General features: G+C 38.0%; 1 protein-coding gene, 1 long non-coding RNA gene and 1 pseudogene across 6 annotated transcripts; 2 read left to right on the top strand and 1 right to left on the bottom strand.

The window, feature by feature from the left end:
• The first annotated feature begins 28,543 nt into the window (after positions 1-28,543).
• Positions 28,544-65,642, top strand: LOC145634892 (putative inositol transporter 2; annotated as a pseudogene). Its single transcript, XR_014113675.1, has 8 exons — positions 28,544-28,740; positions 31,299-31,369; positions 43,746-44,081; positions 52,369-52,476; positions 52,560-53,151; positions 53,998-54,074; positions 63,485-63,487; positions 65,077-65,642. The product of XR_014113675.1 is annotated as a putative inositol transporter 2 (transcript).
• Positions 38,906-41,373, top strand: LOC145634891 (uncharacterized). The gene is made up of 5 exons (XR_014113674.1): positions 38,906-38,990; positions 39,526-39,856; positions 40,176-40,289; positions 40,397-40,427; positions 40,933-41,373. It is a non-coding gene; the product is annotated as an uncharacterized LOC145634891 (long non-coding RNA).
• A 20,436-nt stretch (positions 65,643-86,078) lies between the features above and the next one.
• On the bottom strand, positions 86,079-101,705 carry LOC145636083 (transcription factor TCP2-like). Of its 4 annotated transcripts, none has more exons than XM_081687537.1 (5): positions 101,403-101,705; positions 101,212-101,271; positions 100,450-100,515; positions 98,442-100,349; positions 86,079-86,338 (listed from the first exon to the last, which is right to left on the bottom strand). In XM_081687537.1, exon 4 carries the CDS (start codon positions 100,083-100,085, stop codon positions 98,469-98,471), a length of 1,617 nt encoding a protein of 538 aa, XP_081543663.1. In that variant the 5' UTR covers positions 100,086-100,349; positions 100,450-100,515; positions 101,212-101,271; positions 101,403-101,705; the 3' UTR covers positions 86,079-86,338; positions 98,442-98,468. The 4 variants fall into 4 exon arrangements, with proteins under 4 accessions (XP_081543663.1, XP_081543660.1, XP_081543661.1 ...); XM_081687534.1 differs by having other exon boundaries at positions 86,079-86,348; positions 101,403-101,703; XM_081687535.1 differs by having other exon boundaries at positions 86,079-86,348; positions 100,429-100,515; positions 101,403-101,703.
• Positions 101,706-135,624: the final 33,919 nt, after the last annotated feature.

Raw genomic sequence — 135,624 nt, forward strand, 5'->3', positions numbered from 1 at the left:
AACAAACCCTAGCATGTCACTAAGCAATAAAAATCAAATCTTTAACCCTAACATGATACTAACAATCATAAATATTAGGAAGAGAATAAAAGGCATCATAGCAATCATATTTAATATTAAAAATACCCTAGACATGATACTAGGAATATCATAACAACAATTTAAACATGATTTCTACATCAAAACATCAATTAAAACCATTAAAACACTTACTTTGATGCTTCGTACCTCTTTCTAATAACAAAATACACACGTTAGTAACTTCAAGGAAAATAATAATCAAAACAATTAAATTAAATAATTGAAAAGGAGATTTGGGACCAAACCCTCAGAAATTAAACCTTTCACGTCTAGGGCGAAGGCAACTTCGAATATGGCTAGGTGTTTCTAGATCTTGCGAATGCGGAATTTTGTATGTGAAAACAAACTTTAGGAAAGAGAGAGAGATGAATGATTAAGGAAATAAGAGAATTAATGAATGAAAACTAATTGTAGGTGAATATTAATTAAAACTGATTGTTGATGATAATTGGTGAATGAAAACGGGGTTTTTAATACGTTATTTATAGAGAAAATCAGCCAAAAAGATAAATTAACAAAACAGAGTCTGACTCACAAAAAACAGAGCTGGCGCAAACCCTGGCTAACTGGCGCTAGGCACCAACACTAGCGTCAGGCGCCAATGGCTAGCGCCAGGCGCTAGGCCTGGTTCCAAGCGCCAATTCCTAGAGTCAGGCGCCAAGCTTGTTTTTAACGCGTTTTCGAAAATCAGATAAGTTTGCCGTACTGTAGGATAAAATCATATATTTTCCTCGAAAATGCTATTTGATTTTAATTAAAACTCTGAAAAGTCAACAAAAGTCAACTTATCAATGCTAATTGAATTAGGAATGAAAAGAACCTTCTAGAAGAATCTATAAGACTAAAACCATTCCTAATTGCATTGGGAATGATAAATCATATTAGGCCCTCCCCTAGATCATTGGGCCGCATATAAGGCTCAAACCGGGCCCAGTTTAGTAAATTGGCCATAATTTCCTCAATATTCATCGGAATTGGGCTTATAATGTATCGTTGAAAAGCTCTTGTCAAGCCCCATCCAACTACACTACTATTGGACCCATATCATGGACCAACAAAACTGGATTGGCTGTTTTCTTAAAATAAGTTTTCAAAAACAAAGAGAAAAGAAAAGAAATTAAAACTATCCGCAACACTAGACTTTCCACACTTTCACTTCATTCGATTATGATTCGACACGAAAGGTACTCATCACCGGGTTTGGTTTTGGGGAGACACAAATGGGTGTCTACAGAAGCCCCCACTTTGACTGAGTTTGGAGAAACGCAGGTTTCGAAAACAAAAGTCAAAGTATCGATAGGGACGGAGAATGATTCAGAACGTTCTGCGATCCTAAACCATTCTTGTAACGCCGATACCTGCAAAACTAGCATTAGTTAAACAGATAAAAGAGTTAAGAAACGCGTATCTTGCACCGTCGAGCACACTTCTCTGAAAGTAACCGATTGTTTTGATGACCTCCTGCAAGATAGAGAATGCCATCCCGCTTGAAAACCTCTACGCCCGTAACTGCTTCCAAATTAGAAGACTGCTTCGCCTGAAACGATCCTCCTCCGCTATGATAATATTCCACGTCCAAGGGAATACCATCGAAGATTATTTCTCTTGAAATCACCTTCAGTTGTTTGTGACAACACTCCACAAGCTAGGGAATGCCGTCTAAGATATCCTCGCTTGAAGTCATCCTCATTTGATGCGATAATTTTCCAAAGGAAATTACCGAACACCCACGCTTGTCGATCTTTAAAAGTTCGCCTGAACTTTGCTTTTCGTTATGCATGTACGTCGGCGCTTCTGTTGCTTTGAACCTGTACGTTGGTGCTTTTACGAATGAACCTGTATGTTGGTGCCTTTTTCTTTTGAACGTGTATGTCGGTGCTTTTTTGTTAATGAGCCAATGCTTAGGCGCTTTAAGCTAAGTGAGACGATCTTCCATCAGGTCGATCACTTTACGTAATCAAGCCGATTACTAAAAAATCATGTCAAGTTGCTTAGAGGGGCTAACTGGCGTACCAAGGAACCCAAAATATGTTGCAGAAAGGTAGAACAACCTCACCAAGTGGCTGGGTGTTCTAGCGCCGCCGAAAAGCCATCAGCGCCACACTATTAGCCTTGGCGATTGGCGCCAGGCGCCAAGCCTAATTTTTGACGCCAATGCCTAGAGCTTGGTGCCAGCACGGGGATTTCCTTAAATACCCCTTTCCTCTTCATTTTGCTGCTTGGTCGTCGCGAAATGGTCGAAAAACCGCAGAACTTCAATTGCTCGGTTCTTGTTCGTTTCTCAACCGAATTCACTCAAATTTGTTGCAAATTAAATCTCTTTTCATTTATTTTCCCAATCTATGTAAGTTTTCTTCAAACTCACATCGGTTTTTATGAATTTTTGGCATGTTTATTCACGAATTTCATGTAAATTCGAAATTAAAAATGCTCAATTCGCTTTGTTTATCAAATTTTATATCATGAAATTGCTAGATTATGTTTATATATTGCCTTGGGAGTAATTTGAGACTTGTTTGACTCAATTTGGTAAAGAAATGAGCAATTGGCCATTGTTAGACCTCCTAAGGTCGTGAAGAACAATGTGACTTGTTCTTGATGTTTTTGCAAGCAATTCTTGTCCAATTTGTCACAATAATTACTATAGTGTTGCAAGAAATTGTGTGATTGCTTGAAAAATGTCGTTATGCTCAATTTGAATTTGCGCTCTATTTTAGTACTACGTACTCTGTTTTTTTGCGAACATAGTATCATGCGGCTAGGCGAACCTTAGATACTATAGAACCTTAATATATAATGATTTTGCACAATGTAGTATGGCTAGATAGCGACGCTTGGGTTCACGGTCTCGAAACACCCGACGGGAGCATGAGCCCGTAGAGGATGACGTCACACCTTCCACTTCGTTTGGTCGACTTCCCGAGTGGGATGAGCGGACCCTGTTCTTCGCCCCCGTCCACCACATTTCTGAGAGGATGAGACGGGGCATCACGGTCGGGAGGACGCGCTATCACGGTTCCGGCTGTTATGGTTTGGGCGATTTGTACAAGATGTACATCGTCGGGGATCTTAAGACGAGAATCCTATGGGAGTCTTGCGGACTGGCTACCCTGTTCGAGACCTCCGAGGCTATGGTTGCCTCTAGTGGTGGTCACCATATAGTGCGCACTTTGGTGGAGTTCTTCTGGGACACCACCAACACTTTCCACTTCCCCTGGGGCGAGATGATGGTCACCCCTACGGACTTCAGTCTCATTACAGGACTGGAGTTCAACTCTGTGCCACTGTCGTTCGACAGTGGAATCGACGTCTTTTCTGTGGAGGTCGAGGAGTTGTTGGGGCCGATTACTATTCGGGCCCGAGCTGAGGTTGAGACGACTCAGTTTAGTGCTAGGGGAATTCGCCGCTCGACGCTGGCAGCGGCTTTTGATGACGATGCGACCACCAGAGAGCAGCGGGTGCGCGTCTTTGCGCTTATGTTGTTGTCAGGGACGTTCTCCCTGTTAAAGGTAGTAGGGCGTTGCTTTACTACCTTCCTGCTGTCCGCGATCTTCACCGGATCGCGACTTATGACTGGGCCAGCTTGGCCTACGCTGACTTCATTCGTGCACTGAGGGACTCGTGTCGACACCAGTCCTTTGGGACGAATATCGCTTTGTCTGCCTTTTGGAAGGTCGTAAAGGTAAACATTATTCTCTATAAAGTTTAGCTCTACGTTTTAGCTAGCATTTATTCACAATTTTTTATTCCTTGTAGATCTCACTTCCCATCTGCTGCGCCGGCGAGACCATCGCCTCGCGAATTTCCAATGAGCGCTTCTTGGGGCGGCCGCCATGTGGATATGTCTACTACACATGTCCGGAACTGGATCATCGTGGTACGACTTTTTATTATTTATTTGCTTTTTCACGATGCTTTAGGTACACTCTCGCCTGATTGATGTTCTTTGTAGGGGCCTGAGGTGGTGTACCGGCCGTGGGGCGGCTGGACAGTCCCTAGGTTAGCCGCACAGTATTCTGCTGAGCGTCGCTACTTCCTGGGACTTATGGGGCGATCGCGTACTTAGGAGAGAGGGTTGCTAGACAGCATTCCTCTGATGTCTTCGTCATTCCTGCTCCTCCACCACGTCATATGTTCGACGACGCGCGGTTGTTGAGCATGTCTGAGGGAGCTGGTACCTCGTGGTGGTCCTACGCGATCCCTGGGCGGTGGTATGCTGAGGAGCTACTGCCGTTGTTAGCTCCAGCCCCCGTACCGGCTTAGGATGTGAGGGTAAGATTTTTCAGCTTTTACTTTCCATTAAGTAGACCCCAAGTAATGTTTTACTGACTTTTTTTGTTTATCAGGACGGTGCTACTGAGTTCGTGCCACCCCGTATGTCCATCCACTACCAGGGGACATATGGGCCGATCGAGGAGATGATTCCTTCGGCTCCCGAGGGCGAGCGCTTTGTAGAGCGGTCGATTCCTCGCCACTAGACTCGAGTAAGCCTAGTTATTCACAATTTTTTTTTTCATATATCATGCATATTTACTGACTTATTTCTCTGACAGTTTTCGCGCGAGGTGGTTTCGGCGATGGCACGATGTATAGATGCCTTCTGGAGCCAGCTCGTCCGGATGAGAAATGCAGCCACCTGCCGTCGGGACGACGTCATCCGAGAGGTAGTCTTTATATATATTTTTTTTGCATTACCGCTTCAATTTTTCCTTGTTTCTGATTTCATTCTTTTTGTAGGGCCAACCTATTACTTCTCACACCCGCACGAGACCTGAGGTGCTGAGGGATCTTGCGAGGTCTCACTCGAGACGTCGTCGGACTACGTTAGGGGGTAGAGGTGGTCGTTCTGAGGCTGCTCGTGCTGACGTTGCAGAGGGCTCGGGATCTTCTTCTGAGGGTGCTCCTGCTGCACCGGCAGGCGAGGGAGAGGCTACCTCGGCTTTCAGAGGTGGTGGGATGTACGAGGTAGGCTCGTCATCGCAGCAGCCTCCGCAGCCTCAGCCTCAGGTTGATCCTAGGTGGAGTGGACCTACATTGAGTTTTCTTCCTCTTGCGGAGACTAGAGTTAGAGCTGGTGGAGAGGTGACTCCTCGTACGGCACAATTTTACGATATGATGGGTATACGTCCTCCAGCGCCGTAGTTTGTTCCTGTGATTTTTTATTTTGACTTTTTATAGAACTTTGCCTTAGACTCACTATTTTTTTAGACATATTTTGTATATTTATGCTATTATGAATTTATTTTGTTTGCTATTATTATGTGTATGTTTGTGTGTGCACGGGAAGTGTGACAAACAATTTTGCGCAAAAATTCCCTCATTTTTATTATTGATGGAGGGTATCCGACTCTCTCCCCCAAAAAGAAAAAATAAAAAAGGAAAAAATCAAATAAAATGTCGGGTGTATAAAAAAAAAGAAAAACTTGGAAATTAATTTAAATAAAGTCCAAAAAGGAATAATATGATTAATATAGTAGCTATTTTAATTAATTAAAAAAAGGATAAAAAAGATGTTTAGAAAAGATAAACGGAGCCGTAAAGTCATTAGCCGACTCGAGTTTAGGATAAAAACGCAATTTAAGCAAGCGCGCCTGATGTGGCAACTTGGCACCAGCTGGCGCCACGCAATGGCGCATAGCGCCAGGCGCTACACTTGGCGTGTGGCGGCAGGTGCTGGCGGCTGGCGCCAATTACGGAGTTCGACGCCAATTATCATACCATGTCTTTAGTCACCAAAACTTTCACCCAATACACTCATGAATGGTGTCGATCTCTTAATGCTAGAGACAAAAAAGAATTAGATTTGTTTCACTTGGGGGAATTTATGGCATCAAAGGGGTAGATCTTGACTTAGATTTCATACATACCGCTCTAGAATTTTGGAATGTTGATACTCATTGCTTTAGAATAGGGTATGATGAGATTAGCCCTTTGCCAGAAGAATTTGGTGCTATTTTAGGCTTCCCTGCAATAGACCTCATAGTAATCCCTAAGGTAGATGCATATTATTATAAGGATTTTGAGCGCTTCTTTAATTTAAAAGAAAGGGATTTATCAAAAATAGTAGATGGCAACATAGTTAATTTGAAAGAATTTGCACGCCATTATTTTGATAAACCTCTTTCTGAATCTTTTCATATATCTAGAAGAAGGGCGTTCTTATTTTGCATGCTTAATCAATTTTTTCTTAGTAGTGGTAAAACTAATGAAGGCCAATCAATTATAACCACCGTACTAGAACAAATTGAATCAGGGAGAAATCCAATGCCATTGATAGTTGGAGAGACTATGATTAGTCTTGATGAACTGAAAAGGAACCCGAAAGCACCTTTTCGCGGCTCTCCAATTTTATTACAGGTAGAAAAATAATATTTTTAATTACAGAAATCAAAAAATATATTTTTGTATTGTAATAATAATTTATTTGCATTGCAATTTTTTTTACAGAGCTGGCTAATGGAAAGGGTAGGATTAATTAGCCCTCCGGACGATATTGAGAAGTATACTCCCAATTGCTTCGTGAGAAGGAAGAAACGCTTCCCTAAAATTGAGCGCCATGGGTGGAGAAAGGTCTTCGAATCTCGTGATTTTGCTATCAAGTGGGTCGTCCCATGGTGGAAAATAGAAAGGATGGTTGGTGTCAACAAGCAACCTTTCTGTCGTCTTCCAAGCTTGTCTCGTATGACTTATTATTACCCCCTGCAGGGTAAAAAGATAATACGGCTAGCTTCAGAATATTCCTTCCGGGGATCTTCGTCCTCCCTATGAGTACCCTGTTTCTCAAGAAGTAGACAGATTTGATGCTAACTGGAGTGCTAGACCTTTATGGGAAGTGATTACTCAAAAGGTTCCTCCTTCTTTGCCCAATAATGTGAAGAAGTGGTTGCTGAAGAAGCCATCGAAGGATTCGAAGAAAGATCAGGGTAAAACTGATGTGAAGAGTCGTCTAGGTGACAGGGTGATTCCTGCCAAGGAACGCCTAGGTGCAAGAGTTGAATTCAAAACACCTGCAATGCCTAAGAAGAAAAGTGCTACCAAAGGTAAAGGAAAAAGGAAAGCTGACACCACAGATCAAAAAGCTTGGGGGGAAAAGAAGCATGGAGTACTAGCGGAAGGGGAGACTATCTATTCTAAGATTGAATGTAGGTCCTCTAAAGGATTCCTACTAGCTAAAGTTATGGATGAGGAGGAGAAAATAGACAAAAATTGGAAAAGGGCTAGAAAAGAAAAAAAAATTAGGAGCATTGCTTAATCTTCAAATTATTAGACTTAGTTTATTTTTCATTTAAAGTTAATTTATTTCAGCTTTATTTAAATTCCATCAATAATGTAATTTTATTTTAATAATAAAATTTCAGCTTTTAATTAAATTATTTACTTTAAATTTATTTTATTAAAGCAACGGAAACCGAAAAAATTAATTTTACAGAAATTCTTCGACTACCGAAGTCGAAAATTTTCCGAAAAACACCGAAATATGCCCAGAATTTATTTTCAAATTGGCGCCGCTTATTTGCGATTGGCGCCTGCCAGAGAAGTCTGGCGCCAGGCGCCAATTTCATAAACTGGCGCTGATTGTTGTTGGCTGGCGCCAAGTTCTTTTCTGCGACACCGATATTTCGCCGATCTTCTGTCGAATTTTAAATTAATTCTGGGACTCGAGAATGTCGAAAAGTAAGGTGGCCGCACCCGTAAAGGGTTGCCTACGTATCCTTTCTTAAGGAATCAGGCCGAACGTAGCTCTCTTGAGTATCCTACTCAAGTAATTATGGGTAGTATTTCTTAAGTTGGTTAAGATTTGTCATGTTCGAGAATTCATTGCCATCCATATCAGTTAGTTTTGCTGCACCTCCTGACAGGATTGTTTTGACAATGTAGGGTCCAAACCAATTAGGTCTAAATTTACCCCTTGGATATAAAACATTTTTCCTTAGTGCTTTTAACACCAAGTCTCCTACTTTGATATTTCTTGTCTTGACCTTCTTATTAAAATGCCTAGCCATACGAGTCTGGTAACACTGAGTGTGATGTAGAGCTTCTAATCGTTTCTCATCGAGTAGAATTAATTCTTCATATCGTGCCCTAGTCCATTCAACTTCATCGAGTTTACTCTCTAATGCAATGCGTAGAGATGGTATTTCTAGTTCGACAGGTTGTACGACATCCATTCCATATACCAAGGAAAATGGCGTATTTCCTGTTGATGTACGGATTGACGTGTGGTAACCCCACAATGCGAAGTGAAGTTTGTCAGGCCAATCCTTATAATTTTCCGTCATTTTTTCGATGATAGTCTTTAAATTTTTATTGGCTGCCTCGACTGCTCCATTTGCTTGAGGTCTATAAGGGGAAGAATGATGATGTAGAATGCAGTATTTTTGTAGCAATTCTTCACATTTGGCTTGAAAGTGAGTTCCATTGTCACTTATCATTTCATGTGGGACTCTGTATCGACAAATAATATTTCTCTCGATAAAGATTGCTACATGTTTTGCAGTGAGTTTAGCGTATGATTGCGCTTCGACCCACTTTGTGAAGTAATCAATTGCTACTAGGAGATATTCGTGGCCTCCTGTTCTTGGGGGAGTGATTTTGCCAATGATGTCAATTCCCCATGTAGAGAATGGCCATGGCGATGTGTAGGTGTAGAGCAAGGATGGAGGGATATGTTGTAAATTGGCATAAATTTGGCACTTAGGGCATCTTTTTACGTATTGATGGCAATCCCTATTCATTGTAGTCCAATAATACCCTTCTCGCATTATCTTTTGGACTAACATTTTGCCATTTATATGAGTGCCACAAATTTCTTCATGGACTATTCTCATTGCGCTTTGTGCATCAATCTTTCCTACACATAAGAGAGCTCGACCCTTAGGTACCCTTTTATGTAGCTCGTTGTCTATGAGTACATATTGGGAAGCCAAAAGCCTTAATGCTCGTTTTGCTCTTTTGTCAGCATGAGGAGGGTATTCTCCTTTGGTGACATAATTGAGTATGTCCGTGTACCAAGGTTCTTCTTCTTCCCCTTCTTCTTCGCCTTGGACTACTTCATCGTCTTCTATAACCTGGATGTATGATGGTTTGTGTCTTTTTCTATAGTTAGAGGCATTTGCTCGATATCCGTGGGAATCCTAACCATTGAGGCTAATCTTGCCAAGGCATCAGCAAATTGATTTTCCTCTCTAGGTAGGTATGTATATTCTACCGTGTCTAATTGATCGGTAAGAGTTTCCAGATAGGTTTGGTAAGGGGCTAGACTTTCGCTCCTTACTTTCCACCTTTTAGATATCTGATTGATAATTAAAGAAGAGTCTCCGATTATCCTTAACTTTTTTACTCCTAATGCCAAAGCTGTTTCAAGGCCTACCACGCATGCTTCATATTCAGCAGCATTGTTGGTAACGTCGAAATCAAGCTTTATGGAGATTGGAACATGTTCTTCTTTAGGTGATACTAGTAACACTCCAACGCCACATCCCTTTTGGTTCGAGGCTCCGTCGAAGTACAAGGTCCAAGTATCATCTTCAGTAACCATTAGGTCTTCGTCTGGAAATTCATTGTCTTGTATTGGCGTCGAGTCTTCTATTGGAAAATCTGCTAGAAAGTCTGACACCACGGATCCTTTGATAGCTTTTTGTGGCATGAACTTTACATTAAACTGGGCTAGATTGACTATCCATCTCGATATGCGTCCGTTGAGTGTATATTTCTCAAATAGATACTTGAGTGGATCTAATCGGGAGACTACGAAGACGGTATGCACTAGCATGTAATGTCTTAACTTAGTTGTGGCCCATACCAAGGCGAGGCACAACTTCTCGAGCGGTGTATAGCGTGCTTCGTATTCGAGCATCTTCTTGCTTAGGTAGTAGATTGCGTTCTCTTTGCCTTCTACTTCTTGTGCTAGCATAGCTCCCATTATCTCTTTGGTAACCGTCAAATATAACCTAAGAGGTATTCCGGGAAGTGCTGGTGCTAATACGGGAGGGTTTGCGAGATAGGATTTGATCTTTTCAAAGGCTTTTTGACACTCGTCATCCCATATCACTGGTACATTCTTCTTGAGTTTTTTGAAGATTGGTTCACATATTGTCGTTAATTTTGATATGAACCTACTTATGTATTGCAACTGGCCAATAAATCCTCGAATCTGTTTCTCAGTCTTGGGCGGTGGCATTGACATGATTGCTTTGATCTTGGTTGGGTCTACCTCTATTCCTCTGGAGCTTATGACGTAACCCAAAAGTTTGCCTGAGGTGACTCCAAAAGCACACTTAGATGGATTCAACCTCATATTATATTTTCTTAGCCTTTCAAAAAATTTCCTTAAGGCTACTTGATGGCCTGGACGGTCTTTTGATTTTACGATCATGTCGTCGACGTATACCTCGACTTCTTTGTGCATCATGTCATGGAGTAAGGCAGTTGCTGCACGTTCGTAAGTAGCACCTGCGTTTTTCAACCCGAATGGCATTACCGTGTAGCAGTAAGTGCCCCATGGTGTTATAAAAGTTGTTTTCTCCATGTCTTCTTCTGCCATGAGAATCTGGTTGTAACCTGCGTACCCATCCATGAACGAAAGAAGCGCGTGATTTGCCGTGTTTTCTACCAGAATATCGATGTGTAGCAAAGGGAAGTCGTTCTTTGCACTTGCCTTATTTAGTTCTCGATAGTCAACACACATTCTTACCCTTCCGTCTTTTTTCGGAACTGGGACGACGTTGGCGACCCATTCGGGGTATTTGGATACCTTGATGAAACCTGCAGTTATTTGTTTTTGAACTTCTTCTTTTATTTTAAGAGCTACGTCAGGTTTCATTCGACGTAACTTTTGTTTTACGGGTTTCATTCCTGGAATTAGTGTTATAGTGTGTTGAGCTATTTCTCTATTAATGCCTGGCATATCTTCATATGACCAAGCAAATACATTGATAAATTCTTTAAGTAAGTTAATTAAATCGGTTCTTTCTTGTTTATTCAGTGTTAATCCAATTTTAACTTCTCTTTTATGAGTTGAATCATTTGAGATATCAACTGTTTCAGTTTCTTCAATTACCAGTGTTTTCTTTTCGAGTGTTTCCATTGCTTTAATAATTTCTTTGTCTTTTTCATTGTTAGTTAAGCAATGCTCGTCATCTTGGGTTAGAGAAGAACACGAGAAGTAAGGGGAATGAGAAATATTATTATACTCTAAAGGCACCCCTTAAAGCCACATTATATTACCTTTCACCCTTCAATTATACATCCTTTTTTTGGTAAACCACTTTGAGCCTCGTCAAACGATAGACCTTTTTTTTTCAACCTACATTTACCTAACCTTGGGATGGGATGGTGTGCAACTTTCGCAATTCTAAAAAAAAAAGGGCTTGAGTGATTTCAAAAGATCAAAAATTAAAAAATAAGCAAAAAAAAAAAAAAAAATAAAAGTGTACAAAAGGGTAAGTGTTCCAATGTCTTTGATATGAAAATATCTTCGATAAGAACACGTCTCAGATTGCGTCTCTTATCGAGTGCTCGGTACCGTGCCTGAGAAACATGAATGCCAAGTGAGTGATAGACCGCATGATCGGGATTGCCCACGCTTATAAAAATAAAATAGATGCTAAAGAAAAAGATAAAAGAGAGCTAAAAAAGAGTAGAAACTCAAGCATAAAAATATAAAGATTCGAAAGCGAGGTTGCACACCTTGGGGGCTGAGCTAGGGTCTTGAGCCTTTATCCCCATCTTCTTCAGCCTTTAGCCTAACCACGTTACAACCCTTAAAAAGACCTTTTTGAGGTATACACACTTGTGTGAGGTTCGGCTAGAGCTACGTTCGGCCTGATTCCTAACGGATACGTAGGCAACCTCACATCGAGGTGCGGCCGTAATAAACATGCATTCATATTCACATTCACACACTTGCACCATGATCATATCAAGGGATCTCTAATGCTCATCCCTTTTCATTTAGAGCTAGACTTAGGGGGCTTGATCCCTACATCATTAGCTTACCTAGCCTAAGAGTCACCACCATTTGACTCTTTTAACAAATAACATCTTTCCACACACTTAGCTCTTGCGGCCTAACCTTAGTGTCACTTTCACACACATCACAGATACATGACCAAATATGCTTCCCTTAGGAACCCTTTGTCATGGAATCTTAACACAACGCTGAAGCATGCCTTATCATATCAAAATCGCCCATCAATCATAATCATCATTGCATCACGAAGTATGAAGTGCTTAGCCTCCGTGCCTAAGTTACCCAAATACTTTCATCATGGAGTCAAAAGTTGAGATATCCTAGGATGGATTAATCCTTGCACCTTGAGAGATAGTACCAAACAACATTTGACTAAGCTCATTCAACATGCACCTTTAAAAAACTTTCGATTCTTTTTCGCGTCTTTCTTTTTTGGGAGAAAGTCGGTACCCTCCACAAAAATGATGGAAATTTTTTGCTTTTTTGCATTTTTCGAGTCGCACGATCACATTACAATGCACACACGAGTCATGTACACATTGAGTTATGTCATGTCATATCACTTTGATTTGAGTCAGACATGTCATTTCACTTTGAGTTGAGTCAACCTCGAGTCAGTCGATCACATCGAGTCAATTTTATACCTTGAGTCGTGTCAAGCCAATGAATCAAGCAACATTAAACCTTAGGTCAACCCTAAGATAATTAAAAAGATTGGCAAAGTTCTATAGTCTAAAATAAATACAGGTGCAGCAGAATAGGGAAGACCCTACTCCAATTCTTGGCTCCAGAGATATTTAAGCAACGACAGAGCTCGAAGCCTCTCAGAAAGGTGATTTCGACCTCATGCAGCAATTTCGGGTTCCTTAGTACGCTAGTTAGCCCCTCTAAGCAACTTGACATGATTAGTAGTCAGCTCGATTACAATCGTAGTAAGTGATTGACCTGACAAAAAAATCGTCTCACTTAGCTTAAGCGCCTAAAACACTGGCTCATTACAATCGGTTCAAAAGCAAGCACTTAAATGACAATATTTCCAAATATGGATTGTCACGCATTCTGATTAAACGACAAAGTTTTCCAAAAATTGGATTGTCATCACCAACTGACAATATTTCCAAAAATGGATTGTCGTGCATCTTCTTCAACGACAATTTTTCCAAGATTGGATTGTCATCTCTGGCAAAGTTTCCAAGCGTGGATTTTCGTGCTCCTTCTTTGTTTGGAAAGTTTTTCCAAGCTCGGATTGTCATACATTCATAGATTTCCGAGATTGGATTGTCATACACCCAGTTCCCTATGGCAAAATTTCCAAAAGGATTGTGGTAGGACTCTACTCATCATAAATTTCGGCAAAGGTTCCTCAACGTGGATTGTCATTCATTTCAATAAGTGGCAAATTTTCCCGAAGTGGATTGTCGGTCGACTCTTTTTTTTTGCAAATGTTCCAAGACGCGGATTGTCAATAGTGGCAATATTTCCCCAAAAGGATTGTCACATAGCGTTGGCAAATTTCCAAGGTGGATTGCTTTCAAGAGTTATATTCCAAGATTGCCGATCGTAGCAAAGTTCTTATGAAAGATTATTATGAAGCGTCGGCAACTTTTCCAAAAATTGGATTTTGGCAAATTTTCCAAGATACGGATTGTCGCTTCATCGTGGCAACATTTCCAAGGATGGATTGTTACGAAGCACTGACAACTTTCCCTAAATCGAATTGTCATACATCATACAAGAGTTGTGTTGGCAACTATTCCCAAATAAAAGAGGATTGTCGACATACTGGTTCAAAAGCAGTAAAGCGCCGACGTACTGGCATAGCAGCATTAAGGATTAAAAAGCAGTGTTCTTTTCGAAGACTATCACAATGAAAATTGGAGTCATATCAAAAAGAAGCTCTTTGTTCAGAGACGAGTGAACATCGAAAGAGCAAGGTGGCGTTCCCTGGATTATGGAGAGTTGTCACAAACAACTGAGGATTGTTTCAAGAGAAGCAATCTTCGATAGTATTCCCTTGGACGTGGAATATTATGAATGCGGATAAGGATTGTTTCAAGAGAAGCAATCTTCGATAGTATTCTCTTGGACTTGGAATATTATCATAGCGGAGGAGGATCGTTTCAGGCGAAGCAATCTTCTATATTGGAATCGGTTACAGGCGTAGCGGTTTTCAAGCGGGATGGCATTCTCTAGCTTGCAGGAGGTCATCAAAACAACAGTAAAGCGGCAGCAATCGGTTACTTTCAGAGACGTGTGCTCCACAGTGCAAGATACGCGTATCTTAACTCTTTTAACTGTTTAACTAACGCGTATCTTAACTCTTTTACCTGTTTAACTAACGTTCAGAATCATTCTCCGTCCCTATCGATACTTTGACTTTCGTTTTCGAAACCCGTGTTTCTCCAAACTCAGTCAAAGTGGGCGCTTCTGTAGACACCCATTTGTGTCTCCCCAAAACCAAACCCGGTGATGAGTACCTTTGATGTCGAATCATAATCGAAAGAAGTGAAAGTGTGGAAAGTTTAGTGTTGCGAATAGTTTTAATATCTTTTCTCTTCTTTCTGTTTTTGAAAACTTATTTTTAAGAAAACAGCCAATCCAGTTTGGTTGGTCCATGATATGGGTCCAATAGTAGTGTAGTTGGATGGGGCTTGACACGACCTTTCCAACGATATATTATAAGCCCAATTCCGATGAATATTGAGGAAGTTATGGACAAATTACTGAACTAGGCCCGGTTTTAGCCTTATAAGCGGCCCAATGATCTAGGGAAGGGCCTAATATGATTTATCATTCCTAATGCAATTAGGAATGGTTTTAGTCTTCTAGATTCTTCTAGAAGGTTCTTTTCATTCCTAATTCAATTAGCATTGATAAATTGACTTTTGTTGACTTTTCAGAGTTTTAATTAAAATCAAATAGCATTTTTAAGGAAAATATACGATTTTATCCTCCAGTACGGCAAACTTATCTGATTTTCGAAAATGCGTTAAAAACAGGCTTGGCGCCTGCCTCCAAGCATTGGCGCCTGGAACCAAGCCTGGGGCCTGGCGCCAGCCATTGTCGCCTGGCGCTAGTGTTGGTGCCTGGCGCTAGTTAGCCAAGGTTTAGCCAGCTCTGTTTTTTGTGCGTCAGACTCTGTTTTGTTTATTTTATCTTTTTGGCTGATTTTCTCTATAAAAAACGTATTATAAACTCCGTTTTGATTCACCAATTCTCATAAACAATCAGTTTTAATTAACATTCGCCTACAATTAGTTTTCATTCAATTAATTCTCTCATTCTCTTAATCATTCATCAATTCTTTCTTCTCTAAACTTTGTTTTTATATACAAAATTCCGCATTCGCAAGATTTAGAAACACCTAGCCATATTCGAAGTTGCCTTCGCCCTAGACGTTAAAGGTTTAATTTATGAGGGTTTGGTCCCAAATCTCTATTTCAATTATTTAATTTAATTGTTTTGTTTATTATTTTCCTTGAAGTTACTAACGTGTGTACTTTGTTATTAGAAAGAGGTACGAAGCATCAAAGTAAGTGCTTTAATGGTTTTAATTGATGTTATGATGTAGAAATCATGTTTAGATTGTTGTTATGATATTCCTAGTATCATGTCTAGGGTAACTTTAATATTAAATATGATTGTTACGATGCCTTTTATTCTCTTCCTAATATTTATGATTGTTAGTATCATGTTAGGGTTAAAGATTTGATTTTTATTGCTTAGTGACATGCTAGGGTTTGTTATTAATCTTGTTAGTATCATGCCTAGGATCTTGCTATTATTGTTCTGCTTTAATATTAACATGAATATGATTATGATTATAATTGTTATGATTTATGATGATTATGAATATTATTATTTTGATGATGATTATTATTATTATTATGATTATTATAATTATTATTCATGATATTTATTTATTATTATGTTGCTTGATATTTATTTTTATTGCTTGATCACGCCTTTTATGCATGCTAAAGGGAATTTGTACTTGTAATCACGCTTAATAAGATATTTAATAATCTTGTTAGGGTTAATGTGATTATAATTTCAAGTGATCGCCAATAGTAGATTTATTTGTGCATTATATTCAACCAACATAGATAAACAAGTTTAGGGTTAATCCTATTGATTGCATGTTAATTAAAAAGCGCACATGAATACGATCAGAATAAAGTAGAGGCCTATTATTAGGGCAGGTTCAATCTCTTTTTGGTTGGATTTGTACCTTCATCCCCGAATTCTTATTTGGTTCTAGACCTTATGGAGTTGACCATATCTTGGATCGTTAAGGGGTGTAACCTTCATCCTATGAACGGTTTACAAGTTCCTAAAACTTGTTGGCGACTCTTTTGCTCTATCTTTTTTCCTTTCGGACGCCACCGTACTTTAGTGTATGATCACAGTGGGGTTCATGCTAGGGGTATAATACTTGAAATTTATTCCCCACAGGGCCCATCAAAGATCCAGTTCCAGAAGCCAGGCGACCCAAGTGGGACCCTAATAAGCACTGCAAATATCACCAAGGAAAGGGTCACGACACTAAGGAGTGTTGGAAACTCAAAGAAGCTATTCAAGATCTGATCGATGACAATAAAACTTCCGAAGTTCTAGCCATTGAAGAAGATCAAACATCCTTCGATCCATCACTTCTTATCACACCTGTAGGTGAGCCCATGATCGAGACAGCTTATATAACCTCTCTCGATGAAGTGGCCATAATCGAGGAGGATGAAAATCTTTTCTTAGATAATACCAGGGAAGACTCGTCAAGTCTAAAAGAGGATGTTCGAAAACTGCAAGATGTCGTTGCCATGCTCTTGAATGTGGTAGAAGGACTAGCAAAACGGGTAATGATTATCGAACAAAATTCTCGCCAAGGATTTAATGAAGAACTCAATGCTCCTAAGCCACGGGCAAAACGGACCATTGAAGAATACACACCAATAGGAATGACTTACAATGAAGCTTTTGACTATCTTCACGATCAAGGTCTTATTCACCCCATTGGTCCCAGTCAAGACCCTCCGCCCGAAAAACGATTTCCCAATTAGGATCCAAATTCTTATTGTCGATACCATAGAGATTGTGGTCACACCACCAAAGTATGTCTCAAAGATCGTGTTCAAGATCTCATTGATTCAAATCTCCTTCATGTTCCCCCGCGCGACAAGAAGGCCAAGATCAGTAACAATAACAACAGTGGCTGTAAAGGAAAGAAGAACGACTATCCTTCTTCTTCCCAAAACACCTACTCTAGTAACAGTGTTGGTACTTTTGACCTTAATGAGATCTTAGCCATGGATAATCGAGGATTTATAAAGCAACTAAGAAAGGATTTCACCCCTATTGGAATTAGCTACGATGATGCTTTTGATCGACTCCATGCATGCCAAGGGACTCATTACTCTTATTGGACCTATTCAAGATCCCCCACTCGAGAAGAGATTTCCTAGTTGGAACCCAAATGTACGCTGCAAGTACCATCAAGGTAGGGGTCATACTAATGAGAGTTGTTGGAAACTAAAGGAAGCAATCCAATATTTCATCGACAATAACGGGCTTCCAATACCTCCAATTGGCAAGAACACCAAGTGATGATGAGCCAAGGGACAGGAAGAAAGCTTTAACGACAAGATTTCATGATCTTTTTTCTATTTTTTATTCACCTTTTCCCCAATAAGTCTAGCATAGGCACCTTTCTATTCTCTTTAGATTTATTTTGTAGGATCATTATTTCTTTTCCTTAAATAAAATTAGCATTTTATTCTCTTACATATGATCATCACATTGCATTGCATTGCATAAAAAAATTTTAAAAAAAAATTTAAAAAAATAATGTCAAACTAAGAACAAGGTATACCAATGATTTGAGGCACCTCTTGTAGCCACATCATATCATATTTCACCCTTCAAATATACAATCCTTTTTTTTTTATAAACCACTTTGAGCCTTGTCTAATGACAAACCTTTCATTTTTCAACCCATATCTACCTAATCTTAGGATGGGATAGTGTGCAACTTATGCAATTTTCAATATCATAAAAAGCTTGAGTGACTTCAAAAGATTAAAAAACAAAAAATAAGGAAAAAAAATAATAAAAGTGTACAAAAGGGCAAGTGTTCCAGTATCTTTGACATGAACATGTCTTTGATATGAATACGTCTCAGATTCCGTCTCTTATCGAGTGTTCGGTACCGTGCCTGAGAAACATGAATGCCAAGTGAGTGATAGACCGCATGATCGGGATTATCCACACTTATAAAAATGAAATAAATGCTAAAGAAAAAGAAAGAGCTAAAAAAGAGTAGAAAACCTCAAGCATGAAAATACAAATATTCAAAAGCAAGGTTGCACACCTTGGGGGCTTATCTAGGGTCTTGAGCCTTTATCCCCTTCTTCTATAACCTTTAGCCTAACCACGTTACAACCTTTAAAAAGACCTTTCTGAGGTATACACACATACTTGTGCGAGGTTCGGCTAGAGCTACGTTCGGCCTGATTCCTAACGGATACATAGGCAACCTCACATCGAGGTGCGGTTGTAATAAAAATGCATTCATATTCAAATTCACACACTTAGACCATGATCATATCAAGGGATCTCCTATGCTCATCCCTATCCATGTAGAGCTAGACTTGGGGGCTTGATCCCTACATCATTAGCTTACCTACCTAAGAGTCACCACCATTTGACTCTTTTAACAAATAATATCTTTCCACACACTTAGCCTTTGCGGCCTAACTTTAGTATCACTTTCATACACCGCACAGATACATGACCAAATATACTTCCCTAAGGAACCCTTTGTCATGAAATCTTAACACAACATTGAAGCATGCCTTGTCATATCAACATCACTCATCAATCATAATTGTCATTGCATCACGAAGTATGAAGTGCTTAGCCTCCGTGCCTAAGTTACCCAAATACTTTCATTATTGAGTCAACTAGGATAGCCTAGGATGGATTAATCTTTGCACCTTGAGAGATAGTATCAAACAACATTTGACTAAGCTCATTCAACCTGCATTCGAAAACTTCTTTCCTTTTTGCGTCTTTCTTTTTCGGGAGAAAGTCGGTACCCTCCACAAAAATGACAAAAATTTTTTTGCTTTTTTTTTGCATTTTCGAGTCGCACGATCACAATGCTATGCACACACGAGTCACATCAAGTCGAGTCAACCTCGAGTCAGTCAATCACAACGAGTCAAGTTCATACCTTGAGTCACGACAAGTCAATGAGTCAAGCAACACTAAGTCTTAGGTCAACCCTAAAATAATTAAAGAGATTAGCAAAGTCCTATAGTTAAAGATAAATATAGGTGCATTCCTGCGGCAGCAAGAGCAGAATAAGGAAGACCCTACTCCAGCGCCAGACGAAAACATCTAGCGTCTGACAACAGATTTCAGCGCCTGACGCTAGATCCCAGCGTCTGGCGACAGAGCCAAATCGCGGCGCCAGAGGCATTGCAACGGCAACAGAGCTCAACCACTCAGAGCAGTATATTTCAACCTCTTTCAGCAATTTCGGGTTCCTTGGTACGCCAGTTAGCCCCTATAAGCAATTTGACATGATCAAGTAGTCAGCTTGATCACAATCGCAATAGGTGATCGACCTGAAGAAAGATCGTCTCACTTAGCTTAAAGCGCCTAAGCATTGGCTCATCGCAGAGACACCGACGTACAAGTTCCTAAATAACAGAGACACCGACATACTGGTTCATAAACAGCAGAGGCACCGACATAATGGTTCACAAGCAGTAAACCGCCGACGTACTGGCATAGCGGAAGCAAAGTTCAAGCGAGATTTAAAGATCGACAAGCGTTGGTCTTTGCAAGTTTTTCTTCGTAATATTTTCACAAAAAACATTCAAGCTCTTTTGTTTAGAGACGCGTGGACATTTCTTTCAAGCTCTTTTGTTCAGAGACGCGTGAACATTTTTATCGAAGCTCTTTTTTCAGAGACGCGTGGACATATTATCAAAGCTCTTTGTTCAGAGACGCGTGGACATATTAAAAAGAATCTCTTTGTTCAGAGGCACGTGGACATTTCAAAAAAGCTTCATTGTTTAGAGACGAGTGAACATCGAAACAGCAAGATGGCGTTCCCTAGATTGTGGAGAGTTGTCACAAACAACTGAAGGTAATTTCAAGCGAAGTTGTCTTCGATCATGCTCCCTTAGACGTGGAGGATGGTCACAAGGCGGAAGAGGATTGTTTCAAGCGAAGCAATCTTCGATAGTGTTCCCTGGTTTGTGGAATATTATCAAAGCGGAAGAAGATCGTTTCAAGCGAAGCAATCTTCGATATTCGAAGCAGTTACAAGCGTAGCAGTTTTCAAGCGGGATGGCATTCTCTTGGCAGGAGGTCATCAAAACAATAGTACAGCGGCAAATCGGTTACCTCTAGAGACGTGTGTTCGAAGGTGCAAGATACGCGTTTCTTAACTCTTTTATCTATTGAACCAACGCTAGTTTGCAGGTATCGGCGTTACAAGAATGATTTAAGATCGCAGAACGTTCTGAATCATTCTCCGTCCCTATCGTTGCTTTGACTTTTGTTTTCGAAACTTGCGTTTCTCCAAACTCAGTCAAAGTGGGGGCTTCTGTAGACACCCATTTGTGTCTCCCCAAAACCAAATTCAGTGATGAGTACCTTTCACGTCGAATCATAATCAAATGAAGTGAAAGTGAGGAAAGTTTAGTGTTGCGGATAGTTTTAATTTTTTTTCTCTTCTCTCTGTTTTTGAAAACCTATTTTAAGAAAACAGCCAATCCAGTTTGGTAGGTCCATGATATGGGTCCAATAGTAGTGTAATTGGATGGGGCTTGAAAAGAGTTTTCCAACGATATATTATAAGCCCAATTTCGATGAATATTGAGGAAGTTATGGCCAAATTACTGAACAGGGCCCGGTTTGAGCCTTATATACGGCCCAATGATCTAGAGGAGGGCCTAATATGGATTTATCATTCCTAATGCAATTAGGAATGGCTTTAGTCTTCTAGATTCTTCTAGAAGGTTCTTTTCATTCCTAATTCAATTAGCATTGATAAATTGACTTTTGTTTACATTTTAGAGTTTTAATCAGAATCAAAGAACGTTTTTTGAGGAAAATACGATTTTATCCTCCTGTACGGTAATTTCTATCTGATTTTAAGAAAACGCGTGAATTTCTGATTCAGCGCCAAACGTCAGCTGTAGCGCCTGGCGCTACGCTTGGCGCCGGGCGCTAGCCCTAGCGTATGGCGCTAAGGTCAGCGTTTGGCGTTAGAACTCTGTTTTTAATGTTTTATCTTTTTGGCTTATTTTCTCTATAAATAGCTTCCTAAAAACTCCATTTTCATTCACCAACTCTCATCAAGATTCTCTTGATTACTTTCTCTCTCTCTTTTCTAAACTAGCTTTTTCACAAATACAAAATTCCACATACATTAGACTTAAATACACCTAGCCATATTCAAAGTTGCCTTCGCCCTAGACGTGAAAGGTTTAATTTCTGAGGGTTTGGTCCCAAATCTCTCTTTCGATTATTTAATTTGATTGTTTTGATTATTATTTTCCTTGAAGTTACTAACGTGTGTATTTTGTTATTAGAAAGAGGTACGAGGCATCGAAGTAAGTACTTTAATGGTTTTTATTGATGTTATAATATAGAGTTCATGCTTAGGTTGTTATTATGAAATTCCTAGTATCATGTCTAGGGTAAATTTAATACTAAGTATGATTGTTATGATGCCTTTTATGTTCTTCCTAATGTTTATGATTGTTAGTATCATGTTAGGGTTAAACCTTTGATATTTATTAACATGCTAGGGTTTGTTATTAATCTTGTTAGTATCATGCCTAGGATCTTGCTATTGATATTATGCTTTAACATGATTATGCTTATAATTATTATTATGATTATTTTAATTATGGTTATTATTTTGATGATTATTAATTTGATTATTATTATGTTGCTTGATATTTATTTATTGCTTGATCACGCCTTTTATGCATGTTTAAAGGGAATTTTTACTTGTAATCACGCTTATATAAGTTAATTAATAATCTTGTTTAGGGTTAATTTGATTATAATTCAAGTGATCGCCAATAATAGATTTATTTGTGCATTAAATTCAACCAACATAGATTAAACAAGTTTAGGGTTAATCCTAATGATTGTATGTTAATCAGAAAGCGCACATGAATACGATCAGAATAAAGTAGAGGCCTATTATTAGGGCAGGTTCAATCTCTTTTAGGTTGGATTTGTACCTTCATCCCCGAACCCTATTTGGTTCAAGACCTTATGGAGTTGACGATCTCTTGGATCGTTAAGGGGTGTAACCTTCACCTCGTGGACGGTTTACAAGTTCCTAAAACTTGTTGGCGACTCTTTTGCTCTATCTTCTTTCCCTTTGGACGCCACCGTACTTTAGTGTATGACCACAATGGGGTTCAAGCTAGGGGATTAACGCTTGAAATATTCCCTACAGTTATGTATACAAGATGTTTAGTGGGAGCTATGAAGTCTTCTTGGTCTACTAAAAAGAGCAATTATTCATTGCTTGAAGAGTCAAGTAATGGCTAATGCATTTTGTATGAAAAACCTCTAAGAGGAAGATGAATACAGTTGGGCGTCAAGATCTATAAAGATAGGTCTCAAAGGATGTTTTATTTTGATTAAGAATCTTATACTGATAAGGTTCCTATGAGATTCAGTATTATATTGAAAAGAGTTTCAATCCCATATAACATGGCACATTGCTTAAAGATTCAATACTTTGAAAAAGGTTGATGAAATTAAGGTTTTGATTGATACTCCTGTAGACATCTAAAAATGTCTCCCTAAAACCAAACCCGATGATGAACAACCTTTCACCGTCATTATTGGTCGGGTTGAATATTTAATATTTGGAGTGCTTTAATCCATGTTTCCATTTAATACATTTCATAAACCAATCCAACCCATAGCTCATTCCCCTAAACCATAACTTACGTTTCAATTTTCGTGTCCATATCACAAAACCGAGAGAAAATGATTTTGTGGCCCTATAATTTTGATCAAATTATTATTTGTTTGTATATGCCTTGAAATAAGCTTTCCAACAATATATCATAAGCCCAATTCCGATTTAAAACGAAGAAGATATGAGCAAAATACTAAACTCGGCCCAAAACCGACACCCTTTCACTAAAACGGCCATATCTTAAAATATACAAATGATTTTGACCTGATTATAATTGGGTTGGAAAGTAAGCTTTCCAATGATATATTATATGCCTTATTCCGAGTTACGGATCAAAAGTTATCATAGTTTTACAAACGCGTAAAAAACTAGAATTACCGCGCACAGTGTAAAAACACCGTGTCACGGTGCAAAATTTGACGTGGCACGGTGTCTGGTGCCGTGACACGGTAATTTTCAACGTGTCACGGTGGTTTTTTTCCATGTTTTTCCCGCGTTCTCTCAAAGCATATTCCACCGTGTCACGGAAACAAGTGTCACGCCACAGGAAATCTCGCCGTGTCACGGCATATTTTCCCGTGTCACGGTGCCCATGCCGTGACACGGGATTGTTCCGTGTTTTCTCCGCATAATTTCTTCACGCCTTTTTATCTCCCGTATGTTAATACTTTCCCGCGTCACTCCAGGTTTCCCCATGTCACACTAAAGTATACCGTGTCACACCATAGTTTGCCATGTCGCGACATGATTTGCCGTGTTGCAACAGTGTTTTTTAGGGTTTTTATCTTTTTAGGGTTCCGTGTGTTCCCCTTGCTAATTTTCCCTATAAATACCCCCTCCTTTCTACAGTTCGGGGCACAAAATCATTCTTTTTTCCTCTCTTTTACACCAAAAATCATTATCCTTTCTCTCTCATACTCTAAGCCTTAAACCTATATTCCTAATTACACCATTCTTCCCTTAAGCACTCCAAGGAGTCCATACTCGACCCGAGGTTCCGTCCTTAAACCAAGGTGTGAAAGGTACAAATAACTGAGGTTTTGGACCAAATCAACTCTACATTTATTTAATTTAATTTTCGTTTGATTTATATTTTTTTATTGAAGTTACTAACAATTTATTCATGATGTAGCAATTTATAAAAACGCGAGAAATGTGAGTGATTAATTAATTTAATTACTTATTTTATTTTAATATTTCTAGTATCATGATTAGGTTAATTTATATTTGATTTTACTAACGCCGTTATTGTTAAATTGCTTCCAATATTAATGTTTATTCTATTATATTTATTGATCACCATATTGCATGTTAAATGGGAATATGTAATTGAAAATAACGCCTAATAAGATAATTTGGACAACCGGTTTAGGATCCTTTTTAATCTTGTTCTTAATGGAAGTGATCACAATATTTTAGAATTATATGGTGCTTTAATATTCAACCAATTTAGCTTAATAATAGTTGGAGCAAATTGAATATCTGTTTGTATGCCTTTGAGATCGCAGGAATCACTTTTCACTATAAGAATCGAGTAGAGGCCAATACGGGCGAATGTGACTCCATGACTCACTTCGTACCATCATCCCCGATCCTCCTTTCGTGGTTCCGAACCATATGGAGTTAGGGGTGTAACCTTCACGGGTTAATCGTTGCTGCCTATCGTTGTCCCTTATTCGTGGTTGCTTTTTATGATCCGTGAACGGTTTACAAGTTCCTTACAAACTTGTTGGCGGCTCCCTACTTTCCTTGTCCCTAATCGTGTATGTCAATTCCCACTTCCTATGAGTGCCAAGTATATTCACCACATGCTTTAACGTAGGCGCACTTAAACGACGCCTATAGCTCCTTATGCATTTTGAAAAGGATGCATCATGCATGCCATGTTCTTACTCGTCTATTTTGATTCACATGTTTTAATAAGTGATGATAGATTTCAATCGAAATTCAATGTAACCGTTAGGAAATAAGGGTGTAATTGTGTTTAATTAATGCGGAACAAATCAATGAAAAATAAGAACGAGAAAAGCAATAAAGAAGATATACAAATAACACAAGGATTTACGTGGCTCGGCCAAAATAGACCTACATCCACGGGTGGGGGATTCGAGAGCTTCTTCACTATAATGGAGAAAGAAACAAGAGAATAATACAAGGAGTCTTAAATCTAATGGCTCAAAAAACGGTATGATCTAATTGATCAACTAAATGGTCCTTTTATAACACAAGGAAACCCTAATAAAACCCTAAGATTGTTCCCCAAGTATACTCAAATAGCCGTCATAGAAAAGATATAATTTTAGGAAGTATTCCGTCAATTATCCTAGAATAACCTAACTATCGAGCTATAGATCGGCAGCTAGCTCATGCCTGCCGCAAGTCCTCATAGGGCCGAGCTATAGCTCACTCGCATAGAGCTATAACTCGCAGCCTCGTTGCAAATTTCCAGCTTCGTCAGATTTTTGTAAAACGGTCATAACTTTCTCGTTTCTTATCGGAATTGGGCATATGACCTATCGTTGGAAAGATCTTGAACAAAGATATCACCTCCAACTTGAATCACCTCAAAATAGCTTGTAGTTTGAGAGATATAAGCGTTCAAAGTCATCCCTACTAGATTTTGAGTCACAATTTAACAATAACATTGGAATACAATTAGAAATTCCTAATTCCTAGTAAAAGGATGAAAGAAAATTCTTAGTGTATGGAGCTGAATATTATTATTAAAATTTAAAAGTTGCAAAATTTATATTTATGAGAATGTCTCATGAATTATACTTAGTAAACCCCTTCCATAACTAAGGTATGAGAGTCATACTAAGGTTCTTGGATTGAAGCAAGTTATGTAATTTAAGTTGTATTTGTTTTGAGAAAACATGTTACGTAAGTAATACATCAGCTTGCAGAATTATGTTTATCAATTGAAACAAAGTTTCAATCTTATCTAATTATGGTTTTTGAAATTAAATAAAATGTCCAAAATAATTATGAATTGATGGGCTCATCAAGTTAATGACCTGGTGAATGAAACCCCACATATGAACTAATAAATTCATACATTATTTAAGTTCCTAGTTCATAATCATTAAAGTGGACATAAATGATTTCAATAAATGGACTAGCATGTAAGATTGATTGGATAGTGCAGTTTCATGGGCTATAGGGGCATAGTGATGCTCGTTCAATCACATGGATATGCATAAATGATGCACAATTGAACTATTGACCTACTTTGAAGTTCAAGAATAGAGCTTCCGGATATATTAGTGGATTCCTTTGACATAAGTGAAACACTGATTCCATTCAATGATTGATTTAACTGTGGTACATTTAAACGTCTTCCAGTAACTGGAGATTATAAAGGTGTTTCCTGGTTACATCAATAGTTGAGTGGGAGCTTTGGTTGCCACAAGATTGGATTGAGTCTACCTGTTTAATTAGGAATGTGTCATCGCGACTTGAAGAGGGAGAATTCAGTAAATGCGTGGCCGCGCTCAAATGTATTGCCACGTAATAATTTTTTTTGTAATTCTAACTCAGATTTCAAGAAAAGATTTGTAGATTAATATGATCTCGACATGTGATGCTATCATATCATCAAATCGACACATGTTGACTTAAGTAATTTGAATATTGCACATTTGTCTCAGACAAGTGGGAGATTGAAGGATTTATGTCTTCGTCAAGTGCAATTACTAGATATGTAATGGATCAAATTATGGAGATAATTAAGTTCGTTCTTTTGGGACGTCATTATCTGTTGTTAGACGTGATCAATGATCATTGGCCTAGTCAAATAATCCAAAGCCCAATAGAATGGATCCTATAAGGTTACACAAAAGGGTGATGGATTGAACAAAAGAAAGCAGCCCATTATTGGGCCTCATTGAGTGGCCGGTCATATGGGATAAAACGGTGAGTATTGTAGACTTGGTTTGGACTCTAATTATACATATGATGGATAAATAGAGGTCTTGCCTAGGGTTTGACATAACACACTTTACCAATCAATTGAGAATTGACTAGTTAGCAACCAAACCCTAGCCTCACACAATCTCTCTCCTTACTCCCTTCCTCACATTTGTACAACCGTATGGCCCCTAGTGTAAGGTGGCGCATGGTAGTGGTGTTCATGGCCGGTTTTCTCCTCCCCTCTCCGTAGAAGGTGGTTCGAAGTGTTCGTGCCCAACTACCTAGCAGCAGTGGAGGTTCAATCCTGTCCCGTAGACTAAGTAGAGGAGCAACACTTGGGGCTCTATTATCTTCCTAATTGACAGTCAATTGCTTGTGGAAATCACGCGTCAAAGGTATGTATTATGTGATTCTTTATGTGTTATGCTTGTAGATCCTGTTTAGGTGCAAACAAATATGATTCGTGAAATTCTACTTAGAGTACCTAAATCCCTACACGAAAACCTAGAAAAAATCTAGGTGTTAATCGACTAGGTGATGGGAATGGAGTTGTGACACAGTGCATGCACCATATACTTCGTATATGACATGGTGTGTTGCGCCATAGTGCGAGGTTTGGATGATTTAATGCGTTTTAAAAACATTCATAATTTATTATCCGTAACTCAGAATAAGACATATAAATAACATACTGTTGAAAATATCTTGAATTTTAAGCTACTTTCCAACCCAATTAGAATTAGGTAAAAAAAAATAGATATTTAGATAGTGCCATTTGAGTACAAGGGCGTTGGTTTTGGGCCAATCAAGTTTTAGTGTTTTCCTCATATCTCATTCGTTTTGAATCGGAATTAGGCTTATGATATATTGTTGAAAAGCTTATTTCAAGAGCTATTCAACCAAATAAGTTTTAAATCAAAGTTATGAGCCTAAGATTTGCTCCATTTTGGATTGTGGTCACGAAAAGGAAAATTGGGCCATTGTTTATAGATTTTGGGTTAGGAAAGGGTTTGAATGAATGTTTGGTCTAGGAATGGATTGTATTAAGTGGATTAAAATAAAACGGGTTAGGATAAGCAATTCTTATTTATGATGCCCAACCTGACCAATTGGCAGTAAAAGGTAATTAATTACCGAGTTTGTGTCGGGAAGACGCCATTAGGTGTCTTAGTGTCTACACACCTGCCAGAGTTCGTTGTCCCAAATATCCAATTATTCTTCGTCCTTTATTATATTAGCTTAGTCTAATTTTTACTACTACCCCATTAATAATCATCTGCAACTTTGGAATTTTTTATACCTCAAAAATAATACCTAAAATTGCAGATAATCGTTAACGGAGGTATTATTTATCTCATCATTAGCCAAGGTTGATTCATTAGGTGCGTATCAGATTCGCAAGTGTTGAGCCTAACATCCACTACCATAAACTTGTGGTCATAACTCATTATACAGTTAAAAAGATAAAGCAAAGGAAATAGAAGTTTTCTGAAGTATTATTATTGTCATCACTTAAATTCTTACAAGATTACAACACATGTATTCCCACAACTAAGGAAGCAAACGACAAATTTGATAGAAACTCTTACATAACATATGTTTTCCCCTTCTTCTTATACCTAGCTTGTGACCAAAATATATCATTTTCATAAGTAAAATAATTTCTAAACGAAGAGAAAAATGGAAGGGGGTATACCAAAACCAGATGCATCGGCTTTCAGGCAGTGTATTGCCTTAGCGTGGGAAAATCCTTATGTTCTTCGTTTAGCTTTCTCAGCTGGTATCGGCGGCCTCCTCTTTGGCTATGATACAGGTATATATATTAGCAAATTATGCTGTACTCTATGCTGTATTGGTTAACAAATTGTTTATTATGATTATTAATTTGAGTTTAGAAATTATATCTACTATTCTAATCAAACTTCTTGTGAAGGTGTGTCTCAAAGCTAAAGATGGTGCTAGAAACAATAGTAAAGTGTATTTCATATGAATAAGCCAAATAAGGCAAAATGCGGACACACGGTATGACATGGGGCGTTATATTGGTTGTGTCTTGCAGTGTGCAAAAAACGGTCAATAGTAAATTAAATAAAGCTCGCTTGTCTTTGCTCCACGAAGGCTCATTCCATGCCAAAATGCCTGAACTTTTGTACTTCTTATGCATGTAATAATACTAGGTTCTTTTATCCGTTTACCAAAAATTTTATAGTGGTCATTTGAAATATGACTATCATAAAATATTTATGATTATATAGTTCGTAATTGACATATTTTTCTCCAAATAATAAATTATACTCCATTACGTAATATTTGGTATAAAATAGCACTATCAACACTTTTTTTTTTAATTAAATTTTTAGTTTTATTTATATAATTTTTTTTATTCTTTTATATATAGTTTCTCGAATACAATTTATTTTATGTTGGATCATAAATTTCAAATTTTATATTTACATCGTAAGTATTTAAAGACTATACAATAACATAATGTGAAATTGTTCAAAAAAATATATTATAATGTGAAAAAATTATCAAATCATATTTTATCATTAAAATATTTTTTTGGAAATTATTTTTCTGAATTTTCGAAATTCTTCTAAAAATTAATTTTTGAAAATTAAATATATTGTTATTCATTTTAAGAATGACTACCGTAGAATTTTCAATCATTTTATAAGTAAAAAAAAAAAAGAATTATTTTCTGAACCACAAAATTATAGTTAGTAAAATTTTCAAATCAAAATTAAAATTATCTTATATGCATTACATAGTGAAAAGTAACTTGTACCACAATTATTATAACAATAATTGACCCAGCTTAACTATATTTATGTTTAGTGAAAAAGTACATCATTTAGATATAGTTAATTAACATGGAAAGACTTTAAAATGTAATATTAGTCTCAAGCTTCATGATTTGCATAAGTGTTTTTAGGATTTCACATGCAATACATGTTACCTATTTAAGAAAAGATGCAAGATAAATGATAAAGTATATAGACCGGTAAAGTTAATGTGACTAATTGACTAAAGGTCATGAGTTCGTACCTCATCCATCCCGCTCCTTCTTTCAAGATGGAATATATTAATAAGCATAGGGTATGGTGAGGTCCATGCTATATCTACATTTCTAGCCCAATGAACTCTCGTGTATAAGGGGGTATAATTGACTATATAAACCAATCTCAAGGTTAAACCATCACTTTGAACTTTTGGTTGAGTTGGTGTTTTAACAATTAAAATCGAGGGTAACATATGATATACTTCAATTGTCTCACAATACATTTTTTAAAAAAAAAACAAATAAATAAAGTACATGGGGAGAATTAGGACTGTCTTCTCACAAGTCCGTGACCTAATTTATCATGGAGTAAAAAATAAGAAAACTTGCTATCCATAAAAGGGTCGATATTTTGATGAGTCGGAGTAGAGTAACCAAGAGAAGCAACATATTCTGCAGCCTGATTTCCTTCTCTAAAATTATGTTGAGACTTGAAAGCCTGGAAAGATTCCAAAATTGTCTTAATATATGACATTAGGAGGTGAAGCTTCCAAGGACAGTTAAAATGGCCATGTAAAATATTAATGACACTTACATTATAATTGTTTCTTAATATACATGCTTGATGCTTGTAACAAGTTGACTACTTTTAATGACTGTTTTAAAAATCAACTTACTGTTATACAGTATGTATTAATTATTAAGAACTAGAGAAACTCTATGTTAGTAAGAAATGTGTTTGAAAATTGAATACCCACCACAACATTTTAATGATTATGTAGTTCAATATTGACATATTTTTGATATAAAATAATATTATCAACTTCTTTCTATTTATCAAATATTTAGTTTCATTATGTAGTTTTTACTATTATTTTGTAGTTTCTTAAAAAATATATATTTTATGTTAGATTAAAAATTTTCAAAAATTATATTTCACTGTAGATATTAGAAGAATAATTGTGTTCATCTTATTTTATGTTCATCTTATAATAATATAATTGTGTTCATCTTATTGTGAAAATTTAAACCGATCATATTGTTAATCATTCAAATAATAAGGTTGTCATATTTTAAACTATTGCTCTAAAAATATTCATTTAGTGTAGATTTCTTCAATAATTTAAAATTACATTTAGCATCTTAACCCTTTATAAGACAAAGAGATAATGATTCAAAACAACATTAAAGTTAGGTGTCAAAAGAGAAAAGCATTTTTAATTAGTTGAATTACAAAACTCGAGAATTTAAAAGGAAATGTAACTATCTTAGAGGCTGCCTACTTTATTCTATGATGTCACGATTATTATTTCTCTAACTATTATTTTGGAATTATAATTGAAATTGAATGACTTAGCTTCAATTCACAGGAGTTATATCAGGGGCCCTTCTTTACATCAGGGATGATTTCAAGTCCGTGGACAGGGATACTGTTTTGCAGGTAAATTAATTAATAAGGGTTCCTTATTAAGAGACAATTTCTATTTCTATGTTTCGTTTCGTTAATTTTTGTGACACTTGTTTCCTAACAAATTAACAATTACTTCCCCTGAAGAGTTGTCAAAAACCGACCCGAACTGGTGAATCCGAACTGTTTTGAACTGTTCCGAAAAGGAACCGAACCGCTAAGAACCTGTTATTTTAAAATCATAAACCAACCCGACCCAATTTTTTAAAACCTGAAACTGAACCGATCCGAATGTTTGAGAATCGTTAATGAACCGTACCCGATATCAAGCCGAACTGATACAACCCGAAATCGAGAATAACCCGAACCGTGTACTTTTGAACCCGATAGCAACCCGACCCATTGTAAACCGAAACCGTTTAAACCCGACAAAAACCCAATAAACCCAAATAGTTTACAACCTCTAACTGGTTAGGATTGAACCGTTTATAACCCGTAATAAGTTATGATCAAACCGTTTACAACCCGTAACCGGTTATAATCCGTAAGTCCGTAACCTATTATGACCGTAGAATTTTATTTTTCTTTTTTTTTTTGGGTACATTTTATCAATAGTTAAACAAAAGGGTTTAATTTGAATTATAAAGTATTTATATTGAAAAGGTTTGGAATTTTGATGTCATTGAAACTCTTATGCTACAATATTATCGTCCCCTAACGAGTAATGGCTTATGGAACACTATATTGTATAAAAAAAATCAAAAATCTAAATCAAAAAGCTAACTCTAGATTTGTTATTATTATTTGATCCTTAAAATCATTATATAAAAAAGGGACATAAAGTTAAACAACTAATTAATACTCCATATGATCTACTGGAATAACTAATTAAAGAATATTGAGGATATACAAGAAGATATATGTTAACGAAACCCGTTTAAAACTGGCAAAACTAGTTGTCAAACCGACTAAGTTCAACTCGAACCGATAACAGCCCGAACCGATTACAACCTGACCCCATTAGGACCCGATATGTGTTAGCCCAAAACCCGCTTTAAACTGACAAACCCCAATTTTAAACAGACCGAATTTCACCCGAACCGATTATGACCCGAACCAATTATAACCCGACCTGATTAAAATCCGACCCGAAAAGAAACTGTAATAGAAATAAACCAAACCGACCCGACCCGAAATTATTTAAAACCGACCCGAACTGACCCGTTAATAATTCCAACCCGTTAAAAACCGACCCGTTACAAACCGAAAACTGATAAACCGAACCCAAAACTGAACCGAAAACCCGATTGACACCCTTTAGGTACACATATTAAGAAGACGAAAGAGCGTGAAAGAGAATAATAAAGCAAGTGGGGTAGCTAGTAAATGTAAGGTAAAATTTACTCAAAAAGGAAATGTGTCAAATAAAAAAAAATACTCCGTAATAATAAAAAAAAACTTCCTAATAAAGAATACGTGTCAAGTAAAAAATGGAAGTAAGTATATCACATAGAATTCCTTTTTTATTCTTACATAATGAATAGCTTATAATTGTTTTTTTTATTCTTATTTAATGAGTAGCTTACATTGTTTAACTTAACATCTACTTTGTAAAAAAAAAAAAAAAAAAAAAAAAAAAAAAAAACCTAGCAACTTGGGGTTCGTTTGGCATCGTTGTATTTTCTATTTTTTTGGTTTTTTGTTTTTCAAAATCATATTATATATGTTATAAAATAAATTAAAAAATAGTCATCAAACTTATTAATATTATGATAATTTTAAAAAATGACAACTGAAAAGTGAAAACACGTTTTTCTTGTTTTATGTTTTTGGTTTTTCGTCTTGAAAAAAACAAAAAATTGAAAATAAAAAACAACGCCAAACAAGCCCTGACTTAAAGCTTAAAATGAAGATTAAGTGTAAAGATTAGTTTTATAACTTCTACAACGCAACCTGATATGGAGATTTATTTGGTGTCGAAGTGTGAATGTAGTATGAGACTTTCTACACCAAGTGCGTGCTTAATAATTTCTCCGTATATCACAAGAAGAGCTAGATAAAATTTGACTTTGAAATTCTTTGAAGTATTTGATACCATGTCAAGTTCCAATCAATAAATTTTGGTTGTTAAGAGATTGATTTAATTTGTATCTATCACCATTTTTGTTTTATTTATATCTTTATTATTTAGGGGAACTAAAAGTCTAAAACTATAGATCCCTTACTGTATGACAATTAAGGGTGTGTTCTATTCACCTGATTTTTACTTATCTGAACTTATCTGAACTTATCAACCCTTATCTGAACTTATCTAAACTTATTACACCTTATTAACACTTATTTTCACTTATTTGACCTTATTAAACCTTATTAACACTTATAAGACATTATTTGATAACAACACTACTATTTTATAGTTTAGAAATAGTAAAAATTCTTCTTTGGTTTTAATTTGTTGTTGATCTGACTTTCATTCTCATTAATTTCCCTTTGTTTTTTTCACAAAAATAATAAACTTGTTGATTTGCTTAACTTTTATATAAGCAAAATTTATCTAGTCTTACCATAACTTATGAGTATAACGTTACTTTATTTTTATTTTTTATGCAAATGTTACTTTATTCTTATATGAAATCATGATAATAAAACACATAAAATTTTACAAAAAAAAAAAAAAGCGAAAAGCAATCTTGATTAGTAATAACTCTATATAAATATAATAAGAGGAAATAAGGTGAGGAGAACGTTAATTTAGAACTTATTAACCTTGAACTTATCTGAATTTATTAACCCTTATCTGAACTTAACTGAACTTATCTGAACTTATTAAACCTGAAATAAGTGGAAATAAGGTGAACAAAACAGACCCTTAATACGGTTAATATATGACCACTAAAGATAATGTCCTTGTCTGCATGTAAAGCATGATTGTAGGCGTGATGTTTAAAATGAACACCCAACTCACGTACATGTGAAGTGCATGTAACTATCTATGGGTGCATGTCATTTAAAGGTGTTGGGTGGCTCGAGTCCGCAATGATTAATAGTTAACTAGTATGTGAAACCCGAGCGATGCTTGGGTCGTTATATAGGGTTGATCATTAACGTACGTTTTAATTTATGACTCAATATTCCTGTAATTAAATTTGAAATATTCATAATATAATTCGCTACATATTAATATTTTGTGTTAAAAAAAATAAAATTAAATATCACATAGATTGGCGGTAACACACTCGGTTTAGAATTAGAGGTTGGCGGTGCAGATCTCCTGGAGAATTTATTTTATTTTTTTATTATAAGTTTAGGATTATTATAAGTGTATGACATGCAATAATAAATAAATACCATGCATGTGACAGTAATGATTAGTTGAGTGGGTGGCATGACGTGGCATTTTGAGGGTTCTTAAGAATGCTTTTTAATACGAAGTATATTACTATAAATTCTTTAAGATGTTTCAACATATATAAATAATGTGAAATAAAATTAGAATACAGAGTAAAAGAAATTAAATGACTCAATATTCATATAATTAAACTTAGTTGATTGGAAAAGAAATAGTTGGATACTTGGATGGTATAATTAAACATCGGTGGAAATACTAATCATAGTCGTGTTAGTTCTTGTTTGATTCGCTTGAATGACTAATTTGTTAACATTCAATTATTACATATATGTATTTCACTAATATATAATATTTAAAGTCAAAGTATTACATTAAATCACATGAACAGTTAAAGTGGGAAGATCATTGTAAAAGGAATAGTAGTTGTTAAGGATGAATGGAAAATCCTTAACCATTATAAAAGTGCAAAATTTGCTACTATTCCTTATGAATAGTATTTTTTGGTGTTATGACATAGCTGCCCTTAATTTTAAGGAACTGCCGAAATTGCCCTTTCTTAGCCAATTGCATTATGTATCACAGCTGTAATTGCTCTTGCTTCTCACCGACTTCCCTCTCTGTTTTCATCTCAAAAGGAAAGGGTCAGAGCATTTCTTAGGTGAAACAAGGAGAGAGAAAACTTCAGCAACTCAAGACCACCGATGATGGTGCTTCGAATTCTTCGAGTTTGAGGTTGTGGAAGACACTTTTCGGATCGTCATATTCATCAGGTTCGATCTCGTTTCTCTTTCTCGATTTATGCGAAATCGCTTCGTTTTTATTGGGGTTTATTTTATCGATTTATTTTCGATTTTTTGGCTTTATTTGTTCGATTGGTTTCCGATTATTTTGGGGTTTATTTGATTGATTTGCTTTTGATTTGTTGTCTTTATTTGTTCGATTGATTTTCGATTATTTTGGGGTTTATTTGATCGATTTGTTCTTGGTTTTTGGTTTTCGTTTTTTGGGTTGAATTTGAGTGAGTTATCGTTCTTTTGGGTTGAATTGTCTGATTTGTAGTTAAATTGTTGATCTCTAGGTACAATTCTCTCTCTCCTTTCTCTTCTAAGCTTTCTCCAATAACCCTCCACTGAAACTCCTGGACTTTCCTCTCCATTGAAAAAGCTTCAGAGGTTATTTGATGATTCTCTGATCTCCAGGTTTGATTCTCTCTTCTTTCACTATCGTGTTCTAATTGTTTGAATGTTCAGCTCTTTGATTAAATTTTTCCTTTTATTTGAATGTTGACTGATTTAGCTTCCTTTCCTGCGAAGAAGGAAAGGCTTTTGAACCCTGTTCCAAGCTAGAAGACCTGAATTTGGAGGTTAGACAGAACTCTGGATTGATGGAAAAGAGGTATCTACTCCACTCTTACTAATTTAGACCTTAGAAGTTTGGTGTGTCGGACTAAGGGAATTTTGTAATTCAGCGAAAGCTTGAGTCTATTACTTATTTCATGTAAGCCTGCCGTCAGTAGCTTATAATTTCATATCTTATGAGTTCCGATCCTACTGTCCCACTGCCAGATTTTAGTTTTCATAGTATCTCCTGGGTTACAAAAGATTTTTTGCTTGGTTTTTCTAATTCACTCTAGCAGTTAGTAATTTTGTACCATTTGTTGCACTTGTGTATTAACCAATGGTTAGATTTAATATATGAGGCAGTTTGGGTGTTATTTATTTTTTCAGGCACAACAAGGATTTATAATGCATGCCATGGTAGGATGGAAGGAACACATAAATATATAGTGATAATTGATAAACATGTCAACTGCTTGAACACAGGTCAATTGGGAATTATTCCGGATGACCTAGAGTCATTAAAAGCATGAGAGTTCAAGGAGTTACTAATGTCATGCAAAGACAATTCACCATCTATATTATCTTATTTGAAAGGCTTTTTGAGATTCTGGAATTTGATTTTAAGTTTTCAAGCTTTTGCAAGTTTCACTACAAGAAAAATGTCGAATTCCGACGGAACAGTTCCGACGGACATGAAAATCCGTCGGAAAATACAAAATTTTCGACGGAATTTAAGTCTGTAGGAAATTTCCGACGGATTTGTAATTTCCGTCGAAAATCCGTCAGAAATTTCCGACAGACTTAAATTCCGTTGGAAAATATTTAATTTTCGACGGATTTTATTCCGTAGGAAATTTCCTACAGATTAATCCGTCGGAAATTAAGTGATTTCCGACGGAATTAAGCCCGTCGAAAAATTTCCGACGGAATTTAAATTTTAAAAATTAAAAAAAAAATTCTAAACCCTAATTAAACAGCTAGCAGCCGCCCTTACCCTTCATTTCTCTTTCCTCTCTTTCTCTCTCCTCCCCTCATTCTTCTTGTTCTCCTTCTCCCTCATCCTCTCTTCTTCTCCGCCCCTTATTCTTTCCCCTCATTCTCACTGTTCCTCCTTCTTCCTCCTCTTCTCTCTTCTGTTTTCTTCTCTCTTCGTTCCCCTTTCCTCCTTTTTTCCCTCTTTCTATCTCACACCAACAACCGCCACAAACATCAAGAATACCACCCACCGGAGCTTCCACGCCGACGATTTTACCACACACCGTCTCTCCTTTGAATTTTTTTTTCTTCATATTTTAAAGGTTTTTTAAGGCCAAATTCGACCATTAAAAGCCTAGATCTAGACTTTTTGTGGGCGAATTTGGCCTTGTTAAACCGTTTCCATGGTGAAATTCGTTTTCAATTTAAGGTATGTTTTAAATTTTCGATTTTGTTTCTGAGTTTTTTTTTTTTTTTTTTTTTTTTTGGTTTTCGGAGTTGTTTTCAGTTTAGTGGGTCCAGATTTGGGTTAGGGTGTTTCGGTGGGTTCAGATCTGGGTGGGTCGTGGTCTAGGAGGTGGTGGTGGGTGCCGGTTTGGGTCTGGGTTAGGTTTGGTTAGGGTTTGGTGGTTTCTGGGTTAGGTTTAGTGGTTTCTGGGTAAGGTTTGGTGGTTGTATGGTGGCAGTGGTGGTGATCTGATGTGGTTGGTGGTGGTGATGTGGTTTTGAAGTTGGTTTGGTTGGGGTTGACAGGGGGTTTTTGGGTGGTTGGAGGTGGTGATACGTCGTGCCAGTGGTGGCACGGCGTATTTTTTTAATTTCCCGAAAATATTATCCGACGGAATTCCCGTCGAAAAATTCCGACCGAAATGTAAATTCTGTCGGAAATTTCTGACGGAATTTGCCGGTGCCGGAAATTGCCTTACGACGGAAAATTCCGTCGGAAATTCCGTCGGAAGAGTGTTTCCGACGGAATTTCGGTCGGAAGAGGTGGTTTTTCCTACCACGGTGTTTCCGACAACCACTTCCGATGGAATTCCGTCGGAAACCCCTTTTCCGACGGAATTCAGGGTGTTTTCGACAGAATATTTCTGTCGGAAATGGGCTGTTTTCTAGTAGTGTTTCAGCATGCTGAAAAGCAGGGCTAGGTCAACATTAAAGCAGAGGCATATGGACCTTGCAGTGCTACTTTATGTGGTCTTTTATATGCAACATTTGGGACAAGTTGTATTCTTTTGCTTCTCAATTCTATAATTTAGTCTTCAGTATTTTTTATTTCCTTGAATAGGAGTGAGTTGGATTTTTTGCTCTCCTTCAGAATTATTGCGTTTTAAGAAGTGATACTTGCTGCTCAATGAACTTTTTCTCCAATACCATAGCTCCCCTAGATCCTTGCGTACCAATTGCATGTCCTAGAAGATTCTGACTAATTATTTTGACGTTCAATTTGGCTTATATGGCTTTAGGTACTTTTTTGTTTTATTACTCTGACATGGCTTTAGGTACTTGATTGGTTTTGGCAATTATCTTACTAACTTGATTAATTAGTATTAGATTATGGTTAATGATTTTTCAATTGGGTGAAAGACTGGAATGGCTTTTTCTCATTGGCTTTGTTTTGCCTAAAATTTGTTGTTTTTACCATAAGCTGACTAAACAGCTAATAAACTGGTCTCCAAAAAAAGATCCTTGATGGCTTGATATGAAACTTTACTTCAAGTCCTTAACCTTTATAAAAATGCAAACCAAATCCTTATTGTGCCTTTTTTGCATAGCTGATCATTTGAACTACAAAATTTATCAAGTTCTTTAAATAGGTACGGAGAAATTAGTATTGATATTGAGTTCTTTGACATTTAAAATTTGTTTTCATATTACTTCTTTTGTTAATTTGTGCCAAAATGCAGATAGAGGTTCTAAAGGTCAATATAAGTGATAAAGCTCATTCGAAGGCTGGCTTGTTATGAGGGGTTATGGTTCTAATGCTGAGGTAATTGCATATGTACATGGAGTGGTGTGTCATATATGATGGTTGTATTTTTTTCCTTTCATAGGTAACTAGATCAGTCTGAGTGTCGGGGTGGGGTGGGGCATGGGGATTGAACTTTGCTGGTATTGGTGCTTTTTTTGTTATGTCTATCATTTTTCCACCGAAATTCTCCTTTTTCTCTTCAATATTTGTTTGGATTTTAACTGATTTTCTTTAATATTGGAATGGAAATTGTAAGATTAGTCGAGGCCTTTGATCTTGGCCTCTTGGAGTTGATACTTCAACAATCTAATATAAGAATAAAGGTTATGATACCCTATAAAGCTTTCTAGATTAAGACGTGATGTTTTATAGTGAAAATTATCTTAAGAAGGTTTTAGGTATAAAAAAAATCACCTTAATACTTTATAAGTGTATGCAGAGACAGAATAACAAGTTTCATGTTTGACCTACCTTGGTGCCTTAAACCATGGACCAACTCAATTTTCTTAGATGTTAGATGAAGAAACTGATAGTTTGAATGTTTAAGTTGTAGTACTGGAGTCGGTTTTGAAAAAGCAGAAGAGGAAGGAAGAATGGGCTTTGGCCAAGGAGGATCGGGATGTTCAGAAGAAGAAGGAGTTGAAATCAGGAAGCTGATCTTTAAGAGGGCTGAGCAGTACGCTAAGGAATACACAAGCCAGGTCTGAGTATGTTATTTGTGGCGTCTATTCTTGGTGTATGGTTATTTAATTAAGTTTCTGATTAAACTTGTTTATTGTTAATCGGGAGAGGGAATTGATCTGTCTCACAAGGGAGAGTAAATTGAAGGGTGGATTCTACGTCGAGCCAGAGCCAAAGCTCCTATTTATCATCCGTATTAGAGGGTGGGTGATCAATTATTTTTCAATTAGTTAACTATGATAGTTGGCACTTAGGATAGAGGCAGAGGTGTCCAATTTTACTTCTCTGGCTACCGATCTTTCAGATGCTAGATTTTCTTTTCATGCTTCTTAATAGATAAAATGACAGTTTATTTTGAATAGTCTGCTAGGGATGAGGAAATTTGTGCACTTGATTAGCTCCAGGAGTCCGAGTCCGAATTAAGATCTTTTCGGTCTACGGTTCATAGATTAATGTTTTTAATTTTTTTTCCCTTATAATGCAAATAATGAAAGTTGATATATGGCTCTATACATTTCTAAGGTATCTATCCAGACATCACAGAAGCTAAACTCGAATATTGGTCATCCTTTGCCCCTCTACCTGTCGAGAATGTTATTGCTGCAGGACCGAAAGCAAAGGAAGACAGTCCCTCAGGTGCAGAAATATTGTTCTTTTTGTTTATTATTACTTCAATAGATCATTATATATTGCTTCTGAGTATTACTTAAGTAATTAATTTTGTTCTGTCTCTTATTTTGCAGAATTTCTCGCCTTTCACCATTTTACAAATTCGTATGTGTTTCTCTATTTATCAGAGCGGTTTTTGATATATTTGCTCTTATTTTATCATTATATGTATTGATTGATGTTTTTTTTTGGGTTACTTTTGTGATCATTCCTATAATTTATTGAAGAAATACTTATTTTAGATTGTAGGGGTTGAGAGTTTGCTACCCGTTTTTGGAATTGTGTTGTTTGTGTACGTCTTTGATAAATGAGTTTGTCTCCCTTTGAAATTAGAGAACTGATGTGAAGTATGAGGAAAGCACCTTGTGTTGTGCAGTCACTTTGTGCATTTTCATCAACTTACGGGGTGTTCTTGTTGAGTTTGAGGGCCTATTTTGCATTGAAATATCATCATAATAGGCTTATAGTGTGTTACCTGTTGTTATACATATGATGATGTTAGTGTTAACAACCTGTTTGCAATGAACTGCAGTTGTTATTAGTGTCTAATTTTACTCCATTTGACTTTTGAAGTTTGCTTATATATGCTGTTATTTGTGTTTGAATGCAGTAGAAATGATGATCTGATAATCAAAGTATTTACAGCCTTTGTTTTTATCATCTTCAAATCGTCCACAAATATTTTGCTTATCAATGGTCAGCCATAAAGGAAGATGATGATGCCACTAACATCACTTGAGGAACTACAACTTATCAACTGAACACAATTGGAGTTGAGAGGCAACAGTCAGCAAAGAGCCAAAGATAAGCCCCATTCAAAGGTCACGACCATGCTCCTCAGCTTTGGATTACATGTACAAGCTCAATTTTTCATCACTTTCTGCTCACAAACTTAGAACTCTTTGTTTCATTGGTTTACTGATACTTTTTTTGTCCTTTTTATTTCTTTGGGTTTTCATCTTCTAGGTACTCTTCATTTTTTTATTTTTTTTTTCACTCAATTTTGTTCATTAGATTACTTGTATCATTGTATGTACAGATATCAATATATCATGAGATTCTTAGTTTTCAACATTTCATCTATACTTAGCGCATATATGTACTCTGCATTATTAGAATATATACACGCCCAACATTTCGATAATTATTGTTTTGCATATTATTAAATGAATTAGTGTTATTACAATTTCTATTGTTAATTAAACCGTGGTTGCTGTAAGATCAACAATATTTACATACAGAGATTAGAGGAATATTAAAAGGGGAGATTCTAGACAAAGACGGAGGAAACCATCCTTATAGAAGGAAGATATACAAGAAATCATCTTTAATGTAATTGTGGAATATATAAATAAAACTTTTTAAATTTTGACAAGTCATAAATATTGTACAATTCTTCTACATATAGAGAAGAGGATTTGACATTAAAAAGCAGATGTTGACTAAAATTTGTAAAACCATCAAAGTATTTTGCAAGGATAATTTTTTTAAACTTAGATATTCTCAAATTTGCAAACCTTACATTTGTAAAATTTGGAGTCTTTCCAATATTGGTGAACGTGGTTAGTATCTCCTCTATATCCCAGAAATTTATTTTCAATTATTGTAGCTAGGAAATTATTTAACTTAAATACTTTTTTGGATTTACATGACAGAGAGAGAGAGAGTTTAAAGCTATGAATCCACTAAAAAAGAGCAAGGAGAAGGAGAGTTTTGGGAAATAAAGAAAAGGGCTAGGAGAGAGATAGAGTAGAGTCAAGAGAGGAAAAGGGACCAGAGGGAGAACGAGATATGTAGATAGATAGAGAAGGCAATGTCGAGAGGAAGTATTAGCTAATTTGTAGCACTAATTTGTATCACTTTCCATAGATATTTCCCCTAAAAACTTTCCATAGAGAAGGCATCGCGCGTGCTCCAACGACTAGTATCTTATAAAATTTTCAAAATTATAGCATATTTTGTTATGTTTACCCAAAAAAAGAAGGGGGGGGGGGATGTAGAAAACGAAAACCAAAAGTGGGGATAAGGGTTTCAATCAAGTGCATTTCACTATATTTGCCGTCACAACAATTATGGGTTGCAACGTGGCTTTTTTTTAATGGAAGGACCCTTTTGTTTGTTTGTTTCATTTAACGTCTGAGGCTAAAATCAATCCACCTGCAATGCTTGTTTTTATGGCTTTCGATTGTATGATGATTCCAGAGTACAATCACGTTCATTCCTTTCTTAATTCTTAGGTCCGTTCATTTAGCTTTTTATCTTGTAAGTTGTTACACAATGACCATGTAATTCTATTTAACTGTTTGGAACTAGCTACACTATGTAATTCATAATGTAGTCGGACAAAAATATCAATAATGTTCATTCAATGGTGTTTTGTGGAGAAATATTTTCATGTTCTATAATATAAATAAGGCAATTTTGATAAAAATACAAATCGGATAAAACAGTCATCTAGTTGCACGGTGTTGAAGTGTATCACCACATGTAAGTGTCCCACATTGGTTGAAGAAGAGAGACTTAAACACTTTATAAGGCTAAGGGGCTACTCCTCCTATTGCCATATGTTTTTGGGATGGAACCTCCTTAAACTTGTGAAGTGAACTATCTCTTGGTTTGCGTGTGCGACCCAGGCCCAGGCCCACGTTTAACATGGTATCAGAGCCAGGCCCACGATTTGGGACCTTTAATGGCTTGAGTATATTGCAAGACCTATGGTTTGGGACCTTTAATGCCTTAATGACATTAAGTATTCTGGGCCAAGTTAAATTAGATCAAGTGATTCTTGAATAAAGGGACCTTACATGTGAGGGGGGGTGTTGAAGTGTATCACTACATGTAAGTGTCCCACATTGGTTGAGGAAGAGAGACTTAAACACTTTATATGGTTAAAGGGGCTACTCCTCCAATTGCCATATGATTTGGGGATGGAACCTCCTTAGACTTGTGAAGTGAACTCTCTCTTGGTTTGTGAGTGCGGCCCAGGCCCGCGTTTAACACACGGTGTGGCCGGTTGTAAAAGAACGAATTTATCTCTAAAACATTAAATGAGTAACTTCTGGAATACTAGTCGAGTAACCCTTATAACACTGACCGAGTAACCTGACCTTGTAACACTGACCAAGTAACCCCTATTGTGGCGGCCACACCCATGTGCCAACCATATATTGATGTATAAGAATTTTTGTTGTACTATTTGTGTCATACAAATTATGGATCGGAAAATTTATATCTTGAAACTTATTGAGACACTCATATAGCACTTTCATGTAATGCCTATGCAAAGTATTTGATTTATTTGGTTTGTAGTTTCTTTACTTCATTATAACATGCGTTCAATCTTCTCCCCTCTTTGCATATATGGCCTGTAATGCTAGACTAGTTTATCAATATACTAAATTACTAATGTTAACACATCTGCAGGAAAGTATTGTAAGCATGGCACTAGCTGGGGCAATCGTCGGTGCTGCAATGGGAGGAATGCTGAGTGATCGTATGGGAAGGAAATTTGCAATTTTATTTGCTGATTGCTTGTTCTTTGTTGGATCAGTACTTATGGCTTCAGCACCTAACCCTGCTGCCCTAATTGTTGGACGAGTTTTCGTTGGGCTAGGTGTTGGAATGGCTTCCATGACATGCCCATTATACATTTCTGAAACTTCACCAACAAATATACGTGGTGCACTAGTTAGCCTAAATGGTTTCCTCATCATCGGAGGACAATTTTTGTCCTACTTAGTAAACTTGGCCTTCACTAAGGTATGATTGTCTTGATACATTGAAACCAACTTCAGTTACATTGTAGGTGCTTAAAGTTAGATAATATTGAGTATATATAACACGTGTTAGTAGTACAAAGATTTGGAAAACAATTGGCACAATTTCTTAACCAACCGTCTGTGTGCGGATGACTAACCGTGTGACCAATTGTAATATAATAAAGTAACCCTATAATACTGAATTAGTAACCCCTTTAACACTAGTCGAGTAACCCATATAACACTAACAAAGTAACCCCTGTAATACTGACAAAGTTACCTCATAACACTGACGAAGTAACCCCATGGTGGCTGGTCGTACCATGTGTTTCTTAACCATAATACTACATACCTTTATTTACTTCATTTTTTTGCATATTGGAAATGATTTTAACAATACCTTCCATTTTCTCTCTCTAAAATTAAGAGCATCTCTCACTAGAAGTGAGCCTTTCCTAGCTCAACTAGGGTTTCTCCCTCATCTTTGAGGTTTATTTGCTTTCTAATCAGTTCTGCTGCTAATTCTTGTCTCTTTTCTAGGTTTATACTACAAGTTTGTTTAGGTGGGAAGGATACCAAGATTTGTTTGCTTCTGTCTTTGGATTACCTCCTATTCTTTTCCATTTCTCAATATATTTTCTTGTTCTTGGAGAAAACTCCTCGGCTTCTGGAAAAGTTTAAACCCTTTCTCTAGCGCCTACCTTTATTCATTTCTCTGAGCGCCTCCTTGTGGGTATCAGCACCCAATACAATCTCAACAATTAATTTGCTTTCTTTCTACTGGTGCAGTGGGGTTTTAGCTAGAGTCGGCTACATTAAATTATAGCCTATCCTTGCTCCCCATGCTTGTTATGTTTAATCTTCCAAGAACTCAACTCTAGTTATAAATGTGAAGAGTTCTCATCAATATAACTCAACTTCTCAACTTGTTCTTTTCTTTGTTCTCTTCTCTTCTGAATATTCTGTTCTTCTCTCCTTTTCTTCTTGTCTCTTTGTCATTACTCATCCCATGAGTAATAATTTCAACTCACAAAATGCTCATACTGGGCAGAACATCAGGGATCTGCGAGGGGGACCTCTCATTTCCACTCCTCCAGATTTCGACTTAGAAAACACGACTATTAACTTCAATTGGTGTGTTATAGGGGTATTAGTAGGACCTCACCCTCCTCCAGTAGAATATGTGAAATACATAGTGAATTCTAGGTGGATAAGAAGTGGAGAAATAAGGGTGTATAGGTCAGGGGTCTATTTCTTATTCGAATGTGCCATCAGGCAAGATCAAGAAAGCCTAGTTCGAGGCAGTATGGCTGTCATAGATGGAAGAATAATTAATCTTAGAAGATACCAAAGGGATTTTGTACCCAACCAGATGAGCTTCTCGCTTGCAAGAATCTGGGTTAGGGTGTATGGACTCCCACTTGCTTATCTCACCACCGGGTGGGCTAGAGAAATATTCCGACATGTGGGGTATTTGGAGGAAATCGATCATTCAGGGGACGTGTTACCAATGCATGCAGAGCTGAGAGCATGTGTATTGATAGATTTTTCTATCCCCCTAATCCTAGGGTGTTTCATACCCTTAGAAGGAAATAGGGTAATTTGGGTCTATTTGAGGTACGAGGGAATTTTCAAGTTCTGTAAGACTTGCGGTTGCGCAGGGCATTCAACATCAAGGTGCTACACGCACCCTGTCACGGCTAGAAGAAGGGTCAGAAGCAGACTCAACGAAGTAGAAGCAGATGGGATTAGGGTATTATACGGCCCGGCCGAATACCCATTTTACTCAAATTATATTCGAGGCTTGCCAAATAGGTACAGGTTCCGCAATACCGGGGTAGATCTGAGGATTAATGAGGGGCATGAAAATACTTCTCTATTTTGAAGAATTCCAAGAGAGGAGGAGGTGTTCGACGAGGGACACCCATACGAACAATCCCTCTCTTCGCTGGACAGCAGTGATAGTGAAAGGTTTCACACAGGGGAAGAGGATTTTTCGAGTGAAGAATCAGAATTCATAGAAAGAGGGGAAGATCCGATGAACCTGGATTTGTCTCTCTCGCCTGGCAGAAGGCTAGGCTTAACTAGTGACCCCTATGCCGAGTTCACTCAGCCATCACGCTTGAACTCTGGGGGCTTGGACAGGGCACGACACTCGAATGGGCTACGTGGTAATGGGCCTACATATTCAGGCCTTGGTTTGGGCGGGCCTAGCCCGGTTAAAGATGCTGCTACTTCGAGTCATGGCAGGGAAGGGCTTCCACCAAGGGGTTTGTTCGCAAACTCAACTTTCGAAAGAGGTGAATCGTCCTCGGCACAGCAAACAAATCTGCAAGGTGGTGGCCTAGGGACAATGTTCCACTCATTGGGTATTTCTGCGTGGGCCTCTACCCCAATTGAATTTGACAGGAGTAATTTATTGTATATGGGAAATATGATGCCAATGACAGGGAATGAGCAAGGAGCTACCATTCCAGCAGCTTTGCAGTCGCACTTTGCAGTGACTAACTCCACTTCCATGACGACAATGAGGCTGGGTGAAGAGCAGTTATCGAATGAGGAGTATGCTCGGGTTATGCAAGCAGGTACAATTTTATCTTTGGGTATAAGGAGTGCGAGAAGTGCAGAAATCAGAATTTCACAGCGAAACGTGAGGGGCACGTCTCCTCCTTTCTTGCGCCTTTCCCCTTCGGACTTGGCAGGCTTGCCAAACTTGCCACTCACTGAGTTTGACCCACCCAACTCGCCGGTATCTGCTTTTAGCTCATTCAATTTTACGAATTTATTTAACTATGAAGATAGTGCAAATTGTAGGGAGAAGATAAGAGAGGCTATTGGGCACTTGCCTCATTCTTGTGATGGAGACTCGGTGAGGTATAGTGAGGTGGATTACTCTTGGGTGGAACGTAAGAGGCTTAAAAGGCTTCACCGATGGGCCGACAAAGGAGGGTTTAGCATTTGGATTAGGGATCAAAAAGGGGGAAGCAAGTTTGCTTCCAAGGCAATCTCGGATCCGGAGATGGCAAGAGAGTTTGGGGTTGATATCGATGAGAATATTGGGAAAAGGGTGTCTTCTAAGAGGCGCCAATCAGACTCCTCTTCTTCTTTGGGTTCGTACAAAAGGCAAAAAAGTGAAGAAGTGACTTCGGCTCTAAGGGTGAGTAAGGATGACATGGATATCGATCTTCAAGTGGCAATGTTTGACTCGGTAAGACTAGTTTCAAGTGGTGAGGTGGTTGTACCAGAACAGCCCCCGAATGGAATATGAATGTTATGTCTTGGAATTGTAGGGGCTTGAATGATCCACACTCCCTTGCAATTCCCTACCTAGTGTGGCTCTACCGTTCGAAGCTACCTATTTTTATGTTCATCTCGGAAACGAAGATGGATTATGTTAGTGCGGCTAGTAAGTTAGATATGTTGCACCCTACTTCGATTTTTGGTTGGAACTCGGAAGGAAGTAGTGGGGGCCTTTTAGTGTTAAGTTGGGCTAATGATGTAGTGGAATGCTTGTACTCGTCTAAGAACTTTATCTTTTGTAAGATCTTGAATGAATCGAATGGTAATTTAAAGTATGTCCTTTTTCTTTACGGTGAACCTCAAGTACAAAATAGGGGTTTAGTTTGGGAGCAACTTCAATGGCTCCTGGAAGAATACAAAAATGTACTAGTAATAGGGGAATTCAATCAAATTGAAAGCGGAAGTGACAAGTTAGGGGGCTCGGTTATGATTAGAGCGGAAGTGACAAGTTAGGGGGCTCGGTTATGATTAGAGGCATTGATGCCTTTCTTAATTGGAGGTTTAGTAGTAATGCAACGGAAGTCCCTTTCTCGGGTCCAAGGTTTACTTGGAGTAATAAAAGAGAGGGAAGTGGCCTCATTCTTGAGAGGTTAGATAGGGCATACATAACGGAGGAATGGTTTGTCCACTCCCCCGATGGGAGGATTGTACATGAACCAATTACGGTGTCGGATCATGCGGCAATTACGTACTTCTCCCACCCTAGTACTATAGGGTCCAACAGGCCATACCAAATTGAGAGTTGGTGTCTCAACTTCCCAAAGGTTAAGACCATAGTGGAAGCAACTTGGAAGACTAAGGTTTATGGGTCTCACATGTTTCAACTTTCGCGAAAGCTAAACTTGGTAAGGACAACAATCCAAAACTGGTGTTTGAGTAACAAGAAAAGTTGGGGCATAAACTGGAGGAAACTCTCTAAAGACCTTCATGGAAGGGGTGTGAACATCAACACAGTTCAGGAAGGGGATGATTACATCCAACACATCAACAGGCTTATTCCAGAAAGCCAACTGTGTTTCGAGTTTTGGAAACAGAGGATGAAAGCCAATTGGGTCAGGTTTGGTGACTGCCCTACTTCTTTTATGTACAGGAAAGTTAAACAAAGGCAATCAAACAATGAAATATTGACACTAAGAAATGGGAATGATACTTGGGTTGAAGGGCAAAGAGAGGTGGAAGATGTAATCCTGAAGTCAATCAAGGATATCTACAACCCGGCAATGGATGATAATCATGAGGAAGAGGTAGATCTTTTGTTAAGGCAACTGGATATCCCGAGTTTGACAGTAGAGGATAAGAGCTGGCTGGACAGGGATTTCACAGACCATGAAATCAAAAAGGCAATGTTCAGCATTCATAAATCCAAGTCCCCGGGCCCGGATGGCTTCACAGCAGATTTCTTTCAGGTCTATTGGAAGGAGGTAGGACAGCTAGTGTTGGATAGTATTCATCAGTTCTTGAAATCAGGTCACATGCTTAAGGAGTGGAACCAATCCCTATTGGTTTTGATACCGAAGGTTAAGGTGCCAGAACTTGTCAATCAATTCAGGCCGATAAGTTTATGCAATACGGTCTACAAATGCATCTCAAAGTGCCTTGTCAACAGGCTAAAGAAGATTCTGCCAAACCTTATCTCAGAGAATCAACATGCATTTATACCAGGCAGGTATATGGAGGATAACATCCTCTTGAGTCATGAACTCCTGCACCTGATAAATTTGAGAAAGGGCTCTAATTCCACTGCGGTCAAGATTGACATGTCAAAGGCATACGACAGGGTAGATTGGGTCTTCCTCTTAAGAGTGCTACAGGCTTATGGGTTTTCGAGCCATTGGATCAGGATGATCTCTCAATGCATCTCAATAGTAAGTTATAAGACAGTCATCAACAGGAAGACCTCAGAACACTTTGCTCCCAAGTGTGGTCTAAGGCAAGGAGACCCACTATCCCCGTATCTCTTCATTTTCTGTATGGATATCCTTTCTAGGATGTTGACTTTGGCAGAAGATATCAAACAATTTAAAGGGTTGAAGGTTTCGAGGAGAGCACCATCTATCTCCCACCTGTTCTTTGCAGACGATGCAATTCTCTTTTTCAAAGCAACGGAGGACTCTTGTCTATGTATAAGGGACATCCTTCACAGGTTTGGTAAGGCGTCAGGGCAACAACTTAATGTCCCGATGTCCTTTGTGAAATTTTCCCCAGGGGTGGAGGATAGCACAAAATTATCTTTTAAAAGGATTCTGGGTATGACAGAAACGACCAATATGGGTACACACCTTGGTGCCCCGATCGATATACAAGGAAAAAAGAGCCTCTCCTTCCAATTCCTAGTGGATAAGGTAATTGAGAAAATCATGTCTTGGGCTACCCTGCGCCTCTCCCAAGCCTCAAAACTTATTCTCATCAACACTATCCTGGTAAGCATCTCGGCTCATGTTATGAAATGTTTAAAGTTGCCACAAAGTATAGCAAACAGAATCGACTCCCTGATCACGAGATTTTGGTGGTCAAATAATGGGAATAAGGGGATGCATTGGGTTAACAGGGCGACTATTCAACTCCCGAAGAGCATGGGAGGCTTAGGAATTAGAGGAGCTTCAAATCTAAACAATGCCCTACTCTTCAAGCAAGTGTCTAGGATGCAGCTCAACCCGCAACTTCTTCTCTCTAGAGTGTATAATGGTTTCCAGGCTGGGGGGATCGGCAATATGGCAAGGCCTTATGTTAGGGTTGGAAACCCCTCGATGGGAAGGGCTAACCTTCAAAAGGTTATAGAAACTTTTAGGGAAGGTTTTGTGTGGAAAGTGGGCAACGGGAAGAATATCAAGGCCATCAGCATGCCTTGGGTTAATGGTGATACCCCTCTAGTCAATTCGAACCAGACTTTAGGGGCCGCCTTAGGATGGAAGGTAAGTGATTTTATTGACAGAGAATCTTCGCAGTGGAAAGCAGGGAAGATTAGGGAGTGCTTTGATTGGAATAGCGCAAAGTCAATTCTGGCTATGGAAATCTCCCATTCACAGGAAGATGACTTCCTATACTGGAAATTCCACCCGTCAGGCAGATACAGAGTTAAGACATGATACTACTTCTGCTCTAGGGCACAGGAGTTAGGAAGACCGCACATTGATAACAACGAGCAAGAGTTGGTAAAGGTCATCTGGAGGATGAATATCCAACCCAAATGGAAATTGTTCTTGTGGAGGTTTTTTCACGATGGGGTCGAAGTTAATCTTAATCTAGCTAACAGGGGAATACATTTAGATGCAAAGTGTGGCCACTGTGGGTTGGAGTTGGAAGACAGTCAACATCTTTTTAGGTTATGCACTCTAGCAAAGGAAGTCTGGGAGAATGGCTCCCTGGCAATTTGCTCTGACTCTACTGGGTTCAACTCTCTGAGGAGTTGGATTCAACATCATATCCTACTTTTCTATAGCAAGGATGGTATACAGGGACCTCGGGGGGTACAGTTTATCGCCACACTCTAGGGATTGTGGAAAGCCAGGAATGCCAGTAGTTTTAATGGGGCAACTAGGACAGCGAGTCTGGTAAGGGAGTTCATTAGTAAAGCCATGGATGATCATGGGATTTACATTCAAAAGGACGAGTATGAAGATGGAGAAGGGGATAGCAGGGAAGGTCCCATGTTGCCACCTGGTTTCAATCATGTGCACTTGGGGAAGGAAGGGGATGGATATGACAATTTTATCGTAGAAGGGGATGGGTCGTGGGATAAAAAGACAGGAAGGGCAGGGATAGGTTGGGCGGTGTTAGGTACGAGCGAAGAATTGGGGAAACATGGGGTAGCTTCTTTAGCCTTGCACAGCGAAGCATGGGCGTGCATCGAAGCATTAAAATGGGCTCGGGCCAAAGGCGAACAGGGGGTTCTTATTCTCTCAGACTCGACCTCTCTTCTAAGCAATCTACAGGATAGGCAAGGTAAGGACATCACAATAACTTGGATGTTAAAAGAAATTAGGGAAGTGGGCGAAACCTTCACAAGATGCACGGTCCTAAAAGTTCAAAGGGATCAAGTGAGGAGGGCAAATGACATGGCTAGGCGTTGTAGGCTCTCCCTATCTGATTATGGATAGGTCTTTTGTTTGTTTTGTACTTATTTTGCTATTGTAAAAAAAAAATAATAAAAAAAAAAAAAGAGGAAATGATTTTAACACACCGCAATTTTTGATATGCAAAAATCATTTCCCTCTGCATACTCATTCTTACACTTTCTCTTACGTACCTCATACTCCATACAGTATTTACACCTATTTGTTGTAGTCTTCCATATCTTTTCACACACTTATAAAATTGTTTTTAAGCCCATTCTTTTATTAAACTACATGCGTCTCCAAGACTCTAGTATATGAGTCTAACTCTATAACACAGAGGTAGTATACAGTACATACAACTAGAACTTATTATTGGACAGGACGGGTCAAGATCGGTACAGGCCGAATTAAAGAGGGTCACATTTTATAGGGTCAAAAGCGAATCGGGCCAATGCAGGTCACAAGTCAGTAGCAGGTAGATAATGGGCATACCAATAAAATATCAATTAAAATAAATATTGAACAAAGCCATAATTAAGTGTATATGAATACAAATTTATCTATGTAATTTTTTTTACATTATCAAATTTGTTTGTCTATTAAATTGGAAAAACATTTTGGCCATATATTAACCCTACCTAATAAGAGCCCAGTCGGTCAAAGGCCTTGTCCATTTAAACCCTTTAAGCTTGGTCTTGACCTTATTATTATTGGGCTACCCTACTCAATAAACTGCTCTACATGCAACCATTGAACCATACAAATAGTCGAAACATTTCATGTAAAACCATATACTAATATATTGGGTCATGAATGCATTCACATACTATATGATTTTTGTATATTACTACAATTAATTAACATCATATACACATAATTTTTCACAACATATTACTACAATTAAATAAGATCATATAATTTTAGTATGTCGAGGTACCAGGAACATGGAGATGGATGCTTGGAATTGCCGGAATTCCTGCACTCTTCCAATTCATTCTAATGCTACTTCTTCCAGAGTCGCCGCGTTGGCTCTATCGTAAGGTACTTAACACCCCTCTCAAGTCGTGATTTCATCCACAAATCAATCAATCATAACTCGTTACATATTTCTGAACTAAAACCAGGGGAAAGTAGAAACAGCCAAGAAAATAATAAGAAAGATTTACCCTGAAAACGACGTTGAAGCAGAAATCACAGCCTTAAAAGAGCCAGTAGACAGAATTAACAGAAAATGCAGGTGAAAAACTTCAATGCATAGAACTCGTCAAAACTAGAGCAATAAGAAGAGGTTTATATGCTGGTGTTGGTTTACAAGTATTTCAGCAATTCATAGGCATAAATACTGTCATGTATTACAGCCCAACAATCGTGCAATTAGCTGGTTATGCATCAAATCAGACGGCTCTACTTCTTTCTCTAGTCACTGCTGGGCTTAATGCCGCGGGTTCAATTGCTAGTATATATTTCACAGATAGGACTGGACGAAAGAAGCTACTGATTTTCAGTATTTCTGGTGTGATTGTATCTCTTGGAATCTTAGCTGCTGTTTTTCATGAAACGACGACTCATTCACCGCCTGTTAGCTTGATTGAGACAAACCGATTTCATGGACATACCTGTGATGATTATGCCGTTGCTGGTACGAATACTCGTTGGGATTGTACTTTATGCTTGAAGAAACAAACGTGTGGATTTTGTTCGTCGCCCTCCAATAAGGTACAAATTCTTGCAACTATACATTTTTTTTTTTTTAGTTTATAAATGACATATATAAGCTTCAAAGTGTTGTTCTTTGCCAAATTTTATGTTATACTTTAAAGAAAATCAATGGAACTTAGATCATTTAATTAAGCCTTAGCTCTATGGCTAGATCAATGTCTCACCAAGCTTGTGGTTGATATGGTTTGCTCATTTCAAATTATGGTTGTTTGTGGAAGATAATACTTCCTCCATCCCTTTTTTTTGCCCCAATTTTCTTTTAAGGTTGTCCTTTTAATTTTGTCGTATTAAATTTTTGAACATTTGGGACCACACACTCTCACAAGAGTCACAACCATTCCATTAACTCGACTATTTTCTTTTGTTATTTTTTTCCAACCAAAAATTAATACTCTGTAAAGTAATATTTCTCCATGACAGCAAAAAATAAGGGACGCATGGAGTATAACATAAAGTTATTTTAGTTACTATCATTGCATTTATTAAGTTAGTGTGATAATGGGCTAGTGGGAAGTTACCTATTTCAAGTTATTAGCCGTAGTTGCTTAATTGTAGGATTATTAGCCTCATTAAAGGTCTGTTTACTTAAGTTTAATTTCAGTTTAGTTCAGTTTAGCTCCTAATTTTCTTCTCTCATAAAATATTCAGGACAGTTTAGCTCAACTCAATTCAGTAAATATGAACAGGACCTAAGTTAAATTACTATCTCTATGTAAAGCTAATACTTTAAATAGTATGGATTGAATTCATACATGAAAATTATGTTCTTTTCATCCAACAATTAAACCATGTCACTATATATATATAGTGAAATACTTTTTTCATGTGATATTATTGTTGCAGCTATTTCCGGGAGCATGTTTAAAATCGAACAACACAGTAGGAAACATATGTAAAGCCGAAGGTCGAAATTGGTACTTGTTTAGGGTAATTTTACCCCGCCACGTGGTCCAATCAGAGGATGACACATGTCAGCCTCAGGATGGCCCAAAGTGGACCAATCCCTGCTTGACACGTGTCACTCCAGAAATAAAGGGAAAAATGGCGGCCTTCAGGCCCAAATCCCGAGAACGCCGCAAAACGCGCAGCCCACCAATGATTAGGGTTTAGTGACCTAATCAGGAGCACAATTTCCAAAGACCCTATAAATAGGGAGATGTCCCTCATTTTGAGGGCACGTTTTACCATTTATTACACTTGCATTCTCTTACATCAGAGAAACACCTGAGCTTGGAATCCGAGCAGATACCCACCTAAATTTTCGTTCTCTTTATTCCGTTTCAAGTTACTAACTTGACCGTCGGAGGCGGAGCTCCAACCACCCGGAGTCTCCGTTATTTTGCAGGTACAGCTCGGCCGGATCAGACTTCGTGACGTAACTCTCCCGAGGGACAAAAACACCCAAAACATTTGGCGCCGTCTGTGGGGAGAGTACCTCGAAGATGGTTCAAGAGTCTGTACCACCCCCTAACCATCTGGACGATGACCCAGAAGTTTTTACAGACCGGGAGGATGAAGATCCTCAGGTTAAAACCTTTACAGCCGAAGACGGCTCTCTTAGAATCAAGCGCATCCGGCCCAGAGAGACTCTGGAGCGGGGTGCCTCCCAGGCGGGTCCGAGCAGACCCACTGGGCAGCCGGAAGGGGAAACCCAAACGGCAGCTGGATCAGCCCCTGTCACCCAAGACGAACTCATGAGATTCATGACAAGTTTCAAGGGTGAAATTAAAGAGTTGATCACCAAAAGCCGAGCTGGCCCAAGTAAAGGTCAGTCGGCGAAGAAGACTCCTCCAGAGAAGGGGAAGTCAGTCAGAGACCGGCAACCCACTCTTAATCCAAAGGAGAAGGCCGCCGGGACCATTGATTGGTAAAAAATTCTCCTTCCTGGGAAGAACACCAATAACACTCGCCGGACTCAGTAGCCGGTGAGAAGTAAAAAATCAACTCTTGATGCCCGGAAAATCATTAACCGGAAGAGAAACCAATCGCTGTCTGAGTCGGCTTCAACGTCGAACTTTCCAGACAGCTTCAACAATATTTCTGCAGGGAGTGCACCCTCCTTGCATGAGATCCAGACAGGCGGTAATACCGCCCATTCTGGCCCTCACATGATTGGAGATGTACCGTATGTGCCTACTCAGGCTTACGGACAGTATCCTTCTCACTTCATGCAGCCGGCCTTCTTTGGAGGTCAGGCGGCATATCCAAATGTCCAGCCATTGGACTGGCAGCTTCGTCTGCTGCGCCTGGGTGAACAGCCCTCTGCGTTCACCCGGGAGATAACCGAGGCGGCCCAGCCGGCCAAGGTTAAGAATGTGTTGGTTGGTACCTATGATGGTACCACGAACCCGGAAGACCACCTTATGGCTTACACCAACCTCATGTATCTGCAGGGGTTGGATGATGCCACTTGGTGTCGGTGCTTCCCGGCTACATTGAAGGGCATTGCCCAACAATGGTTTGGCAACTTGTCGGCCGGGTCCATTGATAGCTTCAGGAAGCTCGCCTTCCTGTTTGCTTCCAACTTCTCAATGAACATCCCTGCTAAGAAAACAAGCCTTGATTTGAGCACTGTTAAGTAGGGAGAGAGAGAAGGGCTGCGCTCATATGTCAGGCGGTTCAATCTGATAAGAATTCAGATTCAAGGACTGTCTGACGAGGTAGCTTTTACAGACTTTTTCAAGGGTCTGAGAGACGGGTCGACCTTTAAGTTCGACCTAGTCAGAAAAGGGGCTTTCACCTTACAGGCGGCCCTGAGGGAGGCGGAAAGCTACATCCAAGCTACCGACCTCTGCTCGCCTGGTAGCCAGTCGGACTCCAAGAAGTCCGACAAACAGAAAGACAGTCGGGCAGCTCAGCCGGCCAAAAACAAAGAAGAGAGCAAGAAAAGAAAAGAAGTCTGGGCGGTTACTGACTCTGACCAACCGTCCCAGAAGAAAAAGAAAGAGTTTAAATCGTACGTCCCCAAGTACGAGTTTAATAAAGACTGCAACTCCATCCTCATGGAGGTAAAGGACCGGCTGTCCATTGAGAAGCCGAATCCTATGAAGAGTTATGTCCAGTCACGGAACAAAAATAAATTCTGTCAGTTCCATGAGGAGGTCGGCCATGACACCAACGACTGCTTCATTCTTCAGCGGGCGTTGGACCGTCTGGCTGACAAAGGGCTGTTGAAATCCTACATTTCTAAGTCCCCAGCCGGGGCAAAAAAGAAAAACAAGGGTCAGTCCTCCAAGACTACCCCCCAGCCTGCTAGTAGCTCGGATACCGATAAGGAGCCGGTCTACACAATAGCAGGCGAGTTCTCCTGTGGCGGCCCTACCATCCGGGGCACCAAGAGCCTTCTTCGAAAGATGGACAAGGATGATGACGAGCAGGCGTCTGCAAGCACCTCCTTCCCAGACGTCTTGATTACTGAGAAGGATAGGGGCAGCGTCCGCCGTCCGCATGATGACCCGGTTGTATGATGACCATTATCCTTGGCCGGCCGACCCTCAACGTAGCCAAGGCAGTAATCATCCCATCTCTCATGCTCATCAAGTATGAGAGGGATGACGGCACTGTGGGTTCCCTGAATGGGGATTAGAAGACGGCCCGAGAGTGTTATCTCTCAGCCGTCAGAGACACTGTGGCCCCAGACGGCCAGGAACCAATAGACCTTGACAATGTCAAGGATGCCGACCCTGCGCCTGTCCCACCAGCAGCCGGGAAGAAAAGAAAGGCACCTCTGCTGGTGGAGGTGAAGAAAGAGAAAAAATAGCAATCACTGACAGGTGAACGGTCAGATGAGCTCCGTCCCCAACCGGCTGGCGAAAGCATTGATCTCGTTCTGGATGACAGCCGTCCAGAACGTACTGTTAAGGTTGGGACGGTTGCTCATGCTACCTTGGGTGCAAGCTTGCACCTTCTGCTGAACGAATTCAAAGACATTTTTGCCTTTGAAGTGGAAGAGATGTCAGGCGTCAGCCCGGATCTCGCTGTCCACAAACTCGCCGTGGACCCCAAAAAGAAGCCCATCCGGCAAAAGAAAAGAAACCACGGCGAGGAAAGAAGTCAAGCGCCAGCTGCCGAAGTCAAAAAGCTGCTAGACGCCAGGTTCATCCGGCCCTGTAATTTTCCCAACTGGGTGGCCAATGTGGTCCTTGTTAAGAAACCGAATGGGACCTGGCGCATGTGTGTTGATTACACAGACCTCAACAAGGCGTGTCCAAAGGACAGTTACCTGCTTCCAAAGATCGACAGTCTGGTCGACTCTACAGCCGGTCACGCCTTGATGAGCTTTATGGATGCCTACTCCGGCTTCCATCAAATACCCCTGTGGAAGAAAGATCAAGAGAAGACGGCCTTCGTCACTGATCAGGGGTTATTCTGTTATACTGTGATGCAGTTTGGCTTGAAAAATGCGCCTGCCACTTTCCAACGGATGATTAATACGGTTTTCATTAATCAGATTGGGAGGAATGTGGAAGCGTACATTAATGACATGATAGTCAAATCCAAGCTACAGACGGATCACCTTGCTGATCTCCGAGAAACATTCACCACCCTCAGGTGGCATAAGGTTATGTTTAATCCAAAGAAATGCGTCTTTGGTGTTGAGTCTGGGAAGTTTCTCGGATTCCTGATTGATCAAAGGAGGATAGAGGCTAACCCCGAAAAGATACAGGCGGTGATTGACATGAAGTCACCCCACTCTGTCAAGGAATTTCAGAGACTCACCGGTTGTCTGGCCGCCTTAGGGAGGTTCCTCAGCCGGTCAGGCGACAAGTGCCTCTACTTTTTCCAAGAAATCAGGAAGAAGACCAGATTTGAATGGGGGGACGATGCTGAGGCGGCATTCTAGAGGTTGAAAGAGCATTTACATTCTCTACCTAGGTTGGTCAGTCCTTTACCTAGGGAGACGTTGTACATGTATTTAGCCGTCTCAGATCATGCCCTCAGTGCTGTTCTCTTTGCTGAGCGAGACGGCGTGCAGCTCCCGGTTTACTTCATTAGCCATGTTCTTAAAAATGCTGAACTCCGGTATCCCATGGTTGAAAATTTTGGCCTTGCTCTGTATATGGCTTTCAAAAAATTAAAGCCCTACTTTCTGGCACACCCGGTGGTGATTTACACCGACCAGCCACTCAAGCGGCCAATGTCTACCTTGGACTCATCCGGGAGAATGTTGAAATGGGCTATTGAAATGCAAAGTCTTGAAATCACTTACGAACCAAGAAAGGCAGTGAAAGGTCAGGCGTTTGCCGACTTCATTGTTGAAATGACCCGTCCGGTGGCTCCGGATAATCTTGATCAGGTTTGGAAAGTGTATGTAGACGGGAGTTCTACTAAGAACGACTGTGGTGCAGGCGTAATTTACGAGTCTCCTGAAGGGGACAGATTTGAGTATGCACTACGCTTCAAATTTCAAGCCTCTAACAATAAGGCGGAATATGAAGCCCTGCTAGCCGGCATTCGCATGTGTAAGGCGGCAGGGGCCATGAAAATTGACGCCTACTCTGATTCTCAATTGGTCGTTAGCCAGTATGAGGGAAGCTATGAGGCTACTCATCCGGCTATGATTAAATATCTTCAGGCAGTCAAAGAAGAGACCAAGGCACTTGAGGAATTCCGTCTGAGTCAAGTGCCCAGGTCGGAAAATAACCAGGCGGATGCATTGTCAAAGCTGGCGTCTTCCGCCTGCCATGATATGCCTCGGTCAGTCTTTTGGGAAGTTCTTGAAAAGAGAAGCATCTATGAGGATGGATGGCATCCGGGCCTACCTTTCAGACGGTACACTTCCTGATACGCCACAGGAAGCAGCCGTCCTGAAAAAGCGAGCTGCAAGCTTCGAGTTGAAAAATGGAGAACTCTTCAAGGCAGGGTTTATGAAGCCTTTGTTGAAGTGTGTCACCCCAGAAAAGGGGAAAGAAGTTCTTGAAGACTTGCAATCGGGATTCTGCGCCTCTCATATAGGCGGCAGGTCCCTAGCCGTCAGAGCCAGACGACATTATTTTTGGCCCACTCTTGAGGCAGACGCCAAGGAATTGGTGAAGAAATGTGACAAGTGCCAAAAATTTGGCAAACTCATTCACCGTCCGGCTACTGATCTGACAGCCATCTACAGCCCAATCCCGTTTGCAAAATGGGGCATGGACATTCTAGGTCCTTACACGCCTGCTCCAGGCGGAAAGCGCTACATCTTGGTGGCTGTGGATTATTTCACCAAGTGGGTGGAGGCTGAGGCGGTTAAAAACATCAAGACCTCAGACGTAATTTCCTTCATTTGGAAGAACATTATCACCCGGTATGGGGTACCTATGTCTATGGTGTTTGATAATGGTCCTCAGTTTGAGACGCCTCAGCTAAAAACTTGGTTGGGAGATCAGGGGATCTCAAGCTATTTTGCATCTGTTGGCCGGCCCCAAGCAAATGGCCAAGTTGAAGCCTTCAATAAACTCATCTCAGGGCCATCCGGACAACAGCAAAAGGGGCAACCGGTGAAACCCCATTTCTCATGGTTTACGGTGCCGAAGCCGTCTTGCCCATCGAACATTACGAGCCGACTCTCAGAGTCATGCTATATGATGAAGAGGCAAACTGGGAGGCAATGCGCCTGGCATAAGACTCACTCCCGGAGCGCAGGGGCAATGCCGCCTTGCGTCATGAGATTTACCGTCTGAGAATGACGAGAGCCTACAACAAAAAAGTACACAAGCGTCCTTTGAAAGTTGACGAGTTAGTGTTACGAAAAATGGAGGCAACCGGTAGGGCCAATGAGCTGGGGAAGCTAACCCCAAATTGGGAAGGCCCCTACCGGATCTATGAAGAAGTAAGGGATGGCACCTACAGCCTGGAAACTCCACACGGCAGGCGTCTGCCTAGAACTTGGAATGTAGACAATCTAAAAAAGTACTACTTCTGAGATTGTAAACTTTTTGTAAACAATGAGTCAATTAATGAAGATTCAGACTTTGTTTGCAAAATTGAGTTATTGTTTGATTACCCATCCGGGTAATACCCTGACGGATTTTTCATTTACCTAACTAAGTTCGATACTTAGTAAAGGTTACCTTTGTTTGACCGCCTGGGTAATACTCGGATATTCGGATCTCTCGTTTATTTAAGTTTGATACTTTGTTCATTTAACTAAGTCTGATTATCCGCCTGGGTAATACTCAGACGGATTTTTCTTTTACCTAACCAAGTTTGATACCGGTAAGATTAAATAATTGTCTGTCCGTCTGGGAAATACCCAGACAGACTCGTTCGTTTAAACAACTAAGTTCGATACTTAGTGTAAATTCAATACTTCGACTAAAAACTAAGCACAAAAACGTTTAGTGGCTATACAACCGGTCTCAAACAAGACCAGAGGCTAAAATGGCCGGATGGTTACTCATTTTATAAAATCGTCTGTCCCAACATGGACAAAGGCGTCCGGCGACACCCCTCCGAGTGCAATCGTCGCAGAGAACGGACTATTTGTCGGTTCTACGTACCCATGCAGACGGCAAAGATTGAACGACCTAATTGGTCAACTCATAGCCGTCTGACAAAAATGACCTGTGAAGAATGATCAAGTTGCCGAATACCGAATGCCCTGGGGCATCAGTCGGTCACCGGCTGAAGAACTCACTTAGGTTATTTATTCCAAAATTGCAATTCCTACCTCAATTGGGGCAAAGGAGTCGTGCAATGGCTATGAAATCTCTACCAAGACGGATAAGCACCGTCTGGGTAGTAACTGGAACGCCTGTCAGTGTACGGCTGTGCACTTGGTTTGGGGCAATCACTACTGTGATTGATTGACTCATAAACATATCATGCTCTTTGCAGCATCAGACGTTTTCAAGTCAATCAACCAACTCCACTTGAAACCAATCACACAGCCGTCCAGGGGCAAGGACAGCCCGACTATTGATTAGTAAGGCAAAAATCGCCGCATGCTTTTGATAAGTTAGGCAAAAATGAAAAATTAAAATTTGCGAAATTAAAATTCAAATGCAAAATGATCAAAACTGACTCAGTCGGTACATTTCATAAAGTCCACCCAACCAAACGGTTGAAGTGGATTAAAGTGTTAACCGGACCCCGTCCGGGAGAAAGAGAAATTGTTAATTAAACCGGCTCCTCAGCCGGTAAATACAAATATACTCGGCACGCAGGCCGGAAAAACAAGTTTTGGCATACTGCCGCTGAATAAAAGAAAAAGACAAAAATAGAGATTGGCATACTGCCGCTGAAAAGTCACTTCTGGCCTGCGGGCGGCTTTTCCTGGTCCTCCTCCTCACCGTCTGAGGGAATCTCTTTCACTTCACCCGGACCAGGTAGCTCAGGCATGAGGGGCACATTGTTGGCATTAACCCAGGCGTCGAAGGACTCAGGCTTTGGCTCTCCCTTCTCTCTCAGGTAAACCACGTCCTCGGTGTACCTGTGAGCCAGTGCCTAGACGCCATAATCCGCGTCCGGGTACAGGGCAGCCCAGGCAATCTTCATCCGGGCGTCGTTATAAGCGTCACTTTTAGCAACAAGGCGGTTTTGCTCCGCCTCCAGGGTTGCTGCAAAGTTCTTCTGAGCCTGAGCAGCCTCCTTCTCCAGTTTTTGAACCTTGGTCTTCAGGTTGGTGTTCTCTTCAAAAACACCCTGAAGATTGCCAAGGTCCGTCTGGGCCTTCTTGAGCGCCTCATCAGCCTTTTTGGCACGCTCAGCAGCCTTCTTCTGGGCCTCCTCCGCCTCCTTTCGGGCCATCTCAGCATCAGTCGCCCGCTGTTTGGCCGTATCCAGATCCGCCTCCAGCTGCTGGATTCTAAACGCCTGTGTCATTATGATTGCTTTAGTTTCAAGTTCATTTACGATAGTGGAGTGTAAAGCAATATTGTCAACGTCTAGGGTGGATTTCTTGGCCCTTTTTACCTCCTCCCGTTTGCGGGAATAAGGACGTTTGAGCCCGTCCAACCGCAGCATGGCCTGCAAAAAGTCAGGCGGCATAAGTATTGCAGGCGGGATAAAACACTTGGAAAAAATAAAATTGAATTGACAAGTTTCTTACCTCAGCCAGAAGGGATAGGATGCGTTCAAGATTGAATGTCTCTATCCTAGGGATATTGTCCTTATCCCTCTTCCGGTCAGCTTCCAGCATGGCCTTGGCATGCTTCTGGACGTCTGGCCAGCGGGGAGATTGATCTGCACCACAATCAATACGTAATGAGTGCAAAACTAAGGCAGCACCTATTTGTTGTCGGCCGTCTGAAGACGACGTCTGTTGAGAGTGGGATTTCACCCGTAAAGGCCACACCAGCTCAAGCGGGGATTCAAAAGGGTTCTTACCTTTAGAGCCGGCCAAGCGGGAACCGCTTGCAGGCGTGGTGAACCCCGCGGCTGCTGATAAGGGGTTGACGAGATCAAGGCACAAGATGCCGCCTATCTTCTCGTTTCGCCCCGCTATCCGTATCTGCTGATGCCCGGTTGAGGCGCCAGGAGTTGACGCAGAGGTGGCTTTTTTAATTTTGTTAAGAACGGCGGGGTTCTCCTCCCTAGCTCGTTTGAGTTGTTTCTCAAACGACTTTCCAACCTCTCCTCCCTGCAAAAATAACCAAAGTTAAGGTTAGCATCTGGGAAAAATGATTTTAAAGGATCAACTTATGAAAGGGTCAGGCGTTTGATACCTTGGCCTTGACCTCAGCTGCAGCTTTCTCCGCAAGATCTTTGCGGATGGTTGCAGAAGACCGCTTGGGAGTTTTCTCCGATTTCAACATGTTTAATGCTTCTTCTGCAAAAAGAAAGAAATTGGTCAATATCATAAATCAATTTCGATAGAAAAATACTACAGACGGATATAAACTCAGGCGCATACGTTTTGTAAACATGTGCCCTAGCCCGCAGGCAGCTAGGAAACACTCATCCCTGAACCAGGCGCTCTTGGGGATCCAGTTCTTGAGACCTTTATTGTCTCCCCGGTTGACAGAGTTGCGTCTGTGAGGCCGAAAAAGTCTGCCTCAATTATCTTGTCAAAATCTTCCTCTGGGATCCGGGGAAGAGCGCACTTCCTGCCCAACAAGTCGGGCTTCTTATTGTACAGACGGAATTCATAATTCTCCCGTCTGGTTGGGGCTGACATCAGGTAGAACCTGTGCTTCCAGCCATCGAACTTTGAGACCTTGTCCAAGGTCATCATATACTGAGGCTGCGTGATTAGAGTGTACCACGCCCTCCAGCCGCCTGGGCTTCTGCTAAGATAGTGCATACTAGCAAAAGCCTCCCAGCCGGGGTTAAGCCCCTGGAACTCGCAGGCGGCAACATACCCCAGAATGTTTGTCCAAGAGTTGGGGGTAAGTTGCCAGACTCCAAGGTCGTAGCCTCTTAAAATTGCCTTCACCGCCTGGTGAAGGGGGAAGCGAAGGCCAGCTTTGAATGCCGCCTCATAACAGCCGAAATAGTTGTTGGCGTTCTGTTGATCGTCCCCCCAGGCGATGGTGCCATTCTCAGGCGACACCCTGATTCTATACCCGTCTCCTAGCGGGTGTAGTTGGGTAAAATTCTTTAAGTTCCCCTCCATTTGGATCCGGTCCTTGGAGGAGACGTGGATGCTAAAGGGATCATCCTTCTCGTTCCACTTTTTCCTTTCTTCCTCCTCGCTATCCGGAAGCGGGGGTAAATCGTCACTACTCTCAGAGGTAGAGGCGGAGCTGTCGCTCTCAGTCTCCTACTCACTTTGACCCAAGGGGGCAGAGACGGCCTCGTCGCCGCCTTGGTCGCACTCTTCCAAAAAAGAGTCAGCAGCGGTTGAAGGGGCGCGCGGAGGGGATCTCTCCAGAGCCGTCTGGTCACCCTGACCGGACGTTTCTCCCTCAAGCGTTTGGCCGCCTAAGCCTTCGCTCTTGTAATTTGGATCAGTTGTCGTCTGCATTGTCCGAGCCATGGTGTCCTGCACAGACACATAACTGGTTGGAATCCAAGGCAAATGGTGGTCCCAACACCCCGAGACGGCACTCCCAGTCCTAGACTCACCCGTCCCTGGTGACCGGCTGGATTCTAACCTAGGTTGTGCCGTGTGTGTTGGTGATGCGTCCATTTATTGCAAGAAATATGTACAAGCGGTGAAAAAAGAAAAGAGCTGAGAGAGACAGAGGCGGTACCTTTGGATTTGATATCTGAGGGTAGGCGGGTCCGGCTGGGTCGTTGAAGAACAAACTTTCTTTCTCGCGTCTGACTCAAACGGATGACTTCTGCTCTCTCAAAGTTTTTCTCTCTAGAAAATTTTTGTAAACGTACAAAATCATGAGGGTAAAACGGTTATATATAGAGGGTAAATACAGGGGCATTTCCGTAATTTACTCGGAAGGTGAACGGTTACTCTTTAATGGTAAAATTACCACCAACCGGAGCGTGACATGTGTCACAGATGCCACGTGGCGTGCCACGTCACATCTGTGAGGGGCAAATGTTTAGGGTAATTTTACCCCGCCACGTGGTCCAATCAGAGAATGACACGTGTCAGCCTCAGGATGGCCCAAAGTGGACCAATCCCTGCTTGACACGTGTCACTCCAGAAATAAAGGGGAAAATGGCAGCCTTCAGGCCCAAATCCCGAGAACGCCGCAAAACGCGCAGCCCACCAATGATTAGGGTTCAGTGACCTAATCAGGAGCACAATTTCCAAAGACCCTATAAATAAGGAGATGTCCCTCATTTTTAGGGCACGTTTTACCATTTATTACACTTGCATTCTCTTACATCAGAGAAACACCTGAGCTTGGAATCCGAGCAGATACCCACCTAAATTTCCGTTCTCTTTATTCTGTTTCAAGTTACTAACTTCACCGTCGGAGGCGGAGCTCTAACCACCCGGAGTCTCCGTTATTTTGCAGGTACAGCTCGGCCGGATCAGACTTCGTGACGTAACTCTCCTGAGGGACAAAAACACCCAAAACAGTACTCAAGAGGGTGCCCTAGCAAAAATGGATGGATGGCCCTAATAGGGTTATCTCTATACATCATCTTCTTTTCACCCGGTATGGGGACCGTGCCATGGGTCGTAAACTCGGAGATATACCCTCTAAGATACAGAGGAGTATGTGGAGGGATTGCAGCCACTTCCAACTGGATCTCAAATCTTATAGTTGCTCAAACGTTCTTGTCACTTACAGATGCAATTGGCACTTCTTGGACGTTTTTCATTTTTGGAGTTGTCGCTGTTATAGCCTTATTCTTTGTCATTGTGTTTGTTCCTGAAACCAAAGGGATGCCTATTGAAGAAGTGGAGAAGATGCTTGATGAAAGAACTTTGCAGCTTAAATGGTTCAATAAGAGTTCTAAACCGAGTTCGGATTCCTCAGTTACAACCTAAAATATATATTATTGTTTGGTTATGAAGTTGTAATATAGGGATTTAACATGCATGCTTAGTTATTAATTAATAGTATAAAATAATCCATGAGATTGAAGTCTCCCTTTAGGAATTGCCTGTAATTAATTAATGTAAGACAAACAAGCATTTGAAACTTATTGTGTGCTTTTATTGAAGTTGATATTAACTTGTTGGATGTATTGTTGGTAAAATATCTGTCGATTCCAAAAACAAAATAGAGAAGATGAAAGGGAAAACACTTGATTGAAAATCACAAACTCACAGTCACGCTGTGGAACAAAATCCACTGCCTTAGAAGCGAAATACGCCACCACCTATACAGGTTTCCTTATGACGCATGCCCCCCAAGTTTAATGCAACTCTCCTTCGTAATTCGTGTACCCAAATCCGAAGAGTGGAATTGCTCAAGAATTTTTGAGATCTCAAAGGGTAGGTTTGTGTTTGAGGTTTTTTTAATGTGAATTATAGAAAATAGGAAAGGCAATGCTCGTATTTATATGTGTCCCGAAATCAGGAAACAAATAAACCAAACCGACCTAAGGAAGAGGCGGGCCCGATCGGGCGTGAGATAAAATATTCCAAGACCTGGTTTCGCGATCAGTCGGGCGCGAGAGCCCTTTTTCTCCTTAGCCAATTTCGCCCGGTCGGGCGAACCACCACCCGATCCAGCGCGAGAATCTTCCGATTGCATTTACCATTTCCAACAATCCCCCACTAATGCAAGCGGATCAACAACATGAAATCTGAACAGTAAATGAAAGTCTTAGTACTTAAATGCTAGTATCTAAAGGTTTGAACTATCACATTAGTGCACAAGGTTTTCAACACTTCCCTAATGAGTATCCTAAGATTTGAACTCCTAGGAGAGAGGAAGGGACCTTGTATACACATATCTTGACTTAAGAGCTTAAGCAACTCCGCCAATCTTGGCCAACACCTTGGGCTCTCATGAGTATTTTAGGAAAACTACACCACAATTTCCCTTGAAGGAGGCCACCCCTCGTACTCACGTAGGTGTTCCGTCTGTGCATTACTTACACATTCCCATCATATCTAGGGTCTTTCCATTCAGGCTTAAAACACATTCAAGCACCTTACAAACCCAAGACTCTCTACGCAATGGAATAAGAACATTAAGAACGTAAAGTTCAACCCTGTCAACTCAACGGTGCATATATCAATCCACTGCTCAACGAGCTCTTAGGCTAGATGAATTAAAGGATACTCCCAACCTCAGTCATTCAATACCAATATCGTTCCCTACTCGAGTAATATCAGGGCTAGTGATTCTAATTCATTTAAGGATCACTATCGTTCCCTACTCTCAAGCAATTGGGCTAGTAGTATTAAGAGCAAGCAATGCTAAACCTTCCACCTTCGGTGTCATTATCAATCCTACTCTAAGAGCAACTAGGCTAATGGTCTTAAATCAACTTAAGAACCATTATCAATCCCTGGTCAAATAATAACTGGACAAATGACATTAAGAGTCACGCTCAACCTTACTAAATTTATCTTCCTGGTCAACAAACCACTAAAAAGAGTTATAGATTCAATAAACATAAATGGTGTAAATCCAGCAATGAGTCAACCAAAACAAGGCTCTAGACCTATTCAGAACAAAAGTTCAACAAATTAAAATACTTCGGTGTTTCCATGTAAGCTGTTTCAATTGACCACCCAATCTGGGTTATGGACATATTAAAAGCACTTAAAGCTCAACCTTTAAACATCAAGCAACAAGTCTACCAAAGCATCTCATAACCATATAAGTTAAAGGATTATCAAGCCGGATCACTTCAGGGCGTAGACTTAATTTTTAAACTTCGTCACTAGAGTAGTTTAAAATACCCCACAGGATCTTAAATATATTCTCTTAGACAATCAAGCACTTACCTGTGCTTCATCCTTGAATAAGGACCTGCTTGATTCTTCTTTGCTTTCACGTACTCTAACATGAGTATCACCTCCACAAGATTTGTCTAACTTTGTCACTACATCTGTAGTTCCTGACAGCATACATAGACACTTGTGAAAAATAATGTAGAGAACATGAGGATTAACTTACCCCCACAATGGACAAACTTCCAGAGATTATTTTTGCAACAATCATCTTCTTGACACACGTCATCTAATCTAATGAGCCTTTGTTTCATAATGGATAGTGAATACCAATTTGTTTTGTAGCTCACTTGAAACAGAGCACCACCCTTCATCGTGTAAAACTATACACTGAAGAGGTTCAACTAATCATCATTATTCATTCAATCATCGTCTCTTAGAACTTACTAGACAGGTAGTTGAGAAACTTTCTCACTTTAACCTTCATTCCTATACTAATCAAAACTCAAACAATAATTGAGTAATTCTCTCTTGACAAACAGAATGAACAATATAGTTCACAACAAAACCACTTCACGTCAAGAATAATTTTTTCATCATTTAGATTGCAAAACATTAGCACATTTGAATCAAACATCAAGGCCAAATCATAAAAATAACTCTAGCTTAAGCATGATAAATATAATTTACCAAAACACTTTCTCTACATCACAAAAATGAGATTAATTCATACCTTTATTAGTTCATTGGCTTACTACCTAGAACCATTCTGCTTATCTCATTACCTTGTACTTGTTTCTTGGCTTTGAGACACATATACATCTTTATCTTAATAAACAAAATGCACGTGAAGTTAACAAATTATGGTCACTCTAGCATATGAACTCTATCAATGTGAACCATAGTAACATCACACATGCATCAAGAAATTCAACACACGTGCCAAGAAAACTTAACATAACAAGTTAGGGTACTCAAATCTAACCCCCACTCACCATACATATCACAAAGGATATAACATCATGAGCAAAAATACCTCATCTTCTAATTTATAACATGTGCATGCGTTTTAAATACACACCCTTGATTTACAATCAATCATGTTAGGAAGCTTAAGCAACCTTACTGCAAACCAGACAAGCTTAGAATAAACCAGGTGTAACACCCCAATAATTCTCTCTTAAAACCTGTAAATACCCTGAACAAAATCCAAGAGAATTACTGGCGTGCTACCGCCACGTGTTCAAACGTTAAGCCTTTATCAGAAAATAGCAGCGGAAAAACTAACTCAGTTATAATTAAGTTTTAAAACCAATAACCAAAACCAAATTAAATGATACAAGCTGGAACTATTAAGGCCCTTATTCAAAACCCAACAAGTATAGTAAATAAATAAAACCAGAGTTTAAATAAATTCAAACTTATGAAAAGAAATAAACTGCGAATAATAACCAACTCTCTACTCAAAATACCACAACCCTGATGTGAATGCTGCGTATGTAAGAACATGTGGTTAATCTGCTCCCCAATATTACAAGTATAAAAATTGGATCGTCACAGGGTCATTGAAAGGCGAAGGCCATGACCAAAGAAAGACACACAAAACACGCAATCAGCAAAGCTGGGTACATACAAGCTGCAAAACATAAAAGAAATCCCTAACATGCTACTAATAGTCAATCATCACGCATCATTAGTTTATAGACTTGACACATGACTCAACTATCAAATTTATTAATACTTCACTAGTTAATATTAACTAACTCATTTATTTATTTCATTGGATTAAGCAATAGACAAGGTTGTCCAACCCATGCTCCATTTGGAACATCAATAAAGAAAACCCCATGCCTCCTTTCGGAAACATCAATAAACATCCAACGACCACGGGCGCGACTCCGTGGCCGTAGTTAGTATGAGATCTCACCTAACTCCTAGTTTTAAAAAAATATTTGAAATAAGAGACTCGTAGATCAGACGGCCTCGAGAAAAGTACACGGCTAATACCCCATGTACCCCAACCTCTGATTGTCATTACTCCAGATGTGCACCAATCCAAAGTTTTTATTGCTCATCCATCTTGCATTTTACGTGATTTACAAGTTTAGACTTGGTGATGACTCATATGCAAACAATACAATCAATCTAATATCATTTCAATCAAGTAAACAAGTTTCCAATTTCATATCTTGATTTATTAGTGACAAGCAACTTTTATTATTTATTCCATTAACTACCTCGGTGTATAAACACCTTGAGTGCATAAGGCACCCCAAAACCTTAACCTCGTCTTACAAGACTTGAATTCTTCCTTTACTCATCCTATTTCAATAATCATGAATGAGTAATAAATAAATCATTCCACATACTTACATACCTTTGCCTCTAATCGCACCTTGCAAAGTTAATGCATAAATAATATTTGCCAAGTAAAATAGTGCACATCATTCGGAAATCACAATGTATAACCAAACAATTATTCCCAGTCTTCTCTATACATGATACTAAGTTCTCGTTTCATTCCTAAACATGCTTCTAAAGGCAAGGTTTCGTAGCTCGTACGTACCTTGAATAAACCAATTGGTTGGTCACTTAACCAACTTGAAATCACCTTTTATAAAGTCCTCTCCTAAACCAAACAATAAAATTTCAATCAATACCCAAACAACCAAATTTACAGCAATACTAACTTACTTTTAAACCTTCAAAATCCAATTAAACAACACTTTAAAACCTTCCCTTTTATTAAAATCAAAATAAAGCTTATATATAGTTCTTTAAGTTTCCTTCATAAAAACCTTAAAATATACCCTTATACATGAAATTACAGCAAGTTTAGACCTTTATAAAAAATCTGAAAATTAACTTTATGCATAAAATCTTGGAATTATAGTAATCTTTGAAACTATCTACATTATAGATTAAGTTAGTAAGCTTTAAACCCAAAAATACACCAATTCAATGTAATTAGAGGTTCTAAAATAATAAATATAAAATCTGAAAATTTAATCTTAAGATTAGATCGACTTTAAAGTTCAAAGCTTTATAATCATAAAATACCCATAATCATTTTTTTATGAGATTGGGAACATAAAGATATGAAATAAGTACAATTTAAACATAAAATTTAAACTTTAATAAATCTGAAATTTTATATATAATCAAAATAATTATGCATAAACATAATTTAGACATAGTGTGATTAGGTAACTTAATCAACATGTTTCAAACCCTAAAACCATGAAAAATCAACATTTAAACTCTTAATTCTTGATTAAACCAAATCTAAAAATTTTGTCATTAAATTAAACATAGCAAAATTTAGAAATTTATAATCTATTATAAATTATATGCATAATCAAATCACAATAACAACAATTTCAGAATAAAAATTTAATAAAGATAGAAACTTGAATTAAATTGACAAAAGAAAAAGATCGAGAAGAAGGAAGAAGGAGATAGAAGTGGGCGAACTGGTGGTCGTGGGGGAGCCATGGTGGTCGCCGAAGTAGGGTAGGGCTGCACGGCAGGGCTACTCTCGGCGGCAGCAGCAGCAGCAAGCAGAGTGAATTTTTTTTTTTTTTTTTTTTTTGTTTCTTTTTGTGTATGTGAAAGAGGAGGAATAAGTGAGAAGAAATAAGGTGGGTTTAAGGGTTTTATGTTTTTGTAAGGGTATGGGCTTAACCGTACTAATCCAAGTAGGAGTATGATTGGTTTGGGCTTGAGTAAGATTTTAGTAGTGGGCTAGTAAACTTAAAAGCGATTATGATTTAAATTAAACACTTAATAGTTTTAGCTTGCAAATCTTATTGTTTTTACATCAAAATAATTCATATTATAAAATAAAAATAAAAATATTTGTATAAATAATAAATAAATAAACAAATAAATAGACTTTAATTAGGTTGAAAATATGGGGGATTACACTAGGTGAGTCATAAGAGTTGGTCAGCACCAAACTTACAGAATAAATCCTAACATCATAGTATCTTACCTTCAGATCATTTCCAATTAACCACCTTTCAACTCAGCTTGAAAGATACTTACAAATGATGGATTTATAATAGCAAGGAAAGATATACTATTCTCAAACATATAAGACTCAAATGAGCGCAGACTCACATTAACATGCTTCTTTCCACAACTAGTTAATCAAGGTGTATTCATATGGTTCAGGAATTTTTCATCCACCGCTACATGAATATATACCACACAACAAACCATCTACATACAACTTTCGATCAAGAAACTAAATCAAGATGATACAAAACTAGTTCAAGCTTTAATCAAATACACCTTAGATGATGAACTCATCAACTTTACTGGCCAGAAGAAAGCTTAGAAGGCAAGAATAAATTCTAGGAACGAGCAAAACTAACATGTCATGTCATAGGAAAACATATACTTGAGATATTTCACAGGATTTAACATATCAAGCTCGTACATGACAAACGTAGCAAATATTCAGCATACATATCACCCACAGTCCCATAAGCCTTCATGCTTTACGTGAAACATATATAGAAGTCAATTCTTCATTATTGGAAACCCCCACATCACATATACCACATGAAAATAATCATGACTCGGGTAACAAAATAGGGAGTATCAACCAAATTCTTGGGTGAACTACTTACTACACAAATAATCAACTGAAACATATCTGCAACCCCCACAATATTAACATTCACAGAATATTGATAGATTTTAAAGACATATGGAATGTTAATTCCCATCCTTACCTCATGTGGGGCACTTACACTTCAAACTTGCACGACCATTCTAGCTTTGCTAAGTCAAGCCTTTTTATTCTGCTAATAAGCACGGAAATCAACCCGGTCTCATCTAGACCATCAACAAGAAAATAATTGCTAAACCTCTAGCAAAATAAATACATTTCAAGTTCGTGAACAAAGCTAATTAAGATAACAAGAATTAAAAAGAGCCAATAATTCTAAATCCCTTTTTAATCTATAAAGGGACACTTACAAGCTTATCACATACTCCGTGCTCAACAAAACATTGTCCATGATTAGGAATAAGGTCAACAACACACTATCGTAAGATAGAATACATATCATCCCTAATCTACTAGGACAAAACACATTAAAGTCCATGAACATAAATAAATTACCATTGAACAAAATATACATTAGCAGAGCTAAATTACTTGCAAACCAACAAGCAAATAGCTAGCCACGTATAAACGTCCTTTACGGAGACCTTCCTCCTCAACACCACTCATTTACAAGAGTAAAACTAACATACTAGTCAGTTACAACATCTAACTCATCTCATCCTCACATTGCATTGCAATAGCTCATAATAATAAAATTATGCATATTTAACAAGGGCACATAATAATAGACACCATATTATGTAGGCGAAATTGGCCTCAACACTCTGAACTTTGGCTTGGGTGCACTCAACACCTTGAACTAAGAAAAATAGCCAAAACACCCTGAAGTATTGGCATGGGTGCACTTAGCACCATACAAGAAATTTTCCGGCCAAAAGTGGCCGGATTCCGGCGACCTTTTTTTTTTAAATAAAAATATGTTTTTATTATTATTATTATTATTTTTTTATTATTATTATTATTATCATCATCATCATCATCATCATTATTATTATTATTTAATATTTTTATTATTACAAAAATACCTCGATTTGCGTGTTGTTATTTATTTTTTTACGAAAATTGTTCGGGTAAGGTTTCGGGGGTCATTTTTACCCTTTATGGGTCCAAATTAAGCTCGGAATTTACAAAAAAGTAATGGAAATACCTCGTTTTGCGTGTCGAGGAATATCTCGATTTGCGTATTGTTATTTTTTGTGACGGAAATTGTTCGGGTAAGGTTTCGGGGGTCATTTTTACCCTTAATGGATCCAAATTAAGCTCTGAATTCGCAAAAAAATAATGGAAATACCTCGTTTTACATGTCAAAAAATATCTCGATTTGCGTGTCTTAGCTACTTAGATATTTCTCGACACGCAAAACGAGGTATTTTCCTTTTTTTTGCAAAATCTGAGCTAAATTTGGGTCCATTAAGGGTAAAAATGACCCCGAAACTTTACCTGCACAATTTCCGTCAAAAAAATAACAACACACAAATCGAGGTATTTTCGTAAAAATAATAATAATAATAATAATAATAATAATAATAATAATAATAAGAAAAAAAAAACATTTTTTATAAAAAAAAAACATTTTTTATTTAAAAAAAAAACATTTTTTATTAAAAAAAAAAAGTCGCCGGAATCCGGCCACTTTTGGCCGGAAAATTTCTTGTATGGTGCTAAGTGCACCCATGCTAATACTTCATGGTGTTTTGGCTATTTTTCTTAGTTCAGGGTGCTGAGTGCACTCAAGCCAAAGTTCAGAGTGTTGAGGCCAATTTTGCCTATTATGTAAAGTTAAAAAATAATTATTTGAGAAGTACTTATCTGATTTTGTGCATGTACCAAAGCTATTGAGGAGCCTAGCTAGATCATGGTTATATTCCGAAACATCTAGAAGCAACATCTTCAATATCGCAATATCCACTGGACTAACGGAGTCGGTTAACTCAAGCTTCAGCTTAAACAATCTAGAAATTAATCCACTTGATGTAGGGAAGTCAACTATTAAATTTCAGAATTTACAATCATGAGATCAAATCATCCATGCGACATAGTTCACTTATCAAAAATTGATGATATTTACTCAAGTCACTGCCACACCACTTTGATTCACAAACTCTTATTATTTAACCAATAAGATTAAATCCTCCAATATAATGGCAATTCGATCGCCTAACTCGACAAATATTCTTGAAGCCTAATTCAACTCCAAATCAAATAACAATTTGACGGCAAAATCTCCTAATCATTAAGGATAAATACTCCTTGATTAACCGACTTTTTTTCCAAAACAAGAATTTGATTTTGTACGGAACAAAATTAATTTCCATACCAAGATAAAACCAACGATTGATAATCAATGAGACGAATGCTTCAACGAATGAACAATTACATCAAAATCATTCGCAACAAATATCCTTTTTTTCTTGATCCAAAATTAATTGTTCGAATCATTATAATTTCCATTTCCAATTGATTAGTTCAGGAATCAACAGTATAATAAATTAATACTATTTCGCTTTTAATTGTTGGTAAAATAGTTGTCGATTCCAAAAACAAAATAGAGAAGATGAAAGGGAAATACTTGATTGAAGATCTCAAACTCACAGTCGAGCCGTGGAACAAAATCCACTGCCTTATAAGCGAAATACACCACCACTGTATAGGTTTCCTGATGACACACGCCCCTCAAGTTTAACGCAACTCTCCTTCGTAATTCGTGTACCCGAACCCGGAGAGTGGAATTGCTCAAGAATTATTCAGATCTCAAAGGGTAGGTTTGTGTTTAATGTTTTTTTAATGTGAATTATAGAAAATAGGAAAGGCAATGCTCGTATTTATATGTGTCTCGAAATCAGGAAACAAATAAACCAAACCGACCTAAGGAAGAGGCGGGCCCGATCGGGCAACCAGCCGCCCGATCGGGCGCGAGATAAAATATTCCCATACCTGGTTTCGCGTCCGATCGAGCGCGAGGGCCCCCTTTCTCCTTAGCCAATTCCGCCCGGTCGGGCGAACTACCGCCCGATCGAGCGCGAGAATCTTCCGATTGCATTACCATTTCCAACATATACTGTATGTATCAACAATTCATAATTTCTAGGCAATTTATTTGGCTAATGTAGCTTTAAAAATGGTTCTAGAGGAGTTCAAAATCAAGTTCGGATTCCGCAATTACAACTTGATACTCTCCTATGGCATGTTTGTTTGTGGGGATTATTGGTGGGATAAGGATTCATAATCCCTCATGTCCCATTATCCCTTGTTTGTTTGAAGGAATACAAATTATCCCATATAAAAGGGATGGGGACTAAATAATTGGGGCTTATCCCTCTATGTCTATAACAAGGGGGGCAAGTATAAGGTTTGGGGATAAAATTTAAAAGGTAAAAGACAAATTTGCCCTTAATGAAAGGGAAGGAAGAGGAGAGAGGAAAAAAATTAGTAAGGATATTTAAGTAAATTTGCTAGTTATCCCAATTTAATTCCCTACTCATTCCAAACAATGAATATCATAATTTTATCCTTATCCTACCTAATAATTCCCTATCTTTATCCTACGTACCTTTTTATCCTCATCATCCCTATCCTTGTTGCCAAATGCCCCCACTAACGTATTAATCGTTGAATTCATTATTATTGTTTGGTTGTTATATTAAAGAGATTTAACATGTGCTTAGTTTTAATCAATAGGACAAAATAATCCATGAGAACTAAATTCCCTTTAGGAGTTGCCTGTAATTAATGTAAGTCCCAAGGGACCAAGTGCAGAGGGCAGACGACATTGCCAAAAAATGTCGTACTAGTGGTTCGGACTTTGTGTAATTTTGTTGTAATTTGCTATTGTCAAAAAAAAAAAAAAAAAAAAAAAAAAAAAAAAAATTAATGTAAGATAAACAATTATTTGAAGCTTATAGTGTGCTTTCATAGTAGTTGATATTAACAAGTTGGACATATTAACAATTCCAACGCATGCTTAACATATTTCTTGGAAATTTATTTGGCTATGGGGTAATGTAGCTTTAAATATTATCCCTATCTTACATTTTCAAGGTTACTCTTGAGGGAATTTGAAATGATTGAGTGGTTAGTTAAATTACTATCTCTATATGTTACCTTATGAGTTTAGCATTACAAAGAATGCATCTCGATTAAACCTCATTTAAAAAAGCTTCATTTGAGATTTTAGAGCCTATACAAGGAAAAAACTTGTGTAGACCTGGTTCACAATAAAATTATTGTCGACTTGAGTTTCATATGATGGCGTTATGTTGAACATAATGACCCTAAATTTAAAATAGTGATCCTAATTTTAATATATTGATCTTTTTTAAAAAAAATGTGTGACTTTGATATTATTGCAACCTGAATCGTACATGATGAGTATATTATATATACGATTTAATTTCCATTCCACAGTCATTATGTGTTTATTTGAGCTCTACAGAGCTAATTTTATTACTAATATGTATTTGCTAGTGTTTTTATAGAGTTAATATTATTTGGTAGAAATACAAATTTACAACAATTTTCGAGCTTTTAGAGCCACTAAAAAGGTGTTAGATTTTAGAGGGTATTTTATAACCAAATATTTCAAGCCCAAAACAGAATTAGAGGAATTGAGTTGGGTGATTAAACGCTAGATTTATTATTAAAAAAAATTAAATAAAAAAAAATATATGTACTTAGCCTGGAAGCCCAAGTGAAGTGGGTCAAGTAATGAGTTACAAAAATCAAGTGTAAACCTAGCTTAAAATGATAAGCCCAAAGAAAGCAATTGTAGGAAGCCCAAGAGCAAAAGAGCCCAGAAACAAAGACCATCCAAGCGGACGGACCCAATCGGCATTTTTATTTATCGTATTCCATAGTATCAACTTATTTATTTATTTATTTATACATATTTTTTACTACGCAATTTTATTTATTTATTTATTTATTTATTTATTATTATTATTTTGAGAGGGGATATTTAGTTGTATATTAATTAGGGAAAATTAGTGCATTGGTATGTGTGCGGGAGATTGCCTATGTCAATTATTATGAGACGGAGGGATTAAATCCTATGTAACAATATACGAAGTATTTCGTAATAAGATTTGTTTATAATACTCCCTCCGTTTTTTTCAAGTGCTCCATTGAATTGCGCGCAGAGTTTTAGACACAAGAATAAAATAATATAAGCACATAAAGTTAGACTAAAATTTTTGAAAAAGTAAGAAATATAAATGAGAAATATAAGAAATATGAATGAGATGTGTATTATATAATAATAGTGAAGTCAAAAGGAAGAGAAATAATATATAACTAGGTTAAACCCCGTGCAAATGCACGGTTGTTGAATAATTATGATAATAATATAATTATATAAAAATTAATGAATCGATTCATCAGGTATTAAAGTGCATGAAATATATTAAAACAATTAAAACATGTGAGAGAAAATATTTATAGTTATAAGGTGCAAGTTGATATTTTAGGAAGTTTATTTTAGATTTTATATATTAAAAAAAAAAGTCATAATCTAAATGCAATCTTTATTTTTATATAATAACGATTTTTTTTTAGAAAGTAATTTTGGCGGGAATTTTTTTAATAATATGTTGCCAAGTGTTCTTTCAGATTCGCTTTTAGTAGTATGTAATTGATGATTTGAATGGAATTCTAAAATTGTTGTTTTTGTGAAGTGAGACAATCTATAAATATATTAACACAACAACCGCTGACATCATCACTTTTTATAATTATACACATGTTAAGCTCTTATTAAAATTTTTTCCTCCTAAATCAATTGCTGACATCATATTCGTTGTTTTTTTTTTTTTTTTTTTTTTTTTTTTTTTTTTTTTTTTTACCTTAAGTTATTATAATATTATTTTTAGAAGACAATTATTATATTATATTATGCTCCATATTTTATACTACATCCGTTAACAGTTTTTTGCAACATTTACTAAAAAAAAGGGGCACTTCATATTATTTGCAACAAAATTAAATCTTTCCTAATATAGTAACTTTTTTTGATAAAATGACCAAAATACCCTTATTTAAAAATTATTAACACATAACACTATACATAATTACAAATTATTATAACTCTAATCTAACCTAATCATCTAAGCTTTTCCCCACAAAAAAAAAATTAGATTCATCCCTAATTTCATTTCCACACCGCCTCTCTCCTCCATCTCCATCTCTCGGTTCATCATCATCAATCACTCATCTTCTTCAATCTTCATTCATCTCTCAGTTCATCATCATCTCTCATTTTCTTCCTAGCCTTCTTCATCTCTCATCAACTTCTTCATCATCATCTCTTATCTCTCATCTCAATTCGTGGGTGGATGTTGGTGGTTTCTGGCTGGGTTTGGTAGATTTGGTGGTAGTTGTTGTTTGTGGGTGGATTTTGTGGTTCGTGGGTGGGTGTTGGTGATTGTGGTGAAAGAATCATTTTTAATTGGGTAGGTCTAGGGTGGTTTACATGGCTATTGTACTGTGTGGATTTCGGTGGTTTGTGGGTGACTTTCAATGAGTTGTGGGTGGTGGTTCGTCGGTTTTGGATGGATTTGCAGGTTTGGGGGGGATTCGTGGGTGGGTTTGGCTGGGTTTCGGTGGTGGTTGGTTCGTGGTTGGGTTTCTCGGTGGTTATGTCTAGGTTCTAGCTGGGTTCGTAGGTAGTTGAGTTTGTGGTTGAGTTTCGGGTTTCGAGTGTCGGTGAATTTAGTGCTTCTGTGTTGAGTTTCGGGTTCAGTGGTGGTTGAGTTTGTGGTTGAGTTTCGGGTTTCGAGTGTCGGTGGATTTAGTGCTTCTAGTGGTTGTCGGTGGTGAATCTGGGTTTAGTGGTTCTGGGTGTGGGTGGTTATGGGTTTTTGTTTAATTGTTTTTTTTTTAGGTAGGATTAATACTTAATCAATTGCCCTTATTTCTTTTAATCATGCTTTAAAAGTTTTGCCTAGGAGTCCGTGCTACCCCCCTTTGTTGCAAATAACTGTTAACGGAGGTAGTATTATGAATTTATAAGTGACCATTTGGCTTCAAAATATAATTACTTCCGTTAAAGAGTACTCCGTATTGCATAATTTGCTTAAATTTTTAATTTTCATCAAAACTAATTAGATCTAAACATGATTGCAATTAATAATTATGTTTCTATAATTTATCTCATATGAGCACTAGTAGAAAAAACGCATTAGGCAGCGGTTCAAACCCGGTCTAAGGCACCGGTTTGAACCGCTGCCTATTTGAGGGGTGCCAAAAACCTACTTTTTGGCACCGGTTCAAAACTGGTGCCATAGGGTTTAATAGGCACCGGTTAACCGGTGTTATAGGGTAGAATAGGCACCGGTTAACCGGTGCCTAATACTGCTCTCCCGCCATTTTTTTTTGGGTGGTGGATAGTTTAGGCACCGGTTCCTGCCTAACCGGTGCCTTTTGTATAATTTTTTTTTTTCGTTTTTTTTTCCATCGTGCAATAATATTTTTAAAAAAAAACCTGCAATAATAATAACCTGTAATTCCAGCAATTATATTAAATATAATAATTAATAATTTTATTATTATAATAACTAATAATAATATTATTAATTATTATATACAAAAATAATATTAGATACAAGAATTCAATTATATATATATATATATATATATATATATATATATATATATATATATATATATATATATATATATATATATATATAGATATAAATATTCCCAAACGCAATACAAAAAAAAAAAAAAAAAAAAAAAAAGTTGCTTACATATACAAATAATAGTAAGTACACATATATAATGAATAATAAGTTATATATAGTTCAAAAGTTAACATAAATAATTTACAATTACAATGCATGCCATTTACATGTTGAAGGTGATGAAAGACGCCAACATGTCACGAACTTCATTAAGCTCCTTGATTGTCAACGGACCATCCTTTTGGACCTTGCAAAACTTGAAATACAAAAACATTATTTTAAAAATAATTAATTAGGCAAAAAATTATGTATTTTATCAAATATTACCTATACGACTTCTATATAGCCCATTTACTACATTACTTATCAAATGAACTATTTCTTTCTCATAACATGTCAATATTGGATAGTTGTATGTGTGTAAGCCCTAAAATTGTATAGGAGAGCATTTTGTTAAGGTTTATGACGGTTTTTACCCAAAATGGCCCGAATATGGCCTATATGACCTTACTTTGCCCATTTCCTACATTTCTTATTAAATGAACTTTATTTATCTCATAACATGTCAATATTATCTAGTTATAGGTGTATAAGGAAAGAAATCACATCAAAAGAGCATATTAACACAAAATGGCCCTAATATGGCCCATATGACTTCTATTCAACCCATTTTCTACCTTTCTTGTGAAATAGCCTTTTTGTTTCTCATAACATGTCATTGTTGGATAATATTAGGTGTCTAAGGCTAGAAATCACATCAATATAGCATTTCAAGAAGTTTAAAAACAACGCATTTTACTCAACATGGCCCAAATAGGGCTTATATGACTTCTATGTAGCCCATTTTCTACATTACTTATCAAATGAACTATTTCTTTCTCATAACATGTCAATGTTGGGTAGTTGTATGTGTGTAAGCCCTAAAATTGTATAGGAGAGCATTTTATTAAGGTTTACGACGCTTTTTACTCAAAATGGCCCGAATATGGCCTATATGACCTTACTTTGCCCATTTCCTACATTTCTTATTAAATGAACTTTATTTATCTCATAACATGTCAATATTATCTAGTTATAGGTGTATAAGGAAAGAAATCACATCAAAAGAGCATATTAACACAAAATGGCCCTAATATGGCCCATATGACTTCTATTCAACCCATTTTCTACCTTTCTTGTGATATAGCCTTTTTGTTTCTCATAACATGTCATTGTTGGATAATATTAGGTGTCTAAGGCTAGAAATCACATCAATATAGCATTTCAAGAAGTTTTAGGACTTACCTCATCAAGTTGTTGAGTGTCCGTACAATGAGTCACAATGTCAAGCATGAATATGTGATTATGACAAACACTTATAAATATGTGATTATGAGTTGTTTTGAGATGCAAGGAGTTTATAAGTTGAGAAATGAAGAAAATAGGCAAGTGAGTAGCCATTTCGGGTCAAAATGGCTTTTTTTGATGAATTGGACCCAAAAACTTAGAACTTGGCGATTTTTATGTAATTTCAAATGACAAACACTTATAAATATGTGATTATGAGTTGTTTTGAGATGCAAGGAGTTTATAAGTTGAGAAATGAAGAAAATAGCCAAATGAGTAGCCATTTCGGGTCAAAATGGCTATTTTTTATGAATTGGACCTAAAAACTTAGAAATTGGTGATTTTTATGTAATTTCAAATGACAAACACTTATAAATATGTGATTATGAGTTGTTTTGAGATGCAAGGAGTTTATAAGTTGAGAAATGAAGAAAATAGCCAAGTGAGTAGCCATTTCGGCTCAAAATGGCTTTTTTTGATGAATTGGACCCAAAAACTTAGAACTTGGCGATTTTTATGTAATTTCAAATGACAAACACTTATAAATATGTGATTATGAGTTGTTTTGAGATGCAACGAGTTTATAAGTTGAGAAATGATGAAAATAGGCAAGTAAGTAGCCATTTCGGCTCAAAATGGCTACTTTTTGATGAAATGATGAAAATTGCTTAATTTTTTTTTTTTAAAAAATGCAACGGCAGCCGCACCGGGACACCCGAGGGAGCCGCCCCCGCTGCCGGAACAGCGAAGGCGGCCCGTGCCGAGGCCACAGCAGCCCCGACAGGTGGCTGCCAAGGCTGTAGCAGCCACGGCAGGTGGCTGCCAGACTGCTGCAGCCTCGGCAGCAGCCTGCCTGGGCTGCTGCAGCCTCGACAGGCGGCTGCCATGGCTGCTGCAGCCTCGGCAGGTGCTGCCTGTGCTGCTACAGCCATGGCAGCCGCCTGTCGAGGCAGCAGCAGCAGCAGCCCAGGCAGGCTGCTGCCAAGGCTGCAGCAGACTGGCAGCCACCTGCCGTGGCTGCTACAGCCTTGGCAGCCACCTGTCGGGGCTGCTGTGGCCTCGTTGGGGCTTCCTTTGCTGTTCCGGCAGCGGGGGCGGCTCCCTCGGGTGTCCCGGTGCGGCGGAAGTTGCTTATTTTTTTAAAAAAAAAAATTTGAACTAGGCGATTTTTATGTAATTTCAAATGACAACACTTATAAATATGTGATTATGAGTTGTTTTGAGATGCAAGTAGTTTATAAGTTGAGAAATGAAGAAAATAGGCAAGTGAGTAGCCATTTCGGGTCAAAATGGCTTTTTTTGATGAATTGGAACCAAAAACTTAGAACTAGGCGATTTTTATGTAATTTCAAATGACAAACACTTATAAATATGTGATTATGAGTTGTTTTGAGATGCAAGTAGTTTATAAGTTGAGAAATGAAGAAAATAGGCAAGTGAGTAGCCATTTCGGGTCAAAATGGCTTTTTTTGATGAATTGGACCCAAAAACTTAGAACTTGGCGATTTTTATGTAATTTCAAATGACAAACACTTATAAATATGTGATTATGAGTTGTTTTGAGATGCAAGGAGTTTATAAGTTGAGAAATGAAGAAAATAGCCAAGTGAGTAGCCATTTCGGGTCAAAATGGCTTTTTTTGATGAATTGGACCCAAAAACTTAGAACTTGACGATTTTTATGTAATTTCAAATGACAAACACTTATAAATATGTGATTATGAGTTGTTTTAAAACTTTTAATAACCCAATTGATTTTACCTGAGGTGGCACATCTTCACCACGTATCTCATCTTCTCCATGTCTATCACCTTCTCCTTGTCCTTTTGGTTCAGAACATGAGTAAGCCGAGATGTTCCTTAAAATCGAAAAGAAAACATACATTCACCACCTAAGTGAGAGTAACACATTCAAGAACAGTCCCAACCGGGGACTATTCAAGACTTTCTCCTAATGAGAAAGCCTTGAACGGGTATCTAGGCATATGATGATGCAATTCAAGTATTCTATATATTGTTGTATTTATTTGCAATTAAACAATACACAAGTTGCAATTTCATGAATAAACTTTTATTAAATGGATGAATAGAAAGAAATATAGCTAAGTAAAGTTTAGTAGTCATACCAATATAGCAACTACCCACTTGAGCTCAATATGTAGTCCTCAAGCTAATTAAACTCTTGCTTCAATTCACAAATCTGTTAAAAAAAACACATCATTCATTGAACTAACAATTGCTAAACTAACATGTCAATTCACTCATTTATTTATAAGCTAAAACACATCATTCATTGAACTAACAATTGCTAAACTAACAAGGTTACTAATCTCTAATTTTTTCAAAATTACCCATCAAAACAACTTAAAAGTAACCATTCACCCATTCCAAAATTCATCTACTTTAGTAACAAGCAAGGTTACTAATCTCAAACTAATTCAAATATACCCGTCAAAACAACTTAATGTTAACCATTTAAACATTCCAAAATTCAACTAATTTAATAACAAAGTTAAATAATCTCTAACTTATTCAAAATAATCCATCAAAACAACTTCAAATTAACCATTAAAAGTAAAATATCAAATTTCACCTATTTAAGTACCAAGGTTAATATATATTCTATAATTATTTCAAAATTATCCACCAAAACACATTAAATTAACCATTAAAACATAATAAAATCCAACTAATTGAGTAACAAGGTAACTAATCTCTAATATTTTCACAATTTCCCAATTATATTCAAACCTAAAATTGAGAAAAATTATATTCAAACCTAAATTTTAATTTACTAACAATGGTTCAAAATGCAAAACAAATTAATATATATATATATATAATTATATAATTGGAAAATAATGTAAAAAAAAAAAAATTAAAAAGAAACCTTGAATAAAAGGAGAGAAGGAGGGCAGCAGCTAGGAGGAGACAAGGAGGGCACGCAGCAGCTAGGAGGACGACCCTAGTAGTGGAGGAAGCAACGGTGGTGCGCAATGGTGGAGGCAGCGCTGCGGTGGAGTGGTGGAGGCGGTGCGCGCTGGTGGAACAAGCAGCAATGGGTGTTGAGTTTCGAACAATGCAATTAAGGGATTGAAAGAGAAAGAAAGGGAAAACAGAAGGGCAGGGGAGGAATGACAGAGAGGGGCGGTGGTTTTCGACACCTCTGGTGGCCGGTGAAGGTGGCGGCTGTGGTGGAGGGAAAAGGGGGAGGCACGCACTTCAGTTCGCTCTGGTGAAGCTAAGGGATAGAACGAATGACGGGAATGAAAGAGAAAGAGAGGAAGAAGAAAGGACGAAAGCCGCGTTTTTTTTTTATTTTGAATTTGGCACCGGTTCAAATGGCACCGGTTCAAACCGGTGCCTTTTTAATTTTTGGCACCGGTTCAGGCCAAACCGGTGCCTTTTCTCTTTTGGTAAAATCCCGCCCATTTCCAGACCGGTTTTGGGCACCGGTTTAGCCTGAACCGGTGCCATATGGGGGGTGCCTAATGCTTTTTTTCTACTAGTGGAGAGACATAAATAAAATATATTTATTTCAAAAAAAAATTTATGCCGTGCATCGCACGGGGCTTATCTAGTTTTAAAAAATGGAGTATGTTACTAGCACTAGAGGTGATCAAAATACAGTTGGGCAATGAAATATCATATCCAAACACACAAAAAAGTGTTAGACTTGTACTGATTAAGCGAGCTATGTAGGCTTTTTTCAGGCTAGGTTTGAGATTTTAATTTAAATGTGTTTTTGGGCTTGCTCAAACCTAAACACTTTTCGAGCCATGTTGATTAGGCTAGCGGGTCAAGCCATTGATAATCACCTTTACTTATGGATGGCAATTCAGTCAGAATTCGCCCCTAGTCCGATTTTATCCGAAGAAAAATTCCGATCCGAATCCGAGAAATAATAATTTGAATCCGACTTTGTTTAAAAAAAACCGACCCTGACTCGGAGGAGGGTCGAAGTCGGAGTCTACTCAGAATCTGACTTATCCGATCCAACTCCGACTTTTCTATGTACGTATATATTTTTTATTATTGGATTTTGAATTTATAGTTCTTTGAAGTTGATTATATATGGGTTGCTATTGATAAGTGGGTCAAAATTAAATTTAAAGTCGGATTCGGAGTCGGATCGGGTTGGAGCCGGAGGTTGGAAATCTAAGTCAGATCGGAGTCGGCTCTCGGAGTCAGATGTCCGAGGCGGAGACAGATTAAAAATCCGACATCTTGTAGGATCGGAGTCGGATTTTGCATAATCTGATTCGATCCGACCCATTGCCATCCCTACCTTTACTAAAAACAATGATCAAAGTTTACAAATATATTAAAAAAAAAAAAAAAAAAAAAAAAAAAAAAAAAAAAAAAAAACCCGAAAAAATCAAACTCGTCAATTATTAATCTAGAACGGAGGGAGTAATAAAATCATAATTTAAAAGCTAACTAAGAAAAATATTAGTCGTTGTAGCTAACCATTGAGACACAAACTAGATACAAAGGCCAATCTGATGCAACCTGTACGACTGCATTGAGCCAAATTTTCCATAATATCTACTGTAACATATGATAATTATGCTTTACGTGGCTTAGTGGTTTAGTGTCATTAGATACTTCACAATTAAACAAAAAGACCGTTACTTTCACTAAGAGAAGATTTAAATAGAAGGCAAAATTTAATACAGGATACTTGCACATGGTCTCCAAAAATGTTGGGATGACCTTAATAGAGATGCTCTCATAATGAACCACTAAAAAATTAGAGATATACGTGAAAATGAATGAGAAAAACCAACACAAACCCCCTAACTCAAAAAAACTAGCACAAACTAAAGAGAAAAGACTAAACTTACCTAACAAACCAGTTGAGCTGAATTGGAGTGCAAGCTTCTGCAAATAGGCTCTTGAATGGGTTGTTGCCGGCGACAAGAGGAGCTGGAATGGCCGCCGACAAGCTGCCAATCAGGAAAGAAAAGTAGTTTGCTGCCTTCCAGGTTAGGATGGTTGGGAATCTGCTGCCTTCCTGCCAATCAGTAAAGAAAAACTTTGCTAACTATTTTTAACACTAGTCCTGTAATTCCACGAGTATACAAAACCAAGAATCATAATTACCACTAGCGATTAAAAAAAATGTACGTTGTAGATCAAAACACACGACTTTGCTTTCACATAAATTAACAAATTCAACTACATCAATGTGAATCAAATTACATTGACTACAAATTGGGAAAATTTTAAAATTAAGAATCCAAACAAAATCAGAAGCATTGAATTCACAAGTAGAGAACTTGAACAGGTGTAATCTGCATTCTCTTGAGGGACTCAGGGGCTTCTATTTACGTTGCTCCATCAATGTCTACCTGCACAAAACTTCACAAACAACACTATGTTAGTATCAATCAAAGTAAAAACACGTTTACATAGAGCTATCTATGAATGACAGGTAGCATAAAACAGAACGAAAATGCTAGAAATTCATCGACAACATTCAAATAAAGTGTGCAATAAAACACTGAGTACAGATAATGAGCTTCAAATAAAGTTTTATTGTGCCATTTATCAGATTCTGCTTCCTCAACATAAAAGAGGGTTTCCCCCTTCCATAGCTACACTCCTTAAAGCTGCGACAGACTCCTAGTTAAATCTTAGTGATCAATAAAACAATTCAATTTTTATTTTGGGCGGGTGGATTAGAAGTGTGGCTGTCTTTTAAGATAGTGCACAAGTTATTACTATTAGTAGTGGGGAAATCTCGATCTCAACCTTAAAGTATTACGAGACATCAATGATAACAATCTAACTCTCTTGGTATTAATTTGTGATTATTTAGTTACCAACTTAGTACTAAAATGCCTCTTTCTGATACCGATTAGAATTAAGGCTTTGTTTAGCACCGTAGTACTAAGATGGCAACCAACTAATTGCAACTTAACACGAGCAAAGTTTACTAGTCTTCTAATATGCATATCAAAATCTATACTAAATGGGTCTTCTATCTTTTGGTGATTTTATTTACTAATGACAAAATTTACTAATGATTGTGACAACAAAGTTATTTTAATGTTAGAGAAAAGATATAAACTCGATACATGAAGGAAGCATATAGACCTCACCACATTACATATCCCACTTCAAGTTTCAACGTTGCAAGAGTGCATGGCAAGCTTTAAAACTTGACAAGTTTATAACAACTACCATCTACTTTTGTCAAGTAAAAACATCAATCAACTTCAGGTTTTTTTAACTTTGACATTAACAAGCAGATTCAAATGGCATTGGATTCCACATTTAAACTTTATTAGACAAATGAACTTGACTTCTGAGATAACTATGCAATCCTTCAATGAATTTTCACCATTTAAACCCATCTTATCCAACATTTCAATGAAAGGACTAATACTGATAAGCTAAAATGGCATCCGCGATATACATAATAAGTGGGGTATTAATGACTTACAACAACAACAATTGAAGTCTTAATCCCCAAAAAAATAATGCTAAGTAACATGTCAAGGAATTAAATGTAAGTAGATGGTAGTTGTAAAATTGTAAGTAAGTTACAAGATTTAATGTAAAGACATAAAATACAGTAATAAAAGATGTAGAAAAAATTGATAGAGTAGAACAAGGTAAATAATAATAATAATAATAATAATAATAATAATAATAATAATAATAATAATAATAATAATAATAATAATAATAATAATAATAATAATAATAATAATAATAATAATAATAATAATAATAATAATAATAATAATAATAATAATAATAATAATAATAATAATAATAATAATAATAATAATAATAATAATAATAATAATAATAATAATAATAATAATAATAATAATAATAATAATAATAATAATAATAATAATAATAATAATAATAATAATAATAATAATAATAATAATAATAATAATAATAATAATAATAATAATAATAATAATAATAATAATAATAATAATAATAATAATAATAATAATAATAATAATAATAATAATAATAATAATAATAATAATAATAATAATAATAATAATAATAATAATAATAATAATAATAATAATAATAATAATAATAATAATAATAATAATAATAATAATAATAATAATAATAATAATAATAATAATAATAATAATAATAATAATAATAATAATAATAATAATAATAATAATAATAATAATAATAATAATAATAATAATAATAATAATAATAATAATAATAATAATAATAATAATAATAATAATAATAATAATAATAATAATAATAATAATAATAATAATAATAATAATAATAATAATAATAATAATAATAATAATAATAATAATAATAATAATAATAATAATAATAATAATAATAATAATAATAATAATAATAATAATAATAATAATAATAATAATAATAATAATAATAATAATAATAATAATAATAATAATAATAATAATAATAATAATAATAATAATAATAATAATAATAATAATAATAATAATAATAATAATAATAATAATAATAATAATAATAATAATAATAATAATAATAATAATAATAATAATAATAATAATAATAATAATAATAATAATAATAATAATAATAATAATAATAATAATAATAATAATAATAATAATAATAATAATAATAATAATAATAATAATAATAATAATAATAATAATAATAATAATAATAATAATAATAATAATAATAATAATAATAATAATAATAATAATAATAATAATAATAATAATAATAATAATAATAATAATAATAATAATAATAATAATAATAATAATAATAATAATAATAATAATAATAATAATAATAATAATAATAATAATAATAATAATAATAATAATAATAATAATAATAATAATAATAATAATAATAATAATAATAATAATAATAATAATAATAATAATAATAATAATAATAATAATAATAATAATAATAATAATAATAATAATAATAATAATAATAATAATAATAATAATAATAATAATAATAATAATAATAATAATAATAATAATAATAATAATAATAATAATAATAATAATAATAATAATAATAATAATAATAATAATAATAATAATAATAATAATAATAATAATAATAATAATAATAATAATAATAATATAAATTAAAAAAAAAAAGAAAAAATTACCTTTAGAAATTATTTACTATATTTACTAATAATTTATTTAATTTATATATAGATGGTACAAAAGTCAAAGGTTTAGTAGTATTTTGAAAAAAAAAAAAAAATTCATGTTTCTCTTGATGTCAAAAAGATTTTTTTTATCTAATTGAGGTTATCTACGGCTCAACTTTTCCAATAATAAAAACAAAATTTATGTTTCTATTGATGTCAAAGAGATTCTTTTATCTAATTGAGGTTATGTACGGCTCAACTTTTCCTAGCAAATGTATTGCTTATTTCATAATTCTTCATATCAAATCATATCGCATCAAATCATTTTTGTAATTGTGTTTCTTTTTTAATGAAAATACTTTAAATACTTTAATAAATTGTAACTTCAAAAAAATTAATAAAATAAAATAAACTTAAATAACACATTCATACAAATTTAACATCTAAATATTTCTTCTTGAAAATACCATATAAATAAACCATTTTATCAAATTTGAAAACTAAATAGATTAGATTAGAAAATTCACATCACTTCAGATTTAATTAGAAAAATTCAAATCAAATCATATCATATTAAATAAAATGAACACAGTCTCAACACCACGAAAAGACAAAATTAAAATAGACAGTGACAAGATAATATATCACTATTCATTAGAGATAGGGTCTACTTCGTATCATTCTAATATGCAAGAAGCAAGACAATACTTCACTATCCTAAAGGGATAAGGTCCACTAGTAATTAGATAAGAATATTGACTATCAAAACCTATCATCTTATTCAAATTTATGTTACGTGTTTGATGTCTCAGTTTCAGAGTATTTGTGGTTAAACTGCTCCCAAGTTCTAACTTATTACTTCTCAACTAATTTGTTTTGGTTGATTTTCTAATTGCCAATGATTTTGGAACATTCAATTTGCATTGGGTCACATTACACAAACATATAGTCATATTAGAGATAGCAATTAGTTGTCCAATAATTAATAACTCATTAGACCTTTGAAAGTCCTTATCACTTCCATATATGGCATACTTACACTTTGTTTGGATAGGAAGAAATGGAAGGAAAAGAAGAGAAGAGAAATGCAGGGGGACAAAATCTATTGTTTGGGTAAAAGATTGGGGGAAGGAGAGGGAGGGATTCATTTTTCCTCTATCTTTAATAACCTTAATCTCTCCAAAATTGGAGAGATTTGGAGGGAAAATGGAGCTCACCTCCCCCTCCCTTTCTTTTCCCTTCCCTTCCTCCATTTTCCCTCCCCTTCTTTTCCTTCCTTCTTTGCTATCCAAACAAAGCGTTAGTGTCTTGATTTAAACTTGGTGCCTCTCTTATGTCATCTGGCAAAAAATCTCAATATAATTAAATTGATTTCAATGATAATCTTTACAATGATTACTTGAGAGCATAATTATTATGTACAAACAGATCAAAATCTAGAATAAGTCACTTACAATTAGGCAGTGTGTTTCGTGTTAGGTTAAATTCGTGGACAACTCTACTAGTTTCTAATTTCTATCCATAATTCCAACCTTTAAATACCATGTCAACTTCAATAATCATGATCCTAGGCTCCTCTAGTATTTTAATATTTTAATAAAACCACGATCATAATTGTTAATTTGTTATATGGTTAATAACATAATAGTTAGAGACCACTTAGAGAACATATTTATGTGCTGAATAATATTCTTAATATTAGGCCCTGTTCTCTTCACCCTAAAAAAATAATATTAAGTAAAAATAATTTCAGTTCAGTAAAAATAATTTCAGTTCAGTAAAAATAAGTTCACTTCAGTAAAATTCAGTTTTCTTAAAGAAGAATTATAATAGAAAATCAGTAAAAATAATTTAAGTTCAGTAAAAATAATTTCAGTTCAATAAAATTAAATTCAGTTCAGTAAAAATAAGTTCAGTTCAGTAAAAATAATTTCAGTTCAGCAAAATTAAGGTGAATCAAACAGGGCCTTAGTAACACCAAACCAATATATTCGTCTTAATCTACCAGACAAGAAGGAGGGCATATTTTTTTTTGTTTAATATTGTCTATATTTCTTGTGTACTAAAGAGTTTTAAAATTTCCTCAAAAAAAAAGAAAAAAAAAAAGAGTTTTAAAATGATTATAAATAAAAAATAAAATAAAAAGTTTCCAGGCATAAGTGTTGTAACCGCATGCATCATATGTTCTAAACACTTGCAAAAGTTTGTTAACAGTACACCAACTATATGTAAAGTATTTGAATTGTTCACCTATGGCAAGGTTCAATCTTTAAAAAAGACGAAAAAATAATCTTTTGTGACATTACTTTCACATGTTGTGTTCATTTGTACTTCAAAAATCAAAGGAGTGCTTTCTATATTTTAAAATTTTATCCAATAGTCTTATATTCGCCTTATTTGTTGTGATGAATGGTCATTTCATAATAATATTTATAAGACAGTGTCACTTGCGCGTGATTTATTAGAACACTAATTAAAAAGAACATCTCACAAAGAGAAATGGTGGGGAAGAAGGCAGAGGAATCAAGTATTATGAAGCCTAATAGAGGCCCCAGATAGAACCTTGAGAAAATTGGACAACCACCAGCTCAAAATGAACAGCTAAACAATGTAATCAAGATAAAGTCACTTTAATTCTATCAAAGTTTACAAAGGACATAGAAATGACACCACATACACTTATAATTCAACACTTTAAAAGTATAGTTTGATGGAATTGGTAGTGGCTGAAAGTTATTGGTTGGCCTATTGTGGGTACAAGTAAAACCTTAAAAGGATAGTGAGATTCTAAGGGCAATACAAGGGAAGTATGGAAACAAGATTTATACCCAAGATGACAAAATTTACTACAGCAAAAGAGAAAAGAAACAACTGCTTGAATAGAAATAAAGAAAAAATATAAGCTGAAGTGACAAGGAGATGAAGAAGAGCTTACAATAAAGGCATTTAGAATAATGTTATACAGGTAATAAGAACCATAGATATGCCAAATTCCCAATTAGTCTAAGTTCTAAAGCACTTTTTTTTATCTTTTATTTTTTTGTCACAATCCTAAATCATTCTAGGACTAAGACTATTTTTGTAAATAAGTCACGAAATGTAGATTGCATATGGGACTATAAGGTTCGAACCTGTGACCTATCAAATACATATCCTCAATTATAACCACTAAGTCAATACCTCATCAATGTAAATTCAAGGTGTAATATTATAATAACACCTTGATTCTTCACATAATCATCTATAATCTTCTTTATAAGAGCTGAGACTTGGTAATGTCAAACTCTTAACATAACCAAAGGTCAAGAACCAAGATATTTCACTTAAACTATGTTTCAACCTCTTATGTTGGGAACCTGACTCTAAGCCCAATGAACGACACTCTCACCATATAAATGGACAGAACCATCTTAAACATTTTCAGGCTCTATTCTAATGTTAAAAATAAGGTCCTTATAAAAAAAAAAAATTACAATTATAATAATGAAAAAAATAAACTCAATTTTTTTTTTCAACTATTTTATTTTAATTGCTCTGTCAAGGAACATATTAATCTTATTAATTTGACAATCCAATCATTCAATTACAAATTGTTAAAAATGAAAACATTTTGCATTTGTGTTTGAGAATTAAGAAAAAAAAAAAAAAAGAAAGAAACACAAATCTTCATAACAATTAAACATTTAACTTAACTTTTAAAAAATCTAAAATCAACTACTAAAAGTCTAAAATTCAATAATAATGAAAAATCACAATAACAAAAAAATATAATTACACATAGAATTATTGGATTTAGCATACCTCATGAGCAATCCTCAAGCAATGCAAGAGGTTAATTAATCTTAATCTTTTACCTTTTAGATCAAATTGTTGACTAATATTATTGGTTTTGTAGAAATATAGTGATTTGATAGGAAAATGTTAGGTACCAATAATTTTACCAATGATTAATTTGGGTTGAAAATTAATTATTAAATAGTTCTCAAATCGTTTGATAGACTGATTAAATGGCAGAGAAGGGTAAGAGTCTTAAAAGGTTTTATGGAGTTTTTGGGTATAAGATGATAATCAACGGAAAATTAGCAACAAATGAAATTTTAAAGTTTTGACAACTTTAAGGGAATTGCAATGCATTGATAGGGGTAATTAAGTACTAGGAAAACTGGTATAATTGTGTTTATTTAGCTCTGATGCTTGTGAATACAATAAGTCAAGAGGAAATGGATTTTTTTTTTTTTTTTTTAACAATTGGGCTCTGAAAATGTTAGGCCCTCAATATTACGGGGCCCTGTCCTAAGGATATGTTTGCACAAGCCCTTAGTCGGCCAATGGATACACGAAAGATTTTGCAACTACAAAGTTACAAACACATGCAAATCAAATCAAAGTAACATGAAGATTTTGTAGACTTACAACAATGGTAAACAACAAATTATCAAATTGAGGTCATACTGTCAAAGTGAATACCATTGTATAGACACTTTTCATTTTACAAATGATCTCCAATTAATCAATAAACGTGTTGTAGACCGTAATTACTAGTCCCTTCTCTACAGTTCTATAAAAATATAAACTTCCCAAACTATGCCTTGACTAAAGAGTTCATCTTCCATTGCTATAGAAAAACATTATCTTCAACTTAAGGCTCATTCGGTATTAACTAGATTAGACTCGTGCGACGCATGAATTACAAAAATTATTGAAATATAAGAGCTTATTTCTACTCTTTATTTTCCCGTATATATTTATAAATTAGATCATAAAAGATATATAGCTATCATCATAACATGTGAAAATTTCATCATACACCCAGGTGTACCATGAACATATGGTACACTCGGTTAAAATACATGAGTTATAAAAATGCGGAAAGAACATTGTATACAATTAGAAGTACACGAGCAAAAAAAAAAATGATTCTCCTCTTGATTTAAAAGATTGATTTGTTACTTTTATTCCTTGATTCATTATTTACATTTCATATTACTTTTGATAACAAAATTATATATATATATATATATATATATATATATATTTGTTAAGAGACATAATTGGGTTTATAAAGAGAAAAACTATAATAAATTTTGAATTTCAAAGTGATTTAATGTTATTTCGGAGTTGATTTTATCGTTTTGATGAATCATTTAATTGAAAGATCGATGTAATTGACAAATTCGTTGTTGAGTGAAAAGGTATTTTCAAATAATTTTTGTTATCAATTTTTATGTTTTGTTGTTATTTTCTAAAGTTGAAGATGATGTTCGTTTTATTTTGATGATTGTTCTTTTATCATTTTTTATTTGCAATGAAATATATTTTTTAAGTCCGATCAATATGTTCTAGGAATCTAAACTATATGTTCTTCACAATACAAACAATGTTCTTTAAGGTAATATATATTAATCATATTCGTTGGTTATAATAATACAAATTATGTTCTTCGAGTATAATAATACAAATTATGTTCATTTTACTTATATAATATGTTCTTATATATTTTGAATTTCAAATTTTTGAAATTTAAGAAAGAAATTTTAAATTATATTTGTGTAAAATTAATTTTAGATAGAAAAATTTTTTATATCTAAATATTTTCTGGTTCAAATATAATATTTTGAAATAATTTGACATTAAAGTATTGGTAAAACTCAATTCATAATTATGTTTTACCTTTTTTATAATAAGTATCTCACAATATATTGTGTTCTTTATATTTCAGTGATATGTTCTTTTATAAATTCATGATGTACTTTATAATTATTTGTTATGCTCTTTCCGCTTTAATTTGGGTGTACTATACGCATGGTACACCCGGGTGTACAAACCACTGATTGAATTACATAAGTAACAAAATATAAAAATGAAAGCCGGTTTCTAGATATCAATTTATTTATTCCAACCAAAAATAAAATTTATTTATTTTATTTATTGACACATTCAAAAAGAATGAAATGAAAATGATTAAAAATAAAAAAAATAACCAATTCCTAAAAAAAAATGACATCATAAGTGCATTTGGCGGGAAAATTTTTCATGACAAAGTAACACATATACATTTGAGAGATAGGATGATGTCAGCAGATTTTTATTTTAGTAATAGTTAATAGATGTCTACGGCTTATTTGACATCGTTTTTTTTTTTTTTTTTTTTACAAGAATCAAGAAAAAGGAGTTTCTTCTTTTTTAAAGTCAGTTATCAAAATTATCGTAAGTTTTAGAAGTTTGACTATTTTTTTTTTATATGACATATATCATATGATTTTAAAAAATATAAAACTAAAAAACAAAAAACCATAGTATTGTAAAAATGCGCCTTTTTTTTTTTTTTTTTTTTTTTGTGTGTGTCTTTAAAGTCATATCATATATGATATATGTTAGAAAATGATTCCAAAATAGTTTGACTCATGATTATGAAGAAAACCGATTACAAAATAGTGAATAATACTTTTTATCCTTTGATAATCTGATATGAGCTTTATGTTTTTCATTTGATCTAAAATAAATATTAAGAACCTTAAATAAAGTGAATTAAATATAGCCTTACATCTAATCCCCACTTTTGTCCCTATTTTTCACTCTATACGGGTACTCCAATTATTTATTTTTATTATTTGTAAGTTTAATATCAACTTTTTTTTACTTAAATATGTAGTGACAGGTCTTACTTTGACCACAATTTTTAAAAGGCAAGATTTGCCTCAACAACACGAACTTCTAACAAGGCGCACGTAATAACATGAACTTTGACTAGTAATTATAACAACACAAATTTTTTTATTGCGTACACAAGATATCACTAATGACATTAAAAGTAGAGATTTTTTCGAAGACAAAGATATAGATGGTCATAGTTGTATGTCATCAAATATGCAACTCCAACTCTAGCTTTGAAAAAAAAAAAACAGAAGGCGTAATACTTTAGAATTATCAAAAATCGTCTCGAATTGTGTAACCTTTTGAAATCAAATTTGGAAAAAAATTTATTAAAATACATCAATTTATGTGCTATAAAATTCCTCTGTTAAGGTATTAGGTTAATTTGGACATTGAGTACTAAATCTGATGTCAAATTAGCAAAAAATTAATAACTTTTTAAAGATAACGCGTCTTCGACAAAATCTCCTGTATTGGGTTTCATTTATGATATTTTGTGCACCCGACGAAAAAGTTAGTGTTTTTACGACTACTAGTCAATATTCATGTTGTTGCATACAACTTGTTAAAAGTTCTTGCTGTTAGGTCAATTTTGCCTTTTTAAAAAATATACTGAAAAAAAAGTTTGAAAAACATCCGCTTTTAATTAATTGTCACGGTTAAAAACAAATATATGGAATATCATTATTTCTAATTATTAGGAGTTATTGACAAAAAAAAAAAAACTCCTATGTGCTAAAAATGGAAAAAAGATAATTACTCCCTTCGTTCCCAAAACTTCGACCCTTTTGACCTAATTTTAGTCCTAAAATGATCAACCCATTTGCATTAAAATACCTACCAATTTACAACAATATTTTTGCAAAATTAGCTTCTCCAAATAAGATTTGTTTTTTTTCATGTATTTTAAATACTTTATCTCTCTACTTTATTGCAAACCCCATGTAAATTTATCTTTCCTATTTAAGTTTCTTAATAATCGCGAAATCAACCCAAAAGGGTCGAAATTTTGGGGACGGAGGGAATACAATTAAACAAGTAGGCTAGGTAAGAGTAAATTTAAACTTCCTTTGTTACAAAATGAATGCATCACTTTGATTACACACAATTTATTAAAAAATTATTTTTTTTTTTATTAACTTTATATTGTACTCCCTCCGTCTCCAAAAATTTCAAACCTTTTGGATTGATTTCACGATTATTAAGAAACTTAAATAAATAAACATATTGGAAAGATAATTTTACATAGGGTTTGTAAAAAGGTAAAGATATAAAATTTTAAAAATACACAAAAAAAAACTAAATTTTATATGGGGAAGCTAATTTTGCACAAATATTGTTATAAATTGGTGGGTATTTTAATGTAAATGGGTCGATCATTTTGGGACTAAAATTAGGCCAAAAGGGTTAAAGTTTTGGGGACAAAGGGAGTACAAGTAAAGCAAGTGAGTTGTACGCCCGTAAAATAAAATATTAATGGTGGCATCTTGGACATAAAATAAAATTAGGTAAATTCTTGTAAAAAGGAACTATAGATAATTAGTTCACAACACACAAGTTTTACAACAAAAATAGACATATACGTATGATTTATATTGATCTTGTACGCCCGTAAAATTGTACAATAATATTCTTATCAACCAATGTAAAATTTTTGAAAAACCATAATGCATTACTTTTGTCGACCGGGTCAGAAAATAAATATTGCTTTTTAAATATTAGAGAAATAGGTGTTAATAGTATGATTAAATGATATTTGTAGAATAGGTGTTACTTAATGTAAAGTCGATTCAAACAACCTATATCCTATTCAAGATGAAATCAGTTCAAAAACTCTATAATAAATTAACCCATTTGAAATCCTAATCAAGGTGAAAGCCAATTGAAAAACTCTGTAATTAATTTATCGATTCAAAATCCTATTCGAGGTGAAAATCAATTCAAAAACTCTATAATTAATTAACCCATTCAAAATTCTATCAGAGCACACGATTTAACATGTCTAGAAGAATATACCAACCAATGACTAAAACAACGTGGTTGCCAATTAATTACAAACATACATTGCAAACACATTGGGTATTTCAGACAAGAGTTTAATTGGGGAGCATATGTCATTGGGTTTCTAAATCCAATACTACTCAAACCCCATATCTTCTGTGCAATTCTCTGTAAAGGTTCATTGGGTCACAAGGTGGATTATCAACACCTGTTTACTTACAATCTTATTCTAGGACAACAATTCAGCAACACAAATATAAAATTCCAGACAACGAGCCGAATCCTAATCACCAAAATCCACGCATATAAATCATATAAGACAAACTATATAGTACTATAACAATAAGCATTTATACTTTGATAAAATACAACAACAATTATACATTACCAAATAACAAGAAGGTTTATCTATATTTTAATGATTACCAAGAAAGCTAAGCCTTTATTTTCACAGTACCATGAATTTATAACACGTCAATCCAAAAAGTAATAATGCAACAAGCAACTTTTGAAGCATCATATCATACTAAGAAAAATATGGCCCCACAAGTGGAAAGTTTAGCAAAAGACTATCAATCAAACTGGTCAAATTTTACAGAAATGAAAAACAGTAAGAAATTAAGATAAAATTTTAAGATAGGTTAAGGAAGGGTAGAACTTACAAACTGAATATGATTTGTGAAAAATTTTCAGTTCTTTCCTTTCCCCTTCTGGTCTGATAGCCGGTTTCCGTCACTGTAATAGAGCTGCAACCCTGGTGGCTGAAACTGGTGGTGGTGGTGGTTGTGGTTGCGGTGGTTTTCGATAATCGTTGGTGACGCGGAAGAAACTGTTGCATTGCTAAGGAAGAAGGGCAAGCTTGATCCGTCTGTAGTAGAAAACCTTTGGAGATAAGGCAACAGAGACGGAGAATTGGACTGAAGGGTCCCCCTATTATTGAAACCAGCGGCTAAGCTGGGAGTAGGAGTAGAGGAAGAGGAAATGCTGAAATTTAAGTTATAGTCATTTCCTCCCCCACTTGCTCCGGGTGAGGCCGCTGCGTTTGCGACTTGTATTAGGTGTTGTTGGTCTGACATGAAGGGGAAATGCTGCTGCTGGTGCTGGTAAAGTTGATCATGGTGAGACTGATGCTGATGATTTTCCGACCCCCCAAAGGATGAAATGGTCATCACTTGGGGGAGTGATGATGTATTGTTTCCCATTTGGATCTGACCTGCCCGAGATGAGGATAGACCCATGAGTCCGGTACCAAAGTAATCTGCCATAGGAGTTGTACTTGCAGCAGCTGCTGATGATAACCACTGATTGTTGTTACTGCCGCCTCCTCTTGAGTGTTTATGAAACAAATCTACTTCTGAATCTACACGGTGATGAGGCGAAGGGCTCGAGCTCGCTGCTGCTCCGTTGTTACTCTCATTCAGATTGCTCATACCCGCCGTCAGTAACTGAGTGAAAGACGATGTTTGAGGCATTGAGCTTACATTCTGATGGTGTTGATGGGAAGCAACACTAACCCTTGATGGTTCACCATCTCTTTCCTTATCCTTCGCCGTCCTCCTCTCCCTCGCTCTTTCCCTTGCCTTAACTCGGTTCTCAGACCGACAAAGCGACAGACCAGATCCTTTACTTGTTTCCGAATTGTTGCTACAACACCCTGATTTTGTACTCATTTGTTGCTGGTTCTGACCATAACCAGGGTCACCATCTAACTCCACATCTGCTGAATCTACACCATTTAGAGTAGGCTTACGCTCATCACTCAACTGCCTCGGAGTCTCCGGCGGAAAACTGCTAGTATTCAAAGACGGAAGCTCGTTGATAGCATCTGCAGCTGCTTTAATCAGCCACTCAACCGCTTTACTTGGCTGGTCATACCCCAACCTGTCTTGCAGATCATAGAACTGGATTGCCGTAGTAACAGACAGCCTAACACGACGATCTCTTGGCCCTTTCGCCGTCAACACCTTACTATGACGGTCTTTCCCTCCACTCGCTCTCGAAACCCTAATTATCCTAGATGAAGGTTGCCACTGCCTCCCAAACCTGTTACTACTCCCCACTTGCATATCCCCTCCTACCCCTCCGCTGCTGCCGTTTCCCGTTACAGCAGCGGGGTTGGTGGAGGTAGTGGTGGTGGGCACGATAGCCCGGCGGAGGTCTGTTTCCTCTACTTCATCTCCTCGGCCGGCGTTGTCGTGCCCACCACTACCTCCCCCTCCTATCTTAGAAGTATCAATTCTACCATTAGAATTAACCCTAGAGTACTTGCAAGCTTGTTGTGAACTCTGAATCTCGTCCACCTCCATACCATCCCACTTTCATAATAACCACAAATAAATATCAGCTTTTTTTTTCTTTCTTTTGCTCCTCCTTCCTACTTGCCTCTTTTCCTCCCAGCTGTCAGAAGTGTGAGCAATAAAAGTAAAAAAAAATAAAAGAAAATAGATATTTCAGTTTTTTTTCTCTCCCTTTTTTTTTTTCTTTAGATTTTTGAGGGTGGTGAGGCTGTTATTAGTATGTCCTATCTCTTATGCATTGATGACGATGTATCAGAGTTATTGTGGCTTTTTCTGCAACAAGAAAAAAAATAAATAAATAAATACATAGAAGAAAAAAATAAAACGAAAATATAAAAAATGCTTTAATCACAATTCAGAATTCAGTATGTACTGCTGCTGAAACACTGCTACAGTAAGCAGCCTCTTGTCTCTTTAAAGCAAGCTCTTTTTTATTTTTCTGCAGTGATAAATAATTAATCAACAAAATTTAAAACAAAAACTGAATCACTTCAACAACTACACACAATAACCACTAACCGCACTCGGTATTGTATGTTATTATTACATTACAACAATGTAAATTTATTATTTTCGTCAAATGCAATAAATAAAATCTTAAAAATAGAAAATGTACAAGTATTAGTACATTTTTTAATAAAAAGAATGGAAATGAAAGTATAAAAAGGAGCATCAGATACTAAGTTAACAATAATAATAATTAATAATAAAAATTTAAGTAGTACAAGTACTAAAGAGAGTGTAATAAGCTAGTATGAAGTTATTTTTAGTTTAGGCATAGGTAGATAGCTAAGTTAGTACAGTAGCTAGTGAGTTGTAAGTTGAGATCTGAAATTGTTTATAGTTAAGCACATACCTAAAACCAAGACTTTTTTATGCTCTCGAAAAAGCTAATTAACCCCAAAAAGCCTATTTTTTCTCTCCCTTTCTCTCTCTAACCTAAACAACAATAATATTAATGACCTTTGATCATCATCATATTATCAAAGTTTCTTTCACCTTTTTCTGGTTTAGATTGGAATTAATGGTTACGATAATTACTCATATTAATTTAGCTAGTTTAATTAGCTGTAAATATTTTTTTTAAAGACGACAGCAACGACGACGAGGGCATTAATACAAGCTTTAAATTTACCTGCGTAATTACTAGCTCTCAGGTTCTTGGATCTACAACTTCTGCAATGCTCTTTCTAACCTGTTGAACCAAAATTTTAAGATTATTATTTAGAATAAAAATAAGATTTTAGTTAAATTTTAATTTAAATGGGAATTTCCTAATTGAAATTAAGCTCCAAAAAATGCGGAAAGATAGGAAATAAAAATTACCCAAATAAATAAAGCATTAATGTGAAGAGAAATCAGTTAATTCAGTTGTAATAAGGAAAATGAAGAAAGAAAGGGGAAATAGTAGGGTTTGAAATTTGAATGTTTTTGTTGTGTCGGGAGAATTAAATTTTAAAAACAATTAATATTTTTTATTTGAAGTAATAAAATGAATTGCCGGATAATGAGTGAACAGTAGGAAAAATGAAGGAAGAAGAGAGAGAAAGAGAAGGTGTGTTTGTATGTATATGTATGTTCTCGAGGATCAATGCCCTAAGCTTTCCTCCATTTGAGCAACCACCGGTCTTATCGGGAAAGGACAGACGACACTTCGCCGTTTCTACCCCCTTAAATATCTCTTTTTTTCATTCCGATTTTGCCTTTCGTTATATTATTTCTAAGATGTAATAGAATTTAAATAAGAAAAAATTATCAGGAACTACATGCTAAATAGGGGTATTTGGAAACAACTACCCACTAAAATTTTTTTATCAAAGGAACTATCCTCTAAATTTAAAAAATTAGAGTAACACTACCCATTTGCATTTTCCGACGAGAATGTCCGGCGTGTGGGGCCCACTTTTTCAATTTTTCTTCTAAAAATTCCTAATTGAAGAAGTGAAAACAAGTGGGGTATGCAATTCATAGGTAATTCTTCTCTTTTAATCTATTAATTATGAATTTTGATGTTATGGTGTAACGATTAGAAAAATTAGGGTTCTTAGAAATTGAGGATAATTTGAAATTGGTTGAATTTATTGCTTTTAATTCAAATCGGTTATATTAGGGTTACGAATTAAGGTCCAATTTGTCATTGCATCGTGTCTTTTCAGAGAAAATTTGAAAAAGTGGGCCCATGCGCCGGACGTTCTCGCCGGAAAAATGCGAATGGGTAGTGCTACTCTAACTTTTTAAATTTAGGGGTAGTTTTTTGATAAAATTTTTTAGTGGGTAGTTGTTTCCAAATACCCCTATTAAGCGTGTAGTTCCTGACAAATTTTCCTTTAAATAAAGAAAATGATACTCCTTCCGTCCCAAATTACTCCGTACTTGCAACGCTTTGACTTTTTAAACTATTCACATATCTCACTTTGACCATAATTTTTAGTTATTATGTGAAAATCAATATAATCATGTAAGGTATTATTGGATCTATTTTAATGTATATTTTCTTAATATAAACTTTTTATACCTTATATAAGTATATAATGAAAGATATTGACGGTCAATCTTGTGCATCGGCTAACGTGTTCAGTCAAAATGTTGCAAGTAATTAAACTAGGACAAAGGGAGTATACCACTACTAGAAAACAAACCATTTCCGACGGAACTTTTTCGTCGGAAACACCCTGAAATCCGTCGGAAATGGTGTTTCCGACGGAATTCCGTCGGAAATGGTTGTCGGAAATGGGGTTGTAGGAAAAACCACTATTTTCGTCGGAAATTCCGTCGGAAATACTTTTCCGACGGATTTTTCCCTCGAAAAGAGGTTTTCAGGTGCCGGAAAAATCCGTCGCAAATTCCGACGGATTCACTTCCGTTGGAAAGTTACGACGGAATTTCCGTCGGAAAATTATTTTACGAAATTAAAAAAAAAAGCCGTGCCACCATCGGCACGGCATACAACCGCCTCTAACCACCACAAACCATTACCCTTTCCACGACTAAACCCACCACCACCCACCACCCAAACCCAGAAATAAAAACAAAAATTTTGCCACGACTTAACCCACCACCACCCACCACCCGAACCCACCCCACTTTACCAAACCCATCACCCACCACCCGAACCCACCCCACTTAACCCACCACCACCCACCACCCAAACCCAGAAATAAAAACAAAAATTTTGCCACGACTTAACCCACCACCCGAACCCACCCCACTTTACCAAACCCACCACCCACCAACCGAACCCACCCCACTTAACCCTAACTGACCCAGATCTGCAGCAACCACCCAAAAATTAACAAAAAAAAACAAAAAAAAATACAACCACAATAGCCGAAAACCACCGGTACAACCAAAAAAATTAAAAAAAAAACAACCAAAAAATAATTAAAAAAAAAATACATACCTTAATACGAACTAGGATGTTAATTTCTCCTCGAATTTGGTTTATTACGGCTAAATTCGGCCATGAAACCTCTAGATCTAGAGATTTCATGGTCGAATTTGACCATATAAACCATTAATATGAAAGAAATAGAGAAAATTAGAGAGGAGAGAGGAAATTCGTGAGGAAAGAAAAGAAAAGAAGTGAGGAAAGAAGAGGAGATCGAAGAAAGAGAAGTGAGGAAAGAAGAGGAAAAGAAAGAGACGTGAGGAAGAGAGGAGAGGAGAGAGAAGCAGAAAAGAGGAGAGAGAAGAAGAAGAGAGGCGGGGTGAGAGGAGAGAGAGAGAAGAAGAAAATAAATGAGGGGGGGGGGGGGGGGGGAGGGGCGCCGAAAATATTAGGGTTTGGGGGATTTTGTTTTTTTTTTTTTGTTTTTTTTTTTAAACTTAAATTCCGTAGGAAATTTACGACGGAAATTAAATCCGTAGAAAATTTCCGACGGAATTAAATTCCGTCGGAAAATATAACACTTCCGACGGATTTTCGGTCGGAAGTAAAGAATTTTCCGACAGATTAAAATTCCGTCGGAAATTTCCGACGAAAATAAAATCGGTCGGAATTTTCGTACTTTCCGACGGATTTTAGTGTCCGTCGGAACCGTTCCGTCGGAAATGACCCGTTTTCTAGTAGTGTACATAGGGGTGTTCAAAAAAACCCGACCCGAATGTCCCGACCCGACTACCCGATGACCCGCAAAAAACCCGACGGGTATTTGACATTTTTTTTCTGTTTTTACGGGACGGGTACCCGACCCGACAAAATAGCCTGTTCGCGGGTTGGGTCATGGGCCGCAATTTATTTTTTGCGGGTACCCGGATACCCGAAAGTAAATTAATAACATAAAAAAAAAAAATAAAAAAAAAAAAAAAAAAAAACATCCTCAGTTGAACAAAGCCCAGCCCACTTCTCACCTAGCCACTTAGGGTTTTATTTTCCTCAATCCCTCATAAAAAAAAAGCAGCTACTCACTCTTTCTCTAGTATCTCTTTGTCACGGTGGTTCCTCACTTCTTCATATCAAATTATCAATCAGACCTTCAATCCTTCTTCCTCTTTTTATCTCTCCTTCTCTCTCTAATTAACAGCAAACATTAAGAGAATAAGGCACAACTTGTGAGAGAAAGCCTTCACCAAGCAAATCGAACCGCGGCGGCCAAGAGATCTCTGATTGCTGCGACTGAGAGTCCACGGTAAGCAGACACAATGGACGGAGAAGCGGCTAGCGTTGATAGGGTCCGGCTTCGGATTGGATTTGAACTATGTTGTTCAATTGTAGTTGCAAATGGTGTTTTGCCTACTTTAAAAAGTTAAATATTATAAACATGCTTTAATTCTTTTTTTTTCCCCCCTAGATTATACGAAGTAGCAGTAGCTAATTGTGATAGTTGTTTTTTTTTTAGACATTGTGTGATACAGTTGTTAACAATTGTTATTTACTTGTTTATAGTGGAAAAATTAATTCAATAATTCTGTTAATTTTTTTTTTATAATTTTTAATAAAAATGAAAGTTAGTATACCCGGGTACCCTAGGGTCGGGACATGGGACAAAGTTCAAACTACCCGAAAATCCGGGTACCCGGATTTGAACACCCCTAAGTATACATAACCCTAAGGGCTATGTATAACAAGCTAAAAAAGGAAATAATGGGAAAAAATTAACATTAATTACACCAATCTGCACGTGATTTGTCATGAATTCCCAACTTAGGGCCTATTTTCATATACTGAACTCAGCTGAAATGAACTAAAATGAATATTTTATAAGAGAAGGAAATTAAGAGCTAACTGAACTGAAAATAAACGTATAAGAACAAGCCCTTAATTCCATTTTATAAAGTATATTTAATGCTTATACATCACCCTAACGACTACATATATCATATCATTATCCTTTAAATTATTAGGTTTTTTTTTTTTTTTTTTTTTTTTTTTTTTTTTTTTTTTTTTTGTGTGTGTGTGTGTGTGTGTATTCTACCCGGATTACACTTTGGACAAATTCGGATTTAAGGATCAGTTATGGGTTGTTAGGTTCCAGTCTCCTCCCAATTGTTGTTGCGGGGCATCGAACACGGGACCTCCCTACCAAGTGTATTCTCAATCATCACTACATCAACAGCCAATTGGTAGAATTTAAATAATTAGTGATGGTAAAATAAAATGGCAATAAATTAAGTACGATCATTTAAAGCAACTTTCTCTTTTTTTTTCTTCTTTTACAAAATTTTGAATTTATTATCAAAGAAATACAAATTGCTTTTGGAAAATTTGTCAAAAATAACACCACCTTTAAGCGGTCTTCCCTAAATAACACCACCTTTTGATTATTCCACAATAACACCACCTTTGACACACATCTGCCAAAAAATGAAACGTAACCTGTTAAAAAGGTTACTAGTGACACGTGTCACAATATCATTAGTCAATTTTTTTAAAAAAAAACCTTAAAAAACAATACTTAAAATTAAAAAAAAAAAAAAAAACTCCCTCCTTGACAGCCACCCCACCGCTGGGCCTCCCCATAACCGCCGGCGGCCAGAGCCCCAGCATCCTACCCCGGTGTCGGCGACACCTCTCCTAACCCAGACCCCGACCACCATCTCCTTCCACTGAACCACCTTCCCCCCGCCCTAAAACCCTCCTCATTCACCTCAAAAACCCTCCTCCCTCCCCTCGAAAATGCTCCTTTCCCCACCGGCCGGCGCCAAACCACCTCCATTGTTCCGGCGAACCAATATCGCCCTTCCAACAACCGTCTCCACCCCCTTCCCCCCTTGAATCACCACCCGAAACTTTAACCCCAAATTGTTGTGGTGGTTTTTGTTTCCCGAATCACTACCCCCCCATCAAACTTTAACCCCAAACTTTAAGCCCCCGGATTTGTTTCTTTATGTTCGAGAAAGAGGGGGGTGCTGCAAAAGTGTTGGGAAGGGGAGGAGGTTGCAGGAAAGTGGATGGGTGCCGGAAATGGGGTCGAAAAGGAAGGGGTGTCGAAAATGGGGTCCGGAAGGAAAGGGGTACGGGGTCGGAAAAGGGGTACGGGGTCGGAAAAGGGGTCAGGAAGGGGAGGGGTGCCGGAAATTGGGAAGGGGGCCGAGGAGAGGGGGGTTTCAGGTGGGAGGTCTTGGTGGGGGGTGGTGATGGCCGGTGCAAGGGGGTGGGTAGAGGGGTTTATTTTTTATTTTTTTAGTTTTTTATTTTTTTTATTTTTTTTAAATCAAAAATTAAAAATAAAACTGACAAATCATAGTAGGACACGTGTCCCAAGGTAACCTGTAAAATAGGTGACCGGTTTTTTGTTTCATTTTTGGCAGATGTGTGTCAAATGTAGTGTTATTGTGGAATAATCAAAAGGTGGTGTTATTTAGGGAAGACCGCTTAAAGGTGGTGTTATTTTTAGCAAATTTTCCATTGCTTTTTTACAAGCCGAACTTCTTGTAGGGAATTATAGGTACTACGCAGCGGAATAAACATGAATCATATTCATAAAGCACCTAACCAAGGATCTCATGCATAACACATAAAGAGTAAGAATTATACATTTGAAGCGTGATTCCACCAGTAATCAAGCAAGAACAAGGGAGACAAAGAACCTCAAACGTGATTCCTCTACTCGGTCCACAGGCACGGATTAAGACCTCCACTAATGCTAATTAGTCGCGATCGAACTCTTCAATCGACTTTCTACAGAGAAGTATGAACAACGAACTAGTCACGAACCACCACGAACTACCGCGAACGCCACTAGGGGTGGCTGGCCGCAAGTCCAAGAGGGAGGGGGAGAGGGGTCTCGTGAGAGAGAGAGAAGGAGGTTAGGGTTTTTGGGATTTGGTTGCCTTGATTCACAATTCACTGTAAGTTAATTGTGACTTCTTTTTCAACCCTAGGCATGGATCTTATTTATAGATCACATCTCTAAATAAGAGTTCATGACAAAGCCCAATTCCTAATCCTAATCTTACTACACTAGCCCAATCCTATTCATGATTAGTTAAATGCTCATAAGGCCCATTAATGGGCCTCTTACTTGCTTAACCCAATACCTTTGTGTGTGACCTCATAGGATCCATTCTAGCGGGCTTTGGATTATTTTACTAGCCCAAAGATCATCTCTCATAGTCTAGCAACAGATGATGACGCCCCAAGAGAATGAACTTATTATCTCCATAATAGTGATCCTTGATGTTGAGGGAAAAAATACCTCGTATACGTGGACCAATCCCGTAGTGACACGTGACCCAGTTATAGGGTGACACGTGTCACCACGGGAAGATGCCACGCATTCAGCTCAAGAGCACCCAAGGTTTGAGGGTGACACGTGTCGTCACGAGAAGATGCCACGTGTTTAGGGCATATGTTCCCTTTAAATCAGCACGCCAAAGAGGCTTAACAACGTTAGGGCCCAAATCCCGAGAGATATCAATGAAAGCCGCAAAGCGGCGCCCCCAAAGTAACACATGGCATTCACTTATTGTGCAGCCAAGCAATCACGTCACGTAAATCTAGGGTACAAACCCTAGAAAGGGGCACGAGTCCCACCCTTATAAATACCCCAATCATTTATGATGGGAGGGGTGGATTAAGACATTTACAAACAACAGAGCATTAAATAGCTCCAACTTCTCTCTACTTTCTCTCTCTAGCCTTTTCCGTTCCGATCACTAACTTGATCGTCGGAGGCGAATATTCCGTTAACCGGAATATTTGTTGTTTTGCAGGTTGGACCGTCTTGTTGCCAGGAGAGCGTGACCAGTATCCCAGGAAATCCAAAAAACACCCGAAACATTTGGCGCCGTCTGTGGGGATACTCGTACGTTATGGCGATAGACGGTCAGACACCTAATCCAGGTGAGGATGGACATGTAGAGGATATAATTCCTACAATCCGTACTAGCGATCCGCTGATAGCCACATTTCAAGAAGCTGATGACCCTCCTGTTACTGCAGCCTCTCTTAAGGCCGCGCTTAACAAACTCAGAAAAGAGATTGAGAGCAATGGAGCCTCTACCTCTAGGCAGCCGCCCAGGAGAGAGGAACAGAGGGCTCCAAAGAAGAGACACAGCAAAGCAGTCCATGCAACGGACGCTGGAAACACTCTCTTTCGAAGGCCGACTGGAAGGTCCCCGAGGGTACCACAGACTAATTTCTCTAATTTGCTGGCGAAAACACAGTCGGCTGGGGGGAGGGGTAGGCAGCCTCGAAGAGAGGAGCCTGAGCCGTCCAGACGATGGAAGGACGCAAGGGATTACCTTCGGCATAAGCAGCGGGAGCGTGCCGCCTACTCGGACACGGCCTCAACCCCAACTATGCCGGATGATTTTTCACATCATTCTCTCTCCCAACATACCAACACGGCCAACTCCAGCAGAAGTCAGGCGGTCCACACCCCAACTCCTATTCCAGTCATCCATACTCCAACTCCTATTCCAGCCCAATCACTTCAATATCAACCTCCTCAGGGGTTCAATGGCTTGATGCAGCCGAACCCCCAGGCCTACGGAAAATATGGGCCATACGGGCAGGTGTACGGACAGGCTCCTTACCTGGCTGGACCGTCCGTGCAGCCACAACCCATCGATTGGCAGATGCGCCTACTTACTCTAGGAGATAAGCCGCCTCCGTTTTCGCAAGATATTTTAACTGCCCCTCAACCGCCAAAGGTGAAGAGTGTACTTGTGGGAGCCTATGATGGCACGGGCAACCCAGAAGAACACATCACCTCGTACAGGAACCTGATGTACTTGCAAAGCGTAGATGATGCTACTTGGTCCAAATGCTTTCCGGCCACTCTGAAAGGTGCGCAGGATTGGTTCAACAGTTTGCCGGCCGGATGTATCAATTGTTTTACTACTCTTAGTTTGCTGTTTGTGGGAAATTTTTCATACAACATACCGCCTCGAAAGACTAGCCTTAATTTGGCGACAATCGTCCAAGGGAAGAATGAGGGCCTACGCTCGTACGTCCAACGATTTAACCAAGAAAAAGCCCAAATTCATAATCTACCAGACAAAATGGCTTACTCTGAATTTCTCCGGGGATTAAGGCATAATGGTTTTAAATTTGACCTGGTAAGGAAAAAGATTCGGACATACGCAGGAACAAGAACAAGTATTGTCATTACCACAAGGACGTGGGACATGACACAAACGATTGTATCAACTTGAAGAGATGGCTGGACAAGCTAGCCGAGAAGGGCATGCTGAATTCGTATGTGATGAAGTCCAAATTCACTTATACACAGACAAACAACACGTCCGAGCAAAGACAGAAGAATGATAATAATAAGGATAAGGAAGATGATGGGAATAACACTGATTCAAGCTTTGTGGCCGTGATATCAGGAGGATTTGCCTCAGGCGGCCCAACTATGAAGGGGATCAAGCAGGACGCTCGGAACTTGGGAAAGGTGATGCAAATGGACTCAGTAAAGGCCGAAGCCTTCCCTGAAGTAATCATTAGTGAGGCCGATCGGGGGGAGGTCAAAGCCTTACACAATGATCCCATGGTATTCATTATGAAGATAACCAATTTGAAGGTCGGACGAATATTGATTGACACGGGTAGCGCGGCTGATATCATCAACCTGGCCGCCTTGAAGAATTCAAGCTTCCCAGAGGATGCTCTCCAGGACATCACTCACGTGTTGGTCGGATTTGGGGGGAATGTCATCCACCCGGTGGGGCGGATAGATTTACCCGTCCGATTTGGGCAAAAAGGGGAAGGAAGAGATATGGTTGTCTTCTTCTTGGTTGTGAAAGAGCTGACTGGATATAATGTCATACTCGGCCGTCCTACACTGAATGCAGCCAAAGCAGTCATTGTACCTCACCTAATGTTGCTAAAGTTCGAGAGGACGGACGGGAAAATAGGTACAATCCAAGGAAGTCAGAAGATGGAAAAGGAATGTAATCAGTTGACGGTTAACCCTACAGCGCGCGGACCAAAGGCGTCTGAGCCAAAAGAAGAAGGAACCTCACTCCCAACACACCAGGTCAGCCAAAAGCATAAGGCGGCCAAGATAGAGCAAGCATAGCAGCTAATGACTGTCGGTCGACCAGAAGAGTTACGACCCCAGCCGGCCGGCAGTCACCAAGATATAGTGCTTGACCCCGATCAACCAGGTCGGACGGTTAGTGTGGGCACTATAGCTTTGGGTGTGCTCGGGGATGAGTTAATTCAATTGCTGAGAGAGTTCAAAGACGTATTTGCATTTGATGTTGGCGAGATGCCAGGTATATGCCCTGACCTGGCCGTGCATAAGTTGGAATCATGGAGAAGAGAGGAATCAGGCGGCCGCAGTTGAAGTAAAAAAGCTTCTGGACGCCGGTTTCATTCGGCAATGTTATTACCCAGAATGGGTGGCCAATGTGGTTCTTGTGAAGAAGCCGAATGGAACTTGGAGAATGTGTGTGGATTACACCGACCTGAACAAGGCATGCCCTAAGGATAGCTTTCCCTTGCCCAAAATCGACCGCCTGGTTGATTCGACGGCCGGGCATGCCTTGATGAGTTTTATGGACGCATACTCCGGATTCCATCAAATTCCATTATGGGAAGAAGATCAAGAGAAAACAGCGTTCGTAACTGAGCAGGGGTTGTACTGTTACAAAGTTATGCCATTCGTCCTTAAGAATGCCCCAGCTACCTTTCAACGACTCATTAATACAGTCTTCAGAGATCAGCTCGGCCGGAATATGGAGGCGTACATTGATGACATGATTGTCAAGTCAAAAGAACCGACCGACCATTTGAAGGATCTGCGAGAAACTTTCACTGAACTCAGGCGGCATAAGATGATGTTAAATCCAAAGAAATGTGTCTTTGGTGTTAAGTCCGGTAAATTTCTCGGATTTTTAACTTATCAGCGTGGAATTGAGGCCAACCCTGAAAAGATCCAAGCCGTCATGGACATGAAGTCACCAAGGACGATTAAATAAGTACAAAGATTGACCGGCTGTTTAGCAGCACTTGGTAGATTTCTGTCAAGATCAGGGGATAAGTGCCGTTATTTCTTTCAAACCATAAAAAAGAATGCCATGTTTGAGTGGACAGAGGAGGCCGAGGAAGCATTCGTACAGCTAAAAGGCCACCTTCATACATTGCCTCGGCTTGTCAGTCCACTTAAGAGTGAGAAGCTATTTATCTATCTTGCCATCTCTGAACACTCTCTAAGTGTCGTCCTGCTTGCTGAACGGGACGGCCACCAGATCCCAGTCTACTTTATCAGCCATGTACTTCATAACGCTGAGCTGAGGTATCCCCCTATTGAAAAATTTGGCTTGGCATTATACATGGCATCGCAAAAGCTGCTAACTGGGAAGCCATGAAGACCGCCCTAGACTTCCTTCCTGAAGCTAGGGGCAACGCGGCGCTTAGACACGAAATCTATCGTCTAAGGATGACAAGGGCATACAATCGCCGGGTGTCAAAGCGGCCGATAAAATTGGGAGATCTGGTCCTAAGGAAGATGGAGGCTGTGGGACGAGCAAATAAGGATGGGAAGCTGACCCCAAACTGGGAAGGGTCGTATCGAGTCAGGGAAGAAGTCCGAGATGGGACTTACCATCTTGAAGCCATGAACGGCCGACCTATTCCGCGTACATGGAACACTGACAATTTGAAGAAATATTATGTTTAAGTATTTAGCCAAAAGCTGTATATACAGCTAGGTCTGTTGACCGAGCAATGTAAGCCGTACGGCCACAACAATGTAATTTTGACAAATTAATGAAAAGTCAAACATTGTTATATTATTTTCCTTTCTATTTATGCTTATTTGCACGGTCATAGTCTACACAGAAATGCCGCGTGAAATTTGTGAGTAGGTTGCTTGCAACATAGCAACCCGGTCGCATAATAAAGTAAATTAAATAAAATAAAAATGAGCGATTTGACCCTGAGTCGCATGTATACATCCGTCCCTCACTGAGGCGGACAGAAAAGGTAAGGTACCCTAGGAAACCCAACTAATGGGGCAAGGGCATACCTAGGCATTCCAGCCCAGCCAAACTTAGAAATTTTAAGTTGAGATCATACTTGAAATTTTCTGAGCGCGTCCGAACGATAGTTTCAACGGACAAACTCGCATAAATCCAATCGAACGGGCAAATAATGTGTTGATTCGGCGTACCACCTAGTCCAAGGGCAATCATTACTATGATTTGATTGACTTGCTAGTAGTCATACCCCCAAGGTATAAATTCTACCAAGTCAATCAAACCACTTAAAATATGGACTAGGCGAACGCCGAATAAAGGGGCATCCCCCCCCCCAATTGTACGAATGTACAAAAACGTAAAAAAGTACGCGTACGAAAAAGCAAAAAATTTGCAAAGTATGAAGCAAAATAGAAAAGCTGAATTAATAAAAAGACCGCTCAAAAGGAGGTAAAGTATCTTACATAAAACCGCTCGAAAAGGCGGCAGGAAAAGTTAAAAAAAATATATACATAAATAGAACTTAAAGGCAGAAAAAGCTGAAAATCAGGGGGCAGCTGGGGTTGAAGCTGGATCCTGGACTTGGGCGGGATCTTGAGAAGCGACAAGAGATGCGTCCTCAGCTTGCGCCTCTTTGCTCTCCACTTCACCATCATTGTCGGCCGCCACTACTTCATTTTCCTGATCCTCTGAGGTTGTTGGTGTGGCGTCCAGCTCTGTAGAAGGCTGTCCAGCCTTCTTAGCTTCTTCACTGAGGCAGACAAAGTTGAGGCGTTAGTGAAGCGCTCTTGAAAATAGGCAGCCTCCCCTTCGTCCACCATAAGCTCGAATGCCTCGAAGAAGTGGCTCTTCAGCCTGTCCTCAGCGTTCTTCTCAATGCGGACGACCTCGTCTGCGCTAGGGGCTCAAGGTGTCTTCAGCTGAAGAGTCAAGTCCTCAACGGACTTCTTCAAAGTCTCCACCTCGGCCCTAAGTGCGTCCGCCTCATCCAGGGACTCTTTCAAATGTTTCTGGGCCAAGGACACCTCACTTTTGAGCTTCTCTGAAGCCTCAGCTCAAACCCTTCCTTCCAGCGCTGGCCGTCCAAGAGGGCCTGATCCCTCTCCTGCCTCATAGTGTCCCTGGCTAAGGTCTCTTGTTCGAGGGCCTTACCCAGTTTCACCAAATCCTCTGCCTGCCGCGCTGCCTTGTCAGACAGCGCGTTGATCTGGGCATCAAAATATCGGCGCTGGATGGCCGTTTCCCCAGTAACAGCATCCTAAGCCTTCTGGACTTTTTCCCAGGCGCGCTTAAGCTTTTCGTTTTCTTTATCCTTCCATTCAAGGAAGGTGGTCAACCGCAAGAAAAGCTGCGCACAAGAAAAACGGGTTAGTGAATCAGAGAACAAAGAAAGGTCCTCAGTTTGAGGGTTGAAAAAAGTTACCTCAGCGCTGTAATTGATCATGGGGCCGAGGAAGCCCTCATGTATTCCCCGCAGCTTATCTCGCTGCTTAGCGAGGACGGCCCGGGCCATGGCTTCCCGCATGGCCTTCCTGTCCGCCCCAGTTAGGGACTGGCCAGGCAGCTTCATTTGTAGCTCCTCTGTAATATCTACACGCGGATGCAAAGAGTTTAATTTAAGCTCAGTAAAAAAAAACAAAAAAACGAAGTAGAGAATTCAAAATTACTGGGACTGGTTGTCAGAGAAGCTTGGAGGGGTAGGAAGGTTGAAAGTGAATGACGGGGGCGGCGTAGGCTCGTCACCCTCCTCTCCCGTCCGGCCAGGCTGATCACCGGCCGACTGAGAGGCTTCAAGCCAATCAGATTCGTTGACTCTTTGTACGGGCGAGTCACTTCTGGCCCGGTCGGTTTTGCCGGGGTCGACTTACCCCTATCGTCCGACTTCTCGGACCTGTCATGATCCGGCATGGCGGCCGGATCTATGGACTTGGAGGCCCCGCTATCACTCAGCCGGGGTTGTTCTCCGTTGGACTGCTTAGAGGCAGTCCGCGACGTGGTCTTAGCCGTAGTAGTGGAAGTGGTCTTGGATGCGACCGTCTTCCTTTGCTTGGACGCCTTACCGTCCTTGTCCGTCTTGGATGCAGGGAACAACTGCTTCCTTTTGGACCTAGGGGTTGGAGTTGACAGCTGAAGAGGCAAAAGTTAGCGAAAAAAAGAGCAAGATAATACAATTGATTGGCTGTGTCAAGTCAGGAAGAAGATCTCTTCCGTAATGCATACACGGACGAAAAGAAGAAATGGAAATGGGTATACTTACTCCTTTAGATTGCTCGTACAGCTTCTGACGAGCCTTGTAGCGAGCCAAGTCAATCTCCGCCATGTTTACCTCCCCTTTCTGCTCTGGGTCAAGCATCTTGTACGCCTCAACTGAAAAAGAAAAGGAAAAAGTGTTAGAAAACTCTTCAACGTTAAATAACCTATGTATGTGTAAAAATATGCGTCCATGCGTCCACCTTGGGGAAAGTTCTTGTAGAGGCCATAGGCGGACATGAACGTGGGATCCCGCAGCCAACTGGATAAGGGGACCCAGTTGCTTGGAACGCGCTCAGTTTTGCCGTTCCTCTTCACCCTCTTGACTTATTCAAGCTGGTGCTCTTGGCTGGGGTGGACGGGTGGCTTATCAGGTTTAAGGTCCCCGCGTCCAAGCTAAATTGGTTCAGCATTGAACCAATTCATCCACAGATTGAATTCAACATCTTTTGTCTTGATGCGGTAGAATCGGTGCTTCCAGTCACGCCATTTGGAGACGCGGTCGACCACCATCATGTAGTCCCTGTTGGTACTCAGAATAAGCCAGCCGTCCGTTTCAGCGTCCAGCTTGGTCAGTGAGTGCATCTCACAGAAAACTGCAAAGTCCGGCTTGAAGCCTTTGCAGATGCACGTCACCAAGTACCCGAAAATGTTTAACCAGCTGTTCGGCATCAGCTGGAAAAGAGCAATGTCGTATTCGTCCTGAACGGTGCGGACGAAGGGGTGGAGAGGAAAGCGCAGTCCGACGTCTAGAGCCGCCCTGTAGACGCTGAACGACCTTTGGCCTGGCCTCTCTTCCTCCTAGGCAGCCACAACATGTGATTTCCTTGGGGGCTGAATTTCAAACCCCTCCCCAAGGTGGAGGAATGCCTTGTACTCCTCAAACTTGTCATTTAGGTAGCCCAAGGCTGTGCTACCCACCGTACAGGCGTACGGGTCCTTAAAGTTGTCGGCGTTGGCGACGTCTTCCTCGGCCGTCGCCTCGCCCTGGGCCGCTTTCTCGACCTCTCCTTCCTCCCGTTGAGGAGCGCTCCCAAACTCAGAGGACAACACTCTGTCCAGATCGGCTGCCTCCGCTGAGCTGCGGCTCCTAGAGCTATGGCCACCCCTGGGGGAGATAATGTCTTCTAGGGGCCTTTTGCCTTTGTCTTTGGCAACGGCCGCCTAACTCCCAGTAGGAGGTGCTCTGCAAGGGGGCTGGTCGGACAGTTCATTAATTGAGACCCCAGTTCTTGGCCTGTCCGACCTGCCATATCGGAGATAGAGTTTTGAGGGAGTAGGGACGGATGGATCAGTGTCCGCCCGAGAAGAGGAAGGAGGTCCTTCACAGAGTAGCAACTCGGCCCCATCCATGACCGAGTTGGCATATTGGGGGAACCTCAACCCCGGAGTACGCCCGTACGTACCCCCTGCGGTAGAAGCTCCCTGAGTTCTTTGGCGCTCCTCGAAAGAGGAAGTTACTTCCACGGCCGAGCAGTGAGTGCCCGTGGAAGCGGTCGTAGGAGTAGAAGAAGGGGTCTCTAAATTAGTATTATTAGGGTCATAAGGAGGCCTAGGGTTCACCAGACTACCGTCAGGATTTCTGGTCGCATGACGATCGTACGTCTGCATCGTCCGTGCCATGTTCGACTGTAGGGACAGAGAAGAATGGGTGGAAGTGAGTTGGTACGCACTAGAAATGGACCCACTCCATGAAGGAGACAACTCGTCTCCGTCCACTCTAGACTCCTCAGTCCCAGGCGAACGGCCGGCCTCATGAGGAGAAACAGACGAAGCCGAGTGTTGAGCCATATTTTAAATGAAGAATAAAGAAACAAAAAATGCAAGGAAAAGAAAATAGGCGGCCTACCTCTGTACGTGTTGAAAACTTGGAAGTCTTGAAAGTTGACCGGAAAACTCAACGAATGTGCCCGGAAAACTAAAAAGCACAGCGGAGCTCTCGAAGATTCAAAGGAAAATACACTTTCTCTCTCTAGAAGATCTGACTTCTCTCTAGAAAATGTAAAGTTCCAAAGTGCGAAAATGAGGTCAAACCCCTTGTAAATATAAGAAAAATTTATGGGGGTAAGACAGTAAATTCATCTTTCCCGCCTAACAAAATTGAACGGTTATAATTTGAAAATTTAACCTAGAATTTGGAGAGGCAAAGAGCAACGCCGTTAAAATAGGCGAAAAGAAGACGACCTAATAAACGGCACGTCCAAAAATAAGTTGACGGAGCTAAAGCTCCCTCCGCAATGGCAAGACGGCCGCATATTCCAAAAGCGAGACGGCATACCATTGTCCGCGCCATTCGTATAGATAGGCGTTCACTCTAAATTGTCAGGCGGACAGAAATCTGTCAAAACCCTAATACACTTGTACGCCCCAAGGCTATTTGAGGTCAGAGGAGTCGGCCTGTAAGCGTACGAGCCACCCCCTCTGAGGGGAAAATTTTGAGGGAAAAAATACCTCGAATACGTGGACCAATCCCGTAGTGACACGTGGCCCAGTTATAGGGTGACACGTGTCACCACGGGAAGATGCCATGCATTCAGCTCAAGAGCACCCAAGGTTTTAGGCCAATCTTGTAGTGACACGTGGCCCAGTTAGAGGATGACACGTGTCGTCACGAGAAGATGCCACGTGTTTAGGGCATATGTTCCTGTAGGGAATAATTTCAAGCGTTAATCCCACTAGCTTGAACCCCACTGTGATCATACACTAAAGTACGATGGCGTCCAAAAGGGAAGAAGATAGAGCAAAAGAGTCGCCAACAAGTTTTTTTAGGAACTTGTAAACCGTTCACGAGGTGAAGGTTACACCCCTTAACGATCCAAGAGATCGTCAACTCCATAAGGTCTAGAACCAAATAAGGGTTCGGGGATGATGGTACAAATCCAACCTAAAAGAGATTGAACCTGCCATAATAATAGGTCTCTACTTTATTCTGATCGTATTCATGTGCGCTTTTTAATTAACATGCAATCAATAGGATTAACCCAAACCTATTTATCTATATTGGTTGAACTTAATGCACAAACAAACTATTATTGGCGATCACTTGAAATTATAATCATAATTAAGCCTAAACAAGATTATTAAATATCTTATTAAGCGTGATTACAAGTACAAATTCCCTTTAAACGTGCAATAAAAGTGATCAAACAATAAATAAAATAAAATATAATATATATCAAGCAACATAATAAATAATCAATCATGAATAATTATAATAATAATCATCATTAAAATAATTATAATCATAATAATCATGATCATGTTCATGTTAATATTAATTCATAATAAAAATAGCAAGATCCTAGGCATGATACTAACAAGATTAATAAAAAATCCTAGCATGTCACTAAGCAATAAAAATCAAATCTTTAACCCTAACATGATACTAACAATCATAAATATTAGGAAGAACATAAGAAGCATCGCAGGAATCATATTTAATATTAAAATTACCCTAGACATGATACTAGGAATATCATAATAACAATGTAAACATGATTTCTACATCATAATATCAATTAAATCAATTAAAGCACTTACTTTGATGCCTCGTACCTCTTTCTAATAACAAAATACACACGTTAGTAACTTCCAGGAAAATAATAAACAAACAATTAAATTAAATAATTGAAAGAGAGATTTGGGACCAAACCCTCAGAAATTAAACCTTTCACGTCTAGGGCGAAGGCAACTTCGAATATGGCTAGGTTTTTCTAGATCTTGCGAATGCGGAATTTTGTATATGAAAATAAAGTTTTGAGAAAGAAAGAAAGAGATGAATGAATTGAAAGAAAGAATTGAAAGAATAAGAAAATTCTAATTAAAACTGATTGTAGATGAGAACTCGTGAATGATGAGACTTGGTGAATGAAAACGGAGTTTTTAATACGCTATTTATAGAGAAAATCAGCCAAAAAGATAAAATAAACAAAACAGAGTCTGACGCATAAAAAACAGAGTTGGCGCAAACCCTGGCTAACTGGCGCTAGGCACCAACACTGGCGCCAGGCGCCAATGGCTAGCGCCAGGCGCCAGGCCTGGTTCCAGGCGCCAAAGCCTGGGGTCAGGCGCCAAGCCTGGTTTTAACGCGTTATCAAAAATCAGATAAGTTTGCCGTACTGGAGGATAAAATCATATAATTTCCTCGAAAATGCTATTTGATTTTAATTAAAACTCTGAAAAGTCAACAAAAGTCAATTTATGAATGCTAATTGAATTAGGAATGAAAAGAACCTTCTAGAAGAATCTAGAAGACTAAAACCATTCCTAATTGCATTAGGAATGATAAATCATATTAGGCCCTCCCCAAGATCATTGGGCCACACATAAAGCTCAAACCAGGCCCAGTTTAGTAAATTGGCCACAACTTCCTCAATATTCATCGGAATTGGGCTTATAATATATCGTTGGAAAGCTCTTGTCAAGCCCCATCTAACTACACTACTATTGGACCCATATAATGGACCAAACAAACTGGATTAGCTGTTTTCTTAAAATAAGTTTTCAAAAACAGAGAGAAGAGAAAAGAAATTAAAACTTTCCACAACACTAGTCTTTCCACACTTTCACTTTCAAAAACAGAGAGAAGAGAAAAGAAATTCAAATTTTCCGCAACACTAGTCTTTCCACACTTTCACTTCATTAGATTATGATTCGACGTGAAAGGTACTCATCACTGGGTTTGGTTTTAGGGAGACACAAATGGGTGTCTACAGTTCCCTTTAAATCAGCACGCCAAAGAAGCCTAACAACGTCAGGGCCCAAATCCCGAGAGATATCAATGAAAGCCGCAAAGCGGCGCCCCCAAAGTAACACATGGCATTCACTTATTGCGCAGCCAATCACGTTACGTAAATCTAGGGTACAAACCCTAGAAAGGGGCACGAGTCCCGCCCCTATAAATACCCCAATCATTTATGATGGGAGGGGTGGATTAAGACATTTACAAACAACAGATCATTAAATAGCTCCAACTTCTCTCTACTTTCTCTCTCTAGCCTTTTCCGTTCCGATCACTAACTTGATCGTTGGAGGCGAATATTTCGTTAACCGGAATATTCGTTGTTTTGCAGGTTGGACCGTCTCGTTGCCAAGAGAGAGTGACCAGTATCCCAGGAAATCCGAAAAACACCTGAAACACTTGATATATCTAGTAATTTCACTTATCGAAGACACAACTCCTTCACTTCTATCACCAAAAATAAAATAGTTTCACCATCACTAAAAATTGGGTGAGCAAGAATTTAGGGTACCTCACCTAGAACCGGAACCGGAACTTGGTGGGAACCGCAGGTTCCAAAACGTGTAGATTAGGTTCTGAATCTGGGTAATGAAATTGGGAACCTGTTGCAACAGACAACATGTTTTTGTTCCGGGTAATAAAATTTTGGACCTAGAACCTGTAAGGTACCCTGTTAGTACAGGTTTCTTTAGGATACATGGTGGGTGTCATAAATGGCACAAATTTGATGATCATTTAGGTTTTTTACCTTCTTTTCATAGCTTTCCTTCTTAATAAATGCATAGTTTCATGCTTTTGCTCTTTGTTTCACCTTTTTCTCTCTTATTTTGTGGTTTTTTGCATTTTGATGGTTTTTCTAGTCTTTTCTCCTTTATTTGTTCTCTTTTTGTGGTTGTAGGTATTGTACGAGGTCCGGGTCTCGATAGTGATGATTTTCCAAGTTAGAAGATGCTTGTGGAGTAAGCTCATAGCATTGAGAAAGCTCAAGATGCAGGGAAGTGGATGCTCCAAGTTCTAGCTCTTGCGCTCTCGAGCCGTGCTCCCATAAAGAAGTGGTGTTGAACCTACCAAAAGTTCTCAAACTTGCTGCCTATACCATCATGCATCATCCGGAGCTTGCTGGTTTATATCGAGCGCACGAAGCGGCGAAGAAGACGGAAGAAACTCATATTGGAGAGGGTGTGCGGGCGCGCAACCTAGCCACGCGAGCGCGCGTGGGTAGTGAGAGGGCGCGCGCCTCTTCCTACGCGAGCTCTCCTCCCTGTTTTCGGCTTCATTCGTTTTTCTTTTCCACGCCTCTATAAATACCTTTCTTTAACCGATTTTTGTAGGAAGTTTTAGACATAATTTTGATTATATTCTTAGCTTAGTTGAGAGATTTTCTCTCTAGTTTCAGGGTTAGTTTAGGAGTAGATTTTAGAGAGAGAAAGTGAGGAATTTCAATAGTGATTGGGAGATTGAAGATTCAATGGTGACAATTGTGTTGTAGATCTTCTCTATTATCAATGAGCATTTCTAACTCTATCTCATTTTATTACTTTGTTTAATATTCTTGTTTGTTTGGATTAATTTTGATGTTTGATTATACTTGATTATTAGTGTAGTTGTTCTTCATATATTGTTGATTTTTAATTTCCTTAGTTGTTTGTTGATTAGATGATAATGTTAGAGTAGTTGTTTGGGTAGGGATTGGGTAAAACTTGCCTGATTGATTGATTGTGCTTAATTTGGGAATTGTCTTGATTAATTGTTAAGATTAAAGTGATTAATAGAAATTGTGCATGCGTGTAATTCGATAGGCCTTAAGAATTATGCTAGATTACATTGTGAGTCTACATTGATACGGACCATTGATTTGTAGCTTGCAATTTTTTGATTTTGTTTGATTAGTGACGTTCCTAGTTAGTGTCTCTCGTAGTTGGCGCTAGTTAGACCTCTAAGAGATAGCTTGTCGACCTCTTTTGATTGCTCTTACCATTAGTCTTTGCAACCATTGATTTGCATATTGTTCCCGATTTGCTACAATTGTCATGATTACTTATTGATCCCCGTTCCTAGTGCTTTGTTTGTTTGGTTCTTGTTTGTTAGTTGTTAGTGTTCTCCTTTTATCCATACACTTTGACCTAGCTTAGGCACATAATTGAGAGCTCTTGAACATTACCGTTCCTTTGGGTTCGACCTTGACTTGCCTCTATACTAGTATTTAGGTTTGTTAAGTGTTTATAAATTTAGTTTGACCGAGGGAGGATTAGTTTCAACGACCTAGTTCCACCCCTCGCCAACACACGAAATCGGAACTTATTATTTAAACCCTATATAAAATTGTCTAAAATAAGTCCTTGTCTACCTCGCTCCCTCTTTTTATTCATTTTTCATCTTACTTTTAAAGATTTAATTAATGATTTTAATATAAGTATTTGTAATTTTATATTAAATATTCTTGACAATTAGTGTTAATTTGTTAGATTTGTAGCACTATATTAAAGTTGTAAGGTTTTTATTGTGAGCATTCATTTTTTTTTTTCAAATTTTGCCACAATTTATCAAGTAATTATTAAGCTTACTTTAAAAGATAGGGTACCTTGTTTCGGAATCGAAACCTGCATCGAAACCGAAACCTATAGGTTTTGATTTCGGTTTCCAATTTTTAGGAACTTGTTAAACAAGTTTCGGTTTCGGGTTTTAGGAACCTGTTGCAAAACCTTCCGGTTCCATGCCTTGATATTTTTACAGGATATCCTATTACTCTCACTCCTAGCTAATATATTCAATTTAGAAGGCCCTATTCTTTTGAGCTTCTAGGCAGAGTAGAGCAAATTTTAGTAGAGCATAGTAAAGTAGAGCAGGGCATGACTTCCACACACTGCAGAGTAAAGCAGAGTAGGGCAGAGCAGAGCAAAGCAGGGTAGAACAACTCAAAAGAACAGGGCCTAAAAAGGAGAGCACTGATGTTTGAGAAAAGTTGCAGATAGAGTACTCACATTTGGGACGTTACAAGTAGTGTATACAAACAAGTATTCACTCACTACAACCGGTTACCATTTGCAAAAAAATTATAAAAAATATAAAAAAAATAAATAAAAAAATTTGCTGACATATTTATCAGAAGGTACCGTAGTTTGGAAAGTTTATTTTCTTTGAGCTAAACCTTTGTTTTTCAGGGTTTTTTGGAATCCCTTGGGATACCGTTCATGCTTCCGCCAGCAACGAGACTTAGACACTTGCAAAACACGAATATTCCGGTGACAGAATATTTGCCTCCGACGGTTAAGTTAGTAACCTGAAATCGGAAAGACTAGAGAGAGAAATTATAGAGAAGTTGGAGCTATTTAATGCTCTGTTTGCTGTTATGTCCCAATCCACCCCTCCCATAATAAATGATTGAGGTATTTATAGGGGTTGGAAACTGTGCCCTTTAGGGTTTTTTACCCTAGAATGACGCGACTTGATTGGCGGCGCAATCAAGTTGCGACACGTGTCTAGGGGTCAGTGCTGTTTTGCGGCTTTCTCGGGATTTGGGCCTTCTGATGTAAGAAGGCCCTTTTCTCTAATTTTAGGTGCTCTTATTGAGCTTGACACGCTTAATCTTCCCATAGGGACATGTGTTTCCCTTTGATTAGGGCACGTGTCACTACGGGATTGGACCACGTGTAAGGGGTATTTTTACCCTAAACACTTGCCCCTCAGAGGGGGTGACTCGTATGCTACGGGCTGCCTCCTCTGATTTCAACTCGTCTTAATGCGTCCGAGTATGTGGGAATAGAACATATGGTGCAATAGGTGGACTAATCTGTTCGTTTATTTAATGGATAGCCGCCACTACTAGAAAATGGGCGTTTTCTGATGGAAAAATTCTTTCTGAAACACCTTTTTTCCGCCGGAAAACGTGTTTCCGACGAAATTCCGTCGAAAACTGTCGTCGAAAAAGTGTTTGTAGGAAATACGACAATTTTCGATGGAATTTCCGTCAAAAACACTTTTCCGACGGAATACAAATCCGTTGGAAAATTCTGACGAAATTTCTGTCGGAAAATACTTTAAAAAAAATATATTACCACACCAGCCCACCTGACCCGCACCACCACCCCATCAGACGCCTGTAGACACCTAAAAATGTCTCCCCCGAAACCAAACCCGATGATGAAAAATCTTTCACCGCCATTATTGTTCGGGTTCAGTATTTAATCCCGAGAGTGCTTAAAATTTATATTCAATTAAATCCATTTCATAAAATAGTCATCAGATTAGTCTTAATTTAGTCAAAGCATAGTTCAATTTTTATTTTGGCCCAAACCTTTTTATTCATTTTTCTTTTTTTTTATTATTTTAGCCCAATTAATAAATAATAAACTTGAAATGGCCCGGAATTATGAATCGGCACTTAAAAGACTGGGCGTAATTAGGGTAAAAATGTAATTGGACGGAAAAGAGGAAATAGAGCCTGTCGCGTCACGACAAACTGTGCCGCATCACGTGAAATATTACCGCGCAACGACATATTTTCCCGTGACACGGTTCCAGTTCTGTGACACGGGAAAGCCCCGTATCTTTTCCGCGTAAACCCTTCACGCGTTTTAACTCCCGCAGGTCAAATATTTCCCGTGTCACTCCAGATTATCCCGCGTCACACAAAGATTTCCCGTGTCACGACATTATTTACCGTGTCGCGGTAGTGTTTTTAGGGTTTTTATCCTTTTTAGGGTTCCGTGTGTTCCCTCTACTCATTTTCCCTATAAATACCCCCTCATTTCTGATGTACGAGGCAGCAATTAATTCTCTTTTCTCTCTTTTATGCTCTAGCCTAAACACTAGCCTACCTTATTCTTTCAAAATTCCTTCCTTAAGCACTCCAAGGAGTCCATACTTTACTCGGGGTTCTGTCCTTATACCACGGCGTGAAAGGTAGAACTGTTTGAGGGTTTGGCCCCAAATCAATTCTATTTAATTTAATTGTTGTTTTATTAATTTTCCTTGAACTTACTAACTCGTTTATAGTTTTATAGTTGCAAGCAAACAAAATCAAAGTAAGAATTATGTTCCTTTTATTTCTATTATTTTTCTAACGATTTTATATTTTTGGATTTATTGTTAAATTGCTTCCAACATTAAATTTTATTCTATTATATTTTTTATGATCACCATATTGAATGTTTAAAGGGAATAAGTAATTAAAAATCACGCCTAATAAGATAAGTTGGACAACCGGTTTAGGTTTCTTTTTAATCTTGTTATTAAATAAAGTGATCACTAATATTTTAGAATTATATGGTGCATTAATATTCAACTAATTTTGCCTAATAATAGTTTGGAGCGAATTGAATCTTTGTTTGCATGCCTTTGAGATTGCAGGAGTCACTTTTCACAATAAGAATCGAGTAGAGGCCAATACGGGCGAATGTGACTTCATGACTCACTTCGTACCATCATCCCCGATCCTCCTTTCATGGTTTCGAACCATATGGAGTTAGTAATCTCATGGATTATGAATGGGGTGTAACCTTCACGGGTCAATCGTTGTTGCCTTTTGTTGTCCCTTAATCGTGGTTCCCTTAAATGATTTGTGAACGGCTTACAAGTTCCTTAAAAACTTATTGGCGGCTCCTTACTTTCCTTGTCCCTAATCGTATTTTGTCAATTCCCACTTCCTACGAGTGCCAAGAATATTCATAACATGCTTACGTAGCCGCGCTTTGAACGACGCCTACAATTTGGCGACTCCATGGGGGAGGATTCTTGGTTATTTATCGATTTGAGTGATCGGTATTTAATTAAGATGAGTGGATGAGACTTGAAAGATTCTTGAAAAGTATTCCTGTGATTAATTTGGCATTTTTTGCATATGCATAGACGTTTTAACGTCGCATTTAGGTCTGTCCCGTAGGAAAAATTGAATAACTTGATTGCGAACGAAGGAAAAAAAGGGCACCAGTCAGATTTTCTGACTCCTGCGCCACGGCAGATGCTATCGTGTCACGACGCTGGGCATCGTCACACGGTGTGCAGCACCGTGACACGGTACATTTTGCCGTGTAACGACAATCCTAAAATATGTCCAGTGGCTTATTTTCTCTTCTCACACTCAACTTCCTTCGGTTTTTCTGAAAAAACGTGTGTGTTCTACATACGTCTTAGCCCCGGGGGATTTAAGCTCTATCAACCCAAAAACGTGCATGGCAATAAGGGTTCATCCGAGTTATTAAATCCACCCAAAACATGGAGTCGAGTTCGATTTCATCACGAACTCGCGGAGCCGCCCGTTGGCATACACCCTCAAGGGAGGTCGCCTTGCTAACGCGTCCAAACTCTTAACCATGGTACCCTTTTGACACACAAAGCTTGACCAATAGTTAAACATAGATCTTGACCTTAGGTTGCAAACCTTTTTTGCATCGTCGTGACTAAGTGCTACGTGGTTTATTTGGTGCTAACCTACATGTGGTTGTTCATTTTGTTTAACCTATGACCGAGGGATTTTATTTCCACATAGTAATTAGTACGGACTAAAAAATTGATTAAAACCGGGAAATTACACAAAACTAGACCTAGAACTATGCATCGTGTCACGACAGCTCTGCCCCGCCACGGTGTGCAGTGCCGTGACACGGTGCTTTGTACCGTCTGATGGTGCATTGTATCGTGTCACGGCAACCAGCACCGTGACACGGTACCTAGGAGTTTGGTCCAGTCAGTCTTCTTTTGATCTTTGTGCGTGCTTATGTGGTTCGTATGTTCGGTTTGATGTCATGTCTAGCTGTACGGTCATAACACGCGTCCATAACCTCACTTAATCACTCACATGTCGTGTCAAGTTCACACACTTTTCCTTGAGTCGTGAACCATTTTATAATCGTACTTTAGGATGGTCTCGTGTCGTTTTTTTCGTTTTTTTTTTTCGGAGTAAGTCAGATGGTATCCTCCCATACATACATTTTTTTTTCAAATTTTTTTTTCTTACCTTTTCTTTTCCGGATGGGTCAAGGTTAAGTCTAGTCATTAAAGGTGTGTTTGTTTCAATGTCACAGCACTTGGTCAAGAAGCAAGGGTAGATTGCTACGGTTCGAGTCACTACCTCAACAACCTCTTATACCTAAGAGGCATTCAAGAAAACCACCACAATCATCTCCAATTTACTTTCGACCAATGGCTTCTAAGTAGGGGTGAGCATAATCGGGTACCCGATTGGATTTTATGGAACCGGACCCGGACCCGGTTATAACCAGTTCCTGAAATTTGGAACTGGAATTGGAAACGGTTATAGTGGGTCTAAAATTTCAGGAACTGGTCCCGGAACTGGTAGGTACTACTATACTAGTTCCAAATCCGGGTACCCGGTTCTTTCCCTACTGCTATTTTTTTAAAACCAAATTTTATTGTAAGTAGAAAATTAGGAAACTTTAGAACAACTCTAACAAATTATAATAATCTAGATCTAAACACTAAGCAAAATTCAAGTCTAGTAATTCATAACAAAGATCCAAAAATATATATAAAAAATATGTTTAACAAACACAACTTCTAAAACAATTCACTTATCGACAATTATACAATTAGAATTTATAAGTTTTTACTGTAATATTCACAAAACAAAAGAGGATACTAGAAGAATGGATAATTCATGTCGAGGAAGATGAACAAGTGGACGAGGAGAGAGAAAGCCAGGAGATTGAAGAGAACGATCCATCAATTTGGATGATGAATCTGAGAAAAAGTAAAAAAAGGTAGAGAGAGATTGAAAAAGGAATTGGAGAAATGTTTAAAGGAGGCTGACAAATAGGATACTCCACTACGTATGATAATAGGGTTTTGTGGGTTGTATACTAAGCTTACTTTAAAAATTCCAATACCGGGTACCCAGTGCTTACCGGGTCCAAAATTTTCAGACCCGGAACTGGAATTGGTTTTAACCGGGTCCAATTTTTTGGAACTGGACCCGGTCCCAGTGGGACCGGTTCCGGGTCTAGACCCGCCGGGTCCTAACCAGTTCCGGTTCCAAAATCGGGTACCCGGAATTTTTGCTTACCCCTACTTCTAAGAAGGATATTGAGAACATTAACAGGTCCATCGAGAGATTGTCTACCATGATGCAAGCGCTCACTACCAGAGTTAACACAGTAGAGCAAGACAATAAAACAATGTCACTGTGGCTGTACCGGACAAGATCAAAGAGCAAATGAGTAAAATCTCTGAAGAATTCACCTATGTGGAGCAACCTGTCACCTCTTCGTCCATAAGAGACAAGCTTCTTGAGAAGTTTTCCACTGCTGACATTCCCAAGTTCAAGCCTACTAATAATCCGATGTTCCATTTGAAGCCCTTTTCTACTACAACCATGGCTCTTAAGGGATTAGATGTGACACTCTTCCTTACTGTGTTCCCTCTTTCCTTGAAGCATGCCAGTCAACAATGGTTCTACTCTCTAGAATCCAAGCATGTTGCAACTTGGGAGGACGACACTGAAAGCTTCATGAATCGTTACAAATGTAACATCCAAGCTAAGACTTTTGAACGTGAACTCTCCATTCTCAAAAAGAAGGAGAATGAAGGCTTCACTACTTATCTAAGCAGGTGGAGAGAAACATCTGCACTCTTGGTAGATCCTCCCAAGGATAAGGAGATGGTTTGCCTCTTTATTGCAAATCTAACTCATAAGTACAAACAACACTTGAAGTTTCTACCTTTGAATACCTTTGAATCTGTGTACGATATTGGGATCAATATCAAGGATGAGTTGATGAAGACCGATGGTAGCAAAAACAACAAAAACAACACTTGGAAAAACAGGAAGAATGACACTCCTTCTTTTTCGTATTTATAGGGAATATTTCAAGCCATCCCACACTTAGAGCCCCACTATGATCATACACTTAAGCATGGTGGCGTCCAAAGGGAAGGAAGCTAGAGTAAAAGAGTCGCCAACAAGTTTTCGGAACTTGTAAACCGTTCACAGGGTGAAGGTTACACCCTTTAACGATCTACTGAAGGAGGTAGAGGAGGACGAACAACCAGAGCAGGTAATCCTTCGAACCTCCCCGTTTTGGTTGCAAATTAAAGGGCTCCATTTTAATTGTCGAACAAATGAACATGTGAAAGCAATTACTAAGGGGATGGGTGAATTAATGGAGTTGGAAGATGATGTTTTGGGACTGGACCGATACAGGAGAGTCCGATTGCTAATGGATGTGACAAAACCATTGAGACGATTTCAAAAAATCATTGACAAAAACGAGAAGGAGGTGACTATTGAATTTGCATATGAACGGTTACCGTTCTTCTGCTTTGCTTGTGGCATAATGGGACACACTGAGAAGGATTGTTCCAATGTGACTGAAGATGATAAGGAAAAAGGCTTAGGGTGGGGTACCTGGCTCAAAGCCTCACCATGGAAAGGGCGTTCAAAAGAATTGGAGGAAGCTAGTGACATTCCTAGTTGTAAAAAGGCTTTGTTTGTAAGTAGGACGAATGAAAACTATCAGAATTCCGAGAAGGAGAGGAATGCAAATAGTGAGCAGAGTGAAGGTTTACTTCTTGATAATGTGGGGCATGATGATGTAATAGGGGTGGAGAGTGGGCTGAAAATGAATGCAGAGATAGAGTGCTCTCTGTTTGACAAAAATGTGAGTAATGTGATCACTTTTGTGTTGGGACCAAAAGACACTAGAGTGAGTAAATTGGGCAAAAAAGTAAGGAAGGTGGATAAGAAGAAAGCACTGGAAAAAGATGGTGAGGAAGGGGCCCTACTAAAACTTAAAAGATCCTTTGCTGCTAGTAGTATGGAAGTAGATGAAGGTGGAGGTGACAGTAAGAAATTAAACTTCTTAGATTCTTCGGATTACATTATGTCGGCGGAGGTTGGCGAGGACCAACCCCGCCACTCATCATGAGTATGCTATGCTAGAACTGTCGAGGGATGGGTAACCCTAAGACTGTTCGACGACTTCGAAATGGAGTTTGAAAATTACCCCTGATCTAATGTTTATCTCTGAAACAAAGATCAGTAAAGAGGCGGTGGAGCAGTGAAAGGTACTATCGATTTTACGAATGCTTTTGGAGTAGCGAGTAAAGGCAAAGCGGGGAGATTGTGTCTTTTTTGGAGTGAGGAGGTTACTAATTTATCAACCAGTATGAAGTAGCATCCGGGTAAAAAATTAATTTTGAAAAATCGGAAGTTTCGTTTAGCAAAGGAGTGAGCGCCGAGAAAAGGCATGAGTTAATGGGAGTATTGAATATGCGTCAAGTCTAAAGGCATGGTAAATATTTGGGGATTCCAACAGTTGTAGGACGATCAAAGAGGGCCACTTTTAATGCTTTTACAGATAGGACCTTGAAGAAATTACAGGGATGGAAGGAGAAATTGTTGTCTAGAGCCGGTAAGGAAATCCTCCTCAAAGCGATAATTAAAGCAATACCAACATATTTGATGGGGGTTTATAAGCTTCCTAGTACAGTTTTAAAGAGTATTAGGGCTGCAATGGCAAAGTTTTTTTGGGGTCAAAAAATCAAAGAAGAAAGATTCATTGGAAATCTTGGGATTTTATGTGCACCCCGAAATGCATAAGGTGGAATGGGATTCAAGGATCTAGAAGTTTTCAGTGAGGCGCTGAAAGGAATGGTGTCCTTCGAACAAGTGTATTATTCTGATAGTGGGTTTAGAATTATTAGAAAGCTAATATATTCAATAAGGTCAAGTGATCGGAATGCCTAGGTGGAGGCCGCTTCCGATCAATAATATTAATGTATAATTAATATTATAGCTTAATATTGACTGAACCCTTCAGGTCACACCCAAGCAATTAACGAACCAACTCGGCGAATTAATTCGAAAGAAATTAATGAGTCGCCCGAGTATTAAATATTTAGACGTCGGAAATTCTAGCTTAGAGCGTCGAAACCGAGCGTCGGAAGTTGAGTCAAAAATAGTAAATGACGAGACGCGTAAATAATAATAAATCGACAATGTTTCCTAAAATACCCCTAGCATCGGAATGCCCCAAGCATCCGAGTGCTAGGGGCATAACCCGCAAGCATGGTGGTTAGCATGCGCACCAAGACGAGCCAAGGCTGGCTGGTACGTGCTAGCGCACCATTTCTAGCAACTGCGACATCCAAAGGGCAGCAAGCTGCTAGCAGCCCACACTTGGAATGCGCGGCATGCTAGCAGCATCCCGCACTTGGAGTGTGTGGCATGCTAGCCGCAAGCAGCAGCCTGCATCTCCAAGTGCGAGGCTGGGCCGTGGCTGGGCATGGCGCGGGCTAGCTAGGGCCGTGGATATGGGAAGCATGTGAGGGGTGAGGGACATGTGGCACAAAAAGAGAAAGGAGTGGGGAGCAAGTTTGGTCCCCCCCCCCCCTCTCCAAGTGGTCCTCACTTCCCTTTGCATGTATTAATGACACTTGTGGATTTATTATTAGTTTGCTTATTTATTTTATTTTAGCTTTAAAATAAATTGTGGAATTTCATAGTCCCACATTGATGGGATAGAAATTCCCACTCTCACCATTCCCTATAAATACCCAACTTGGGTTTTTGGGAATGGTGCTTGAGTAGGAGTTCAATAGAGCATTGCATTTGCAAAAACTTTTAAACTCATATAATACTCGGGTTTTGGTCGGACCTCGCTAACCTCGAGGTAACGGACCTAAAAGTAGGTAGTCATTTTTGCAGGTGGATCTTCGTCAGAGGCTCTCGTGTTTTCGGGGCTAAGCTTTCTAGTAAGAGCCCAATCGGTCGGGCGAAGCACGCGACAAAGGTACATTTCCTATTTTTCCCTTTTGTGTTTATTTTATGCATTAGTGATATTATTTATTGCGAGCATGATCCTTGGCTCGGGTTTTTTCCGCGGTGAGTAGGACTCACCAAGCCCCAACAGGCGCTACTCGCAAAACAAGCATGGAGACTTGTGCATTTTGAAAACTCACTGCTAAGTAAAGTATTAAAGGCAAAGCACTACCCAAATGATACTTTCCTGGATTCCTACCTGGAATATGGGGGAAGCTATTAGTGGAGGAGTATATGGAGTACAAAAGAACTATTGAAGGAAGGAATTTTGTGGCGCATTGGCAATGGTTTGAAGGTTAACATTTGGAGGGACCCCTGGCTTGCTGATGGCGAGGGTCGGTTTGTTACTAGTCCGGAAGTTGATGGCTTAACTTAGGTATGTGATCTTATTGACATGGAAATTATGGAGTGGAATATTGATACTATTATTGCTAATTTCAATGAAAGAGACCAACGTTGCATTCTTGCCATCCTCTTGAGTTTGAGATCTCCGAGTGATACCCTGACTTGGGCCTTTTCAAATGACGGACTATACTCGGCAAAGACCGCATATATGCTAGGTAAGGGCTGTAACTTGGATGATTTTCACCGAGCTTGGATTGACATTTGGATCTTGGAAGCCTCGTCAAAAGTGAGACACAGTGCTAGAGGATCACTTGTCTATTAGCTGCAATTTTAATTCTGTTTTGTGGTCTCATGTAAAAAGAGATGGGAATAATGTTTCCCATTATCTTGCTAAGATTGTTCCTAATGGTGTCGAACAAGTTTAGGTGGATCATTTCCCTAGGGAGGTATCCCCGTATGTACTCTCGGACACTTTGTCCCTTGATTAATAATATTGTTCGGCGGTTTGTCTCAAAAAAAATGTAGGATTGTATATCTGAGAGACGGAGATTAGGTGGGTCTTACGTGGGGATTAGGCGGGTCTTTGGTGGGGATTAGGTGGGGATGGATATACAAGTGGGGGGGTGTACTGTGGCGAGGATGGTTTTGGAGTTGTACCCCACAGGGCGGGGATAAGGATGGACATTGGACCCGCCGCGGGGATGGGGATGGGGATGGGGATGAGGATGAGGATGAGGATGAAAATGTTAGGTGGGGATGGGGATGGAAAGGCTAACATCCGCCCCGTCCCGCCTTGCCCCATTGACATCCCTAGAGCCATGGTTAGGTTGCAAGCTCATTACATCATGTTGCGACTAGTTAACTACTCGTGCATCTATTACTTGTGGTCTTACTTGTGCATAGCTTGTTTGTGATAAACTATTCCTTTGTGTTGACTAGTCTTTGTAAATAAAGTCTTAACTTACTAACCAAGGAACTGTTTCTCTTATTTAACCCTCTTATTTTTGTTGATTCAAATCACAGTTCTTTTCTTTTATTTTGAGTCAACCCGAATCTTTTATTCCCATATCCTGCACAAGTGTCAACTTGTTTTTGTCATATATTGAGTTATAGAAAGATTTATGTGTCGTTCCACCTATGGATTTGTATCCTAAAGTGTTATATTTCATTCGGCGTTGGTTCTATCCCAATCAGAGTCACAGATAAAAAGTTATGATCAAAATACTACAGCCTGTCCAGTTTAGGAGTTCTTTTTTAGTGTCCAACCTTTTTTATTTCTTTTTGTGTCAAGTCTAATTTTCATAATTAATCGGTTTAATGAATAAACGAGGTATTCTTTGGTCTTATATGAGTCTAACCACATGTCTAGTCACATGGTCATTACACAAGTCTTGAACATATCACTTTCACTCACGAGTCAATGCACACACTTTGTATATATCTTTCACCATTACCATGTCTTAGGTCCATGCATGAGTGACCTTTCCGTCATTTGAGTTTAGGGTCCATTTTTTCCCAAATTTTTTCCACACCTTTCCACAAATGCACTCTTTTTCTTTGCATCATTACACACCTCACACATTCCGTCTTATAACACTTCATTTCCACATTCACACCTTCATCTTACATGCTTCCTCCATACACGTCATTCACCTCATACACTATGATCTTTCCCCATCTATGCATGTTGAATTGAGTTCGAGTCGTGTAATTGACAAGAACGCCAAGTAAAAACAAGCATAAAGCATGAGGCAGACTTAAATAACAAGATTTCAAGAGTTTTTTTTATTTTTTTTATTTTTTTTTATTTTATTTTTTTTTTATTTCCCTTCCCCAATAATTCTAGCATAGACACCTTCCATCTTTTACTTAGATTTATTTCATAAGTTTGATTTTTTTTTACCCTTTCCATTTTAATAAAATGAGCATTTATATCTTTGCATATGAACATTGCACGCATTGCATTAAAAGAATAATAAAAAAATAAAAAATTCACGCTAACCTAAGCATAAGGTATACCAATGATTTGAGGCACCCCTTGTAGCCACATCATATCAACTTTACCCCTTTGGAGTACACAATCCTTTCTTTATAAACCACTTTGAGCCTCGCTTGACAATTAGCCTTTATTTTTTCAACCTACATCTACCTAACCTTGCGATGGGATGGTGTGCAACTTATACAATTACAAAAGCTTGAGTGTTTTTTGAAAGTTCAAATAGAAATAAAAGTGTACAAAAGGGCACGTGTTCCAATGTCGTTGATATGAACACGTCTCGGATTGCGTCTTATCGAGTGCTGGGTACCATGCCTGAGAAACATGAATGCTAAGTGAGTGATAGACCTCATGATTGGGATTGCCCACACTTATTCAAAGAAGATTCAAATTAAATACAAATCTCAATAAGAAAAAAAAAACAAGAAAAATGAATTCAATAATAAGAAACCTCGAGCATACAAATACCAAGATTCAAATGCAAGATTGCACACCTTGGGGGCTTATTTTGGGTCTTGAGCCTTTATCCCTTCTCCTTTAAACCTTTAGCCTAACCCTATTACAACCCCTAAAAGACCTTCTTGAGGTATGTCTTTTGATTCCAGTTCCGGCAATCTTTCTCCTCTTTCAAGCAAGGGTATTGGTCGGGGTTCCTCGGGGTTTAATACCTTCTTCTCCGGCGGCCGCTTCTTTAGTTGTAGAGCGTTTTTTCATGGGTGGCAGGGAGATTTCGAAGAACTTGATTAGTTGCAAGTCCTTACCACCAAGAAGGAAGAACGGTTTTACAGAACTTTTTGTTTAAGGACATTGCACTCGTATTAGGGGTCTCGGGCTAGCGCTAACGCTACTGTCAGGGGATCGCCAGAAAAAAAGTAATCGCGACAGGTGTTTGGTAAAGTTAGGGTTAGGGTTTCATAGATCTGTTGTATTTTGCTTTGAATCTCTGTTTTGGTTCTGATTTGGTTGGTTTGTATGTTGTCTTCTTGGCTTTGCTTGTTAGTTTGGTTTTCTTTAGTTTTTATTTTGGTTTTAAGTTTGCTAATATGTATGGTTGGTGGCTTCCTTACTTTTTGAGTTCCTTGCTGAGATGGTGTTCTTCGATGCTTTTGTTGTTGTTTTGGGCCAGCTTGTGTTTAGTCCTGTGGCTTTACATGACGCTTAGAGGGCTGAGGGGGTGTATTAATCCTCTCTTTCGATGGCTTGGTTTTTAGGTTTGAGTAGTGTTGGGACGAATGGTCCTTGTTTGTGCGATCCATTTTGATTCTTAAGGTTGGTCTTGGCTTGTATTTTTTATTTTGTTACTTCTTTTGATCTGTCCGGTCATCGGAGTATTGGTAGTTTATCACTTGGTAATCTTCGTTTCAGCTTAGCAATGGATTTTCAATCCGTTGCTTTGAAAAACCATTATCTTAACCCTGCTCCCTAACATGGGGGCCCTTTTAATTTCCTTTTAAGGGTTTTTAGTATGGTAATGGTATATTCCTTTGAGTAGAGGCCAAAGACACCCACATTTAAGGGTATCGAGTCACTTGTAAAAGTGACTCAAATTGTGTTGTTAAGCCATGGTCGCCTTGCTTTCCTTCCCTTTTTTACCTAGTGTACAAGGCTGTCTATGTCTTGTTGAGCTCAAATTTATGTATACCAACAGTAGTGTATGTTCTCCTCTTACGTTCTACCCCCAATCTCGACAAAATTGGGATTACACAACCAATAAAGGTCAAATGTGGTTTCTCCATCAACATGTTCGAGGGCAATCACTTGGATTTCCAAGTCAACATTTACTAACGAGGAAGTTGTGTTTTAGTTTTTTTAGGTTTTATAAACTTTGTAACATTGGAGCTATTAAAGCTCTAATGAGTAGCTCAGCGAACTTTTGTTAATTAAGCATATGTAGAAGAAAAAAAAAAAAAAAAAAACTACTGTATAAATCATCAAAGATGGCGAAATAGGTGATTTTTTTTTTTTAATGCAGGTTAAAAAGGTAATGGGTTAACATGAACAATGCAACTTCCCAAATGTTACAATTAGATTTTAGAAGAGCACTAAGGAAGTAAATACAAAAACACAA

This window comes from Chenopodium album, chromosome 6, assembly GCF_948465745.1.
Source record: "Chenopodium album chromosome 6, dcCheAlbu1.1, whole genome shotgun sequence".
Lineage (NCBI taxonomy): Eukaryota > Viridiplantae > Streptophyta > Magnoliopsida > Caryophyllales > Amaranthaceae > Chenopodium > Chenopodium album.

Excerpts from the sequence above, each read along its gene's own strand:
- LOC145636083 (XM_081687537.1), bottom strand. The coding sequence starts at position 100,085 with ATGGAGGTGGACGAGATTCAGAGTTCACAACAAGCTTGCAAGTACTCT.